Raw genomic sequence first — 144179 nt, 5'->3', positions numbered from 1 at the left:
TCCTCTACATCCAAACATGGATCTGCTTCATTCCCAATGTTCATATTTAGAGAATCTTGTTGGTCACATGTCATTACAATATCTCACTGTTTGACAAGATTCTCCTAGAAGATGATAGGGCAGGCAATACAATGAATGGTTCTTTAAATGCATTCTCTGATAATACTGATCTTTTCACTAAGAAATTATTTGATTCAATGAACCTAAACATTTAAAAGTTAAGTTATTCTTCTTGGTTTTTTTTTCACTATTTTTGGAAACTCATCACTGTACTAGAATACATTCCTGTTCAAATTGTTCAAATAAGAATACTTCAAAATGGTCAGATTGGAAAGTGTCACAATAGAGTGTATATAGTAGAATATATTTATTATCAAAATATTTCATGGCAATTTTTGGGCATTGTGTTCAGTGTGAAACTTAGTCTCCTCTACTCCAATGTTCTAATACTAGTGGTACCATGTGGTTCTATTGACAGCCCATTGGATGTTCTCTAAGATTTATAGGACTATTCATTGAGTTTAACTATGTGTTGTCTATTTCAAAGCAATGGAACTGAAAGACTAAGTTCAAGGATGTTCACACGATGGTCAATAGGTCTGGACTGGCTCGGCTCTCAGCTCCAGTCTGAAAGATGGGAGGGCTTTCAACAACTGTTTCTTCTTCCAAACACTTCAATTGTCTTTCTATTTCAATTTGTCGCATTTGGTTAGAGCGGAGTCGTTCTTGAACTTCACTAGCCCTGAAACAAAATAGGAACACATTTACAAGATGGATTCAGTTACAAATTATACACTAAGAAAAAGCAATTAATCTAATTCTGTGCACACAAGCTTACACATAATACTGGTATTATAGTTTATAGGCCATGTGTTATCCATGTTAATTAGAGATTTAAACTCTGCAAAGTCATTAGTTTTCATGGCTGATTGAGGCAATCCATTGCATGCTCTAATGGCACAAGGGAAGAAGGATCACTTGTATAAATTTGTCCTACCATATTGAATAGGAAATGTACCTTTATCTTTGTATCTTTCTGGGTATTTTATTGGTTGTGTTATAGTAATTGTTAAGTTATGGTTCAGTGCTTTATGTATTATTGCTACTTTACTATTTAGTCTGCTGGAGTAGTTCCTAAGTCTAGTGATTTTACTAATGGTGTTACACTAGTTAAATGTGAATATTCATTTGCTATAAATCTCATGGCTTTATCAGTTCTACTTTCTTTATGTTTTCTTGAATTGATGGTTCAATAGTATTTTAGTTTTTAGGATCCTGTTTGGTTTGGTAAAAAAATGTAATAAACCCTGATATTTTGTTGAATCTTTAATAATTGGCCAATATGGAGATTTCATGATTATTATAACACCTAGTTTTGTTTTTCTGTAGAACTGGTTGATCATGTATAAGATGAGTAATTTTTGTTTCATTTTTTTTTTTACTCTTAACAATTGGCATTAGTCTGGATGGAAAGAATGCAGGAATTTGATTCCCATTTTTGTAATTCTAATTCTCTTTGTAAAATTTCAGAATCTTGAGTTTTTATTATGCAATCATCTGCAAATACTGTAGGTACCTTGTTGCTAAAAAAATGCAATTAGGTAGATCACTTATGTAAGTTAGGAACAGTACGGGGCCTAAGACTGTGTCTTGAGGAACACCTGAGTTTAATGTTACTGGTGTTGATTAGGATGCAATTATTATAATTATTATTGCAATTTATTCACTACCTTTCAAAAATACTATATCTGTTGGTGTAACGGACCAGTAATGCCAAAATATTTAAATTTTATCTAAGAAGTTATGGTGATGAAATCTGCCTTTAATAAAAAAAAAAAAGCATTTATTAGCTCATTGTTATCTAAGCTATTTAAAAAGTCATCAAATAGAATTATTAGTTGAGTTTCACATGACCTAAATGTACTCAAGCTATGGAGTAAAGACATTATGTTTATTATGGGCTCTAGTATTTTACATGTGAATGCTGGTGAGTGACACTGGTCTAGAGTTTCCTGTGTCAGATTTATCTCTTTTTTTTATAGGACAGTAACATAAGCTTTTTCAATACTTGAACTGCTCATTGATTACTTTCCATAAAATCATTGATTACTTTCCATAAAAAGAACAAGCATATTAACAAAGAACTCAACTCACCCTATGCTGTTTCTGGCATTTGAAGAGTCATTACTAAGCTGGCAATCAGGTTCTGAAATTAAATATACAAGTTACATAAATTAGATAGGACGATTTTATATTAGCTGAGGAGGATGTAATTTTAAATAAGGATGATTTCATTTTAGATAAGGATGATTTCATTTTAGCTAAGTATGATTTCATTTTAGCTAAGTATGATTTCATTTTAGATAAGGATGATTTCATTTTAACCATCTATAGGGAAGAACAGGATCCATATATCAGTCAACTAGAAAGTCTATACTAACCAAAAACATGATCATCCTTTGAGATTGCTTGGATCACATTGGTGCTGGAATCTCTGTTTCCATTCAAGCTCCATCTGTTAAACATAAAAACATGCAAGATAAATGTATGGGACTAGACAAATATTTACAGCTTCCAAACTAAATGGCATTAAGAATGCTTCGAATCTATTATGTCCTTTTAAACATGTACTTGATGTATTAGATATAATAATTATGATTTTCAAGTTTGTTTTTTTTAAGTTATTTCCCCCTAAGTGTTAACTATATTTTCAGACATTCTAAAAATATTAAAGAAACTTAGCAGTTCAACAAGGACAGTGTAAATTCCTCAACTTCTGAACTTCCCCTCACTGCTGTCAAGACAAAGTCACCAACATTGTGGTCCAGATAGAATCCCTCTGATTGATAAACAATAGTGACATCTAGAAACTTACTGGACACTCAAATCATCAGCAGATCTGGCCGTGCTGCTGCTACTACAGAGATGAGAGACATTCAAGAGCAATGGACTCTCCATCTTATCCAGTTTAGAGTTGTCCAAGTCACTCAGGGTAAAGACAGGAATATTACTGTTGCTAAAACAATGGTTGTTGGAACAGTTGTCACCACAGCGATCGGTACTACAAAGTCGAAGTTTTAGACGCATAATTTCATTTTCCTAAAGATAATAAAAACACAAATATATTATTTTTTTTAAGATTGCAATAAAAAAAATGGGAAAGTAGTAAAGTAGTATTTATGAATTGAACCTAGCCCAAAAAATTCAATAATTGCTACTAGCTCAAAAGTTCTAACTGGTTTGGTAGAGATTTCTTTTTATGGCAAGTAATTCTTGTATACAGTTATATAAAAAATCATGCAAAAATCAAATATGAAGTAATACAATGTACACCTAAATAGTGTACTATAAAATGACAATGTACTTTACACAAAAATGTAATCTAGGTTAAAATCTGTAACTTGTGAAACTGACAGCTATTTACAATATTTCATTACTGGCCATAATATTTTCTCAATGCTATTTGGACCCTGTCATTCTTACTTCCTTTTTTACTTCTAAAACTATAAATAGATCATTGAAAACAAGAATCTATAATAAATAGTCTCTACTTTTATAATAAAAAGAGATATGCAAATAAAAAACTTTAAAATTCCGTCTTTCTACAAGACTGAGTCACAACTTTGTGAGTAAATCAATCTCTACAACAAAACCAAAGGTCTCAAACAATGGCAGTAGGGTTTATGACATTAAAGCCTTTCTTCCTAATTGATTTAAATTCAAGGCAGACTGTGATCTACAATGAGGATGTTCAATTAGTTTATTCACCTTGAGATTCAAACATTCTTTACACTGGGCTATTTGATCCTCTCTGTCAGCCAGCTTGCTGTTCAAGTCTTCCAGCTCTCGGTTCATACAGTCCAGTTTCTGGTGACAGCATTTCTCTACTTGAGACAGCTGGCGTTGACATGCTGAGAGTTTTTGTAGGAGACAAGCATTATTCTCTTCTATCTCACCTTGGTAGATTCTTAATGATTCATTCTGACCAAAGAAAAGCAAAGAGATAAGCTCAAAGATTAACATATAACAAAAGAAGGTCTTCATTTGTACATTATGAAAAACAAAAGGACTAAGAAAATGAGACTGATTCATATAAATATCAAAATGTTCTTAACACACACTTTTTTACTGTCAAAAAATGTAACTTCTGGTAGAAATTGACACAATTAGCATTGCTTTATGTCTTACTATTCCCCTGTATTCTCAAATCTTTTCTCATTATTTTGTAGTCTCACACACAAAACCTTAAGCACTAAGTTTCTACCTCTTTTTCTAATCTGCATTTCATTTCTGCCATCTGGTTTTGTAGTTGGCAAGTTTCATTCTCCAGCCTACAAGTCAGGTGAGCCACCTTACTTACTAAGCAATTCTTCTCTTCAGACAGATGTTGAATCTCACATTCTCTTTGCTGTGTAAAGATTTACAAAGAAAAAGGTGAAGTACTGATGTATACAAATAAAAAGGTTTTAACATATCTAATACAGTAAAATAAAGTAAATCAAATGAGTTATGGTCTTGAAATAATTCTTATGCCTGTAACAAGCATCATCTTGCCATACACACACACCCAAAAATAAATAAATATAAAAGGTTATAATATAATAGGCAGTCATAGAATAGAATAGAAATGTAATATGATGTGATGTAATGTAAAGTAATGTAATGTAATGTAATATAAAATAATGGTTACCGGTCATTTCATCCCCAGTCACTTCATCCCTGGTCTTTTCATCCCTGGTCACTTCATCCCCGGTCACTTCATCCCCAGTCATTTCATCCCCTGGTCACTTCATCCCCCGGTCACTTCATCCCCGGTCATTTCATCCCCTGGTCACTTCATCCCCGGTCATTTCATCCCCTGATATTTTCATCATCTGATCATTTTTATCTAACAAATTTTAATTTAAAAAATCATGAAATGAGCAATATTTAATGTATTCATTTTTTATTTAAATGACCAAATTGTAACACGTTAATGTTTAAAAGGAATTAAAGCAAAACTTATACAGGCGACATGATATCCCGAGGATGGGTAAACTCCACCTTTATTAGAAAAATTAAAACCTTGTTTCAAGGCTAAAAATGACGCGACCATTTTCAAGAAAGAGCAATTGAAAAATAAAATAAAGTGAAACATGGTCGTACTTTCACTACACCTTGGCCTTTGATGATAAGTTATCAGCGGCATGGTCATAATTATTGTAATCGCACTTCAATCTCTCAAAAGATTTCCTCTACTTGCACCACACCTTGGCCTTTGATGATAAGTTATCAGTGGCATGGTCATAATTATTGTAATCGCACTTCTATCTCTCAAAAGATTTCCACTACTTGCACCACACCTTGGTCTTTGATGATAAGTTATCAGTGGCATGATCATAATTATTCTAATAGCACTTCTATCTCTCAAATGATTTTTTACTACTACCACCAAACCTTGGCCTTCGATCCGGATAATATTATGATATTACAACCCCCACATCCAATAGAAACGCTATAGCTAAGTACACACCCAGATTTACAATATAATATAAGATTTCTCATTAAGAAAACAAAGTGAAAGAGGAAACACTATAAACGCTTTAGTCATAAAATGTCAAAAAGGCATTCTACATAATCATATTTATAAATAAAATATTTAATAGGGGATGAAATGACCGGGGATGAAGTGACCAGGGGATGAAGTGACCAGGGGATGAAATGACTGGGGATGAAGTGACCGGGGATGAAAAGACCGGGGATGAAGTGACCGGGGATGAAAAGACCGGGGATGAAGTGACCGGTCACCAAAATAATATAGTATAGTATAATATAGTATAGTATAGTATAGTATAGTATAGTATAGTATAGTATAGTATAGTATAGTATAATATAATATAATATAATATAATATAATATAATATAATATAATATAATATAATATACAAATAAATACAAAAGTCTAACCGATAGACAGTTTCTGAGATCATCGCACTCTCGTCGTGTTCGTTCAAGTTCTCTGTTACAAGCACAAAGAGTCTGCTGGGCATCCACAAGTTCCTGGTGTTTCTGCTGTAGGTGTTCTCTGAAAACATAACCAAAATGATAAAACCTTTTCCTATTTTGTCTACAATCCTCCATCATTACATAATGTTTGACCTAGGCATGATTTCTAAATATTACTACTGGTCGACAAAGACCTGAATACATGGTTTTGTTTGGTTATATTTGGGACGGATCAAACAGCAAGAGACTTTTGATAAAACAGATTCAACAGTTCATCTACTATGTAGAACTATAGTTTCTAAGTAGATACAGTAAAACTGCTTACATGATCTATTTTGTGTTTTAATGAGAGCACCAAAATAAAAAATGATGATGTAGACCAGTGGTTCTCAAACTGAGGTCCGGGGACCCCAAGTGGTCCATGAGAGGACCTTAGAGGGTCCGCAAAAATATGAAAATTGTATACAATTAAAATAACTTCTTCGCTAAAAGGTAGTTTATCCTATCGGATAATTTTAATAACCTGCACCTCACTGCTGTTTTATATGTCTATTACGTTCTAGTCTTATATGAACTAATTTATATATTATGCACTTATGTAGCTTTACTACTGAGGACAAGTTTTGACTATGTAAAGATTTGTTTAAAGTTTGAGAACTTCTGATGTAGACAACTGTTGAATGCCAAGTAACCAACCTGTTGACACGCAGTTCCTGAGCCAGTTCTGCATTTTCTGCTCTCTGTTCACTCAAAGCCTTTCCTAGACATTCTCTGGTCTGTACAGACACAAAATAAAAGCTATTACAAATTGAAATTTTAAAATAGACATTTATTAATATAAATAGTAGCATTTCATCTTTAAACAATCCAGTAAGCATAGTCAGTGGAGCACTATCAATGTTAAACTAGTACAAAATAAAACTGTACTTCAACTACTTCCTAAGAGTATACAGATGGTCCTATATCAGCTTCACCTACACAGAAAATATGAAGCTCTATTCAATTTTCTATTTGCAATGAAAGTGTACCTCTTCACACTCTTTCAGTTTCAACTGACAGGCATTCCAGTCTGAACACAGCCTGGCATTCTTTTGTTCCAAGACACATGCTTCGTTGGCTTTCTCATTCAGATTGTGTTGGCATCTTGTCAGGCAATCATCCAAATCAGCAATCTGAATATGGAAACCAAACATAAAATAAATGAACACTTTACCAGGTATAGAATAATTCCTCCACTTCAAAAACTCCTACTTGACAAGCTAACCTGTTTTGCCTTGTCACAAAGCTCACATTCATATTTCTTGAGCTGCTCATCAACTCTCTTCATTCTCTTGTCAATGTCTTTGTTCAAATTTTCAATGGCCTTTTCAAGCTCGTCCACCTGATCAGGAAAAAAACATCTAACACATCATTTTATATCACAGCATAAACAAATAGTTTATACTACCAAGACAAATTTTAATGTTTTTGAATCCAAGCTATAATTACCCGAGCAATACGCTCATGAAGCTTGCAGTTCAACTCCTCAATAGTGCAGTTTTGCATTCTAATCTCTTCACATTTGTCTCTTAATTCCATCTGGCAACGTCTGAAAATGTGTTCATGATCAATACAAATCTTCCAGTTCATAAATGAATCAAAACATATGACAGATAAAAAGTTGCAATCTTGAATTTGTTTTTAAAATGCATGTCAATGATTCATCGAAATTAAAAAGTAGACTTTAGCTTTAAGATAAAATATTTGAAGCATTGATTATATACTTCTTATTGGACAAGTTGTTATTGAAACATCAAGTTAAGTGATGCATCTTTACAAATGCATCATGGAACTTTAGAATTTGCTGATTTTGTTTGAATATAACTAAGAAAGTGTAGCTCTTACAATTAGCTTTTTTTCTTTTCTTTTGCTTACTTACTTTAAGGCTTCTTCACATTCGCATAACATTTTAGACTGACAGAGTAATTCTTCCCTGCAGCTTTTGATCTTATCTTGAAGAGAAGCAGATGCCCCAGAGCTAGAATTCTAAACAAATAGAAGCAAGACATTAGCAGCAATAGGGTGGGGAAAAAAACAACTAATACTTTACAAAGATAAGACTAATCACTGATGACTATACTCATAATATACTTCACTTAGATCAAATGACTCACCAATAGCTATAGCATTCTTCAATAAGACAATAAAACTACTCACCAATGCCTACTAACTAAACAAACAAACAGTACTTACTACTTCCTGAAAAAAAAAAGAAAGAAAAAACTTCATTATAATCAATAAATATTTAACAACAAACAATATTCACCATAATGAAAACAAATTAAATACATTTGCTTATATAAACAAATTCAATATATTACATATATAAGAACATATTCTTTGCTGCTGTTCCAGTTAAAAAACAGCTCTATGACAAAATACAAGCACCATCAGTTATTATTCATCAGGTCTTATTATCTTTACAGATTCACAATCACTAGCACCACTAGCAAAACCTCATCTAGCCCAAGAGAGTTGACATCAATCATTATAATCCATCAAATAATGACAACATTTATTATTTAAGTAACTTTACATCTGGGCACATAGGCATCATGGGAAATGAAAAGTCTACCAACGGCTTTAAATTATCATCTTAACAGAATAATTCCCCGCCCCACACCCAACCCTCTAAAGGCACTGCAGCCACTCTAAATGATTTTTCCATATGACAATAAAGATTATTATTATTATTATCATCTTTGCATGTCTCATTGTAATCCACCTAAGGCAGACGCTACTTGAAAATTGTATGTATGGCAGTGTTAACTGAAAATTCTCTTGGCACAGAGTAAAAAAAAAAAGAGCCTACAGCTGGCTAGAAGTGCTCTACTGTTCCTGTTTGAAAGAAACTGTTTACTTACATCCTGCAAACATTTGAGTTTATCCTGCAGTTCCTCAATGAATCTCTGACAACATTTTAATTCTTGATCTTTAGTGCACATAATGCTTTCCATGTCCCGGACTGTGACATGAGAGAACAAAAAACAAACATTGACTCTTCAAATTCTTCTTGGTCTACTTTTAGTTCAAAATACATTTTTATATTGACATTGTTTTAATCATTGTGACAAAGTTTAATATTGTGTGTTGAACTAGATCTAACTAGAGGCTAGAGATTTGAACTCTATGAAAGAAAAATATTTTTTTCTAGGTATTCTTCTTGTGCTAGATTTGGTTAACTTTTATAAATACATTTTTATATTGACATTTAAGATCATAATGACAAAGTGTGACCTTGTGTACTGAACTAGATCAAATTATACACTATAGATTTTAGAACTATTTTAACTCCATTCCGCTCTAATATGATGCCAATGTACTGTGGTGATGACAATTAATCATTCAAATACTTCTACTAGCAAAATCCTTTTATATTCCCTTTATGAAAATGATTATTTATAAACAGTATCTGTATATATAATTCTCTACATTGCCCAACCATGCGGGATACCATGCACCACGCCGACTCTCTAGCCCTCAATGAAAAAATCATGGAAAGATAACTTTTATTTCTGCAAGTTGGACTAGAGTTACCCCACATAACTTTCGAGGCAACAGAGAGCGCAGCTCAGAAAAAAAAGAGGGGGAGGGAGAAGAAGTCTCTACGTCACCCAACCATGTGGCACACCACACTCGCAGACTTTCTAAACCTCCTCCTGCCCCCTCCTCGCTCTCCAGGCATGGGCACACAGTTGTTTGCCCAAACCCACCCTATTCGGACAACTGTGTCTTTCAGGAAATGTTCACCCATCACTTAATAGTGGCGGCTAGTGCTAGAAAATTGCCTTCTTTATGGGGAGTTGTGTGCAGGAAAGCACTAATATGGGGGGTCAACACATGTGTTACAAAGACACCCTTAAGAGCTCCCTCAAGGATTGTCATACTGACATTCAGGGCTGGGGTGTATGGGGTATCTAGGAGGGGTAGCACCTCTAGTGGACAGGCAGTCGTACCCTCTTTTTGAGGGTAGCTTGGCCCACTCTTGGTCCCCACTCGGTACCCAACTCTCACCTGTGGCTCCCAGAAGCTGTAGCATGCGCAGCGGCCGCACCCCGGAAACGGCTTTGACTGGCCGGCTAAACCAGGTAGAGGGTATCTGACGTGTCCATGGCACTCAGTACACTGAGGTTCTGTCAAACCTAGCATGTGAAGTCTGGACTTGGCGGCCTGTGCGTAACGTCACAAAACTAGACTAATCGGACAAAATGGCAAGTACCAGCACAGTGCTGTGGAGTACTCAAGAGCAGGACAAGACACATAGAAAGTCTCTGGTCATCCACTGCACCCAAACTTGTCCCCGGACGTCTTGACCAAATCTTGCTTCCGGAAAAGGACGGGTTTTAGGGCGAGAGAGTGAGGTCGACGTGTTGCGCAAATCCTCCTCACTTTAATCCAAATTCCAGCGCAAGTCACTTGTCATCCCCCCCCCCCCAACACAACAAACTAAAGTCCTGTGGCGACAGGCAAGCAGTGAAGCGGTAGGTGTGGGCACACTGGAAGCCGTAGCTGCAATCCTGCACACAGGCGGCTCAGGCCATATGGTCGTTCACCACTGACACAGAGCAGCAGTGGAGTCCGGCAGCCCCCTGAGTGGCTGAGCAGCCCTATTTAGGAGTGCACTGCTCACCTCCATAGCATGAGGACAGGGCTAGAAAAGGTGCCCCAAAAATTGCCTGCTCAAAACTACCCTAGCCAGCCTACCGCAGTTGGCGGGAACCCTACTCAAGCGGTCGAAATTCAAAGAAAAAGACGAGGATAGTTCCTCTTACCATAGGCGCATGGAATGTGCGCACACTACTTGACAATGACACATCTGATAGACCACAAAGACGAACTGCACTAGTAGCCAGGGAGCTCCACAGATACAACATAGACATAGCAGCACTAAGTGAGACTCGGCTTGCAGATGAAGGTGAACTCTGCGAAAGAGGAGCTGGATATACTTTCTTCTGGAGCGGTAGAAGCACTGAAGTACGACGTGAATCTGGAGTCGGCTTTGCCATAAAAACATCAATAGTATCTCAACTAGTCGGGCCTCCCAAAGGAATTAGTGATAGGCTCATGACCCTAAAGCTGCCTTTACAAAACGGAAAGAAACATATTTCCATTGTTAGCTGTTACGCACCCACCATGACCAGCCCAGATGATGTCATAGCAAAGTTTTACGAAGAACTAAACTCCACCTTGCTTAATATTCCAAAAACAGAAAAGCTACTCATTCTCGGTGACTTCAACGCAAGAGTCGGCTCTGACCATCACATCTGGAAAGGTGTCTTAGGCAAATTTGGGATAGGTCAATGCAACAGCAACGGATTATTACTACTCCAGACCTGTGCTGAACACAAGCTGCTCATATCGAACACAATATTCAGTCTTCCAATGAGAAAGCGAACTTCCTGGATGCATCCCCGCTCAAGACACTGGCACCTCATAGAATACGTCATCACCAGACAATCTGACCCTCAGGACATTCGTGTCACCAAATCTTGCTGTGGTGCAGAGTGTGGAACAGACCACCGCCTCATCATCACAAAACTAAACATTCGTATCCAACCAAAGAGACATCCGCAAAAATCAAAACCCCTAAAAAGGCTAAACACGGCCAGCTTAGCAGATGACAAAACTGAAAAGTCACTTGCAGATGCAATAGAGAACTGCCTCAAGTCCACCGTTCTAACTGAATCAAATGTAGATAAAAGCTGGGAATGCTTCAAAGAAGCTATCTATAGCACAGCATTAAACATACTCGGTCCTATGGAGAGAAAGCATCAGGACTGGTTTGATGAAAACAGTATTGAGATCAGAAAACTATTAGACGAAAAGCACAAGCTCCACAAATTGTGTCTGAACAACCCAAACTCCCAGTCCACTAAAGATGCATTCACTAACATCCGCAAAAATGTGCAAAAACAGCTACGCCAAATGCAAGATACCTGGCTTAGCAAGAAAGTGGAAAAAATACAGGAATTTGCTGACAAGCACGATATGAAGAACTTCTACCATGCCATAAATGAAATCTATGGACCCACAAAGTCAGGCTCATCCCCTCTATTAAATGCTGATGGGACAATCCTATTGACAGATAAGGAAGAAATCCTAAAACGCTGGGCAGAGCACTTCGAAAAGGTTCTCAATACACCTTCCATCATAAATGAAGCGGCCATAGACAGGCTACAGCAAGTACCAATAAATGAAAAAATGGATGACCCACCTACGCTAAAGGAAACCGATCTTGCCATTCAACAGCTCGCAAGCGGAAAAGCCCCAGGAGCTGACTCCATTCCCGCAGAGGTCTACAAAAAAGGTGGATTAGCCCTGATTGAAAGACTTCATAAGCTCTTCTTAATTATGTGGGAAAAAGAGTCAATACCACAAGACTTTAAAGATGCCAAAATTGTTCATTTATACAAGCGAAAAGGAAACCGCCAGATCTGCGACAACCACAGAGGAATATCTCTTCTCTCTATTGCTGGGAAAATCCTTGCACGCATCCTTCTAAATCGGCTTATGCAACACATAGAATATGGTCTACTACCAGAAAGCCAGTGCGGCTTCAGAAAAGAGCGTGGAACCATTGACATGATCTTTGCAGCAAGGCAGCTCCAGGAAAAATGCCAAGAACAAAATGCTGACCTGTTCTCAATATATGTCGACTTAACAAAGGCATTCGACACTGTTAGCAGAGAAGGACTCTGGAAGATCATGTCAAAGTATGGCTGTCAACAAAAATTCATAACCATGGTGAGACTATTTCATGATGGCATGAAGGCTCGTGTCCAAGAAAGTGGAGAACCATCAGAGCCCTTCGAAGTATCAAACGGGGTAAAACAAGGCTGTGTCCTAGCACCTACACTGTTCAGTATCATGTTCTCCGCTATGCTGACAGATGCATTCACAAATAGAGAAAACAACAGGATAAATATATCATACAGATTTGATGGTGGCCTATTCAACCCGAGGCGGCTTAAAGCAAAATCAAAAACAAATGCAGCAGTAATCAGAGACTTGCTATTTGCTGATGACTGTGCCCTAAATGCCTGCTCTGAAAACGATCTGCAGAGCATCGTCAGTGACTTCTCAAGAGCATGCTCAGACTTTGGCCTTACCATCAATACGAACAAGACTGAAGTCTTATATCTACCTGCTCCTGGGAAAGCCTACTCGGATCCAAGCATTACTATAAATGGACAGGATATAAACGCAGTGGACAAATTCACATATCTTGGCAGCACACTCTCCAGAAATGGAAAAATCGATAGTGAAATCGACCTGCGTATCACCAAGGCCAGTGCATCCTATGGCAGACTGTCTACAAATGTCTGGAACAGACGTGGTATCACCACAAACACCAAGCTATGGGTCTACAGAGCCGTCATCCTCCCTACATTGCTCTATGCCTCAGAAACATGGACAGTGTACAGTAAACATGCAAAGAGACTAAACCGCTTCCACATGACATGTCTGAGAAAAATACTAAATGTCAAATGGCAAGACAAAATACCAGATACAGAAGTCCTTCGAAGAGCGTGTCTGCAAAGCATCCACACAATCCTGATGCAGTCCCAGCTGCGATGGGCAGGTCACGTCTACAGAATGGAAGACCACCGCATCCCAAAACGACTCTTGTATGGCCAACTAAGCAAAGGAAAGCGCTCGCAAGGTGGGCAAAGAAAGCGCTTCAGGGACACCCTCAAAGCTTCTCTGAAGGCGTTCAGCATAGACCCTGGCACCTGGGAGACAGAGGCACACGACAGAGCATCATGGCGTCACGCTGTGAAAACTGGCGCACAGGTTGCTGAGGAAAAACGAACAACGCAGGCAGAAGAAAAACGCCAGAAAAGAAAAGCAAGACAAACGACACTAGCTCCAGCTGGAATAACCTGCCCAGTGTGCAGCCGAACATTCCGGGCTCACATAGGTCTCACCAGCCACATGAGGAGGCATAAAACCCCAGTGCAAAGCCCTCAGCCCCCTGGATGACAAAGTGGTCATCATCGAACCACGATGGACGAACTATATATATATAACATGGCTGGGAAATACTAGCTATTGATGGATCCTCATGGCATGAAGCCATAAGTGTCAGTCTCTTAAGATATGAGGCAAGGAGAGTGGCCAGCATGAAAGAACACAGAGACAGCAAAAAAGCTGAGAGAAGAAGCAGGCCTATCTGCAGCAGACCCAGCCTACGCATGCCATGTGTAAGGCTAGTTTTTGAAAGCGAGGATTGATCTTTACAGTCATCTTTGAGTTCATAGGAAATGAGAAATGTGCTCATCTTCAATGACAAAGGAGGAGGTGTAATCTGTTCATTAATTTTTTATTACATAGTGATGTGTTCTGTTATTAATGATTTTTTTTCTCCTAAATATCATAAGATCTGAAAGGGATGCTTTACTTTTTTTTACTCAACTTTAAAAGCTGTTGCCATGTGTGCACAAAGAGGTCAAAAACATCACAGTAGAAAACTGGTCAATAGAATACTCAGAAACTTGATTCTACTTACTACAGTCCATTTTCTGCTGTAATTGTCGACAAAGTTCTTGGTTATCTTTTTCCATTTTTCCCAACTTGTCCTGCAAACAGCATGCAACCTCTTTACACTTTGTGAGGTCACGGACAAGGCTATTCTTTTCTACCTGGAGGCAGTCAACCATAGTGGATTTATCTCTAGAGAAAAAAAAAATCAAAAAAAAAAATACATTGTGATTGGAACAAATGAGTCTTTAGACCAAATTAACCACCTGCTATGTCAAATAGTTCTTTTTAATAACAATAACTTCTAAGAGAATTTTTTTCTTCAATTACTGACAATTACTTTCAAGGAATTCTTTGAAACACTGATCCTAAACACTTACTGTAGGAAATTTTTCAGCTTGCCTATTTCATCATGAGTACACTGAAGACTGTTCAATGCCTGTGCTAATCTACGTTCCAGTTCTTCCGTTTCTTTCATATAGCAAGCTTTGTCTTTGAGCATCTGATTCTCTGTACTTTTCAACTAGATACATTGCATCAAAAATATAGCCATTGAATACATTTCATAAGTAACATTTTATAAGGCCATACAATGAAACCATAAGAGTACACGCTTATCAAACATGTAAAAAAACTAAATGTTTGATGTTCAAACACATGCTAACTTCTTATCTTATATAATACAAACGTTACTTCAAAAAAGAAGATGATTACGTCCTACGCTGGCTAGCTCAGGCAACCCATTCCATGATCTAATGGCAATAGGGAAGAAGGAGCATTTGTACAAATTTGTCCTAGCATATGAAACAAGGAATGTGCCTTCATCTTTGTGTCTTTCAGAGTATTTTATTAAATTTTATTTTTGTATTTGAAGATTATGGTTCAGTGTTTTATGTATAATTGCTACTTTACTTTTGAGTCTTCTATCCTGAAGGCTTTCTAAATTTAGTGATTTTACTAAAAGTTTACTCTAGTCAAATGTGAATATTCATTTGTTATGAATCTCACTGCTCTATTTTGTGTCTGTTCCAGTTTCTTAATGTTTTCTTGAGTTGAGGGGTCCCAAACAGAGGATGGCTGCCTGGTCGTGAGGTTTGCATATTCTATTATTGGCCTAACCAATGTTAAATAACATTTTAGTTTTATGTTCTTATTTGATTTATAGAAATTTCTTTTAATAAACCCTAATGCTTTGTATGATTTTTTGATAGTTTCATCAATATGTGGATTCCATGACAGTTTTTCATTTATTATAACACCTAGGTATTTAGTCTGTGTTACTGGTTTAACTTGAATAAGATAAGTGGAATTGATTTGTTTTAGGGGTTTTTTGTTACTCTTAAACTGGCATTTTTCTGGATAGAAAGACATGCTCCAATTTGATTCCCATTTCTGTAATTCATCTAATTCTCTTTGTAAAATTTCTGTATCTTGTGTTGTTTTTATTGTTCTATATATTATGCAATTGTCTGCAAATAATCTGACTTTTGTTCCTGAACTAATGCAATTCGGTAAATCATTTATGTAAATTAAAAATAGTAGTGGACCTAAGACTGTTCCTTGAGGTACACTTGAGTTTACTGTTATTGGTGTTGATTTAGAGCCATTTATTATTACAGTTTGTTCTCTCCCTATCAGAAAATCTTTAATCCACTGATGCAATGGACCATCAATGCCAAAATATTTTATTTTTTTAAGTAAACTATGGTGGTGAACTTTGTCAAAAGCCTTGGAAAAATCTAGTAAGATAGCATCTATTTGCTCAAGATCATCTAAACCTTTTGAAAAATCATCAATTAGTCCTATTAGTTGTGTTTCACATGATCTATATTTCCTAAAGCCATGTTGGTATGGAGTAAGGACATTATGTTTGTCTAAGTGGTTTATGATGTTGCTACATATTATGCGTTCTAGGATTTTACATGTGATGCTGGTAAGTGATACTGGTCTGTAGTTTCCTGTGTCAGATATTTCTCCTTTTTTAAATAGGGGGGGGGGGGTGACATTAGCTTCTTTCCAGTCCCTTGGTACTCTGCCCTGTTTATGAGATGCCTGAAAAAGTATTTTGAACACTGGTGCTAGCTCATTGCTTAGTTCTTTCTAGCTGGAATACCATCAGGTCCAGATGCTTTATACAAATTGAAGGGAAAAAAACATTCAAAGAAAAAATTGAGAATTTCTTTGCAAATAACAACTCAAAACAATGCTGGGAAGGATTGTAACTGAGGATGAATTGACCTTGTTATTTAAAAGAGTAGACGTAACAAAAGCTTCTGGACCAGACAAAATCAGTCGCAAGCTGATCAAGCTATGTGCGAAGCGAATCTCTTCTATCTTCTGTCACATCTTTAACCACTCATTGCAAACGTGCCATAATTCCACACATTTGGAAAACTTCAGAGATCATACCAGTGCCAAAGAAACCAAAAATAGATTGCTTAAATGATTTCCGCCCAGTAGCACTAACACCTATTGTTATGAAATGTTTTGAAAAATATATGCTTAAACAACTTGTAGCAAAAGTCAATAACAGCCTAGACCCTCACCAATTTGCATACAAAGCAGCTAGAGGAACTGAGGATGCCATTCTATTGCTTTTGGACCAGCTTTATAAGCATCTTGATATACCCAAAACATATGCACGAGTCCTCTTCGTAGATCTCTCCTCGGCTTTCAATACCATACAGCCACATCTAATGATAAACAAACTCAGTAACTTAAATGTAAGCCCTTACGTACAAGCATGGGTTCTAAACTTTTTAACCCAACGGCCCCAGTATGTTAAAGTCAACAACACCAAATCGTCAACTCGAGTACTATGTACAGGTGCTCCACAAGGTTGTGTACTTTCTCCTGTACTATACACTATTTACACTAATGACATAAGAAGCATCTATGACTCAGTTAAACTCATTAAATTCGCTGATGATACTGCCATAGTCGGTCTTTTTTCAGGAGACGAAACTCAGTATCGTAGCTCGATAGTAGAGTTTACAAACTGGTGCACCGACAACTTTCTAGAACTGAATGTCACAAAAACTAAAGAACTTGTAATAGATTTTAGAAAGAAAAAACAAACTATATGTGAACTGCAAATAAACACTACATCTATAGAACATGTAAACGCATATAAATATCTAGGCGTTATCATCAACAACAAGCTTTCATGGGAAGACCACCTTGGAACTCTACAAAGAAAACAGCCCAGCGACTCTTTTTTCTATACAAACTAAATAGCTTTAAACTAAACAAGAAGATCCATGAGACTTTTCAAGGCGCGACTATACAAAATCTGCTAACATACGGAATAACTTGTTGGCAAGGCAACGCCTCATCTAAACTGTTGCGACGTCTAGAAAACATCATTAAAAAAGCATCAAAAATTACACTCACAACATTACCACATTTAAAGGAACTTTTTGAACAAAAGTGCCTAAGAAAAATCGAAAAAATCATGGAAGACAACGGCCACCCGCTCCATCAGAACTACGTCAGGTCGTCGCGAAGTGGGCGACTGCTGTCAATCAAAACAAGAACGGAGCGGTACAAAAACTCGTTCGTACCTCACTCGGTCAGACTCTATCACCGACACTCATTGATCAGGGAACATGAAATGCACCAAGATACCTGTGTGTGTGTAGTCGCTGAATGAACTCTTTATGTTGTCTGTTGTATTTATGTGTATTTTTCTGTTGTGTTGTCTTTATATGAGAAAAGAGTCCTTGTAATCACAACAAATTTCTGTAAGGATCAATAAAGCAGTCTTAATGTCTTCTTAATGTTTTATTCGGTTTGAAGTTGGCTAATAGTTTTTGAATTCCCTTTTCTTGTACATCTATATCTCCTATGTTGTCTACTTGGTTCAAATTAAGTAATATGTCTTTGTCTCCTGGGGCTGAGAATGCTGATGCAAAGTATTTATTTAGGATGTTAGCTTTAGTTTCATTATCATTATGTGTAAAGTTATCTACTCCTTTAATGGCACTATGCCTGTTGTTTCCACTTAATGTATGACATAGGTTTTTGTTGTTTTCTTAGGTATTACATTGTTTATGTATTCACTCTGCAGCTCTCTGCTTACTTTTTGGGTTAGGTGTTTTTTTATATACTTTTTATAAACTCTTAGGGATAAGATAATTACAACCTGTATGTACAGCTAAAATAAAGCACAAAATAATCTAATTCATTAAATCATTGTAGATTAATGTAAAGCTGTTGGTTTTTTTTTTCCTTATAATTTTTTGAGTAATACAAACCTCTACATTGGGTCAAAATTAAACTCTTTGATATAATTATCAAATTAATGGTAAAAAGAACATGATTATGTCCCTTAAGAAATCTACAATAATGGCTGTTTTTTTATAACTGATAGATCAATAAAATGACAGACACAAAATAGAGTACGCTTAACTATTACTCTATTAACTCTACCATTCCATTAAAACATCCATTTCGCATGTAAAATCACAAAGTTAATTACAGGTACATAAAGGATAACACTAAAGTATATTTTGTAAAACAGCATAAAAATACTTGTAAGTACACTGTAGTCATTAACTAGGCTCTGCTTGACTTCAACTATATTATGAGACTTTTTCAGCTTATTTATTTCATATTACGTACACTGAAAACTGTTCAAGGCCTGTGCTAATCTACATTCCAGTTTTTCAGTTTCTTTCAATTAGCAAGCTTTGTCTTTGAGCATCTATACAAAAAAATAAACTAAATGTAAACCCGTTGTCTTTACCTTCTCAGTCAAACAAAGTACATTCTGATCACAAGACTTTAGCTGATTATAAGAGTTGGCTAATTTTGTGTTGGCATCACTTAAAGTTTGCTCCAGATTACAGTTTTCTTCAGTTCTACATTTTAAATCTTCTGTTGCTTTTCTTAGTTCTTCCTGAAGGTGTTTGATCTGAAACAAATCATTCATCATTATTTTTTTAATTGCTTTGGTATAGTGCATAGTTCATGCCATGGTGCATTATTGATAGAGCATAGTTCATGCCATGGTGCATTATTGATAGTGCATAGTTCATGCCATGGTGCATTATTGATAGTGCATAGTTCATGCCATGGTGCATTATTGATAGTGCATAATTCATGCCATGGTGCATTATTGATAGTGCATAGTTCATGCCATGGTGCATTATTGATAGTGCATAGTTCATGCCATAGTGCATTATTGCCCAATCACTTTGTGGACATGTTAGGGTAGGGGTGAGCTGGGACACGTTTTCCAGGCTGCCTATTGGCAATCATAATTCAGGATTTGACCTTGAGCCCCCTTTTGCAACATAGTCCACTAATTTAAAGATGTACATACATAGACAAGATATGCTCAAAAAAATTACATTATTGGATAACTAAGTAAACTTCACTCAAAAAATCTTCATGCTAAATAAAGTTCAGCTTTTCATATCAAACTAATTAGGAATATTTTAATAGCTTAATATACCAGGTATTCATAATCTGTTACCATTTCTATGGCTAAGGGTTTATATTATATTTATACTTGACATCAAAAGCACATAGGAAGCTGGGTGGTTTGATGACTACGGACTTAGTGCCTGATAAAAATACCAGTTGCTAGCATGAGTAAAACTAAAGACCTATGAATTCAACTCCATCTGCCCAATGGACCATTGTGTCAGAACTTAAGTAGCCTATAGTCACTAGGACTAACAGACATAACAGAATACTGAATCTAAAGAAGTTCTAGAACGCTTAACTGTTAATGTCAATGTAGATATACATGTAACAGTAACCTGTTAAAGCAATATGCAATGTTTCTAATTAAAGACAAGTTTCTAAGATAAGACAAATTAAACTTACACAGCCATCTCTGTTGGAAAGTTCACACTCAAAATGGTTTTTAATTTTCTCCATGGTTTCTAAATGCATCTGTACTTCATTCTTACACATCATAAGTGCACATTCAAGGTTTTTAATCTGTTCATTGGATTTGCATATTTTCTGCTGATATGACTCTAATACTTTGCAGTGGAGTTTATCTTTTTCTTCCAAAGTCTACAACAGACATAATGTTTTTTGTTTGGTGTAATGCACAAATTGTAAGACAAATTTCCATACGGACAATAAAGATTATTATTATTATTGCATTGATATCTTTAAAATTTCACTAAGTTTATGAAAGATTTATCTGTAAAGAATCATAAAACAAGCTTAAAAATTATTTGGTATATAATGAAGTTGAGACACCACTGTCATTCTAATATACAAACATAAACTTTTTTTTCTTACAAATGTTTCTTTCAAAAAAAAATTGCTGACCCTAAAAAAATATATTCTAAGAAATCTGTTTGTTTTAAAGACCCTAAATATTTATATTTATATATGCTTTACATATTTCAGCTCCTCAATCTGAAGGTCTAAGCATCTGATTTGGTCCTCCCTTGCTCGAAGACATCGCTTGCACTCTTCAGAAGCTTTATTGCAGACAGCAAGTTTCTGGCGCATTGAATCATTGTCAGAGGACAGCTACATGGAAATGAATAAACATAAAGATTCATTTTCTTTGTAGGTTAAAGTTTCATTATTTGTGTGTGTGTGATCAATGTTTTGTTAAAATTGTACTATCTAGTTTAGCACTATTTAAAGCATGTAAAGTTCATTTAATTAAATGAAAATCAAAAGTTCATTTAATTAAATGAAAATCAATCTGAATTTCTGATTATATCGCTTGAAAGTAAAATATACACAAAAAAACATAGCTCCTCAATAATAGACTAATAACCATGATATTAATTTAGTAAACTCAATTTTTAAAAAAGGCTGATATGAGTGAGTTTTTTGGCACATCTGCACACTTTAGGCCATGTCATGCCCATTAATTCCTAAAAGGTTACTCTCCCTTCATACCACAAGAGCTAAATTTTATTTAGTTAAGTTATTTAAAAAAAAGGTCTATTCATGGTTAAAATAGTAAAGGTAGTGAAAATTAGTGAAAATCTTTTGTAAATATTATATGTTCACAATTTCACAAATCAAATCTTCGTAGACAACCCCACCTCCTGGACAAAGTCCAGATCAGCATATGATTACAAGTTCCATATAGTGAGTCTGCAATTACAGCCTCTTCCATATGTAAGAATGAGTTAAATGTGTGTGCTTTAAGTCTATTGTGTGTATAGCCTACTTGGACTGCTATTTTACATTGTTATTAGAGTTGGAGTTTTGAATTTAGGCACATCGGCACAATTTAGGCCATGTCTTGCCCGTAATCCTTTAAGAATCACTCTCCCTTTACATAACAAGGGCTAAATTCTATACAGTTAAATCATTAAAAACAAGGTCTATTCACAGTCAAAATAGTAAAGGTAGTAAAAATTTAATAATTTGGTAAAAATCTTATGTAAATATTATATGTTCACAATTGTTATTAGATTTGGTGGACTAATGCATTTTTATCTCTCATCATAGTCAGCATTATAGATCTTTGTAAAGCATTAAGCTTTTACTTATGTTGACTTTTTTAAAGATTTTCTTTGCCTGTCTGCAACCTAACATCTTCCAATTCACACATGTAATTCAACTCATACAAAAAATTGTCCGTTCCAAGGAAAGTTTTCAGTTCTTGGCCACAATTGTTCACTTTCATTTTATTGAGTGCAGTTTGTATTCAGTACAGATAAAGAATTAAAAATGCAGGCAAGGTAGTGTCCAGCTTAGCATAAAAAAGTATTTAGGAAATGTTTGTGTTCCTTTCCATCTATCTTAGTTCTACACTCTAAATAATCCATCTGTAGGCTCTTTAACAGTATATTTTGAAAGTTGCTTATTTTGTTGATAATTTTATTTTTAAGCTTACATAATAGAGCTTAGAGTTTTCTAGGTTTATAGCAAAGCAACTTAGTATAAATAATGTCATTACCTGATCTGTTTGCTTCTGATATTCGTAGACTTGTTGAGTGAGGCATTCAGCTTTCTTTTCCAACTTTTGTTGCTGACAACGCATATCCTTTTGCAACTTGACAATCTGATTCTAATGAACCATTGCAAAAAAAAAATATTGAATTACATCTGAACAGCATGAAATTCAAAAACTGTTCTATTCATATCTATTCTTTTTTTTCTAATAAATGCAACAATACCTGCATGTCCTGAAGAGAGTTTTCTTTGCATTTGAGAATTTCTTCCAGCTCTTTGATTCGCTCCTCTGCTGCCTTGAGTTGTTCTAGACTCTCATTGCTCCCAGAGCTGGCAAGTTTCAGTCGGCGCTCGCAGCACTGTACAATGAACAATAATCATTATGGTTAATAGAAATGGAGTGAACATTACAGAGACTCAGAGACTCAAAAAATTACAATATTAAGATATTATAATGTATTAAAAACTCTAAATATTAAAAATGACAAATTTCTAAATAACAGCTAAAAGTATTTTTAGACCTATATAATAATTGAACAAATTGAATGTCATATTAACTATTTGGTATTTCAAACTTCTGGAATTGATTTAAGAGAAATGTTTTTTATAAATAGTTCAGGTTACAAAGTACTTAACACATTTTGTTTTAATGCCACAAATCAGAAAGAATAAATAAATAAAAAGTAACTTTTTAAATAATATTAAAATAAACTTGAACAAGCTCACATCTAAGTCTTTCTCTAGGGCGCAGAGGCGCTGAGCTTTCATTGCATTGTCCTCCTGTAGGCACACCACTTGATGGTTTCGCTCATTCAGGCGAGTATCTAAACATTGAATCTGTCGCTCTCGCTCTGCTAGGCTGTGAAGTGTTTCATCTAGTTTGAGATTTAGGGTTCTTTTCTCATCTTCTAAGGCACAAACAGTGAACTCCAATTCTTGATTGGTCCTCACACCTGAAAAATAAGTAGAAATGACTTAAAGTGTATAGTTCTCTCCAATTTCAATAGTGCAAGACTTATTGCCTTAAACTACTGTTTCAAATACAATTATTGCTGAATTATTGTCCTTGGTTACTACTCTAAAGACTATAATACCGGATTTCTTCTCCTAATCTACTAAGTTAGCAATAACGAACTTGGAGTAGTACCTGACTCTACTTTATCCATAAGAACTTTTAACTCATCATGTAGATTTTGGTATGTGCGATCATCTGCGTCTCTCTGCTTTAGGTCGTAGCGAAGTCTCTGAATTTCACCATCCATATTGGTAAACAAGTTCCTATCAACATTTTGAAGTAATACTAAATGATAAGTGGGTTTTGTTAACTAGTATAGACTATTTCTAAAAAAAAACAATATTACAAATCAATTAATCAATCAGTATGTTTAGTTAATCAAATTTTTTAAATGTAATAAAGCACATGATTGATTTGAATAGTAGTTGCTGAAAACATTTTGTTACAATCAATTAATATCAATCCTTGTACTTTATAATGGTCCTAAGCAATCAAAAGAAAGTGCCCCAATTACCTCAACTCAGCCATCATAGTGGTACCACCACCTTCACAAGAAAGTCCATTGTTATTACAGTTGAGTTCTTCCAGTCCATTGTTGTTGGTGTTTAAAACAGCATCTGACAAGATCTCATCCTGCCACATTCTAACCTCATACTTGGTAGGCAAGCTAAAGTTGCCACTGTCATCCTGTTATACAGACACACAGTTTTAGCTACTGCTTATAGATATATTTATAGTATGATTAATAAAAGCCTAGAATTGTACAGTTTTGTGTGTCTAGTATCATGGAATATACCCAAAATGTTAAAAAAAAAAGCAGCCTTGAGCAGGTTTTTTAAAAACGATGGCACTAGTTAAAAAGTGAAATAACAAACATGACAGATGGTTATATTAGATTTAAATAGAGAAAAATTAAAAACTCATTTTAACGGTTAGTATAATAATACAAGACATTAACCAGTGCAATTTTATTGTGGTTATGATGGACTTGAATAAGAAGATCAGCTATCTCCTGGGCAAGTTTGCGATGCTCTTGCATTTCTGATTCCAGAAAGATTTTCTGTTTCTTTATTTCCTTCATTTCCTTCATTTCTTCATCTAGCTTGTCTGTTGAGCAAATGGACAAAAATGACTATCTTACTGAGACAAAAGGCATTGCAATAATACAGCTATATCCTACAGAGTGCTATAGCAGCTTAGCTGCTAAGCCAAAGATATTGAATTCAGGAGAAAATCTTACATGGGATTTTAAGATTCCTACCTATTTTCCTGACATATGTTAAATGTGATTAGTTAGAGTTAGTTGTATTACCTCATGAAATTTGTACTAATCCTTTTTTCCATTCAAATTAAATGAATGACTTATCCCTTTATCTAATGGTATCCAATACTTTACTAACTATGTTTTTATATCTTGATATCTAATAATAAACTTTGTTTTACTAAATCCTTTATCTAGTATGGAACAGTGTGGTCAAGTCTCTAAGCTTTTGGATGCCAGTCTAAAGGTACCAGGTTGAGTGGTTGAGTTTTAGTGGTAGCATCAATATTAGATTTATAATTTTAGGTTTGTAACTGGGTAGATGCCTCAACTTGGAAAGAGAGAGGTACTTGTGCTGTTAATTGTTGACATAGAACAGATAAAATTACAAGAAATTTTACTTTATCCAATGATATTGAATATTTCTGAAAAGACTTAGACTCACCAAGTTCACAAGACAACAATTTCAACTGTTCCTGTAGTGCAAGCTTCTCCTCCTCTACTTCCATCCTGCGGGTTGTTTCTTTTTCTACGTCATTCAGCAGTCGGCTAGATAAAAAAAAAGTCATTTCAGAGGGACATCATGATACCCCTAGAAATTCTACTGCTAATAAAGTCAAGACAAACTAACTTGATCTGAGCTTCCTGTGATGCTACTGATGATTGAATATCTGTCAACTGATCCATGTAATCATCTCTCTCCTGAGTGGTACGTGTCAACGTGTCCCTGAGTTCATCCTCAAAGTTTTCCATCTGCAACAAAGTAGAAATGTGTAATAGGCCCTACTTTAAATCTGATGGTTGTTAAAGTTCTGCACTGCTGAAATTAAATTCACTCCCTGATGACATTTGGACTTTTATTCAAGCTCACCCAGGTGTAATAACTAACATCAGTTAGAGAGAATAAAGACAGTATACTAATAATATACCCTTGGCCACAAATCAGGTACACTTAACCATTCCAATAAGCCTTTAGTTCTGAAATTAAAATGTTGCTGTGTAAAGAGGACTAAGTTTTCTCAATACATTTTTGTGCCTGCCATAAAATTTACCTTTTTAATTTTCTCTTTAATTCTTTTTTTGATAATCTTCTAATTAAAAAAATTTACCTTTTTAATTTTCTCTTTTATTCTTTTCTGATAATCTTCTAATGCATCTTGAGCGTCAATCACATTTTGTAAAGCTTCATCCCTTTGTTCTTCAACTCTGAAGTGGCAAACAAAAATTGTCATTTGATCTTTTTCTTTAGAATAATTATCCAAATGCTTTTGGCCTATTTTTTAGCCTCTACTATAAATTGTATTTTAATCAGACAAAATATACAATAACAATTTAATTGAAATAATCTTAGATCTTAGATCTAGAGTATTTAGAATTAGTAGCTTAAAGACAGTATACAGCCAGACCAGTCACTAAATATTTTCCATCCTGACTTATTACTGTGTTGTTTTGGAGACTTGCAAGAGACCTGTGTGTGTGTGTGTGTGAGTTTTATTTTTATGGACTATTTGATTTGATTTTCCTTGCTTAAAAACTCTGAATTCAATCAAATCTACTTAAATTTAAAATCTAGATTAGAATTTAAAAGCTAGTCTACATCTACTACTCTATATCTAGATGTAGATCCATATCTAGTATCTTATTATAATCTAGATCTAGTTAAATCTAGATCTAGAGTATAGAATACTTCAGAATAGATCTAAATGTAGATTTTACTTTTTTTTTTAATTTTATGCTCACAAAAGAACAATAAGTCAAATAGCAATAACTTTAATAAGTAATGTAGCTCTCAACATAATGACACCATTCTAGATCTAGATCTAGTTAGGATCTAGATTTATGTTTTCTGGTCAGCTTAAAAACTTAAAGCTGACCAGTAGCAGTAATAGTCTACTGTCTAGACTTTGGACAAGTTTAATTTTTAAATCTACAATTTGACAAGAGACAAGGTCAAAGGAAAGTACACATCAGTTCAAACCAAAGAGACATACTTCACTAATCAACTAATTCTATATAGAATTGAAATAAAACTTACAACATCTAGAAAATGATCACAATTAAGCACTATAGAGATTTAGCAGACCTAATTAACTAATTAAAGCCCCAATTTATTTCAAGGGCAATTCTATGACAGTTCCACTGTGGTTTACAAAGCAACTATGTTCAGCAGCAGTGCTGCTATGTGTAGAACAAAAGAGCAAGAAATTGGGAAAATCCAATATCCAACAAGAACTCAAAGGTGCACTTTTTGCCTATGCATGTTTGAAACACAAAACAGTTGTTGGCTTTACTTTAAACTGAAATGTTTTATCTCCTGATGATGTTTTATAGCTAGCCCTCCTCCCAAGAAGATGTGCTATAATAATCATTTTTCTTAATAAACCATATTCAATAATTATGAATACCAGTATCTGATGAAATCCACAGTTTTGTGTTTATTAGACATCTTTATCTAAAAGCTCAAAGTTGCAAGGAATGACATTTTCAGTAAAATGTAAGAAAGAAAAAAGAATTCATTTCCTAAAAAAAAATAATACAGACTAGGCTCTCATTTCTAGACATTTTTAAATAATGGAAATTTTATACATTTAAATAAATTACAATGTGTGATTATTTGGCCTCTTTTAATAAACATAAATTACTTACATGAAGTATTAAATGAATGCAAACCAAGAAAGAGAATTGTAATAGTGTTATGGCCAAAGATGTCTGCATTCCATTATGGAAATCAAATAGCAAGACCTCATTACAAACAGTGAATGCCGGTTGGGCAGTATCGAGGGTATAGCTTATAATTCAACAGCTACGCAGGGCAGGGCAAGTATCATGTATGTGGGATGATTATATGCTAAAGGCAACCTTTTTTGGTGAGATGGCAGATGGTTGGCGTAACAGGGATGTCCCCAGGAAATGATTTAAAGAGCAGCTTAGGCTCCAACTGGTTTTAACTGACATAGTAGAGAGCCATCTGGCACTAGGCGACTTCCAAACAGCTTTCTTAAAAAAGGCAGAAGGATACAAATTTGTCCTAGCTTATGGAATGAGAATATCTTTGTGTGTTTGAGTATTTAATTAGGTTGTGTTTTAGCATTTATTTATAAGTATTTATAAGTTTCATTCATACATTCATTTTTTCATGTATTATTGCTAATTTACTTTATAATCTTCAGTCCTAAAGTGACTCTAAGTTTAGTGATTTTAATAATGGTGTTACTCTAGTCAAATGTAAATATTCATTTGCATTTGTTCTTTATGTCACTGCTCCATTTTGGATCTGATCTAATTTATTTATGTTTCTTGAATTGAGAGGTCCCAAATAGAGGATTAATATTCCAATATCGTTCTAATCTAGGTTAAATAACATTTAAGTTTGATGTTCATTTTTGATATGTAAACATTTCTTTTAATAATCCCAAATGATTTATTTTCATTTTAATAATAATCTCATCAATAAGGGGATTCCATAATAACTTTTCAATTACTTTGAGCTTTTACAATGAATAAGATTATGTAGTTTTTATTTGTTTAATTTTTTTTATATTCGTAATGACAGGCATTTATATGGGTGGAAAGAATATTGCTTTACAGCTCATAAATTGTATATCATATGATGGGCCTCCAATTATAGATCTATCTGTTCTCAAAATCATTGGGGTTTTTTTTACAATGTATCGATAACTATATGCATGCTCTATATCTTTATAAGAAATGTAGGTCTTATGTTGCTTTTTAATCGCTATGTTTGTAAGCCCTAAAAGGATGAAGCCTACTAAAAACACTGTCTATTGATGTAAGCTATTACAATATTTTTGAAAATGTGTTAGATTAAATTAGTATTACACTGTAAGTGACTGTAGTCTGTAAAAGATGTTTTTAACATGACACTCATATAGCCCCTTATATAGGAGAATATTATAAAAAAGCTGGTGAATAATACTCATAATGAAAACGCAGTCAGAATAATGAAAAGAAGTCACAGATGTGTCATTCTCTTAAAATAGCATTAGACAAGATGAAAATCATTGCCACAGCAAAGCCAACTGATAAACACAGAAGTCTACTAGACAGTCTTGCATCACATCAGGTATTGGCCAGGGATATCATGGCATTTTGCAAAGTGGCCAGCTAAAGTAGACTAAACACTTTTATTTTCATGAACACTGGGTATTAGACACACACACCTTAGCCAGACAGTTTCCATTTGGTCCACACTTTTGGGTATTCTTCTGTTAACTAGAGCTCAAATGAAGTGCTTTTAGGTTGGCCATCCTAAGCCTCTTGATATCATTTAGACATTTTTCCTTTTATTTTTTCTTAACTTAGAAATTAAACTAGTTTATCTAACATTTTATACTGGTTTTGTTTAAATCTAACTTACACATTATTCTACTAGAATCCAATTTACACATCATATTCTTTCTAAAACATTTAAAACTCTTTTTATCTTAGATATTATTCCTTTTTTTCTGTTTAAATAGCAAAGACACAGGTTTTAGATATCATAAACCTTATACTTTTTATCTAACATTTTAGAATAGTTTTATCAAACTAAGACATTGTTTTCTTTTTCTTTCATGTGGAATAGAGAAATAGAACTAAGATGAACAAGCATAAATTGATAAGGAGTACAATTTGAAATTCTAAGTCACATATTTAAATCTGTTGTAATTTTTTCTAATGTCTAATGGGGAGTCAGTGACAGGTACAATGAGGAGTCAGTGATAGTTACAATCACTATTGGTATATACTTTTATATTACATCAGCTTTACCTATGTCTGTTGATTTGTTCCCCATTTATCACAATTTACTCTTGTTTGAATATTTCAAGATGCCTTTTAACCAATTCTGATAAGAATGGAACATGAGCCAATGGATCCAAACATTTTGTGTTGCTCATGCTGAAATGGCTGACATGCTATATGTTGTTTGTTTTGGCCAGAAATGCCCTTCCCACCTTTTTGTTTGCATCCACTAATAGAACAGTGTGCATTCTAAAGCTTACCCCACACATACTTGTATCACCTAAACACCTCACTCAAAAAAGTCTTGAATACAATTCTGAACTATTCTTAAGCTTCTCAATTTTATATCTAGATTTAAATCTAGCCCTTATGACATTCACTTTTCCTTGTTCTTTGTCCTTTAGAATGCCTGATGCTTTCAGACGAATTAAGAAATAATTTCTCTTACTTGATCTAGGCATTTTATAGAATAACTGCATTCTTTAGAATGACCAGAAGTGCTTTGGGCAAAGTGTAAAATGTTGTTTATAAGTATTTTATTAATAACACAAGTTTCTCTAAATATTTCTATACCAGTAATCTGATAAATTCTGTTGAGTTCTTAAAAGTGAAAACATAAAAACATGTAACGTTAAACAAGGTTTTAGGGCTATACTTTGTATGTGTAAAATATTTTAACTAAGCAAAACAGCAGGGTTTTTGTCCAAAGCTTTTGCAAGAGAGGATTTGGACAGCTCAAGTCCTAAATTATTCTACATCTTTTGGTATTGAGCAAAAGACAGAATGTTGAAAGACTTTGTACTTATATACAGTAGCTTTGCTTTTTTAAATCGAATTTCATAATCAAATTTGTGAGCTATAATAGAAAAAAGAAATCCAGTTTTAAAATAACTATAATAATGTTTTTCTGATTTAATCGGCTTAAAGTACCAACCAGATTAAAAAATGACAAAAATAGATCATCCTGTGAAAGGCATTTTTTTTACCCCACTATGACCTAATGGAAGAAAATGTCAGACATTGAAGTTACACAAAGAAACATATAACAAATGTGGTGTGATAAGTGGGTTTAAAAATAAGAACTACAGATCAAAAATCAAAGGAGAAGTGAGGAAGGTTATAGAGCTAATTTTTTTACTCCACATGTGCTGAACAGAAGTGTTATGCCAAACAAAATATAATAAATGTTTTTTTTTACAATCTTAATTTAATTGATTTTTTTAATAGCCTCTCTAGTACTACTGGTTAAGTCAGACTTAAAGAAAAGTGCACAATTTCTGCGCTTTTATTTCTGTACATCAGCAATGCTTGAGCTGGATCATGGATACTTGGGGGACTTGATTTGTTGCTTGCTTTTTTTTTTTTACAAAAAGTTTAAATAATATTCTATGATCAGAGAAGAGACAATTTTAAAAGATTAAAGAGATTAAATAAAAAGTAGATAATATAAAAACTAAATGTAATTTTAGTATAGCAATACTAATCTCACACTAAAAAGAAAGGCTCCTATTTTGCATTCTGTAAATGATATCTATACATACTCCTCATTATGTTCTTATCACTATTATAAGAGAACAATACACAATACAGTATTTGTGTGCATGAAATTTATTTGACTGTTATCTTACCCTAACCTATGTACAGATTTTGTCTACAAAGAAATGTTTATTCCAATAAATACACTCACTCTGTTTTGGCAAAGCGGACTCTTTCGAGCTCCAACGTCAGCTCTATGTTGTTCTTTTCTGACTGCTCTAGTTTCCTCTGTAGTTCTGTACTTCTCTTCACACTTTCTTCAAGATGTTTCTCAGCCTCTCTAATAGAACAAAAAGTTATTTTTAGAGAGGAGGCAGCTTTACATAGTTAAGTCCCACAAGTTTATGAACAAACTAAGTATATTAGCACAAGCTTATCTGTTCCAAAAACTTTGTGATTTTCTGTTCGTTGAGGAGTGAGAAGGTGATGTAGATTTGAAGTTTTATGTGGCTAGCACAAGAATCACTTACTTACAACTATGGCCAGTTACCTATCTAGACCTAACTGTACAGTGAACCTCCAAAGTGAAGAAGAGGGACCCAAAGTTGAGACATTTAAATCATCAATATTATTTAATAAAAGTGAATAAAAATTCACTATTTAACTCTTTAAGAATTACTTTTTATCTATTCTTTACTTCTTCTGCATTATCATTATTTTGTTGGAGGGTTCAGATGACTACTCCTATATCTGAGTTGAACTATGCAGTGGTATCCAGATCAGGCAGCTCTTCTATTGGAGATTTGTAGACATGGTGGAAAAAACTAGAAACAGCAGCTTTTTGGTGTCTCCGGTGTACAAAAAAAAAAAAGGAAGTGTTGATCAAATGTTTTTTAAACAGTACATGATCATTTTGGGTGCACGTTTTAGCACTACAAAATCAAATTTTCTAAGCTCTGCCGTTTTTAAGACAAAAGTTTTTTTAAATATTAAAATGTGTAACTAACCAGTGGTAATAAACTGAATTTGATACAAAGATCAACAACCAAACATTGCAATATTGTTAAATAAAAGCTCAATTCTTTTTTTTTTTTTTTTGTTTAGTTAGTAACAGTGAATTTCAATTTAGCGTCCTTGACACTTTTCAAAGTCAAAATCTCCAACAGTAATGTTTCAGGATTACTATCATGTTCGGATCTCTCTATAAAGTAAGCAGCTTTGGAGGACACGGTTAGCATTCTCTAGTCTAGCTCCACAAGGAGCTTGTTTATACTTAATAAGGGCATAAATATTACTAAGAGATCATTGTAATATTATACTTTAAAAAAAAAAAGTATTTACCTTAGAGCTTTATCTTGTGCTTTAGTTTCAGCAACTAGTTCTTCTATTTTATCCTCCAAATCTGGAATCTGTTTAGCTAATACAGCAGCTTGTTCAAGTGAGGCACCCTGGAAAAATTGTTTGTTTTATTAAATTAAGATATTTTTGGGAAAATCATATGCACACAAAAAAGGTTTAAAGAAAGTGAATGCAGAAGTTGTAGTGATAGTTAGTGAACTGTGTCTGTTCACTCCTTTCGTTTTTCATCCAGTAACTTCAATTTGTTCTCTTCAAATTCTTTAAAACAGTTATAGACTAACATAGTGGTCATCATGCCAATAAGGAATAAAATAAGAATAAAAAAAAGATGTTTACCTCTAGTTTTAATTTATGTAGCTCTCCTATCAAGCGCTCCACTTCCATTAAAAGTCTTTGATTCTGTGACAATAACTTTCTCTCATATTTATTGGACACTTCATTTGGCTTGGAAGAGGTTGAAGAAAGAGAACTATTCTCTGATTCATTATTTTTATAGGTATCGGAAGGTGAATAATTCTGCTGTAGATATTGAAAATTCAAACTTGAGCTTAGTTTATAATTCAAACTTTAATAATTTGATCTTTACATAATTTTAACTCAATCAATAATATTAACATTAAAAAATAGTTGGTGTGTCCTCCTTTTTGTCATCCACTGGGTATGTAGATGTCTGATAACCCTATTTAAATTATAATTTCATCTGTATTAGGTGCTTTCTTAGAGAAGAAGTCTTGGATACCCATTTCTCAAATCTTCATAAAAAGACCCATTCTCCACACTGTCTTGTAAGTTGAATGTAAAATAAATTCTATACAACCTGGTGGTGTGTGCTTGGGTGACCAGTCATTTCATCTATGATCACTTCATCTCTGGTCATTTTATCTTTGCTCACTTCATCCCTGGTCATTTCATCTTTGGTCACTTCATCCCCAATTAAATGGGTTTTTTTTTAGTCATTATGTAATTGGAATGTTAAGGCTTTGATTTAAAGCACTTATTTCATCTAATATATAACTATGTTTATTAAGAATGTTTTTTTTTAAATATTTTTTGACATGTTATTGTAGTGTACTTAGATGTATTGCTTCTAATTGATGTAGGATAGCAATATTATCCTACCCACATATTGCATGATTTAATGGCAGAAGGCCAAGGTGTGGTGGAAGTAGTGAAAATCTTTTGAGAGATAAAATGATTAGAATAATTGTGACCATGCCAATGATAACTTATCCTGACGGCCAACTTCACTTATCTTTGTTTGTCAATCGCTTGAATATGGATGTGTCATTTTTAACCTTGAGATAACTTTTTATTCTTTCTAATAAAATGTTGACATCACCAATCTTCTGGAGCCGATTTATATTGCCTATATAAGTTTTGTTTTAGTCCCTGTTTAACAATTAAGTTATAAATTGTGTTATATGACTTTCATTGGTATCCGTGTACATATTTCATATTTCTATCTAAATCAAGCATACATATGTAAGTGGTCTCAGAGTAGAAGAGGGGATAAATATGCTTAAGCATTACTGCCTCCAAGTAAAGGGAATAACTATCTAGACATAATTAGTGATGTTGTGCAAACAAACAATGCGGTGGAGGGTTGGCATACCGCCTTCCCTGGATCATATATGTAAGGATAGTCACTTGCATAAGGCATCAGTCATACAGGCTAGCACAAGCACTAAAGAATGTCCAAGGAAGAAATATGCAACACTGACCAATAGAATTACAAACATTGTGCAGCAATACAAATCAATGGATCATCTTCTGCACTAAATATCAAGAGCCGATCTATCTTATTGATTTAGATTAACACACAAAAACAATGTCTACATTAGCTCTATATCTAAAGCTGACTTTATTTATCTGACTTGATAGCTTGATGCTAAGATGCTGTCTCATATAAAGTCAACAAGTGGAAACAAAAAGCTTGTTTCATACATTCAACAACTCAACATCCTAAGATTGCAGGACAAACAAAAAGAACATAACCTTGACCTGATTACTGGATATAACCCAAAGATAACAGATACATCTAGTTTTTGTTGCTTCTTATTGTAAACCTTATTTTTTTGTTTACAACGATTCAAATGATAATAATTATTTTGCTGGAGAGAAAATATTCTCAGCCATTAAAATATTTTGTCTGAACGCAAACACTTGATATTACCTGATTTCTGCCAGGTGTGCTGCTTTGTATTTTATGACTAGCAAAGCGTGAATAGGACTCAGGAATAGATCTCAAACTACCAGTTCCATCGTGCACCACATCACATCCATATGATGGTGTAGGTTGCTCATTCACTGATGAAACTAGTTCAGACCTTAAATACACATCAACAGACTCAATACTTACATATTTATAAAAACTCACAACAAGTTATCTAAGTTATCATAGTTTCTCTTACAAGATATCATTAACCACCTAGTCTAGTGTGAAAGGAGTTATGAGTGGTAAATAGGATTCTAATGTAGGAAATATAAATATATCTGTAAGCTACTATGTTTCTGACTTGAGAATACAGTCTAGTATTCAAACCTAGGACCTTCAAATCACTAACATTTGGTCATTATGTCTATGACTGTAATGTCCAGAATTCAAAATTATAACTTTCCAATAAGTTGCAAATCTATATTCAATATCTCTGACCTTCTGTATTGAAATTAGGAAAATTAAATCGCTAAATCATAATGTTAATTCAAATCATATGTTAACACTCGGACAATCGATGACCAAAAAATTTCTGTTTTTCATCTGGGTAAGATATTTTAATCATCTTTTTGAAAAGTAAAGATAAAAAAAAACAGGTGGCCAAATGTTTTGAGAGATTACAATGACAGACACATATAAATTTCCTAGATTGAAAAGTATATTAAGTTATAAGTGGCATTTATAAGGGTGCCCTCTGGCCAGCACAAGTAACAATAGCATTTACTTCCCTAGATGGTATGCCAGGTTCTTACACAGGGCATCCATTTGATCGTCTAAGAGCTGAGCCGAAGGCTCTTCGAGCTCTAAGTTTGAAAAAAATACTGCTTGAGCGTCAAACAGTAAAAAAAAAAAAAAACCTGTCCGAACTACCGTTTTGTCTGGGAGAGACCCAAGTCAATGCCTATGTAAAGCATTGCTGTTTCTGATGCCTTTGGCCCCGGATGCATGCTTGGATGAACATGGCCAAAGGCTGAGAGCAACGGGAGCCTCCACCATTTTCCTTCGTTATACCAAGCTAACCGTGGGGGACTCGCCATTTATGTAATGGTCCCTTGAGGAACGGCGCATGGATTTGTGACAGGTTCGTGGGGACTCTTTTACAACTCCGCGCCGTGCAATGGGTAGATGGGGGCATCCCCACGGGAGTTTTGTTTTGCTACCTATTTAGCCTAACCACTTCCTCCATTGGTCGTTTCCACACGAGCGCCACGATGAGGCAGAGTAGAGTGCTCGCGTATACAGGACATCCTGGAATTCCCATAGTTCAAAACCCCATTCTTTCCCAGGATTTGAACTAAAGACACCTAGGTTTGGAAGCCAAGCACTTTAATACTCAGCCACCACACCCCTTGAAAATAGTAGGAAATGGGTATTTTCTTGTCAGCTTACATTACTTTCAGTATCATTACAAAACAAGTTTAACTTTATGATGGTATAGTATGTGGCTACTGCACTTGCAATATAACCATACCATCTTAAAAAATCTTGACTCTATTATTAAAGTAGATGTAGATATAAGATCTCCAGCAAGAATCTCTAGAGATTTTATTTCTTTTTATTTTAGTAGATCAAGATCTCTAGCAATAGAACAGATAAACAGATCATCCTGCATTGATGTCTTATCTAATCTAGAGATCTAGACCATAAAATAATTTAAAAGACAAATATAGATCTAAACTAAGCCACTAGTCACTAGGGCCATACATTCTTATCATTCTAGATCTAGAATCTCTCTAGATTAGTCCAAGTAAATAATTATCAATAATCAAATAAATTTTTAATAAAACTTGAGCCTAGAATTTAAATTCAATTAAATCTATCCAGACTAGGTCACTAGGTTAATAGTTAATAGGTAAGTCTATACTACTATATAATTATTATATAACAACTAAAAACTTACGTTTCACTAAGCACTTCTTTTTCGAGATTCTTTAAATTGCGTAGTGTCTGTTCAGTTTCCCAGAGTTTACGTTTCATCTCAGCATATTCTGTGTTTCCATCCATCATTGCCATTGGGCTCATTGGCATTTCCTTAGCCTGAGATGTAGATCTAGCTACTTTAATAGATCTAAAACAACTGTTTTCAGAAGGTCTAATCTTAGTTCTTGGACGAACAGATGGAATCATGAATTTTTCGATTGGCATTATCTTGAAAGCATAGATAAAAATCTAATATTGCATAATAAACTAATGCATACCAGAGAACGAGAACTAGACTATTCGGTCTACTACTGTAGTTTGACACTTGTGTATTTGTTTACACTACACTACGGAGAATACAAAAAGAAACGATGCATTATACGCTTCCGGTTTACTCAGTAAGTAAGTGTGTCAAGATACACGAAGCGCGCATTACCTTTACAACAGGAATCAACTTGTTTTTAAACCTGTGTCCATTTATTAGTAAATTATCTCCAAGTGTTAAACAGCTTTTTATAATACATGGCTTTAATGGCGGTGCAGTTGAATTTTCAGAAAATATCTTCACACCAAAGCCGTCATCTTTGGTACCCTTTCGTTTTCCTTTATTTTGATTGGTTTGATAAAAGAAATAACGTCATTATTGGTGACAATGACATCATAAACTTTGGGTTTAGAGGTTACTTGGTAGCATGTCTCTTTAAATCGAATGTTTAAAATAGTTTAATTATTAGTCTAGTTTTCATTAGTCTAATTATAAACAATAATATATTTAGAAGTGGCATAGCGGAAGTCGATATTCTTATAGACTTGCATCTAGATCTTTTTTATTGTAGATCTTCACGAGCGTCGAGGCGAGAGCTACGGTCGAGGCCAACTTAGACTTTTAGACCAGTTGACTTAAAGTTTCTTTCCCTCTCCTTCTTTTTTTTTTTTCCTATCTAGTTTTAGGATTTTGTTCCATCAATTTTTTTAAACTGCATGAAAATGTCTTTTCACTAATTTTTATATACTTATTTTAAATTTCGAAATCAGTCCTAGTAGGCTACTTGTACAAATGGATAGCATTTTTTAGGCCAGGCTTCAAAGTTAATTAAGCCTAAATTGAAACGTTTTGCGCTGTCTCTTTATTTGGTGTGATTGCTGTAAGCTCCCCACTCCACGTCAATCGTTTTCCTACATTTGAACTGCGGAAAAGTATTCTCCTGGTGTCCACATTTCACGTTCATCCTAGTTAAAATTAAAGCTCAAATTAAGTCAAATAAAGAAGGGCGAGGCACTAGCCCATATTAAAATAGGAGGGACATTCGTAGATCTGATTGTCGTACGATCATCTTCGTATTAAGCATCACATCTGTTTTTGTCACGAACAAGTCGTTAATCGAGAGAAATTGGATTTTTCTGACACGACTGAGTCCCATAGAAACGTGAGGAGATTTATTGAGATGTATTCTTACAAGGGGGAAAAAAGCATTTTCAATTGATCCTGTAACTTGAAGACGTTTATTTAGGCCTATGTTCATTAGTTGGAAGATAAGACAGCGTCTCTTAATTAAATTATATATTTTGTTTAATTTTGATAACGATGTCATTTTTATGTATTTATAACTATAATTGAAATAGATTACAACAAAGTCTTTACTCCACAGTTTAGAAACGTTAACCTAGGTGCTTACTCTACTTGCAACTATCGACAGGAAAACTGGTCCATTAAATATGATATAAATGTGATGGACATATGTTAACTCTTGTGAAGACAGTCATAGACCGCATTATCTGGACACTAAATATGGACATCGAGATAGCAATGATCTCAGCCGTCAAATAAAAAAAAAAAAACAAAGGGAAAAAGACAGGCTCATCTAACATTCAGAAGCTATTTTGACAAGGAATGTTTACGGGCGAGAATGCTTCTCCAAAGTAAGGTTCAATAACCACGAGAAGAAAAAAAAAAGTTCTACTAGATGAGCATTAGTCGTTTTAAGACTGAGGTCGCTAAAAGGATAAAACACTGAGCAATAAAAATGTCAGGGTAGTCATAATGAAAAAACCCTAATAATAACCACTACATGCCACCAGTCTAGGTATACATTGTCCCCCTAATAATTGATTGTTAAAGTGACCACTACATGCCACCTGTCTAAGTATACATTGTCCCTCTAATAATTGACTGTTAAGGTGACCACTACATGCCACCAGTCTAAGTATACATTGTCCCTCTAATAATTGATTGTTAAGGTGACCACTACATGTCACCAGTCTAAGTATAGGGCCTACATTGTCCCCCTAATAATTGATTGTTAAGGTGACCACTACATGCCACCTGTCTAAGTATACATTGTCCCTCTAATAATTGATTGTTAACGTGACCACTACATGCCACCTGTCTAAGTATACATTGTCCCTCTAATAATTGATTGTTAAGGTGACCACTACATGCCACCTGTCTAAGTATACATTGTCCCCCTAATAATTGATTGTTAACGTGACCACTACATGCCACTAGTCTAAGTATACATTGTCCCTCTAATAATTGATTGTTAAGGTGACCACTACTTGCCACCAGTCTAAGTATACATTGTCCCCCTAATAATTGATTGTTAAGGTGACCACTACATGCCACCAGTCTAAATATACATTGTCCCCCTAATAATTGATTGTTAAGGTGACCACTACATGCCACCAGTCTAAGTATACATTGTCCCCATCTTACACAGGCGCACCAATATGTAATTGTTGTAAGAGCTAGATGTCTTGAGACTCTCTAGAGACCACGGAATCTTCTCCCCTCGACCACCGGCCTGTTTGAACATTAGTTGTGTCTTAGAAGAGACCGGCCTGTTTGAACATTAGTTGTGTCTGACAAGGGACCGACCTGTTTGAACATTAGTTGTGTCTGAGAGGGGTCCACGTGCATATTCGTTACATCTCTGTTTCCAGGAGCTCATATGAGACGCTTGGGACCATTTCAGTGCAATCGTTTATGAAAGATTCTTGAAACATGGGTGAACAACTAATGACGTTTAAAAATACCTTCAACTTGTTCGTCATCTTGACAGACATGCAGAAGCGGAGATGAAAAATTGGGAAAGGGGTGCAAAAAAATAAAATAAAATAGGGCATGATGCAGATGTCGAGTTAGAACAGGGAAATCAGGTGTTGGTGTATCAAGAAACAAAGTGAATGTCGAAGTCATGTTTTTATGCAGTATTATAGGCTTGGTGATGAGTAGATCCATATTTGAAGCAAGGAGGCATCTTTTACTCAATCAGATCACGTCATTGAATAATGAAGTAGAACAATGGTGTAGAAAAATGGCTAGTAACAGCTAGTACATCTAAACAGGTGTAGACGTATAATATTATTACTGTAGAACTTGAAAAAACTGCTTATAGGATAGAAATGAATATACCGATAACTTGTATTTATAAATGTACACGGCTTTCAAATTCACTATATATGTAGGCCTATGTAGAAACACAAGGTATTAGGAAAGTAGGCTACTTATCACCGAACTTCTCTACGCCGATGATGCAGCTATTGTTGCTGAATCTGTTACTTAGCTTCAGACCCTGGTCGACAAACTATCTGCTGCATGCCAGAAGTTTGGCTTAAATACTAGTCAAAGCAAAGCGAGACCAAAATTCTAGTTCAGAACACAAGCACAGCACCTCACGTGACCATTAATTGCCAACCAGTGGAAATTGTTGACCATTGTTGTTTATGTTTTCTCCATCATCCCCAACGATGTGCTACTGGATAAAGACAAGACAATGGGCGCCATGTCACGTCTGCAGAAAAGAGTGGGACAATTCCTTACTGACTACCAATTCCAAAGCCCTTGTCGACAGGACCTGTGTGATGAGCACTCTGCTACACGGTAGTGAAACATGGTAAACCTACTCTTGTCTAGAAAAAAAAAAAGCTAAATATCTTCCACCTCCGACGCTTTAAGGAGGATTTTTTTTAAAAAAAAGATGGCAAGATAAAATAACCAATGAGGAAGAATTGCGATGCGAAGAGCAGGGTGTCAGGACCTCCTCCCTGTTATCAGCAGCAGACAACTTGGCTTGGTCATGTTCACAGAGTACCACAATGTCGACTCCCACAAGACATTCTGTATGGTGATCTAATAGAAGGCAGGAGAGCCGATGGTCGCCCACTTTTAAGTATTACTGATGTATGCAAACGCGACACGAAGCTCTTAAAAATCGACACTAACAGATGGGAAAAAAAGAAGCACTGGATAGATCCGCATGGAGAGCAAGCAAATAGGAAGAGTCCTGGATTGCAGATGGCAGATAGTTCAGTGTTCAAAGGCCGTGGGGCCTTGCCGCAGTTCACGCGATAGTATAAAACACTAATTATTAATTGTAATTTTAAATTATGTTCCACTTATTTGCGTACTAAATAGATTTTTGTCTCTTTAAAAATAGAAGTAAAACATTTGTTTTGTAAACGTTGTAGTTAATATGACACAACTTACTTCACTTAACAATACAATTGTAAACAAAAATATCTTTTGGACAAAAAAATCTAAACTGTTTGCATTAATGTGTTTAAAATGTGGTAAATGGTCTCCTTTACTAAATAGCCTCGCGTGTTTGTTACTTTGTTGGCCTCCTTCAGTCGTAGAACGACAATGTTTCATCTCGCACACTTCCTCGTGTGGTTGTGGAGACAGTGAAGCCCTATTTTGGAGAGACACTCCCGTCCACAAATATCGCAGGTTAAGGTGGCTTTTGCTTCGGTGGTAGAGGAGCTGGCCATTTTTCGTATTGTACGTTTTTCTTCCTGAGCAGAGACCAATGTTCTTTCACTGTCCATAGCTTTCTTGGTCACTGTTTCTCTCCATCTGGTGCGGTGTAGAGCTATGTCTTCCTAATGGTCAGTATTGATGTTCACTGATTTGAGGTGTGTTTTATTACATCTATGTAATGGAGGTGGCGGCGACCAGTTTTTCCTGAGCTAGTCGCGAGTTGTCTGTAGAGGATGACTATCGGGATGCGATTGTCCTCCATCCGACGAACATGTCCAAGCCAGCGCAAGCGGCGTTGCCTGAGGGCTGTAAAGATGCTAGGAATACCTGTTCGCTAATGGATCTCAATCTGCGCAGTGGTTTCTAAATCAGGGAGCTCTCCATATAGTTTTCTTTCTATTGGGCTGTTTTGGGGCCAGTGTCTTATACGGGCCTCTTGGTAAAGAGAGCAGTTTTGGAGGACGTGGTCGCCATTCTCTGGTGATACTCCACGTGGGCAGATTTCACTGGTTCCAATTTTGAGCTTCCGGTACATGTGTGGTCGCATTCTGTTGTGTCCGGTCCTGAGTCGAAAGATAAGACGATCTAGGCCAGCGGTTCTCAACCTTTTAAGCTCGGCGACCCCTTTTTACAATATACCACTCTGCCGCGACCCCCCCCCCCCCCAATAGACACACACAGCAATAGAAGAATAGACAATAACAATCCTTATTTTTAATGGTCTTAGGCGACCCCTGGCAAGTCTTCAATCGACCCCCAAGGGGGTCACGATCCACAGGTTGAGAACTCCTGATCTAGGCCATATTTACATGAGAAAAGATCGAAAGGATCTAGATCTAATTTTAAGAACTACACTTTGCGCAGATAGTTTTTTACTTTGACACATGAAAATACAAAAGATAGTCTATTGATTTAATTACGTAATAAAATTAACCTTCAATTTTATGTTTCAAAAGCATTTTTACATAAATTCGTTCCAAAAGCATTTTTACATAAATTCGTTCCATATATCTGCAAATTCAGACGTTCTGACTTACTTTATAATCCCATTTATAATCCCATTCATTTAACAAATCGGGTAAACCCGTTTTAATTGTACTTTATATCCTATTCATCTATCGCTTCTTTCGTTTTTAATAGATATGAATGTATCGGCTTCGGGTAAACCCATTTTCGCAAAACAACTTTTATTTTCGTAGCGAAAGAGAAAAACTTGAAAGGATCATTAACTAAGTTTAAAATACACCTAAATCCAATCCACTAAATTAGTAAACACAAACTAAGGCCCGCAGGACGCGGGTAATGTCCGGCTAGTATCATATAATTAATCTTTCCATGTGATTTTCAAGATCCTAATATGATCTTAATATGAATAGTTGTAAAAAATGGTGTATTTTTTATGAAAAAAACTGCTTGCATAGTTGATTTTTTAAATTAAATTTTTCGCTTTCAGAAAAGAAAAGAGTAGCCGTTGCATCAGAACTTTGAATGGTCTAAATATCACAATGTCGGATTTGCAATATCTTTTCAAGTTCACGAGATCTAAACGGGACGGACTAAAAGACCATACAAAAAAAAAAAAGCGTCTATTCCCCTTTCGGGGGCCGCTAAAAATGATACTTTATACAAGATAAGCTGCTAAAAATACACGTCTTTTCTCTCACTCCTCACTCACTCTCTTCACCAATTAACACGTCCCTATTAGTTAACATACCATCTAATGATTTCATCAGAATCTCTTCAACCTAAAGAACTAAATCATCCGCCCACATTTACTCAGTCTCATCAGAAGCTCCAAAACAGTGCTCACGGATTTATTTCGTAGCTTGGTTATGACTAAGTAGATAGATGACGACGTAGATAGCTAGATACTCACATAGGCCTACATGTACATGTTTGTGTTATATCGACTTCGCCTATATCGGCTATATCTCCGAACTTTCAACGTGCATCAATAACAACGAGGATATGCTTTCATTTTTTTTTTGGTCCTCGTAACTCTGACACGTCTAGCGGTGGCGAAACCTTCGCTTATAGTGTAGATCAGATGTGTTCAGCTTTTTAACACTGCTAAAGATACAGCTTTGTCGATCTTTAAAAAGCCTGAAATTGATATTCCCATTGGCGAATGTCTTGCATTTCTATTAGGCCTTCCTTTATTTAAATCGAGTTTTAAATGCACTGGCTCTGTCAGGATCGAGATTTCTTAAAAGGGAAACAATATTCATTGTTGCCCCTTTAAGAGTGTATGATAGGCAGTTCTGCAGTAGGACCTACTACCGCCCTTTGATAGGTAATAAGAAACTTCCAAGACCATATCACAATTGGGAACATAATTCATAGTTAATAGAATAATGTTCATTTAATTTTGTAATGACGATGCCGGTCTACAAATAGGAGGCCCTACCGGCATTTAATTGGTAAAAAGAATATTCAAGGGGGCTTGTGCTCGAATACCTACTAAAGCTGGGCTGTGCTTGCCTATAGCGCCTAAAGGCAACTAAAAAACCTTCTCCGAGAGACCCCTCCCACCAAACAGAAATTTGCGCACTAAGCATGCTGTACCATAAAAAAAAAAAAAATACGCTATACAAAATTATTTCAAAGTTGTTGTTTTTTCACCTATGCTTTTCAATGGGAAAAAAATTCGTGTCGACAATGTTTGCCTCAAATATGTCACATCAGCCCTTTCACATAAAAGGCAGCGGATAAGCAACTATGGCGCATAGCCTATGCCATAGGGGTTCAATGATCGCGAGCCCATGACCAATAAGGGTCCATAAGGAAAAACTAACTAAAGGCAAAGTATCTTATAATGCTGACATCGTTTGATATTCTGAAAACGATCATATTTTTTTGTCCCTATGTTTAAAAAAAAATGTGTGTGTGTGTGTGTGGGGGGGGGGGGGTTCTAAACAAAATAATAAATCTGGTTTAAAAAAAAATTATTTCGTTACCGGCGAAACCCAAACAATCCACATTTTAAGTCGAGTACCTATGAACTTCCTTTTCCTGTTATACCCCGAGACCGATGCTATCGTGAAAATTAGAAGTTTCATAAACTTCTATAACTAATTTACCTAAACATGGTAAGTAAATATTTTGCTTATTAATAAATCATCTAAAAATGCATATTATAATCACCCACTTTTAGATACTGATGATTTGAATTTAACCTAGATTGTAAATGATAGAACAAACTGCACCATAGGTGATTAAGATCTATTTGTTTTGTCCCTTATGATACTTTGGTCATTAATATAAATTAAATGTAACTTGTTACGAAGTCAAGTGGTATCTAAAACACAAGTAGAACTATTATGCCATTTCCATTGATAATAATCATTATTGTCTGAATTGATCATATTAATAATAATTAATTTAAAAAATGTGATTGTCAATAAATATGATTCAATATTTCAATATCATGAATATAGAATATAGGTAGGGAGGTGAAATAAAAAATTGATCTTTGAAAAAATAATTTTTCGTTAGTACATCAAATTGACATCATTAAAATACTTATAATGAACTTTCCAATGGTGTTTAAATTATGACTGTATGTCTAATAGTTAGAAAGTTATGATTTTTTTTGTGTCGTTTTGGCCTAACATTAGGGAGTTCAGTGATAAAATAGTTATTTACTTATATGCAATGAAACCACTATAGCTAGATGGATAATTTTGAGATATAAATGACACAAAAAGAATTTTGAAAATCGGATTATTAGTTCAAAAGTTATAAATTTTTTAGTTAATTATTTTGACCTCTTCTTTGCCTTTGTATTTTACTTATTTGTTTGTCCCACTTTTGGTTGTCTTGTCTTACATTGTCACTTTGAATTATTTTTTTAATCTATATAGATCTAATTATTATTTAGCTTTTAAATATATATTTTAAGATACATTAAAATTAATATTCCTGTGATTTTTTAATGTTATTTAACTTTTAATTAACATTATGAAATATTTTAAGTGAGAAAATACGTTCATTGACATGGCATTCATTCATTTGACCCATTTATACATCCGGTAAGCACAAGGTGACCTACTTTTGACATCGCGAATGACGCGTAGGGAAAAAAAAAGAGGGCTGCGCGAGTGATTTGATTGGACCAAAATAAAAAATTACTTTCAATCAAAAGCCGCTGGAATTGTCAATACTTACAAAAAAACTAATTACACACATAGAATCGGCAAGTGATGAGCTTTAAAACGATGTTTGAAATTTTCTTAAGGGTCAACAGAATACGAAGATATTACAAAGAGAAAACTTCAACCTGCAACAGTTTCGTACACACTTAAGCTATCTTAATATTTCAAACAGTAATGGAAACGTCATCCATTTCTGCGTACAACGGTGTATCACATGACTATATACGACTTATATTTACAAGAGGCTTTTAAAAAGAAAATGGGATACCCTAACCTCGTTTCGCGGCGAAGTGGGACAAAAAAAATACGGACGATTTTTCAGGCGGACTGAACGGCCTACTAACATTGTTGACATGGAACAAGTAAGATGAGTCATCATGATAGCGTCTCTCTCGCTAAGCCAGCGAGACACACCTCCCGCTCAAAAAGTTAAAAAGTTGGAATTGAGTTTCGTAGAGGATAAATCTACTTATTAAATAAGAAATTTAATAGTAGATTTAGTATTCATAGTGAATTTTAGCTCACAAATCTGATTTCATTTATATTTATGAACTTTACTTGTTTAAAATGTAAATATTGATGAAATAAACAAATTATCGGGTCTAGATCTACAAGAATTGTCAGAGAGGTGGGGACAAAATGGCGGCGTTCTGATGGCAGAAAATAACAAAATATTTTAAAAGTGGGATCAAAATCGTCTGAAACAATTATTTTTCAAATGCGCTTTATAATTCATGCGACGACGATTAATACATAAAATCTATTTGAATATACCCAGAATATTAGGCCTTACATGGCCTCCAGTGGTTTTACATTGATGACGAAATTTTCTTATCAAAATTCAGTAAATTCTGAAAATCCCATAGCCCCCAATGGTAAACCGTATTTTCAAGTTTTTGAGCGATGCCACGGAGATATCGAGATAAAACTTGGCAGAATTATAGCCAGGCATGATATCTACCGTGGGAAAAAAAATGAATCATTGATCATTTTCCTGGACCCTGTATTGCTAAAAACAAAAAAATGAGTATTTTTTATAATAAATGTAAACATGACAAATAACTTTTAAAAAAAGCTGTAATTAAGCTTTATATAGGCCATGGTCTAAAGTAATCGATAACACAGGTTTAAAACTTCTCTTATTTCATTCAAAAGTGTACTAAATTTGCAAGTGTGGTTTATGTGGAAAAAAGTCAAAAACGCAATCTCAAGTTTATCGGTCATTTTTTACTTTCACACTTCCGCGTTTTTTCGCCTAGCTAATATAGTATAGGGATGTGAAATAAAAAAATTGTCTTTGAAAAAACAATTTTTCGTTAGTACATTATTAAAATACTTTGAAAGAACTTTCCAATGGTGTATAAATTATGAATGTAAGTTAAACAGTTAGAAAGTTATGATTTTTTTTGGTGGCGTTTTGACCTAACATTGGTTGACATGGAACAACGAAGTAGAGAGCGTCTCGCTCGCTAAGCCAGCGAAACAATTCCCCCGCTCAAAAAGTTAAAAAGTTGGAATTGAGTTTCGTAGAGGATAAATCTACTTATTAAATAAGAAATTTAATAGTAGATCTAGTAATATAAGTAAATTTCTAGCTCACAAATCTGATTTCCTTTATAATTATGAACTTCACTTGTTTAGAATGTAAAAATTGATAAAATAAACAAATTATCTGGTCTAGAGCTACAAGAAATGTCTGAGGGGTGTGGACAAAATGGGGGCGTTGTGATGGGAGAAATTAACAAAATATTTAAAAAGTGGGATCAAAATCGCCTGAAACAATTTTTTTCAAATGCGCTTTAAAATAAAAAAAAAAATAGAAGCGACCCAAAAAACTCTTTAAAATTTATTTAGACCTATACATAATTGCTATATCTACTAGCCTATGCAAGTTTTTGTTCTTAAAATAGTTTAGTTTTCATAAAAAAATTAAAAATCCCATAGGGAGCAGTGCAAATTTATGCATCAACATTATAATCGATAACAATTAAAGTGAACGTGGTATCGTGATAAAACTTGGCAGTAATATGGCCAGATATATATTCTATTAGCACAAAAAAAAATCAAGTTCTAAAATGTAGCCTGAAATGAGTATCAGTAAAAAGAAAAATACATATACTTTCAAGTACACAAAAAGTAAGAAAATACACATTTTTTTTTTAAAGTCCACATGAAAAAAGTGTTCCTCAATATAAAATGTATCCGTATTCACCTCCTTTAGCCAAGATTCCAATGGATTTAAAATCATAATCGATTTCAATTAAGTTTAAGGGCCTAAGTACAGAAAGTAAGAAAAAAACGATCTCAAAATTTGATGACATTTTTTAACTTCCGGTCTTATGGATTTTCACATATCTAATAGGGAGGTGAAAATAAAATTTATCTTTGAAAAAACAATTTTTCGTTAGTACATCAATAAAATACTTTAAAAGAACTTTCTAATGGTGTATAAATTATGACTATGTTTAACATTAAGAAAGTTATGATCTTTTTTGTGCCATTTTGACCTAACATTGGTTGACATGGAGAAAATGAAGTGAGAGCTTGTCGCTGGCTCAGCCGGCGAGGCACAACCCCCAAGGTCAAAAGTTACAAAATTGGAATTGAGTTGCGTAGACGATAGATCTACTTATTAAATAAGAAATTTAATAGTAGATCTAGTATTCGTAGTAAATTTCTAGCTCACAATTCTGATTTCATTTATATTTATGAACTTCAGTTGTTTCAAATGTAAATATTGATGAAATAAACAAATTATCTGGTCTAGATCTACAAGAAATCTAACTTTTTGATTGTACTAAATTCCATCAAAATAATATAGTTCAGTGATACTTGCTCTTAATTTATTATTTTTTAATTTCTGGGATGGAGAGTTACCTTCCCCTTAAGAATGTCATAAACAATACGGTGTCGCTTTCATTCAGCAATGATAAAAGAACTTGAAAACTAAATTTTTTTTTTTTTTCAACTTAATATTAATTTGCAATGGTACAGCTTTTGAGGGTAAGGTTATGAGCCTATTGTCTACAGTAAGATCACAGAAAGAACTGAATCAGGCATGGGCTGCATAATATCGCCTATACCAAAGTTGGAATTGAGTTCCATAAATGATAGATCTAGATCTACTTATTAAAAAAGAAATTTAATAGTAGATCTCTAGTAATAGTAGTAAATTTATAGCTCACAAATTAACTGACTTTTTTAGGAAAGAAAATAATATTATTGATTAGGCTGCATATCGGGGTAAAATCAATATCGTCAGTTAGGAAAGAAAGAGTTCAAACCTTGCGCTTCTCAGCTCAGGCTCGGGATTCTGTATTATCATGGTTTGAATGATTTTGGGAAAACTACTACTCAGGATTTTCCATAATGAAAAGAGCTTTAATAACTACTACAATGGAATTGTTCTTCTCTAACCTACTTTAAGCTAAGTGATTATGATTTATAGATCTCGACCATTTTCACATTCAAATAACAATGAAACCCATGTGACATGAAATAATACAGAGCTATCTCATTATGATTATGAAGTGAAATATGCTAATGAGTCAGTATGATTTACAAATGATTTCACTGTTGGAAAGTATGTTTCCATTTGGTAAACATGGTGTAAATCAGTTGTCATGAAAACAAAAGTCGCGTACATCTTAAAGACTAACTGGAAAATCCAACTAATGAAATCCTTATTCTGTAGAAACAGAACATGTTTTACTATTTGGTTTGATAAATAAAACATTATTAATGACATTATTTTAAGGGATTTGTGAAAGTTATCAAGAATAAAGCCTACTTCAAGAGGTTTCAAGTTAAATTCAAGAGGAGGAGAGGTTAGATCATTTATATTTTTTCTTTAGACCAATAAAGTTTTTCTGTCATTGGCACATTATATTATTTTAGATTTCTTTCTGATTTTTCTAATTGTGCTTATGAATTAAATACCAATATAAAAAGTTTCTTTTGGCTCTAAATTTTATTCTATTTTTATAGAGGGTGTTACTGACTACTATGCCAGAAAACGCCTCATCTTCCAGGATAAAAATAAATACAACACTCCCAAGTATCGTATGGTTGTTCGTTTTACTAACAAGGACATCATATGCCAGGTATAAAACTTATTTTATTAAAGACAGTTATTCACTTGTGCTATTCTCATAAATTGTCATGTTATATACACCTCTCAATTTGTTATCAGTTTCATGTTTGATAGGGACTAACCTGTTTTTTAATTGGCTTTTTTTTTTTCCAGATAGCTTATGCCCGTATCGAAGGTGATGTTATTGTATGTGCTGCATATGCACATGAGTTACCTAGATATGGTGTGAAGGTCGGGTTGACAAATTATGCTGCAGCATACTGCACAGGATTACTTCTAGCTAGAAGAGTAATATTTTTTTTTAATGTTCTACTACTTCCAGCATTATGTGTATTTTGTTTTACTTAGGCTTTAATGGATTAATTTATGTTATATAATCACATTCTGTCTTAACAATATTTTTAGTACTGATTATCAGTGTCTATTTAAATGTTGTTGTTTTTTCAGCTGTTAAAAAAATTTAAGTTGGATGAAACCTATGTTGGACAAGTTGAAGCCAATGGTGAAGAGTACAATGTTGAGAGTATTGAAGGTTCACCTGGTGCCTTCCGTGCTTACCTTGATGTAGGTCTTGTGCGCACCACAACTGGTGCAAGGGTTTTTGGAGCCCTGAAAGGTGCAGCTGACGGTGGCATTGATATTCCTCACAGGTAAATTATTTTTCAAATGTATATTGTAATCTTGCGACACATTTTTATCCGCTTTTATGAAATATTAATTGTTATTTATTATTATTCAGCACTCGGAGATTCCCTGGTTATGACAAAGAAAGCAAAAACTACAATGCTCAGGTTCATAGAGATCACATCTTTGGTAAACATGTTTCAAATTATATGGCCTATCTCCAAGAGAATGATGAAGAGGCATACAAGAGACAGTTTTCACAGTTTATCAAGAATGGAGTTATAGGGACACAGGTAAAGCAGATAATTATTTTTTCCTTATTGTTTAATTTTTTTTTTAATTATAAAAATCTAATAGTTAATATTGCTGTTACTGAAATTCAGTGTGGCTTGGATTTATGTAACATAATGTTTTCAAAAACAAATTATGTTTGGTCAAAGGATCTAAAAACTCATTGAGATCTTTGTATATTATATATGAGTGTTTCTCCAGTACTGGTGCCAAAAAGTGTCACATTATGCTAAAAATTAAAGTTGAAGTTTTTGGTTTCATTTCAACTGTATTCACTTCTTCAACCAGTTCACTTTAAGAATTTATCAATAGAAAATGAATTGCAAGATGTAGATTTTGACAGCAGTGTCTATTCAAGGGGTACCCCCTTTTGCGTCACAGGTGCATCACCGGGACACCACTTGATAATTTAACAACGACCAATTGATAAATTCATTGTATTTTAGCATAATATAACTGTCTTTATTGATATTAGTCTTTAGATACTGAAATTTATGCTTTTGCATAGAAAAAGTGGATTTGAGCTCAATTCAAAATTTGGGACACCGTAGCACCTGTGACACTACAAGTTAAAGTTTTTTTAAAAGATATTCTGTGAGAATATTGAAATTATTTTATTTTTGCACTAAAGTGATCCATTAGACTTGTTATTAAGTTCACTATTCTAGTCATATAGTACCCATTTGTAAAAATGCTGCTTTAATTTCACAAAATGTCGCGGGTGCTTCATGGGACACCATTTTTTAAAATAATGTTTATAAGTTTATATTTTTGTCTTATCTGTGCACAAGTGAATGATCATTATTATTTTTAATTATTGACAAATATATATTTTATATCTTTTGTTAGTTTTAACACACAGAAAAAGGTTTGAAAAAAAAAAGAAAGAAAAGAAAACACATAAAACTGTACACAAATTTTATTTGACAAATTCAGAAATCAAAACATTCCACTCTCAAACTATTGCCTTGGTATCAACATCACTTCAGTAACAATCCTGTCTGCATACACTAACTGTATGTCCTATATTTCTTTAATTTCTGTGCCTTTTAAAAAAATTATTTCTGCGCTGATCATCCAGGACTTCTATCACAACTCCTGTTAGAAAAAATTACCAGCAATGTTGAAAAGTTAATACTTCAATCTAAAACATACTTTGAACTTGTTTATTGAAATTAAAAGGTACACAGTGCAAAAAATTATACCTGGATAGAATATTTCCCCATACTTGACAATCACACAGCTATTTACAATGTACTTTTGATGAGTGAAGAAAATTGTTTGGGCCTGAAAAAACAACAACATGGGGCTGAAATACTTAATTTCTAAAATGAGTCTAAAATTATTTAGCAAGGTATATTATTAAAAAACAACTTATACAATACAGGTAACATAAGATTCAATGAAAATGTTTAAAATGTTTATATGTAAAAGCTCTTTACCTTTGAATTTGAGCATATGGGACTGACATCCAAAGAGTCTTCAAGATTTGACTGAGATTGCACTACTGAAGAAAAAGAAACAATTTCATTTAGAAATCAATTACGTAATTTTAAAATGAATAATGTTTTTTTCTCAGATAATTGTAAAGTGCTATTTAAAAATAAATAAATACAAGTACTTACCATTTTGTTTCTGAAGTTTGAACACCTTCCAAGAGCCACATATTTCATCATGCAGGCACTGACTGCCATATGAATTTCTGTATGGATAGCAGAAACAGCTTCTATTTCTGTAAGCAATAGTGTTAGGTGTAATACCTCTCACTAGGTCATTAAAAGATCCTTCTTTATTTACTGGTCGCCACTTTGATACCTTTTGCAGTGTACCATCACTCTGAACATACTCATCCGTCATCTTTGACCACATACTATACTCCACTCTGCTAATTCATCTGTGCAATTTTTTAAAGGCTCAATACTTGTTAATTAAATCCACACCACAGTTGCTACATGATCTTTCAATGCACTGCAGCTTATGAAAACAATTGGCATTAGTTCTTGGGCATAGAGTTAAGTCAAGTGATGAAGCTGGATTTATTAATGTCAGCTCTCTGTGTCCTTTTTTGATCAGAAATTTATTAATGCCCTCTATATAAAGAAAAATCTTCAAACACAACTCACATAAGCAAGACTGCATCTTATGTAAAGTAGCTTTTGCATGAAACGTTTTCCTGTTTGAGCACTAACAGATGATTGAGAGGGATCAGTTCCCTCTACTGTAAAAAATGAATATTGTTTCCAAGGCATTTTGTGCAATGCAATCACGTCATTTTTTTTCTTGCAATTTGTTCTGATTTGCACTTGGACATAAAACTTCTTGACCAAATGTTAGAAATGAGTAGCACAACCTCTGAGTTTGTTGTACTTACTAAGGATACTGCAGAGTACTTGTCTATGAGCACTAGACATCTGACTTTTTTTTTTGCTGGTGGAGTGTAGTTAGGTTTTGATACTTTCTTTAATGTTGTTTAGAAGGATGAGCTTTCTTCTCTCAGGTAGGCGCAGAAAGCGTATGTCATGGACAGCTTTTACTTTTTCTTGGGGAGCATATTTGTGTGAGACCATCAAAAACTGCAGCATATTTCTTGGGTGACCTAGGCAATTTCATCAAAGCCCTTGAAACAGCCATTCTTTTTGCCACTGGAGTCTGGAATCCAGTACCTAGTGATTCACCAACCTCTGCTGAGATGACATTAAGTGGACTATTAGCTTGCTGTTTTCTTTCTTTGCGTTTTCTGTTTATCCAAGCTTTTTCATGTGGGCTTAACTAGGCCCTGTATGCAGCTTTTCTCAACCTTTCCTTTTCTCTCTGCTCTAAAACAGCAACACGTGTTAGAGACTCAGGCTTTGATGCTTGTAAATTTAGAGTCTTTCTTGGCTTGTAGACGCCTTGAAACTCTAACAGATACTCCATTACTGAAATCTGTAATTTATAAAAAAATGTATAAGTATCTAAATAAATAGATCTATTATATATAATATAGGCCTACTAATAAATTTCATAAACATATAATATATTATATATTGGTGCATTATTTAAATCTAGTCTAGTAATGCCCATAATTGCTTGATAGGGATAGACTCAATCAATAGTATAGGACTAGTACTGTTAATTATATTAACTTAAGTTATAATCATTCAGTGGTAGACTGAAAGAACTGAATATAATATAATTGAATATACTGTATAAACAATACAATGGAAATTAAGTGCAGGTTAAACCAAACTTTGTTTTAGATACTATCTACATTTTAATATAGAATAGGTCTATAATATAGATCTAGTCTCTAGATATTTTTCTAGATACTGGTCAATTTAAAGAAAAATATATTATTAAATCTAAAAATAGATTCTAAATCTAGTCATAAATGATCTAGTCTAGAGTCACTAGTCTAGATTCATAAAAGATCTAATGATTTCTAATCTAATAATCTAGTTTAGATCTAAATCTAGATAGTGAATTAGATCTAGACTGACTAGACTATTCTACTCTACTCTAGGTCTAGATCAAGACTCAAGAGTAAATCTAGCTATAATATAATGAATTACATAATTAGATCTAGATCTAGAGTAAATCTAGATAATGAATTACATAATTAGATCTAGATCTAGAGTAAATCTAGATTTAGGTCTAGAGGTCTAATCAGTCTAGATTTCTAGATCTAGAGTTAAGCTCTTTAAAGTTTTAAAGACAAGTGTCCGAGATGCGCCTCAAACGAAAGATCTAATAGTTCTAAATCTTATTTACAGTAATAAGTAAATTTTAATTATTTAATATTTCTTAAACAGTACCGCTTTATTTCTTTTAGATGTAGCTAATATTATCTGACACTGTAAAATCTTTAACAAACTATCACTAAAATCTATTTGGACTTAACAGACGCAAACTAGGACACCATTTGTAAACAAACGGAGTAGTGTCCACTGAAACGCCCCAAACGATGTAAAGTAAAATTACAAAAAATATAAAATAAAAGATGTCAATAAATGTTCATTTAAAATGATTAATTATGAAAATAGTTTATTACATATATTAAAATCATTTAATCTTAATTAAAACTTCCATGAATACAGAAAACGTAACAAATCCTGAACTCGCATTAGACGCTACATGTGACGCCATAATTTATGCATGGAAAACACCAGCACGGGGTCCCAAGGAGCGCCTCAACGCCTAATCCAATTTACTTCTCAAAATAAAAACAAATTAATTATTTTAAATCGCTACACACGTCTACTATTACATCAACATAATTGTTTTAGAAATATAAACTTTTTGTTTAGTAACAGGCTTTAAAATTGATTAACTTTACGATTTAAGACTAAATTGTGTTCAAGACGCTTCACGTGACGTCATGATTGAATGGTTAAATTTAGTAACCTCGTAATAAAAAAAGCACTTCGATTTGGATATTGCAATCAAACTTATTTGTAATAAGCTTAAATTTCAGTAGAATAATGAAATATCTACGTACCTGATGGGTTGTTGATTCACAAAAAACAGATTAAATGAGGTTTTTGTGCAAGATTGCCGGCGATTGATCGTGTCGACGCTTGAGGCGCATCAATGGTTTATTGTGGGACACGCTATTGTTTACGTACTCCTGTTAATTACTACGCCAGTATTTCCAGCGGAAACGGCACTTCTTTTGTTCTACACAATACCTGTGATGCTCAAAAGAACTCTCATTCATAAAAAGTAGTGTTGTGGGAAAAATAATCCCATTCTTAACACACGCAGCACAGGCGCTTCATCTGGGACACCTCGACCTATTTTAAGCTCGTTATGCATGTTTAGAAAGCTTTTAACAAAAAAAATACTTTAAAAGAAATCTTTAATGCTTGTTGTAACAGAAATGCAATGTTGAGCATATTATTTATTTCTTGTTTACAATTCATAGAGGATTGTAATTCCGTATAAAGTGGGACACATCGCGATGCGCCTCAAACGCCTTTTTGTGACCGTGTTTAATCAATATTTTAATAACCTTGAGAAAAACTAAATAATGACATTGAAATATGAGGATCTTGTTAACATATTCCAACAAAGATGGAAGTTTTATGCCCCTTGGTTTTAGTACGATATTAATTCAATCATACCATGGTGTTCCGTGTTACATCAAAAGCTGCCATTTTGGGTAGTAATTTCACACATTTTTTACAATTTCAATATTTCCCTAGCACCTTATGAGCTCAAAATATCAAAATTTATAGATTAACCATTTCTTAATGCAATGTAATGCAAATTGTCACATTTGAATAACAATCTTATGAAATACGGACTTTTTAGTGAACCAATACCTAGTTGTAACCAGTACTGGAGAAACACTCATATATATATAATAGTTTTAGTTCTATGCCAGTTGTTTGTTTTTTTTTTGACAGTTTATAGATTAACTCATCAGCTACTAAGCCCATACCTAAGCAGCATCTCTCTAAATACTAAGCAAAGGGAGGTAACTCCAAAACATCAATAGACTGACTTTACAAAATATATTTTAAAAACATAAAACAATATCTATCAATAACATAAAATACTTCTAAAAAAAGAGAAATGGATGACCTTTAAAATGATGTATAACTTGAATAGGTTTTACAAGATTAACCCACGAAGCGTCGTCGGTCGATTATATCGGCCGACATTTCGTTTCTGTGGCGTCCTGGCCGATATAATCGGCCGACTTTAGACTGATGATTTTCTATTCCAATCCACGTTTTAAAGTGACCATTTTTAAACTTCAGATCTATTAGACATTCTTCTTCCTGTCAGATCCAAAAATAGCCCATTTCCCCATCTGTTTTTGTGTTTACATGTTGATTATTCACCGGCGAATTTTTCTTGCAATGTCCGATGCTAGCCCGGGTCCATGAGATGTTACAAAACATAAAGTTTCAAATACTTTTAGTTGTTCTTTTTTAATATTACAATTAGATTTAGATCTAGGAATAATGAGAATATTTTATATATTAGATCTAGATCTATTCATGAAGTGGCCGATGATTTATGTCCGTACTGTCCGTAGTCATCTAAAGTCTAGAGTCTATATCTAGACTCTAGACTAGAGATCGGACTGGATCTGCACCTAGACCTAGTCAAAATTTAGTGAAATTTAAGACATTTTAAGATAGATTGAAGCATATTAATGATAATATTGACTTCTTTATGCATTAAGTATTCTATTTTTTCAATCTTTAAATGCTTTTAACTTAACTGAACAAAAAAAAAACGATTTTTATCTATTTTTTTTTCCTTCACTGTTACTTGTATTAAAAGGGTAACCAAGTCACTAAAAAAATTATTTTTTTTTTCAAATCTAATGGTCCATTTTTAACAAAATTATATCTATTTATAAAGGAAAATGAATGGGCTATCCAATTACATCAAAACTTTTGTTATAGCTCTAAAAATGTTTCTCACAGAGGTCAGTAAACAAGCTTTTTTGTTGATAAAAAAAATCAATCATACTAATTAGGTCAGGGTCAAGGTCAAGGTCAACTGATCAAATTCAGGTGTTCAATATATGATCTATAGTGTTCGCTGTCCAATTACCTTTCAGAATATATATAAAACATGGATATCAACCTTCACTTTATGGCATTTTAAGACCATTTTCTAACATGCATTAAAAATGCTAAAACTCCCCGAACGCCACAGAAAAGTTTCTTAAGACGCTTCGTGGGTTAAAACAATAAAAACAACAGGTAAAGACGAAAATTTGTTCGAGTGCCTGATTTTTTTAAGACTGGTGGACCCCCTCCCCCCATCAGATCTGTAATTTTTGGTAATATTTTAATTTTACCCAAAGACCAGTAATGTTTTTAAGTTGGAATTTAGTAGGCCTATACAATAAACATTATGCTTATTTATAAAATCTGTATACGTCTTGAGTATTTACTGACTTTCACTGGGTACGCGTGAGGCCCTTAGTTGCCTGAACATGGCATCATGCTGATGTGGTTCTGCATGTGTCTCAAATTTCATGACTTCTAGCATAACAAAGTAAAAGTAATCAAACCACTGTCCAAACCAATGTTGTGTACGCCCCCAACTAAGATCTAAAGTTTTCATGTGGTAAATAAAAACTGTTCAAAATATCAGTCAAAGATGTTGAAGATTCATTGACGCTAGATCCAGAATAGTCTAGATCTAGGCTAGATGATCGATCTAATATTTACTTCACTCTCTCTCTGAATCGGACTAGATCTAAGTCTAAATGTAGCGCTAAATTCTAATGATCAATGTCCTGATCAATATCAAGTTCATTATTAGCTGTATTTAGTGTATTATTTGCGATAACGGGTCTAAAAATTGAAAGGTCATTGAGAAAATGGCCTGTGCAGCTAAGAAAAATTGAAAAAAAAAATCAACAAACTTCGAAGGCCCATAGAAACTGAAGCGAAAGACGTAAAAACATCCGGGTTTTTTTAACGAAACGATCTATATTTCTACTTTTTAAAAAACCCAGCCAGCTCAAAATAACACCACGTGTCGCGCAGGAAAACGAGAGCTACGCAAGTCACGCTGTATGTGTTCTGTGGCGGGCGCATTTGGGCGCATTAGTACTGAGGGTGGAAGGGCGCATTAGTAGCTAATGAGTTAAATTATTATTCTTAATATTAAATGATTTATTTATTATTTAATACCATTATGATAAATCATTTATTTTATAGTTGTGGAAAAAGCTGTAATTAATAATTTACTTATGTTCTTTCAGGTTGAGGAGATGTACAAAAAAGCACATGCTGCCATTCGAGCTGATCCAGAAGCTAAACCTGCAGCTAAGAAGGAGGTGACAAAGAAGAGGTAAAATACTTTTATTATTTTGTGTTTTTATTGTTTCAATTTGATATTTTATTTTGAGCATTAAAATAAATGAACTTCCATATTTTCCCAGTGAAATATTTCTAAAATTTAGTTAGTCGTGCTCATATGTTTGTCCTTTGAAAGGTCATTTGTAGTAATTGATCCAACCCATTTTATTCTTGCACTCAGAGTGGTTGTACAAGTCAAAAAGAAATTTTGATTATCTACCTATAAACAACAGTTATTTATTTTTTTTTCTTAATGCTATATAAAGATTATAGTTAATCCCAATTAAAATTTATGAAATTTTAAAATTTTTCTTTAGGTGGAACCGTGTGAAATTGTCCAATGCACAGTGCAAGGCACGTGTTGCACAGAAAAAAGAAGCTTTTCTCAAATCTCTGAGTGCTGAAGCAGCTGAATAATTGTATTAATGCTGGAATTTTAAGAACTTCAGTTTGACAGAGAAATAAACAGTACAATTAAAATACTTTTCCTCTTAGTTTTACTTCTTAAAATGTGACTAACTTTTGTGAATAATATTAACTTTCTAAAACAACAAAAAGGCCTTTTTTTAAGATGATGAACCTTTGCACTTACAACTTACCCTCAGTACAATAAATGATCAAGTTAAAACTTGATCTGAGAATGGATGTGGGGCAAATATGTATGTAAAATTGTTATATTGTTATACCACTCACTCTTTTTCATTGAGAATAAATCTTGTTTATTTATATAAATAAATATTTACGAAAATTGTACACTACATAAACCAAAAATTAAGCTACTAGTAAAATAAATCATACAATACTTTCATCTTAACTGTTGCAGTATTTAACTTAACTACACATTCATTTGGTTTTTTTTTCATCCTATGCACAAAAAAATTATAATTGCTTGGTGGAACTAATATATATTTTGACTTGCTACAACTGGCATTTAACAGAAGTGTATGTTTTAACAAAAGCATGGACAATTCATAAATAAATTTAAGTGACATTGTCATACATGTTTATTAATAAAGCAGAGATCTATGTTATATTACTAAGATTTTCTAGAATAAACATTTTGTAGATGAACTCTGGTACAGATATCTAAAATTACATACACATTTTCACAGAGGCATCTTTTTATGCATGGGTGTGTCTATCACCTATGTTAGCCAAAACTATAAAGTAAAGAATTTTTTTAGAAAAAAATTTTAAATATAATTAGGCCTAAATCAGGACTGAGATTTAGAAATTTCTTAAAATCCATGTTATAGTTTACCCATAGGTCTATACTTCTAAACATCATGATTAAGACCATAAAGAAACATATTTATTTTGTCGCAGAATTCATGGTTCCAGTAGCTGAATTTAAAATTTAATTTTGAGTATTTTTGTTTTGTTTTTCACATGTTGAGCTTTCCAAATCGATATGCGTATGTGTGTCCTGTTTATTTGAGGCACTGTCACTTTCTACATTATTAAGCAAGCTCTCTTTTCTTTGGTTTTCCTCTTCTTGGTTTTCTTTCAGCACTTTCAAAATCTCAGCTCTGAGATGATCATGTCTTGTTTCCCATCTATCCAAGTAATTGTTAATCTCATCAATAGCATTATTGAGAGCAGTATATTCTGGGAAATAAAGGTAATAGAAGATTAAAAAAGGATGCCAAAAAAAGAATTGTATAAAAACAATAGATCTAGACAGTGTTCAGGTAAATGTATTATTTATAAGATGGGCATATAAACATTAATTAGAGTGTAAAATATCCGACTAACATTGTTACAAATAGATCTATGTTGTTATTTTGTATAACAATTTCTTTTAAAGTTGCTAATTGATTGAACACAATTATTATACCAGTAGTACGGTTAAAAAACATTACGACACTTAAATTTTTATCAAACAAAATACCTTGGACCTACCCATATGTAAAAGTTTAACAGATTGTCTATGGGAGAAAATATCACTCCAAATGTTTACACAGGCATAAAGGTATTTGGTATTTTAAATTACCCAACAAAAAAATCAGGAGTTGAGCCCTTAACACTAAGGTGGAGAAGCAGGAGTGATATCTCAATTAAAAACTAATAGTCTAATGACTACTGAATACAATAGGAATAATGTGTGGAACCAGTATTCATTACAAAATTTAAGAAATAAATACATTAACATTTAGATCTACTGGTACCTAATGTATTTCTATAAATAGATATAGATCTGCTAATACTACTATCTAGCCAAGTACCAGAGAATAACTTAAGTCTTTGATGTATTAAGTAAATTAATATATATATATATATGTATATATATAATACTAACAGTTCACTCCGTCTAAGCCCATTGATTTGTTCCCAGGCTTTATATTGATAATTATGGCTGAAACAACCCCTTCTATTCTTTTTTTTTTTTTGGATTGTAATAATCGGGCCACATTTTAACGATCAACCTAACAAATTTTTTTAGCAAGTGAATTAGTGTAACTGTTACAATGAAATTTTACAGCATGACAGACTTTTGACTTGATTTGGAAACCTCTGCTACATAATGTGCCCCCAACACATACACGCACTCATATGGCTTTTCTTATGTTTCTCAATTCAACCTATATTATACTTCGAACGTGACCGCCCCATCCTTGTTTTAGTTAGTTTTACTTTTATTTATTTATTTTTTTGCAACCTTTAATCTTAATGCAAGCAATGTACAGTTTTAGATTATAAACAACAAATACATTTCTTCAAACCCGTATCATCAGTTTCAGGCCTATAGAAAAAAATGCATTTTCTGAAGGCCCTATTCCCCCTTCTACATTTATTTTGTTCTCTCAATAAAAACGAATATCAATAAGGTTTTATTAACTGTAATCGTTTATTTCACCCCTTTTGAATGTAGGGAAATGACAATAGATCTAGATTTATCTTTTTAATGCTATTATGAGTTAGTTGTTCATTGTTTTTTTATTTTGACATTGTTACAAAGTTCTCTTGAAGAAAAGAAAAAGACTCTAGAATTCCTCTAGATCTATCTTATTAATGCAATTAGGATTGGTTTTGATTTTATTTACACCACATCTAAGAGGAAGTGGATATGACGTGTATGGCATATTAAAAATAAGTAGACGTATGGAAAAATATAAAAAAATTGCTTTAAAAATATGGAATTTGAGACCTATTTCTATTCATGCTTTCTAATAGGGTTTGTTGCTGAACATAAAAATTATATATGTGTCAGACGCGAATAGCCCAATTTTCAGTAAAAGAAATTACAAAAGTCATTTCTCTATAGAAGAAGTTACGAAGGCTATATAAAATACAACCACAGACCTATATATACTACAATAAATATAGCTTTTTGATTGCTAGTTACAATTTATTTAGGTAGGTGCTGTTTTACTATTACATACCAAGTATTAGAGTTTAGAAAAACCCAGGTTTGTTTCTTGTGCAACGCTATTAGCTAACACCTCATATCATCTCTCCATTAGTATATTTAGATCTATAATCTAATTCTGGTCTAGATCTATATATAAAAATCGAATAGATCTAGTAATAGTATAGATTCTATCTTGAGACTAGATTGCCGAGTCTAGCCTATGCTATGCCTATAGTCAGTTTTTATTAGAAAAAAATCTAGATATTAATAAAGACTAAAGTTTTTTAATTATTAGATATAGACATAAGACATAGATCTAATAATACTGCAATACGTTTACTATACTCTATACTTAATTTACTAAACTAGAGATCTATCTATAATCTAGTCAATCTTGATCTATACAATATTCATTATAATACTTCTACTTATAATGACTTATTTAATAAGTTAGTACTAAGACTTAGATCTATTATAGTTTATTAATAGATTTACTTTTCAATGCCTAGACCTAATAATAAAATTGCGAATGATGTCTATAATGACTGATTATTATTTTTTTTTTATAATAACAGGCCTACTAAGACTCTAGATGATTGAGAAGTTCACATAGAGGTGTTTTTAATAATACGGCATGTTGGCTGAAAGTATATAAAGTGCTTTTTTTTTTGTAAAAATAAAAAAGAGGCTCCGGTACTCAGTGATAGATTGCCTAACTTTCAACTAATAATAAATTAACAATTAACGTTGAATTACAAGAAAAGTAATCATATTTCCCGACATTGAAAAAAGGTGCCGGCACCCCGTACTGGTGCATACCGTCACAAAAATATATGTATATCTCAATCTTCTTTCATTAAATTTTTTTTGCAGGGTTATTGCTACTTAATACATTGATACCGGATCGATTTAAATAGGGCCTAAGTATACAAGCAGGATTTCGAGCATTGGATAAATTTATTTTTTAAGTACAAAGTTTTATGGAAGAGGCAATATATTAGTTGTTTGACAGTTTTTATTTTCTTAAATTCAGGCTAAAAATATTGAAGCCTACATTTTTACGCTTATTTCTAAACAATTAAAAGAGATGGACTGACTCATAGTGCAGCTTGTGTACATCTGCAAAAACACAATCTCAGTTAGACTTTCAAAACTATTAAAAGAAAAACTTAGTGATTATTTTTACTGTATAATTCTATTATTATTCCTTTTTAGAAATAGGATATAAACAAAAATTTGCCATATGACTTTATCTAACAGAAAAAAAATAAACTTACGTCTATTTATGCGGTTATTTATAGTTACCTAGTAATATAAAATATATTGAACTAACACGTACATTCATCATAATGCAGCCATGCGATTTTTCGTTTATAAATATAGCATTATTTAGGACCAATATTTTACAAAGGCTGCTTGGATAAATCAGGTATACCCATAAGGAGAAAAACGACCCCTTTACTCAAGAAAAATTTAAGAAACTAGAACAGACACAAAATAAACAGTGACATTCATAACAAAATAATATTCAAAATTGATTAGAGTAACACCTTTTTAAGTAATCATTTAAAGTTTAAAATCTCTACAATTTTTTTCAACAATTATTTTGTGTATGAAATTGTGTATCGGAAAATGCCGGGTACATGAAATAAGCTAGTCCTAAAAAAAGAACACAGATCTTGGGTAAAATACTCATCAACTAAAGTACTGTAAATGTGTAGTTTCACGCGCTAGTTTCAGGTCTTTTCTTTTTATAGCCTCTATCGGGTTTGATCCCAGCTACCTGTATTTTTGTGCAGAATTTTTTTCTCTATCAGGTACACTTAAAATTATAGCATAATAATGTCAGTTTTATTTAAAAGGAGAACTGAAAAATACAAAGATATATAGGGAAAAACACGACTTCCGGCCCAATACTTTTTAATCAAAGAAACGAAACGGACTAGTCCAACAAACCCTATTAGACTGCAGCCTTTTGGGGAAACACCAATGATCAATCATAAAATACAAAGGCTAGATAGAAAGTTTGCAGTTTTTCGCGAGTAGCAATCCTCAAGTTGAGGATCTGTCGAAAACTTTTCTTAGTAGTAGTGAGCATCGAGGAGGTAAAAGGAACCTGTGAAAGAAATTTCATGTGGATCTGTTCAGCCATTTAAGAGATCTCTTGATCAATGAGTCAGTGGTATCATACAAATATATAGTAAATACTAGTTCTAAATCTAGAATTTACATTTGTATCAATTTATGATTAAATTTATAGTAGATGTAGACTATATATATTTTTTTTTATATTATATTTTATAAATTATAATAAAGTAAAAGTCACAAAATCTAAATTACTAACGTAAACATTTATACAGTTCAAGATCTAGTAAAAACTAGATTCTATTAGATCTATATTATTTTATACTACAATAAATAATAATTATTATAAATTAAAATGAAATATAATTAAACTTTAAAAGTAAAAGTATAAATAATTTAAAATAATAAATATAAAATAACAATATTAACATTGTACCCCCAGCCAATTCATCTATGTCACTGATATCTTCAGGTTCATTTTCTAGCAAAGTTGATGCTAATAATGCAATAATGCTTTCATCTGTAATAGCTACATCTGAAGATTGATTTAGATCTAATCCATTCATTGAAACATCATTGACATGTTGTTCTTTTTCATCACTATTTGCCATTTTTTAATTAAAGCAGGTTATTATCATGTGATATTAAATATATAGGCTATGCTCCCTTAATGTTTACAGCGGAAATTGTGCCAGATTAATTCGTAATGTTGTATGTATTTCGATATTTATGTATATATCTACTGGTAATTTTAAGACCATTACATATGTTGTAAATTTAATTTGAATCAAAAGAAACTTAAGAATTTGACTTAGTTGCAAAATATTCGCTTCTGTGAAACTTTATATGTAGAAAGCATCAGTGTTTATAGATTCATATATAAATCTAGATTTTCTGCAAAAAACATTTTAATCGTAACCAAAATGTTGTTGATAATACACCATAGTACGGTACTTGACCTCTCGATTACCGTTTGGAGAGTATCGATATGTATTTAAAAGAAAGAAGATACGGTATTGGATCTGGTGGTCGAAATATTAAAATGGGGCAAGGGCGTTTTTTTTTTTTTTAAACATTCATTGCTTTTCTGAGCAAGGGCGTTTTTTTTTTTAAACATTTATTGCTTTTCTGAGTACCATATTTAAATAAGCCTTCGTATTATGTTTCCGAAACTGTGCTGATAATTATTTTCGAGAGACGTAAAAACCCTTCTGGCTAAAGCTGTCCTTTTGGCCGCCTTTAAGTGAGAGTGAGGCGGTATAAATCTCACAGTCTGTCTTATAATCAGCGTCTACCTATCAGTGGTCCTCTCAACCCTTCTATTAGGAACAAAGTCTTCTCAAAAGCTTACACACAAGGTACCTGCGCTTCATCATGGGCATACGATGATTGTATGTGAGACGACACTACAAAAAGAGATGTTCTGATTCAAAAACATGTCTTTGGCCTAGGCTAGGCCTATTTGTTTTATTAGTCTGTGAACCATTTGGTGGGAACGAACAACTAATAGTCGTGAAACTATCATCATTATCTGTAATCCTACAGAACACATTTAACAGTCTACTCCTTAACAAATAGTAGGCCTAATGGGGAAAAGTTGCAGGAGTTGAAATCCTATTTGTTAAGGCTCCACGGAGGTTTAAAGTGTGAATATTTCTCTCCTAGATGAATTGCCTTAACATCTGAGTTGTTCCTACAACTTGAAACTTCCAGTTTTTGAGGCTTCAGGTCTTCACCTCCTTCTATTGTCAGTAAAAATAAAACAGTCCACGTGCTGCATGACATTTAGAAGTATTTTATAATTATTAGTCGACCGGCGGCGTAGCATACGTCGCTATTTTGCAGGGCCGGCCTTAGGCCACTGCAACCTATCCGACCGCAGTGGGCCCCGCACTTTCATAGGACCCGCGCTAATTCTAGGTGTATAAATTATTAAATTAAACCATTTTATAACTTATAACAGATTTCCCGCGGCTTCCTGATTTACCAGAAGCTCCTGGAAATCTGAAATTACAAAATATACGAAAACGTCCTGGAAATCTCCGGAAATTATTAAAATCTTTTTGAAAACTCATACAAATCTCCTGAGAGAAAAATTGTCATTTTGGGGTGTCATTCAAGATGGAAAACGCCAATCCTACGCGCGATAAAAAAAAAAACGGCATTTTGCAATACCCGTGATCTATGTAGGAAACAGAATTCTTATGATATACTATATGACTTGGCTACAGCAAGGCTCGTAAAGTAATTCTGTACGTAGTAAAGAATGAATAAAATGCAAAGACGAATTTATTTTCTAATACCAACTCTTAATTTTCACTTATTATCCGTATCCCTACCCAAACGTGGCCCCGCGAAATCCGTTTCGCATATAGGGCCCCACAATGGATAAGTCCGGCCCTACTATTTAGTGACGGGTGAATACAGAGTAGATTACTTGTTCTCTTTCCATGACTTCTTGGTCACAATGGTTAAGTCCGGCCCTGCTATATAGTGACGGGTGAATACTACTTGTTCTCCCCCCCCCCCTCTTTTTTTTTTCGCCTCTAAAATTACGTGGGATAACTCTAGTCCGTCCGACTTGCAGAAACAAAAGAGTGATCTTTCTATTACTTGGTGTCCAAACTCTTGAGCCACGAAGATATATATATATATATATATATATATATATAAATTGCTTAAAGACGAGTTGGGTAAAGTAAAGTGGTTGGTCGTCGTGCTGGCCACATGACACCCTCGTTTACTGTGGGCCTTAGAAACAGATGACAAATAGATCGCATGGTCTGAAAAGGGGAAAGCTATTAAGAGCTTATAGCCTAACATCGATACCCCCGGCTATGACAACCTTTGAAACCAATTATACACAAGATAGGAGGCGATAGACACCTGTAGCCTACTAGTTTAAAAAAATGTACTGCATTGTTCAGATAATCTAAAATTAAGTTGATTGAAATTTTAATTCAATAAACAGGGTTTGAAACAGTTGCTTTAGGACTACATATGGATTATATTTTTAGAAGTGGGTGAAATTAGGTGTTAACCTTAGTAGTTCGCAGAATAGACAACAAAAATAAAAGAAGAGTGAACACTTGTTGCTACGGCACTGAGAGACCCTGTAAAACTTCACAAAAGAATATACTTATACTATTGATTGCATATTTTTCTTTTAGAAATAGTGCTTTGTCGGTTATCTCTGTATGCTGTCCCTAGTATCTTGGCCCTATTGTCCGTGTACAGGAAATCAGTGGTAATAACTCCCGAATGATACCATGATATCAGCATAAACATCAACCCAACATGTAAAACATTTGACATATTTTGGATGTACCTTCAGATTTGAAGACAATTACATTCTAGCCCAGACCTCCCTCAGGACGACATGGCAGTGGGCTCGAACTGTGGACTATCGAGACCAACGAACGACCATTCATATCACATACCAGACAACCAGGTAGCCATTTTGATACCATGATATCAACATAAACATTGAACATACATCGTTTATGATAGCAGAAACATCGAACCAACATCCCATGTTATCAGCCCAAACATCGACCCAACATATCAGCCCAAACATCGACACCCAACATATCAGCACAAACATCGACCCAACATATCAATACAAACATCGACCAACAATCTATATGATATCAGCACAAACACCGAACCAACATCCCATGATATCAGCACAAACATCGACCCATGATACCATATGATATCAACACAAACATTGACTCAACCTCACGTATGATATCAACACAAATTTCAACCCAACATACCATATAATATCAACATAAACATCGACCCAACATTCTATGTGATATCAGCACAAACATCGAACCAACATCCCGTGTTATAAGCACAAACATCGACTTAACATCCCATAGGATATCAACACAAACATCGACCCAACATTCTATATGATATCTGTCACGTCCCTAGTGACACCTCGTTGTTTAGAAAATGAGGACATTGTACCTATCTCAAATCAGGTCAGCGTACCCACGCTTAATAAATGCCATAAAGACGCCGATTAAATCTTAGCTCAAGACTACAGCAGGGAAACAAAATTAACATAGCTTAAATTACAAACACAGTTCCTAGTGACACCTCATTGTTCACAAAATGAGGACATTGTACCTATCTAAAATCAGGTCAGCGCACTCACTCTTTAATGCCAGAAAGACGCCGATTAAAGCTTAGTTCAAGGCTACGGCAGGGAAACATAATTAACAATCAAAAGGAAAATTAAATGTAAACGGGTCAAGGAGTCAAGGATGGGTATTGAATTGTCACTGTTCTTTATCCTAAAGAAAGATATAAAAGGCGGAGTGTTAGCTTGAGAGAGGAGAGCGCTAGAAAGTTAGACTTAGTAGTCGCTAGTTTTTAAAGTAAATATTTACTCATTTTATTGAACATTTTCACTGAATCCGTATCTGTTTTATATATCTTTGTACATACATTTATTGTTTCAAGTTTAAGTTTTAAATAATTAAAACTAAAGAAAACATATCAGCACTTTGTTACTTCATTACTTGTTAAAGTGTTTGAACTATAATCAAGGCACCTCCGAACCCGCATATGTCACAAGTTTATAGCATCAAGATCTGCCAGTTAAATAAACGTAATAAACACGTGACATAAATTGACACCTCCTACGGCTGTATGTACAACGAATTTATTCATCAACGTGATAACTACTACAGGATCAATACTTTCATCTGGCAACCTTTGACGTCTGCCACGATAACCAACCTGCATCGAAACAACTCTTTGACAGTTGTGTTGCAACAAACTAGAACTACAGACGATAGTTCTACTCCACAACTCAGCCTCTCACTACGACGAAAACTTCACGTTCAAGTCTACTACATGTCTTTATGACAAGGTCAGTACAACCTTACGTCATTTTACAGGCTTGATCTATCAACTTAGATCGCCTTGTATATTTACTTACTAGCGACAAGTAATTGTTTTCCATATTGCCTAATCAAGCGGCAACTATTATTTACTGTCACTCACAAGTGATCAGAAATCATCATCTTATAACAAGGATTTATAAGATGAAACATTGAACTATTGTGTATCTTCTAAATAAAAATAACCTAAGAACATTTTAATTGAAATATTCAAGCCTACTATTGAGTTACGACAATCATTTAGACTCAACCATCAATTTAACAAGTACAAGACTACTTGCTACTGAATTACCATGGCAGCCAAAATGTTGACACTCCAAGATTTTCTCGAGATGGCCAAAGAATTAGCCATGCCTAAACCAGAAAGACTACAATGGGCAAAGCAAGAACTTGAAGAACATAAAAATGAAGTATTAGCACAACGAAAAGAAGAGATGGAGCACGAACTCCGTATCAAAGAAGAAGAACGCCTTATAAAAGAAAAAGACATACAATTAGCTCAGGCACAAAAAGAAGCAGCGAATGCCCAACAAAAGTCTGCAGGTTTTGACAAATATAAACAAATGTCAAAAATGGCAAATTTTCAAGAATCCAAAAGACAATATTGATTCTTATCTGATGCGTTTTGAAGAATTAGCAAAAGCATCAGGTCTACCTGAAGAACAATACTCTAGAACTCTCATGAGCCTTCTTACGGGTAAAGCCATAGACATTTGCATTCAACTTCCAGCGCACGAACTAGACAACTATAGCAATGTCAAAGAAGCACTCCTGAGACAGTATGGCGCTACACAAGACACATACAGAAAAAAATTCTATACAGAAAGGCCTCGACAAGAAGATGATCCATTAATATTTATATCAAACATGACCATATGGTTTGATAGGTGGATCTCCTTGTCAAAAATAGAAAATTCATACGAAAATCTGAGAGAGCATGTCATCATAGATGCCATTACACATGCACACTCAGAAGATATTCAATCCTTTATCATTGAAAGACAACCAAAAGACATTCAAACTTTGACTCAAATAGTACGACAATACAGGGCAGCATATCCAAACAAACCTATTAAGCAGTCTGCAGAAGAAAATTTCATTTGTTATACCAAAGAAACCAGAACACCACGATTCTCAAGACCAGAAAAAAAGCCAATATGTACAAACTGTAATTTCAAAGGACATTATGCTTCACAATGTAAAACCAGAGACATAGAATGCAGTTACTGTCATCTTAAAGGTCACTACGCAAACGAATGTAGAAAGAAACAAAACAACTTAAGTGACAGATCCAAAGAAAAACAAGCATCCAGATACCAGCCACAATCTACAAGTAATCAAAACTATGGTAATCAAAACAAATTCTACAACAGAAAACCTAGATCTGAACACACAACAATGACTATAGTTACAAAGTCTAAAGGTCTAGAATACTATCCAGGTTTAGTTGGAAACCAGAAAGTGGAAGTGATCAGAGACACAGGTTCGACATCCGTGGTCGTACATTCAAAATTTGTTAAGACTCATCAATACACAGGCAAATATGTTGCGGCTACAGCTTTCAATGGTACAGTCAGCAATCTACCTGTAGCAGAAATTAACATTACAACACCTTTCTACAGTGGTGATGTAGAAGCACTAGTATCAGACAATTTACCTGTAAATCTGTTGATTGGCAACATTAAAGGAGTTCGTGATTGCACTCAACGAGACCTACAAGACTGGTCGAAAGCCATAAAAGTAAGCCAAGAATGTAATGCAGTCATTACAAGGTCAATGACAAAAGAACAAGTAGAATCAGATAATCTACAGAATGAATCAAACTCAAATCAACAAAATGACAACCCAACCAAAGAAACTACAGACCAAGAAACCACTAATCAAAATGAAATGACTAGCAATTCAAACATCCCGCCTGAATTCAACAATGAAGAATTTAAAGAAGAACAAAAGAAAGATCCTACTTTATCAAGACTATACAAGAAAGCACAGACCAATATAAATCCAGAATCAAACAATGAACCATATCTTGACAACGGAATGCTAATGAAACGAAGCAAAAACAAAAATAAAATCATTGAACAAATAGTCGTACCACAAACATACAGAAAGACAATAATTGAATCGGGACACAGCAAACCTTTTTCTGGACATATGGCGGTATCCAGAACAAAGAAACGAATTCTACAACATTTCTATTGGCCAAGCATAACGAAAGATGTGAAGAAGTTCGTCAGTACATGTCATATTTGTCAAATGAAAGGACCTAAAGGTAGACACACTCAAGCACCCCTTCAAACTGTAGAACTCACAGACAAACCATTCCAGAAAGTGGCCATTGACATTATTGGACCCATACCAATTGAATCAGCAAGAAAGCATAAATACATACTTACTTTAGTTGATACATGTACAAGATGGCCAGAAGCAATACCATTAGTCAACATAACAGCTATTGACATTACCAGAGCTTTGTCAGAAATTTTCTCCAGAACCGGACTACCAGAGGTGATACTAAGCGACCGAGGGGGACAATTTACAGCGGAAATTACGAAAGCATTCATGGACATGTACAAAATAAGGATGAAATTTACAACGGCCTACCACCCACAGAGTAACGGGCTCTGCGAACGTATGAATTCTAGTTTGAAGCAAATCATATCAAAAATAGCAAATGACAACCCACAAAATTGGGATCTTTTAATACCAGCAGCACTTTTTGCATACCGAGAAAGTCAACAAGAAACTACAGAAACTTAACATACCATATGATATCAACACAAATATCGACCCAACATTCTTTTGATATCAGCACAAACATCAACCCAACATCCCATGATATCAGCACAAACATCGACCTAACATTCTATATATCAGCACAAACATCGACCCAACATTCTATATATCAGCACAAACATCAACCCAACATTCTATATGATATCAGCACAAACAGAGCACAAATATCTACGCAACATTCTATACGATATCAACACAAACATCGACCCAACATTCCATATCAACATAAACATACCCAACATCCCTAAGGCTGGAACAAGACGGAAAGGATAGCCCTGGATAGGGGACAATGAAGATCTATTGTTGGCGGGCCATACTCCAATTGGAGTGACGAGCTGTAAGTAGGCCTAATTAAGTAAGTTTAGCTAAGTTGATTGAACGTAACACTAACAACGCGAATGTAGTGGGCCATTTTTTCTTTTTATTTTTTCAATGACAAATAAAATATGAATGTTTAGTTTACTCTATTATTTGAACATAAGTAGGGGCTAAACAAAACAAAAGCCCATTTTTCTATTTCTATTCACGCAAACAAAAGTGTGCAGCTTCATGAACATTTTCTTCCCGTTGTAGGTATTTCGTGAGAAACCTCTCCCTAAGGCTAGATTAGATTTCTATTTTGTCCACTGTGCGTTGATCAGCGAAAACGCTTCAACTTTAAAATTATTGGATATTGAGAAGCTCTGATGCGTAACGGGTTCTAATAAAACAGTCTCAATTTCAGACACCTGTTTAAAGGAAATGAAAAAAAAATGTCATAGGCTTGTTTAGGATGTGTGCTTGAATCAGAAAATAGGAATCTGATATTGTTAAAGGAAAAATAAAAAATTATTTTGTTTTGTTTGTTTTTGATTTTAGGCACATCGGCACAATTTAGGCCATGTCGTGCCTGCAGTTCCTTAGGGACTACTCTCTCTCTCTCTCTAAACAACAAGAGCCAGATTCTATACAGTCATATCATTAAAATCAAGGTCTATTTACAGTTAAAACAGTAAAGGTAGTAAAAATTTTAGGTAAGGTAAATCTCGATCTAGATCTGTAGTACTGGTCTAGATACAGAAATTTTACAAAGAGAATTAGATGAATTACAGAAATGGGAATCATATTGGAGCATGCTTTCCACCCAGAAAAATGTCCGTTATTAAGAGGAAAAAAAAAACTAAAACAAATAAATTCTACTTATCATATTCATTGTAAACCAGTAACACAGACTAAAACGCAAAATACTTACGTGAGTAACAATAAATGAAAAACTGTCATGGAATCCCCATATTTATGAAACTATCAAAAAAATCAAACAAAGCATTTATTAAAAGAAATTTCTATAAATCAAATAAGAACATGAAACTAAAACGTTATTTAACGTTGGTTAGGCCAATACTAGAATTTGCATCCACTGTTTGGGATCCCCAAAATCTAATAAAATACTCAGAAAGACACAGGATAAGGGCACATTCCTCGTTCCATATGCTAGGACAAATTTGTACAAAAGCTCCTTTTTCCCTAGTGCTATAAGAGCATGGAATGGATTGCCTGAGCTAGCCAGGAAAACCAGTGACTTAGCAGAATTTAGGTCATTGGTTAATATGCATGACTAAATGCATTACGCGTAGGACGTAGTCATCTTTTTTTGAAGTAACGTCTGTATTATATTAGATAAGAATCGATAGATATCTGAACTTTTCAAATGGAAATCGTATCCAACGGCAATATCTTATATCGATACTAAACCACGCGATTCCTAACCATGATACCAACGCCGGATGTTAATAGATATTGTCGAACTTCCTGTCTTTTCAACCGGTCTTTCGGAAGAAAGGATTGTTCGAGGTAAACTAGTCGTTGTCTAATAATTTTGGATTAGTTACCATTAAGTTAAATCTTCTTAATGCATTATGGCTTAATGTTCTTATGTATGGTATATTTTAACTTGTTATAATTAATGGCGATACGTTGATGATCGTTTCAATTAGATGATATCAGATTTTAGTAGTCCTTATTCAGTTCTAGACAGACAAAAAATAAACGTGCATTAATAATTTAGTCAAGATTATAAGTTTATTTCACCACCTTCCTTTATTTTTAATCAGATATCTGTAAAACAAATATGGCTGAAGATAGTGTTATTCTCGATTATGATGATGAAGAGAATGAACCCACTGTTGATGCAGCTGGTGGAGATGGACCAGTTAAAAAAGATGTAAAAGGAACATACGTGTCGATTCACAGTTCTGGTTTCAGAGATTTTCTTCTCAAGCCAGAGCTTCTTAGAGCTATTGTGGATTGTGGATTTGAACATCCATCAGAAGGTAGATCTATTCTAGACTTTACATAAATTTTAAATTATCTCAAGGCTTAAGATTAAGGAATAATATAGGGATGTGAAATAAAAAAATTATCTTTGAAAAAACAATTTTTCGTTAGTACATTATTAAAATACTTTGAAAGAACTTTCCAATGGTGTATAAATTATGAATGTAAGTTAAACAGTTAGAAAGTTATGATTTTTTTTGTGGCGTTTTGACCTAACATTGGTTGACATGGAACAACGAAGTAGAGAGCGTCTCGCTCGCTAAGCCAGCGAGACACACCCCCCGCTCAAAAAGTTAAAAAGTTGGAATTGAGTTTCGTAGAGGATAAATCTACTTATTAAATAAGAAATTTAATAGTAGATCTAGTATTATAGTAGTGAGTTCGAAATCCGCGTATAAACACCGGAAGTAGTATTCCATTTTTCATATAAAACCTGCATAGGTCCATAAACGTTGGTATTTTGAATTTCATAGTAAAATTACATTTTTATTTTTTTTTGTACAAAATTTGTGCTCATTGTGCTCTAGAATGTTAATATTTTCAAATGGCATGTCCCGATTATTCCAGTGTTGGCTTGTTTTTATTAAAATGAAGATCAAATGACTGCATATTTTTTGTTTTTATGTTTGTCAATTGAAATAATCCGAATTTCAAACTTTTTAAAAAAGGCTCATCTGGGTAATTACTTAAAGATTCGTAATTGATAACTTAGAAGCATATTTTCAATCAGATTTAATTAGAAAAACGTCCTCGAGTGAAGTCCTCTCGATTCACTCAAATATGTGACCAATTATCGATAGTTGACATTTTTCAGCACTGAACACTATATTTTTGGACAAGTTGGCAGAAACAAAATTATCCATGAAAACAAGAGCTTTGCTAAAACATATATACATCCATCACTGTCAGTACGTATTTAAATCCATCTCAATCGGCCCCCTATTTATAACCATCTATGATTTGAATAATTTCTTTTTAAAAGCAATTGATTAATCTAAATATAAAATTAATTATTTTTACATAAGGTTAAATAATTTTCTAATTATTCCAATTCAATACAATATATGATTTAATGTAATCTATACAATTTTTAAAAATTCTTAGTTATCTTTTAAATAAGTTTGTACCACTAGTCATTGGTAAAGTTCATAGAATTTAAGCTTTGTTTGCATCATATAATTATCAACTACTCTAGTTAGGTTATTATTATTTCACTATAATTTTTTTTTTACTATTATTATTATTATATTTTATTACTATTAATTTTAAGATTTTTTGATTAAAATATTATATAGCTATTATTGTTAAATACAAAAATATAAGAAATTGAATTACATTTTTAAAGGCAATACTATGGTTTGTTTTTCACATTTAGGTGAAACATCAAGGACACTTTACACTGCATTAAAAATTGCTAGATGCACCAGAGTTTCTATTTAACTCTCAGATTAATGCTTTTAGTTGTCCTCTAAATTAATTATCAAACCATGATATCTCTACTGTTAGTAAACTCCACTCAATTTTTAAATCAAACTATACCTCAGTCTACACTGGGCATATTAATGAGTTTCTCATTACAAAAGGATTTATCAGGCCCATTAGTATGTATAAAAAAATGTGCTTCACCACAATACTTGGGCTGAAAGAATCTTAGGTTTTTTAATTTATTATCATGAAAAGCACCAAATGCTAAAATGGCTATTTTTAGATGGTAAGACAAAAGTCAATGGCAACAACGCTTGCATTATCTTTGCACTAAAAAAGAAATGAGCAAGAGATAAATTTTCTTTTTGTTTACCAAGAAAAAGATGTTGGGAAATTATTATTGCACTAAAAAAGAGATGAGCAAGAGATAAATTTTCTTTTTGTTTAGCAAGAAAAAGATGTGGGGAAATTATTATTAAATTAATTTAGTGTGGACAGATGAGCAAGAAATGAAATGGCAAATGAATAAAAGCTGCTTTGAAAGATGTTGGTGTGCCTATTCTTAAAGAAAATATATTGTTTACAACAGCAAATAATCTAAGAATCTGTGAGATTACCCATAGCCTATTAGAAAAATTATGGATGATGCTGAGATTATAATTATTCTTTAACTGTGATACTATTTTACATTTCCTTAAATGTATTTTAATTTTATTTGATTGATTTGCTGATGTCTAAGTGATGATTGTAAATATGCTATTTTATTTCCAAAAAAAACAACAACAAACATTTGTTGCAATAAAAAAAATCTATTTTGATTAATAATCAACCCATAAAATAGAATATCTAGACATTTTTCTTATATAAAATCATGCATTAGGTATTAATATTTAGAATGCATCTATTCTTTTCATAATATTAATTATGTTCTTCATTAACTTGTGTTGCAGATTTGATATAGATTTAAAAATTATTTACTTCATTCTTAAAAAATTACTTAAAATCAAAGCATTACTTTTCAATTTTTTAAATAATATTTTCAGCATAATAATTAATTCATACTTTAAAAGTATAGATACCAGACACTTAAATAAAAAAAAATTCTCTTTCAAGATTTAAATCTTTCAAAATGAATTTTTAACAAACATAAGTACTTTTCAATTACAAATAGTGTTTTACTATATATTCATTAAGAGTACACTTATATTTCTTTAAATAATAATTATTAATCCTATCAATACATTCAAAATTGATTCAATGTTACATGCAATAAAGAGAAACTCAAAACAAACTTAGAAAAAAATTGAGGATCATTCTTGTCACAAAATTAGATAAATTGGCAGCACAAACAAAAAAATACTCTTGACCTATTTCCCAGTTTGATTCAACTTCCGGTAGTGAACAGAAATGACATGGATCTAAAAAATCAAGACTTTCCCCCTCTCAAATAAAAATTAATATCTCCCCTTCCACTTGTCATACAATGATAAATTTAGTATGGTTGGAAATATTTTTTCAAGCCCTATTCAACCATATAGGTTTTATTAGTATATTGTGAGTTTGAATTTTTTATCGAACTACCTAATTATAGGTAAATTTCTAGCTCACAAATCTGATTTCCTTTATAATTATGAACTTCACTTGTTTAGAATGTAAAAATTGATAAAATAAACAAATTATCGGGTCTAGAGCTACAAGAAATGTCTGAGAGGTGTGGACAAAATGGCGGCGTTGTGATGGGAAAAAATTGACAAAATATTTAAAAAGTGGGATCAAAATCGCCTGAAACAATTTTTTTCAAATGCGCTTTAAAATAAAAAAAAAATAGAAGCGACCCATAAAAATCTTTAAAATCTATTTAGACCTATACATAATTGCTATATCTACTAGCCTATGCAAGTTTTTATTCTTAAAATAGTTTAGTTTTCAAAAAAAAAAAAAAAAAAATCCCATAGGGAGCAGTGCAAATTTATGCATCAACATTATAATCGATAACAATTAAAGTGAACGTGGTATCGTGATAAAACTTGGCAGAAATATGGCCAGATATATATTCTATTAGCACAAAAAAAAATCAAGTTCTAAAACGTAGCCTGAAATGAGTATCAGTAAAAAGAAAAATACATATACTTTCAAGTACACAAAAAGTAAGAAAATACACATTTTTTTTTAAAGTCCACATGAAAAAAGTGTTCCTCAATATAAAATGTATCCATATTCACCTCCTTTAGCCACGATTCCAATGGATTTAAAATCATAATCGATTTCAATTAAGGGCCTATGTACAGAAAGTAAGAAAAAAACGATCTCAAAATTTAATGACATTTTTTAACTTCCGGTCTTACGGATTTTCACATATCTAAATAATATTATAAGGTATTAGTTTTAAGTTTACGTGACTAGAAACGCTAAATCAGGTTTCTATTTTTTTTTTTTTTGTCTTATATTTTAAGAATAAAAATGCAGATTACAAATATGTAATTTGATTTCCTCAGAGATAAATAGTTTTTAAAATATATAATTTTAAGTTTTATTTCTTATACTTATATGTCATTGGAAATTACGCCATTTTGGTTTTAAGGCTTAATACTATCTTCCTTGAATTACTTGCCAACTTTTTTCTGTTGCTGTTTTGTCTTTCTTTCTAACAGCTATTAGATCTAATATTAAAATTCATTTAAAATGCTAGCATAAGAACAAAAAACTTTTAAAAATAGTTATTGAAAAAAAAAAAAAAATTCATCAATTTATTATTAACATTTTTTATACCTTCATTTCAGTAAATAGGTACTTTGATAAAAATTTCAGACTCTATATATTGTAATGAACCTAATATAGTTAGTTAGAGCTTTTGGAACCGAGTTTATTGATACCTCATTTATGTTTCTAAGTTGATTAGAACAGAAGTTATAGCAATTTTAGTGGCGAAAATTTTGCCTATATTATTTTTTTAAAAATTGTGACAGAAAAAGGAAAATTTCACATTAAAAATGCTGTAACTTGCTTACTATTTGAGTTATTTGCATGTAATTTTCACCAGAAATACATGATTATGTCCTGATATTTATTTTAATTTCAAACAAGTGGTTACTAGTGGTAGACTGTGACATAATGTTCTTATTCGTTTTTAAAGTGAGGTTACTTGTAAAAAAAGAAACGGTCGACAAGTACTTTTTCACATTTAGAAGACTCTAACTTTTAAACCTTAAGAGATAATTGAATACAATTTTAAACAGATGCTTTATTATCTGTTGATACTTATTTTACTTTTAAATTATAGATAGAAGTCCAAGAAAATATTTTACACTTCATGATGTGACACAACATGTAAAAAAAAATGACAAAAGTACTTTTTTTTCCATTAATAGGCTGTATTTTTTAAACTTTCAGAGCTATATAAATAAAATTTTCAACACAAATGCATGAAATTAATTATGTTGTTCCTTTTATTATTTTGAAACCTGAGATTGAAGTTAACACAAAACTTTTTTTTGTTATAGATCTGTGGCATCAGTAAGTAAATGTAATACGTCACCAGGTCGAAAATAATTTTCCAATATGACTTTTTTTGCTTGCGCCCAATGATGGTGTCAGAATATGTAAAAGTATTTATAACATCCCTGTCGTGTTGCTGTCACATTAGTGTGTATGACAATCATGTCACACCGCAGCCTCCTTTAGTTATGCCCATCGCCAATGATGTTCTCTGTGGAGAAAAAAAAATAAAGCTCTTAGTCATGATTGAAGCTTCATTTAACCATATCAACATACACTTTAATTTTAAAAGAATATTTTTTGGACTTGATCCTGTATAAAAATCTGTTATGTCTCTGTATCTAGCCAAGAAATCTTATCTAGAATTTACTTATTTAGATTTGATTGATCAGTGATCTCTCATTGATTTGATCTAACTCTAGATCTAGAATCTAGTAATGAATACTATTGACTTTTTATTTGTCTACTCATCTAGATTTGCCTATAATCACTATATTTACTCAGACCTGCCTACCGTTACGCAAAATGCGTATTCGTTACGCAAAATCTCCGAAAAATGACCGTCAGTACGCAAATACGCATTTAACCCGTCGCGTTACGCATTTCGTATCCTTCCCCCCCCCCCCCCCTCTTGACTAGCTTACGAGCGGTCACGGAGGTCACGCTAAGGCCGCGCTAAGCCGTCCTGTTGGGGGGGGGGGCAGAAAAGGTGGGGGAACACATTGTGTCCAGATTTATACGTTGATTGGTTCTTAAAAGCAATTAGATTTAGTATAGAAATGAAGAGTGAGGGAGTGGCGGGTTGGTACCAAGGTTGGTACCGTCAGTTAGCTGATAAACCAACGTGACTTTTTTTTTTTTTTTTTTTTTGTAAGTTCATTAGTAGAAATTAAATATGTTGAATCCCTGATTCCCGTATTCATTTGTATAGAAAATAAATATCGAAGTGCTATCGATTCAAAACACATTGAGTGACATTGTAGATATCTAGTCTAGATCTAGATCTGGATTCTAGAGCTAGAATCTAGATAACTTGTTATACAGGAATAGATCTAGATCTAGCTAGCCATTACGTTATGTCATGATTCTCTACTTTACTCTACACTCTAGTTCCAATTTAGTGTTAGTTGTAGTATGATTTAGATTGTCTAGATCTAGATCGATAACATCTACTACTATCTAGTCCAGATCTAGACTAGACATTCTTAGTCTTGGTATAGAATAGATCAAGGATGAAGGTAGGCCTACGAAAGTTTGGAGCAGACCTACGTTTGTAGCGGATTCACGGCATCGGTAACACAGCCCAGATTTAGAGTAGATTCTCAGTAGATTATATTCATTATATAGACATAGATCCAGATCTAGTCTAGATATCATCTCTATTGTCGTACTGATCTAGATTTAGATTGTAGATCTAATCATGACATCTAGATCTAATATTAGGCCTATATATATGACAAAATAGTGGATCGCGTAAGTGTTACGCATTCTGGTGCCAAAATACGCATTTTGACCATCAGCGTTACGCTTTTGGACTTTTTTTGGTAGGCAGGTCTGTTTACTTAGTATTATATATTAAAAGTGAAATAATTTAATTGAAATTCATAGATCTAGATAGATTGTGGAAAACAATTATGATAATGCAACTAGATCAAGATTTATAATTATTTTTTAATTATCGGCCAAATATTATTATTATTTTTTTTAAAAATCCTTTCAAAACTTAAGTAGTGAGTAAATATCATTATAAAGATATTATTTATGAAGTTTTAAATCATCGATGATCAAAGAAAATGGATTATGGTGGATTTCAAAAGGGAATGTGAAATACAAAAAGGATGCAGCCATTGATAAACATAGGATCTATCACTTCCTGTCTAGTAATGGCGGCCGGTTTCACTTTAAAAAATTAGACCTAGCCCAGTCCGTTGGCATTTGCCACTAAACAGGAGCACTTATTGCAATAAACTTTATTAAACTAATTAGATTTAATATTAAACTAACCCAAATAACTAAATTTAAATGTAGAATGAGCTTAATAAAAAAGAATTTGGTGGTCAACTTACCAGTATGTTCAACACGATGGATCTCCATGAAAACAATAGAATTTATGGCGATGTAGATCTAAAGAATTAATGAATATCCTGTCCTTGCGCGATAAAAAAGCTTTGATTATCCTTTTGAGCATGGATTTTGAAAACAATATCAGAATGGAACACAATGCCCATTGTCCTGGGCTTATATACTGACGCCGGTATACTACCAGTTCCGGAAACCAAGAGAAAATCTCGCACAACCGGAAAATCAAAGTACCTACAGTAAATACACTTAAAAATTCATAAGTCAACAGCATAAGAACAAAAATCAAAAGTTATTGAAAGGGATAAGGGAGATAGATATGCTTAAAAACAACAAACATGGTGGTCAGTAAAGGTACCTGGGCATCTAAAGTTCTAAACTATTACCCTTCTTGCAAACTTTGCTATAACTAAGAATAAGTACTTTATCTTCTATTTTAGGATAATATAATATTTATTTTTTTATCTACCCTGTGATGAAAACTTGGAATTACCATTTGAAACAAAATGAAATAAAAATGGCGGCAATACTTTTGAGGGTGAATTTTAAGTAGCCTAAATTTTTTTTTAATATAATCTACGAGCTAAGCTTATTTTGTATTTCTTTCTCAGTTCAACATGAATGCATCCCTCAGGCCATATTATCTATGGATGTTTTGTGTCAGGCCAAGTCTGGCATGGGAAAAACAGCTGTCTTTGTTTTGGCAACTCTTCAACAACTAGAGCCTGTTGATGGACAAGTAAGCACATTTTTTTTTTAAGCTTGGCAACATGATGATAGCCAATATTTAGGCTAGAGTTCTGAACATTTTTGATTGCAGATAAATATTCTGATTGCCTTGGTCATTTTGATATTAATTTTAAAGTTGTTTTTAACATGTTTTATTAATATGCAAGCAGATACAATTGTTTCAGATTTTTTAAACTTTTTTTTTTAGGTTTCTGTATTGGTGCTTGCACACACAAGGGAACTTGCTTTTCAAATTAGCAAAGAGTATGAAAGATTCAGCAAATATAACAACAATGTTAAAATTGCTGTGTTTTTTGGAGGGATGAACATTAAAAAGGATGAAGAGGTTTTAAAGAAAAATTGCCCTCACATTGTTGTTGGTACACCTGGACGCATTCTGGCACTCGCCCGCTCCAAGGTTCTTTCATTAAAAAATATCAAGCATTTCATTCTTGATGAGTGTGACAAAATGTTGGCAGAATTAGGTAAGCACAGCAGCCTTCCTTTTCTGTTAGTGGCTGTTAGATATAGTTAAGTGTAGTGTAGATGATGTTAATTTACTTAAAATGTTATCTGCCAGTTTAAGTAGCCTTCAACTCACCACAGAACAAACAGTATAGAATAAATTATCTAGCCTTTAAATAAACACCAATTTATTACAGAAAATAAGGGAAACAGTTGATGTCACTGTTTGCTACAAGCAGTCTTATCGTCTTTTAATCGCTTTTTACCTATTTCCGTTCTTTTAAATGTGCTGTCATGCCACTAAGGAAAAACCCTAGGCGTCTTACTGTTAAGTCGTTACATTTCTTTTGTTTATTTTTAATGGCATTACTGAATCCTTTAAGACAACTAAAGGTTTATGCTATTTATTTTTCAGACATGCGCAGAGATGTTCAAGAAATTTTTCGCATGACTCCACATGAGAAGCAAGTGATGATGTTCAGTGCCACTTTAAGCAAGGAAATACGCCCAGTTTGCAAGAAGTTCATGCAAGATGTAATTTTCTCCAATCAACATCAACTTACCTGTCACTTTGTCCTTGCTTGACATGTTTATGGAGGCTGTGGAAAAATCCTTAAGTGGCTATTATCTTGAATATTGTACATTCAAGTCAAATCTCCAGTATCGTAAATGATTAAAAATCCACACTCCAGCTGAGCAAAAAAAAACAAAACAAACTTGAATATCTAAAAAAAAATGCCTACACTCATAGGCGACCTTCTTTTAGTAATGTCCTATGAGAACAATTCTTCATTGATTGCAATTTAGGGACTGCCTTTTTATTACAAATTGGCAGGATGAGATTCAGAGACTGCCTGCGCTGAACGCAGGTGGCAAGCTGGGTCTTGTAATTATGTAATACACCTTACAACCACACTCAGCTTAGGCTACACTTAACACACACCTGCTGGTCACAGTATTCTCTCAAGATAGTGAGCGCTCATTACCTTGTATCCCACGCCTGAACGGGAAGACAAGCTCTCTGAAGTGATGAACTGGATGACTTTTGGCTTATGCACGTCTCTGTTGGTGTTTGTACCGACTTTTTGAGCTGGCCGTCGTCAGTCATTGGGATATCAGCTTCCATAAATGGTTGAGAGTTGTTTTGTCTTAGTTAATTTATACATTTTAAATGGAATATTTTTAGAGTAAGGCATTTTTATACTATTTGTTAGTGGTCAGTCTTTAATATTTGTGATTTACTTTTTAGGTGTAAATTTTTTAAAGTAATTTTATTACTATGCTGCAAATTACCCTATGATGAAAATTTGGAATTACCATTTGAAAAAGAAATGTAAAGAATCTTCGCGGCAATAATTTTCTGAGGGCTTTGCAATCATAGTTAAGTATTTTTTGTCTAACAATACATGTTTGTTTTCAGCCTATGGAAGTGTATGTGGATGATGATTCTAAACTTACCTTACATGGCTTACAACAGCATTATGCCAAATTGAAGGATAATGAAAAGAATAGGAAACTTTTTGAACTCCTAGATGTCTTGGAGTTCAATCAGGTACAATTTACATTTCTAAGTAATAGTGATGTTAACCAAAGTTATTTGAAGGGACTTGTGGTCCTTGAGAGATTAGTCATGTTATTAACGACTTATTTTATTACTCAGGTCATCATATTTGTGAAGAGCATCCAGCGTTGTATGGCTTTGGCACAGCTATTACAGGAACAGAACTTTCCAGCTATTGCTATTCACAGAGCAATGACTCAAGAAGAGAGGTATAAAATTTAACAATTGCATAAAAGGCTATTCTTTATATTATTGTTTTGTGTGTATTGTTTGTGCAGTTAACCCTATGATGAAACTTTGGAATTACCATTTGAAAAATGTATGAAAAATTCCTAGCGGCAATATATTTCTGAGAATTCTATTATTAAACTTTTATTTAATCCATTTGGATTATCCTAAACTTTAAAATGTACAACTCTCCCCTTTATACACACAGGCTGTCTCGTTACCAATCTTTTAAAGATTTCCAAAAGCGTATATTAGTGGCTACAGATCTGTTTGGCAGAGGAATGGATATTGAAAGAGTTAACATAGTGTTCAACTATGACATGCCCGAAAACTCAGACACTTACTTACACAGGGTATGTATTCCATTAATACTAGAATAAGAATGTAGTTTTACATGTTAGTCCAAAGATATTTTTATAACATTTTAGTTACTTAAAAAAATGTGAATAAACTGACAGGCCTCTACCCTATGATGAAAACCTGGAATTACCATTTGAGTACCTGTGAAAATAATATATGCGGCTATTATTATCTGAGGGTTGTAAGTTAACTTTTACATAAGTATACTTTATTTTATGGGCTGCATGTGTGTATAGTTTTTGTTTTGTTTATAGGTGGCAAGAGCAGGACGGTTTGGAACTAAAGGCCTGGCTATTACATTTGTGTCAGATGAAAATGATGCAAAAATTTTGAATGAGGTTCAGGAAAGATTTGAAGTGAATATAACAGAATTACCAGATGAAATTGATATTTCTTCTTACAGTAAGTGTATACTAAGAACATTTTATGCAATAAAAAAATTGTTTTTGCTGCACCCTGTATCTCTAGGCTAAAGATGTTTTTTTTATTCTAGTCGAAAGGTGTGCTACAGTAAATGGTTTCTTGAAATTGAAGAGAGCAAAATGTTGCTTATTAATATTTTTCTTTTAACTGACATTTTGATATATGCTATGACTTAATATATGCTATGACTTAATAGATTAAACTTCGTCAGTGTTTTTCTATTTATGCCGTCTGTCAGTTATCTTAAGACATTTTTTTTTTATTGCAGTTGAAGGTCGTTAATTATCCTGAATGATGACAGACTGATCAGTTGTTTTTTTAACTTGTAAATATTTGTCATGTTAATTATGTGTCATATTTTAATCATCTTAATAATTCATTCATTATTAATGTACAATTTGAATAAAAAATATTGAAAAAATTTTTTATTTTATTTTTTTGTATCACTGGATTTTTGTTTAAACTAAAATTCTAGTTATAAAAGAAATATATAAAAATTCAAAATTTATGCATACAAGAAATTGGACCTAAGGATATTTGAAAGTTTGCATACTGTACTCATTGAAAAAGGACCTTTTTATCAACATAAACACATCAATTAGCACCAGCAAGAGTTTACAAACACTAAACTTCACTTTGCCAATCTTTGTCTGACGCTATTTATGGAAGGGACTAATCCTTGCAGAAGACAAAGGAACGGGGAGAAATGGTCAACATTTCATGTGTAGTGTAAGTGGGCCATTAAATTTCAGACCTATGTCTGGGAATATCAATAGGGAATTTTTTTTTTTAAATAATCAAAGCAGTTTTATTAGGAACCAATGAAAGAGTTTGCCAAAACCGTCTGAATATCCTGCTGCGTAGATCGAGATGTCAGTGAGGCAATTATGTAACATTGGCTTCACCCCTTAACATCTTGCTAAATGCTTATGTCAGCTTACACATACTATATTAACTTGTTTTTCCGGTGAATTGGTTGAATTCATTTACATGTAACCAACACAATATCTGTTGGTTTAGATACTGGTACTAGGTATGTTTTATTCCATGCTTTAATTTCTAGTCATAAAAATTTCATGTCTTCAAAAAAGGATTTATAGTAGCTTCTTATATTAGGCACAGCTCATCAAATTCTCCTTTTAGAAACACGTCGCTTTTTTTGTTTATAATTAATTTGTTTTTATGTTTGGAGCTAAAAACGATGTTTCGGGACAAAGCATGTCCAATTTAAGATAAGTTCCTGTATTTTTGTTCCGCTTTTCCAAAGCAGATGGCAGTTTTTTAGATTCTCGGTAACCAAGTATGTAAAGCTATTGTTTAAACCTCCCCCGGCAATTCATACCCATATAAGGGATGAAGGCTATATTATGAGCCTGTTTGATCGTAGGCTGGTGGATCTATCAAAATAAGCTTCCAAACATCTTTAGAAAGACATTCCAATCACATTCATACTGTTAGCTGTTAAATAAAATTAAAAAAGGAGGTGTTTCAATGAATAATAATGAATTAAACACATTCTCCTATAGTGCACAAGGCAAAATCGTAATAAGAAATATTATTGGGATTAATAAATCTATGATTTTTTTCAATAAATAAATGTGACCTAGATCGAGATATCTAGAATATATAATTTATGAATGAAAGAAAAAGTGCGGGCTGCTAATTTGAAGCCAGAGACCATGCCCACTGCAGGTGATCACGCCAGGCGAGCGCTGGTGGTGAGGAGAGGTATACACTAAGCGTGTAGTGTCACAACCTATCATACAGGCAGTGGAGGGAAGGGGGAGAGAGTCATGAAAAGAATTATAAGCATCTATGGGAGGGAGGGGATGTAACAAAACGAACATCCAAATTATGAAAAGAAGAGGGTCCTTGGATGGGAATTAAAAGAAAGAGACAGAGAATACATGTAGCCTATCATGTTTGTTGAATTATAATAATTAATTTATAGATCTATAATTATATAGATTTATTTCTGTTTCTACACATAGATTATATAGGTAGGCATATATATATATATATATATATATATATATATATATATATATATATATATATATATATATATATATATATATATATATATATAGAGAGAGAGAGAGAGAGAGAGAGAGAGAGAGAGAGAGAGAGAGAGGCAATATACTATAAATACATATTGCAGAAGTGAATCTACTTCTTTTAATACAATCTAAATAATTTTTAATTAACACAGATATAATTTATTAGCAATAACATAGTGGTGTTTCTTAACGGTGCTCGATGTGTGCTGAAGGAGAAAGCACAAAAACTGCGTTTATTATAGGAGCATGAAGTGACCTGATTTATTTTAAAATAAAATCTTGACTATGAGTGGTAATTCAAAGAAACACAGCTATTTTTATAGTCCTTTAGTTGCAGAATAAGAATCTGCTTTCAGTTTTTTTGTAAGTTAAACCGTCACCAAATAAAAAAATAAAATAAAAATTTGACCTACTTCCCGAATACGGTGTGCCTAATATAAGAATCTACTATAGTTCCTTTCCTCTGCTTGTACTTCTCTGTTAAATAGAAATATTCTGTTTCTGTCGGTAAATCTTTGTAAGTTTTGTGCTTCAGCACTTGTAATTTGTTGAAATGTACAGTTCTGAACACATCACATGGTCCTTGCCAAAGAGGTTCTGCTTGACAACTTTTCAGCTAACTTGCTGCCAGTCCACTTTGATAGCCAACCATACTTTGGCTGCATCATAAGTTACTCCCACCAATTTCTTACAAAAAAAAAGAGAAAGATCATCCATGAGGGTTGAAACTTCTTTGAATAGGTCTTTGCCAGTGATGGTCCTTTGTAGCAGCTGACTCTTCAGTGATTTTAAAATGGTGTTTGTACCGCGCATAAGTACCAAGAGTTGAGAGGTGTCAATAGAAAAATATTTCTGCTAGATCCAGACAGCAGCATAATTTCAAAGATTAAAAGCCTATAGTAGAAAAATATTATATACCAAGAAAAAAATGTACACAGCATCAATTTTAAAATTTACAATTGTATTGAACAATACCATTATTTTGTTTTTGTATTTTTTCCAGTCTTAATTAATGGAACAGGCGCTGGTTCAAGATTGAGTTCTTGTCTGAATTCAGTAATATCTTGTTCCCAGTGCTTCTCAAAGTAGACATTCATTAAAAACTTTGAGTTGTAAGCAGATCGAATAGCCCAGGGCAGGTAGATGTCAAAGTATTTCCTTCTGTGCCTGAAAGAACACAAATCAACGAGTCACTATTGAAAGTAATATTTCTGTATTTCTCAGTACCATATGACTGAATACCATATTATTTAGGACATATAGATTTAAATATGATGAATGAAATAGAAAATTTCCTGTTCATCTTGTCAATAGTTATAGAGCTTTTCAAATAGGGTACCGTAAATTAAGATTGGAGATAAAAAAAAAAAAACAGCTTATAATTATTTACATTATTTGGAACCAGTACTGGTTTAACATTAATGTTAATTTGCATACAAGTGCATTTAACTTTTTCTCTCCTAACAGACGATACCAATGTTGATTCCACCAGAATGTGGTAAATAATTATGGAGAGAAAGAGTTAAAACCAGTTTCATTAAATCTAATCAAATGTGTATCTCTTACTTTGGGCCAAGTCTAATGGGACCAAACAATGCAGCAGATATACACATAGGCAGCCTTGTTTGGATAGCCTCAAACCACTTGACAGCCACTTCTCCCAGCATATTTGGTGGCATACCCAGTAATGTGTGGACTAGGTCATGGCACTGACGATAGCGCAGCATGACGTACATCAGCTCAGCATCATCTATGAAATTTACAGGTCTCCTGGCATCAGGAGAAAAGCCCTAAAAATAGTACAAATATACCAGTATGTCAAATATTTTTAGGAGAATGCTTATAAACAAAATATATTAAAGTATAACATAACTAAACTAAAATCAAGTTAAGACAATGCTAAAAACTAGTTGCTATTACCACTGAAAAATGTTCTAGTGTTAAGTACGCTAATTGTCAAAAGTGCTTTCTTGAAGTTATTAGAGAATCAATATGACAGTAAATGTAAACAATAAATATGTACATCAAGAAAAACTATAGTATTCCTGTTTTAAATAAAACTTTTAAAGAAAAAAATTGCCCCAATGTGGATTAAAATTTGAACAATGTGTACAATCTACAACCGGGTATTATGAAAGCCACTCATTCTTTTATTTATTGGCTACCAGTATTCTTCCCACATCCAGAAAACAACTGATTTTTTACTTGTTATTTTTTCCTTTTAAAAACCAAGTACCCTGTACCGGTACCTTTTAATATTTGATGTAATTCAAACTTTCCACAATGCCCATGACTTTGTGGATTTGGGTGCTCCTGGTATTTTCAGAATTCAAATCTGAAACCTGTATGCTGACAAAAAAACACAGAAAATGTGCTAAATACTTGGGAAAGAAAAATCCTCCGAAAAATTTATGGTGCCATACATGATGAAACCAGATAGAAGACTCGCACCAACCAAGAAACATACCAACTATATGAAGACCCATCCATAGTGACAGAAATAAAAAGAAACAGATTTGTTGGCCAGGTCACCTCGAAAGAATGCAGAGAACAGAGGAGCAAAGATTGTTCACCAGCAAAAAGGTAGGTGCCCCAATTGCAGACCACGAGTATGGTGGCTTGATGACGTAGAAGCAGATCTATAACAGCTACAAGTCCGGGCATCTCAATGCATAGCACAGGATAGTTCAGAATGTAGAGATGTGCTAAAGCAGGCCAGGGCCCTCCATAGACTGTAGCGTCACTGTGAAGGATGGATGGATGTATTCCTCAAAAGGAAAACATGTAAAGATTGAACACACACTATATATCAAGCAAAAATACAATAATCAATAAGCTAACCAATGTTCTCATAGTGAAAATGAAATAAGAACTTCTTTTCTAATTATGTTCCTTTACTTAATTATTCTTCTATGTAGAAATTAGAAGCTTTGAGATGGCAATATGTAAATTCACTTCCTGTTTACACTTTTCTTGAGACCTTGACATGTACACCACCTGACACTAGTTTAAGTTATGATATATTGTTATTTTTTTAAAAACTATCTAACAGATTTAATTTTCTGTTCTAAAAATTAAGTCAAGTTGTAATTGAAAAAAAATAATTTATTGAAGATTGTCTTGTAAGTATTCAATAAGTAATGACAAGCACACTGAAACTAAAATAGCATTTTAAGCATTATTTCATAAAAACATTTGAGATAAAAATAGTGGAAAAATACAGAAAATATGATAGGATCTGACAAGCACATGAATCTCAAACTCCAAAGAAAGTGTGTGGGAGTAATAGGATAAGTTAAAAAAGCATTCAGATAAGTTCATTGGCAGATTGAAAGCAAAGAGATTTATTCTTAAATGATTTCATTTCATTGGCTTTTACAATGCAAAAGAATTTTTGTTTATTGGTTTACTGGAACAGACAGGGCAAAAAGTAGAATATTTTTAAAAGACTACTGGGTAAACGGAGAACTACCTGATCTGGACAGTCTTTTTTTAAGCAGAGTTCCTTTCAATGATATTGCGATGTAACATATTTTAGTACCAGTATTTTTACTTGTATATATATTAAATTGCACCTAAAAAAAGATGTAAATTCTAGATTTGTACTGTAATTACTATAAGCTAAAAAAAAAAGCAAAGGCTTGGGAGCTGAGTCGTTAAGCACTTGGCTTCTAAACCTGGCCTTGGTTCGAATCTCTGAAGAATGGGATTTTGAATTTCCACCAGGCTCTAATGGGTATCCGACTTTAGTTGGGGAGAGGAAAGGTGGTTTTTTGTTGTGCTAGCCACATGACACCCTTCTCATAAACTGTTGGCCATAGAGAACAGATGACCTTAATGTCATCTGCCCTATACATCGCAAGGTCTGAAAAAAACAACAACTTTGTGTTCAGCCATAGAAATTAAAGCACAAAAGACAATAGTATAATCAATAGTGGCTGGTAATTGTACTTTCCAAAATTATTGGGGTATTTAGATTTGTCTGTATTTGTAGCAATGCTTTATGTTTGTTAAAGTGCCTAACACCTACATTATATTTGTTAACAATGATAAATGAAATGACAAAGAGAAATACTAATGATCTGGACCAGGGTCAGTAATTGTAGATGCAAAAAAAATAACATAATGATAAATAAATACAAATTAGTATATATATATATTTATTTATAGCTTTTATATAGCGCTACTTTCATGCTTATAGCATGCTCAGAGCGCTTTGGTCCAATCTCGTTTGTGGACCGGTGGGGGGGGAGGGGGTATCTAGGAGTTGGTTTTCCATGCTGCCTTTAGGCACTCAGTAAACACAACTCTGCCCGAGTCGGGTGTCGAACCTCAAGCCCCCTTCTAGGTAGCCAAGCCAAGTTCAAGCGCACTTGGCCTTTGACCACACTTTAGTGTGACAAGAAAGGAGATTCTTCTTGAACTAGTCAAATTAAAGCCCCTCTTAATTTCTTCTTAGCAGTAATTCCACTAGAACATATGCAGACTTGGGCTAACGGGACATTATTGAAATCTACTAGCATTGGAGAACAAAAATGTGTAAAAAAGATGATGTGGAGTTAAATAGAACATTAGCAATCAACAGACATTTGATACTAACAACTGAATTACAAGAAGCTGATGATGAAGAAATAGAAAATTACATTTGTCTTTAAAAATGTCCAATATTCTTTTCCAAAAGTTCCATCTGGTAGACTTCCCAGCTTCTCAAGGTTGATAGTGGTAGTATTTATGACAGGCTTTTCTCTGTAATTAAACAATACATAATAACTTGCTATTTGTTGTAAATTATTTCATTATAAGCATGTCTAGAAAAATTCTACAACAGAGTCCAATCCAACAGGTCTGCCACAGGTGGCAAGTTGAATGAATGTAAGAAAATGTTAAATATATTGAGCTGTTCAGTAGTTTTCAAAACTTTTTGATATAATGCATAAGTCAGAGCCATACAGAAAAGGTTTTCAAAATTGCTGCCTAGTTGATAGGGACAATATATGTTTATGGGATGAAGAGATTTATTATGCATTCATTAATCTTTATTATGCGTAAGAAAATTTGTTTTACAATTGTGCATTATAAAAAAAAACCACTACTTTATTAGAGCAAACAATATGTATTATAACACAAACATATACATTCATACCCCAGCTTCTCTTCATATTACATGTGAAATTTACAACAGTGAGTTAACATTTGTTCAATTGCCAAAGGATCAAAAGAGATTTTATGTGTCTATTTGATTTTGTGATCATTGCAGTGTCTTATATCTTCTTTGTGATGTTGCAATGTTAAAGTCATGAAGAAGAGGGTGATATTTTATGCTTAAAATTTTTATTGCTTTCTTAGTAATGTTTTTCTCGAATAGGTGTCCATGTGCAGTTTCTTTGTTCTTTGTTGCCTAATATATTACTAGCAGCATTTAGAATTTTATTAAGTTTATTTTTATTTTTTATGTTCAGATTGCCAAACCAGGCAGTGATGTTGAAACTTAAAATACTGCAGATGTGAGCATGGTAAATACACTAAACCTCTTCTATAATAACACCTCAATCCTGCATATGGCAACCAATATTAATGGAACTGTGGCAAGTTTGAAAATCTGGATGGTTAAGTATAAGACTATAAACATATGAATTGGCAGCTTAAAAAAATATTGTGTAAGTGGAAAGTCAAGTGTCAAGTGAAAATTTCCAGGTTCCATTTGTCAAAAGTTCAAGGCCTTGGAGTTGTCTTGGATTCAACTTATTTTTTTATGTATATGTTGGTCATCTCTGCATATATTAGGCCAGATCCAACAATATTTAACTATAGATCACCAATGAAACTTTCAATGGCATTAACTCTCCTGCCTAAACCAGGGCAATGCTTTGCTATCTGGTATACCTGATAACAAGGTTGCTATAAAGATAAGTCTAAACAAGCTGAGAAAAAATAGTGCCTGCTTTACTGCCTACAATCACTAGCTTGTTGTGAATAGGAAATAATACATTATTAGTGATGAAATGCCTTTTACATTGGGAAATTATTATTTCATTCTGAATCTGTTTAATTATTAACGACCAACTGAAGAGGTTTTGGGGTCAATCACAGAAATCGTTTTAATACTTGTTTTCTGTAATATAATGCTTAAAAAAACGTGTATGCAAAATATTTTCTATAACTTTTCAGCCGTTAATGAGATATTAGCATTTTAATGTGGGTTTTAGGGACACTAAAAAGTCTTAGTCTCGTAGCCATTCGAGATGTCTTTCTCCCTCACTACACGGGTCTGTGACGTCATAGTATGGAAATTGGGTCACGCTTCCAAATTTAGAGGTAAGCGAATTAATGTTTGCCGGATTAGCCTAGATCCAGTCTAGCGTACTAGTATCGAGTTTTAGTCCACCGTACAACGTGGATCAGTCTGCTTTATCTCTTGTTACAGTCCACGTGTGGTTTTTTATGACTATGAGTGTAAGCTAATCACAATTAGCAAGCCGGTTTAACTTAGATCCATTCATGCGTATGATATGACAAAATATACAATTTGCAACTGGGTTCATGTGGTCAAGAGAAATGCTGCATTCATCCTTAATCTTCGGAATCGAAGATAATGCCTTATAACTTTATGTTTGCATTAAATATTATAAAGGGCATGTCCCACAAAGTTGAAATTTATCCAAAAGAATATTTTTTCACTTTTGAGTATTTATAAAGAAAATGTAACAAATTTGTTAATTCTAAAAATTTAAGACAACGTTAGCTTAAAACAAAACAACTGAAAATATGATAATAATAATAATAATCTTTATTGTCCTTGTATAAGACTTATTTATTAAAGATTATTGCCATGACCATATAAAACTGACAGGATTTCTTCTAAGCCATTGAGTGTCATAGCATCAGCTTTTAGATTTAGAAGTAAAAGATGCTCAACAGTCTTATATTTTATATTATAAAATAACAGTCCAGCTGGCATAACACACAATCAGGCAGCCATCCACTGTTGAACGCTTCAGATCATCTTTTAGCCAATGTCAGGTTTCTACAATAATATATATATATATATATATATATATATATATATATATATATATATATATATATATATATATATATATATATATATATATATATATATATATATATATATATATATATATATATATATATATATATATATATATGGCTCCTTTTGTCTCGAAAGGCAATGGATACGCCCAAGTGAGTCACTGGTTTTGGCTTAATCTTGAGACGGGGCAGAATCTGGTGTGGCTAATCAAGCCAATTCTAGAACGGCAGACTTTGCCACAATTCGTACATGTGTATGCCTCTGATTTAGGGCTAGCAGACAGGGCAGCTTTCTTTTTTTCCCTCTTGATTAAAGCCGCTTCAATTCTTTTGTTCTCAGCAAGGGTTGTCCCAGCACGCACAGTCTGTCTCCATGCACTCCGGTCTTTGGCTATGTTTTCCCACATACTTTCACTGATGCCTGAGGCTCTCATGTCTCGCTTGCAGACATCTCTATATGTTAGTCTTGGGCGGCCCTTGGGTCTGACTCCTTCCACAAGCTCAGCATATAAGATATCTTTCGGGATTCTACCATCTGGCATGCGGGTGACATGTCCGAGCCAGCGTAATCTTCTTTGTGTCAGGAGAGCATACATGCTGTTCATATTGGCCAATCTCAAAACTTCCTGATTGGAGACATGGTCCCTCCAAGAGATGCCCATTATGCGTCTCAGGCAGCGCAAGTGGAAACTATTCAATCTGTGCTCTTGGTACATGTATGTTGACCAGCTTTCACTGCCATAAAGGAGAGTGCTCACAACACAGGCGTTGTAGACTAGGATTTTGGTCGCTGTGGTCAATTTACCATTTTCCCAGACGCGCTTGGAGAGTTTTGCCAATGCTGTGGTAGCTTTTCCTATCCTTTTTGTCAGCTCGATGTCTAAGTCTAGGTTACTGACAATCGTTGAACCCAAGTAGGTAAATTCCTGCACCACTGAAAGGGTGTGGTTCCCAATTTGTATTATAGGTATTTCTGCGACGTCTTGTGCCAGGATTTCGGTCTTGGAGAGACTTATAGTAAGGCTAAACTCTTGACAAGCAGCTGCTAAGGCGTTCACTAGCTTCTGTAGACCTCCTTGTGAGTGAGATACGAGTACCGCGTCATCGGCAAACAGCAGCTCCCTTATCAAGATACGACGCCTTTTCGTTTTGGCTTTAAGACGTGCCAGGTTAAAGAGCCTTCCATCGGATCTGCTATGGATGTATATTCCGTCTTCCAGGGATTTAAAAGCACTGGATAGTACGACTGAGAAGAAGATGCCAAATAGTGTAGGGGCCAGTACACATCCTTGTTTTACACCGCTCTTAATGGAGAATGGCCTGGAGGAAGAACTTTCAAACTGAACGGTGCCCTGCATATTTTCGTGAAAAGCTGACACTAGTTTTCTTAACTTATTTGGGCAGCCGATTCTCTCTAGTACAGCAAACAGACCGCTTCTGCTAACAAGGTCAAAGGCCTTGGTCAAATCAATAAAAGCTATGAAGAGGGGCTGCTTTTGTTCTCTGCTCTTCTCCTGTAGCTGCCGCAGAGAGAAAATCATATCTGTTGTAGATCTACCTGCCCTAAAGCCACACTGCGACTCTGGATAAACACGATCTGCCAGGATCTGTAATCGCTTTAGTAATACTCTAGCAAAAGCCTTTCCGACTATGCTAAGCAGTGAGATGCCTCTGTAATTGTTACAATCAGAGCGGTCGCCTTTATTTTTATAAATTGTAACAATGTTGCAGTCTTTCAATTCCTGGGGGACCATTCCTTGTTCCCAGCACAAGCTTAGCAGTTCATGGAGTGGTTTGATTAGGGCATGTTTTCCAGCCTGAATTACTTCAGCAGGAATGCCATCTCCTCCGGGTGTTTTCCCATGTGCAAGCATGTCAATGGCAATGCTCAGCTCCTTTACTGAGGGCGTTTCGTCTAATTCCATCAAAACTGGAAGTGATGGGAAGTTGGAAACAGCATTTGGTGAGATGGCGTTTTCAATCTGGTAGAGTTCTGCATAGTGTTCTACCCATCGTTCCATTTGCAGCGCACGATCGCTGATGATTGAGCCATCTTTTGACTTTAGCGGAGCACACTTGCTGGTGTGAGGTCCAAAGGCTTTTCTCATGCCCTCATATAGTCCTCTTATGTTACCACAGTCGGCACAAGATTGAATGTCTTCGCATAGCTCCTGCCAGTATTTGTTAGCACAGTGTCTCGCTACTCTTTGGGCATTGTTACGTGCAGCTCTGAGCCTTTTTAAGTTGCTTGGGGTGGGATCCTTCTTGTAGATTAGCATGGCTGCTCTCTTGTTCGTGGTGGCAGTTTCCATTTCTGGTAGACTAGCTTCAAACCAGTCTTCGCTTTTCTTGGTTTTGTTTCCAAAGACCAGTGATGATGTTTGGTAGATTGTATCACGCATAAACGTCCAGCCTTTTTCTACCTCAGTCACAGAAAAGTTTTTAAAAGCTTCCTCTAATTTGTTCTCAAATTCGGTGCAAAGATCAGGATTTTTTGTGCTAGTAGTATTCAGGCGTGATTTTCTTTTTCCCTGTGAAGTGTGGATCTTAGTTGGCAGCAGTCTTGTCCGGCAGGACACTAAAGTATGATCAGTATCACAATCCGCGCTTTGGTAGCTACGTGTCAGCAGTATATTTCCAATGTCCTTTTTTCGTGTCAGTATCATATCCAGCTGGTGCCAGTGCCCAGACCTAGGGTGCCTCCATGAGACACAGTGCTGTGGTTTTGTTCTGAAGTATGTGTTGGTAATGCAGAGCTTATGGTATGTGCAGAATTCAAGCAGTCTTTGTCCGTTCTCATTCATCTTTCCGATTCCAAAAAGCCCAAGACAGTCTAGCCAGGTAGTGTGATCTGATCCTACTCTGGCATTGAAGTCACCTAGAAGGATCATATGTTCTTTTTGAGGAATGTTTGCAATGGCTTCTTTGAGGTCTTCACAGAACTTGTCTTTGTCCTCCTGAAGTGAGCATAGTGTGGGGGCATAGGCACTAATTAGAGTGACTTTTCCAGATGCTGTCATCATACTTATGCTTAGTAGCCGTTCCGAGCCACCAACTGGAGGGACTATCATGGGAAGAAGACTGTTCTTGACAGCAAAGCCCACACCATGTATTCGAGTCTCATCCTGTGCTTTCCCTTTCCAAAAGAAAGTGTAGTCAGACATCCTTCCTGGCCATGAATTCAATAATTTAAAGATCTGCAATTTTTGTTTGATTCTATCTTTTATATGGGGTTAAGCTCCCATTGTCTATAAAGTACTCCTAATGGCATGCGTCTCAAATAGCCTCTGACAACTAAGTCCAGCACCTGGCCTGCTCGTGTGGCTTAGATATTAAGCCCGGCGAAACTGCTCTTACTAACAGGTGAAGGGGTGAAGGCGGATACCTGGCGCCACAAAACCGGGAGCTTCGGGCAGATGGAGCTCGTCAGCCTAGTAAGGTAGTTCATCTAGGAGAGGGGTACTCTGACTTCAAACCCCCGCTGCCTTGCGGTACTGAGGCTTCAGGAGACAACCTCGAGGAGAAATCAGGAGTGAAGCCCCTTAGGCGTTGGGAGTATCAGCTACGAAATTCCCTCCGGCAGCTTCTGCAACTGAGTTGGTGCCAAATGTAATGCGATGCGTTCCTTTGGATCACATCAGCAAGGTCGAGAGAGGGATCATGACGCATGGGCCACCCATGACCCCTTTATCCAAGGCCCAGGAATGCGCCCCGGAGAGGAAACTCTGGTGCTGCTGCAAAGCGGCTAAAACAACACGGGAGACAACAGTTACGGGTTATAAGTCCAACTTGATTGGCGTAATGTATGGACGCCACGGGTTGTCTCTGACGGTGGGAGAGGTCTTCGCGCCTCACTGATCAGCTACCGCCCGCCTCAACCTGGGCAGCCCCCAGTCAGTTAGGTGCTGATCCGCCACAGCCTGCCTGCTCTAATGGGTGCTTAGAGCTTAGTTTAAAACGACAAGTAGGCTGGAAACTTGCACCAAGCAACAAAAGAAGAAAAATTAAACTGAAAAAGAAAATCCCTGTCATGCGACTGGCCACTTGGAATGTCAGGACAATGTGTCCTGGTCTCACTGATGATCTAAGGCAGATCGACGATGCAAGGAAGACGGCAGTTATAAACAACGAGCTAAAAAGGCTACATATTGACATTGCAGCCCTGCAAGAAACCCGACTGGCCGAAAACGGCATGCTCCGCGAGACTGATATATATATATATATATATATATATATATTTAGTAATAGATACATAATAGATACACAAATGAAAAATTAAGTAATATTAAATGAATATGAACATTAATATCAGCCTAGCCCTAGAGGAATCTAGTACTACTTTACTAGAATATAACTAGATTATATAATACTACTAGACATGTGTTACCCGCGACCCGCGGGTCTTTATTTGCGCATTACTGTCGATATAGTCACTGAGATTGTTTTGTAAACGAAATAATAATGTAATAAGTAAAGCGAATGTGTCAATGTAAAAATAGTGTGAATGAAGCTATCAAATTAGAATAGCTAATAGGCTTAAATCCATTTGTTCAAATTAAAACATTTGCTTGTAGGCCTACATATATTTGATTAAAATTTGAGATGAATAAACCAAATTTTGTATGTTCATGTGTTACAGTATAAAGTAGATCTTGATGTAGACATAGATCTAAATCTACACTAATCTAAGAGTTAAAAATTGGCTTTTATATAGTTCATTCTGTGTTGCGCATGCGTGACCTTTTTTCATGAATGAATATAGGCCTATCTGAACACGGACAATAATTAGTATGTTTATGTGTTAAAGCATAAATCTATCTTTGCGAAAAGAAGTTTTATCATCTTAGAGTTCAATAAGAGTTTTAGACCTAGGCCTACTAATAGACTCAGTAGAGAGATGTGTTAATCACTGTTAATGTGTAACCATTTGGTAATGTCTAATGAAAGGATGTTCGCCAGACATTACCCGTGGCCTGCGGGTCTAAGTTTGTGTTTACTAATCTAGTGGATTGGATTTAGATGTATGTTAAACTTAATTAATGATCCTTTCAAGTTTTTTCTCTTTCGCTACGAAAATAAAATTAGGTTTGTGAAAATGGGATTACCCGAAGCCGATACATTCATATCTATTAAAAACGAAAAGAGCGATAGCTTTGTTAAATGAATGGGATTATAAAGTGAACAATTAAGCGAAATAATTTTTAGTACGCGATTCATGAATGAATATAGATCTAGGCCTATCTCAACCCGGCTTCGCAGCTTTCGTAAACGAATGTAGCTTTAGAAAACCAAATTTGAATGTTTATTTGATCAAAATATGAAATGAATGGACTTCAATTAATATGTTTATGTGTTAAAGTATAAAACTATCTGTGCGAAGAGAAGTTTTATCATCTTAGAGTTGAATTAGGGGTTTTAGATCTAGGGATGGGATTATAAAGTGAACAATTAAACGAAATAATTTTTAGTACGCGATTTATGAATGAATTTAGATCTAGGCCTATCTCTTTCGTAGATAAATGTAGCTTTAGAAAACCAAATTTGAATGTTTATTTAATCAAAATATGAAATGAATGGACTTTAATTAATATGTTTATGTGTTAAAGTATAAAACTATCTGTGCGAAGAGAAGCTTTATCATCTTAGAGTTGAATTAGAGTTTTAGATCTAGGGATGGGATTATAAAGTAAACAATAAAACGAATAAATTTTTAGTACGCGATTCATTACGGTATTGTCTAATGAAAGAATGTTCGCCAGGAAATCTGTAATCACAGATGTAAGAAACTAATTTATGTAAAAAATGCTTTTGAAACACAAAATTGAAGGTTAATTTTATTATATAATGAAATCAGTGGATCTTCTTTTGTCTTTTCATGTCAAATTAAAAAACTATCAGCACAAAGTGTATTTCTTAAAATTAGATCTAGGTCTAAATCCTTTCGATCTTTTCTGATGTCAACATTGTAGACATGGCCTAGATCCATAAAATACTATAGCTGTAATAGAGTCGGACAACTTTATTTTTTTTGAGGGTCTTAAGTTTGTTTTAGGGCTACAATACATACACTACGGTCTAAGTTGGTACCCAAGGAACATTCCTGCCTAGTTTTATCAAGATTGGTCAAGCGGTTTTGATGTCTATAAGTAACATACATACATACATACATACTCCACACATTCTACTTTATAATATAGACTAGACATATGTTACCCGCGACCCGCGGGTCTTTATTTGCGCATTACTGTCGATATAGTCACTGAGAGTGTTTGTAAACAATTAAACGAAATAATAATGTAATAAGTAAAGCGAAAGTGTCAATGTAAAAATAGTGTGAATGAAGCTATCAGATCAAAATAGCTAATAGGGGAAAATCCATTTTTTTTAAAATTAAAACATTTGCTTTTGAATAATCTAGTGGATTGGATTTAGATGTATTTCTCTTTCGCTACGAAAATAAAATTAGTTTTGCGAAAATGGTTTACCCGAAGTCGATACATTCTTATCTATTAAAAACGAAAAGAGCGATAGCTTTGTTAAATGAATGGGATTATAAAGTGAACAATTAAACGAAATAATTTTTAGTACGCGATTCATGAATGAATATAGATCTAGGCCTATCTCACCTCGGCTTCGCAGCTTTCGTAAACGAATGTAGATTTAGAAAACCAAATTTGAATGTTTATTTGATCAAAATATGAAATGAATGGACTTTAATTAATATATTTATACACTAAAATAGTTGGATTAGAGTTTTAGATCTAGGGATGGTATTATAAAGTGAACAATTAAACGAAATAATTTTTAGTACGCGATTCATGAATGAATATAGATCTAGGCCTATCTCAACTCGGCTTCGCAGTTGTCGCAAACGAATGTAGCTTTAGAAAACCAAATTTGAATGTTTATTTGATCAAAATATGAAAAGAATGGACTTTAATTAATATGTTTATGTGTTAAAGTATAAAACTATCCGTGCGAAGAGAAGTTTTATCATCATACACTAAAATAGTTGGATTAGAGTTTTAGATCTAGGGATGGGATTATAAAGTAAACAATTAAACGAATTAATATTTAGTACGCGATTCATTACGGAATTGTCTAATGAAAGAATGTTCGTCAGGAAATCTGTAATCACAGATATAAGGAACTAATTAATGTAAAAAATGCTTTTGAAACACAAAATTGAAGGTTAATTTTATTATATAATGAAATTATTGGATCTTCTTTTGTATTTTCATGTGTCAAAGTAAAAAACTATCTGCGCAAAGTGTATTTCTTAAAATTAGATCTAGGTCTAAATCCTTTCTATCTTTTCTCATGTCAACATTGTAGACATGGCCTAGATCCATAAAATACTATAGCTGTAATAGAGTCGGACAACTTTATTTTTTTTTGAGGGTCTTACATTTGTTTCAGGGCTACAATACATTCACTAAGGTCTAAGTTGGTACCCAAGGAACATTCCTGCCTAGTTTTATCAAGATTGGTCAAGCGGTTTTGATGTCTATAAGTAACATACATACATACATACATACCCCTCACATTCTACTTTATAATATAGATATACTATATTATATAGGTCTATAGTAGATCTTAATTCTGGAGTCTAATGATGTAAGAGTTTTTTAAAGTAAGTCTAGATTTTATAAATCTAGATCTATACATTCCTTAAGGGTAGGGGAAACACTTAGAGACCAAATTTTTTATTTGTGCTTCAAATCTAATGATATTATACAGGAATGTTATATATGAGTACCCTATCAAAAATCTAGAAAAAAAAGTTTGAAAATGTTGTTGCTATGGCAACGGTGGCCATTTTGTTTTGTAAACATACTCTTATAAAAAAGCTATCTACTTGTGCATTTCTTATTATTTTCTTTTGAAAATTTGCAGGAATGTAGGCAAATATAATTGCTATTGAAGTATCAGATTACATTTTTTAATTTTTGAATATTTTTTTTTTAATAATTTTTTTCCTGCCCTGTCTATACAGACAATTGTTTTTTAACAAGAAAAGTGCAAAAATTTTAAACATAACCCCAATTATCAAAAAAGTGATCTGATACTTCTATTGTAATATATAAACTAAATAAGTGTAGAAAAAATCATTTGAATAGAGCAATAAATAAAAAAGTTTTTAGCAAAAATAGTATGAAAAAACGCGATTTTGAGAAAACATCAAAAAACTAAGAAAATTCTAAATATCTCAAAAACTATAATAATAAATTTTAAAAACTATAGCTATTATTTTTAAGACATATTAGGGTTATAATATGTGAAAATTTCATTCATGTTCAATGAAAACTAAAAAAGTTATAAACTAAAAACTTTGTCAATGAAGTACATAAAACTTACATTTTTTAATGAAATTAATGGAATGACTTTTTTTCTTTTTCTTATAAAGGTATAATATATGTATTGAAATGAAATGCAATATTATTAGATATTATATAAAAACAATTAATAAGGTATCTTATAGAATAAAAAAAATTGTCCAGCCTTATAGTAAAGTTAATAACAATGAACTATTATGTTTTCATAATTAATGTCTTGCACTGATGATCCATAAACACTAAACATAAACACTACTAAGAGCTTGAGAGCTTTATTTTATCTTCATTATTTTCAAGCCTTACAAAGTATTGTTCTGATGTTTTCAAAGTTACCCAAAGTACTAGGCTGCTAAATAAAAAAGACCAAGAACTTATTTCGAAAGCTGAGATTAGCTGAGCCGAAAGACAACCTTTTCGACACAATGAATTTGTACTTTGCTTCAATTATTTAAACTTTTATTTCCTTTTGTTTTGCAATCTTTCTAAAGACTGCAAAGAAGGTTTGAATCTGTAAGTCACATAGTTCAGTCAAATATGTTGCGAAATATGTTTGCGAAATCTGGTGTGGTTCAATAAACGACAAGTTGTCGTCGACGTAACCATCTAAATATTTCTGCGAAACATTCCTCTTATAATTTCAATAAGAATCCTTATGGAAAGTGCTGTACATTTATATCAGTAGAACAATAAATTAACAATTGACTGATGAAGTCAATAGAAATGTGAAGCTTTAAAAAAAAAAAGAATTGAATTCGGTTAGTTTTGTGCCTCAATCATTATTTACATCTACAGCAAATGTTGTTTTTTTTAATGTATGTCTTTTATCTTTGTGTGCAACAACTTAATAGATATCTTTATAGATTTATTTATTATAACTAGATTAGGTTCTCTAGATCTAGATTGACTAGACTCCAGAACTATAGTATATACTATAGATAATATAGTAGTATAACCGTATATATACTATATACTGTTGATTTTGATCTAAGTAAGATATTATGTAAAGTTATATATATTCAGTCCTATTAGATCTATATCTACATTAGATTTATCTTATCTTAGAATAGTTATATTAACTTAATTAGAGTCTAAGATATATAAATCTCAATTAACTAGATTTACATTACATTACATTTTATACCCAGTAGCCCAGTATAGTCCTTGTTTTAGTCTAAATCCATATATGATATAGTTTAGTTCTAGATCTAGATCCTCTAGAATAAGTCTAGATCTAGATCTCTATAAGTATAATATGTCTACTTCTAGATTGTTGCTTTCATCTTGAACTTCCAATGCTTAGATTAGTTAGATTATCATTCTGTTAAAGTGTTAGAATAGATCTAGATCAAGTCAAGTAGATCTAGTATCATCTAGTTGATCTAGACTATTCTATTCTAATTCTAATTCTAGAATCTAGACTCGGACTTGAGACTCTTTTGGATCTATTGCCAGCGTAATTTCCTTGTTTAAACCAATGTTAATATGTAGATCTACGAAATTCACATGATTCCTTTTAAAACATTATTTGATCTGAGAAATTATTAGATCTAAAAATTTAAAAAGAATTAAGCAAAGTTATAGAATCTAATCTACAAAGGGCTAATGTGTTCATTTCAGCTGTGGTAAAGCGTCCATTGACAACCAATGGTATAAGAAAAAAAACATCATGTGATCATTTTGAACCAATCGTATTATTCGTGTTTGTAAACAGAAGATATGTAGGTCTTGGCAGTTCTTTTTATATCAAAGAAACGCATTTATATAGGAGGGAAGAATGTTCAGACTTAAATAATTATTTTTCATTGGATGTCTTTTTATAGTCTGACCTTAGAGAAAAAAGGACAAGCTTTCCAATGAGGCCAAACATGGCGGGCTCCCTTTAATTATTGTTTACGAAAATCAAGTAAAAACAACGGGTATTTTGGTCATTTTCAGCTCTTATTATGAAAAGGTGACCATTATTAAATGCATTTTTTACATATTAAATATTATTTTTCAATGTTATCATTAAGTAAAATACGTGCAAAACATGTTGAACTATTTGAAACATGTAAAAACTAAAAATCGATTTTTTTTTCCAAATCTATCATTTTTGAGTGTTTCCCCTGCCCTTAAGAAGAATGATATGTAAAAATTATATGCTTTCTAAAAACTATTGTTACTATAGTCTAAATCTTTTAGTAGGCCCTACAGTGCCCTACTACAAAACAAGAATAGACCAACTAAAGATTTAGACAGAACCTTCCCCAGGACATATATATTAATATTACAGACCACTAGTGAAGTGACCTAGCCCTATAGCCTAGGCTAGTCACTATATAAGTCATAAGACTATATTTTTATATTCCTATATTATTGTTTTTTATATATTGTTATAAACCTGGTGGCGGCACAGATGGGGGTAGTGGTGTGTGTGTAGTCAGCCGACGCAAATCGCCCCAGGCCAGCGCTAGACGAGCGGTCAACCGTGACGAGTTACGACGATCGGCCGAGACGCGTATCAACATGATGGTTCGGGAAGGATCGACGTCGTGAACAGAGCTCAGGAGTGTCACGAGGGATGTAGTCATCTGACCACCCAGAATGGTCGAGCGACGTTCTGTCCGGTTCTAGAAGGCCAGTAGGGACCCTATATAAAGAGCGAAGGTATCAGAGGCCAGTGAGTCACAACGTCCCGATCTACAGTTCGTTACAACGGCTCAGTACAAGTCCGAGGCGAGACAGAGAGAGGCCAGTGCAAGACTTGATACGGCGGAACGGTGTTATCGGAGAGATATTTGTTATCGCAGAGCTATTTGTACTGTTCTACCTGCTGCCAATTGTACAGTATTGGCTGTTATTTATGGACATTAAACCTTTACGTTATTTTGGAGCCCTGACTTGTCAAGTTCTTTAAGTTGGTGGTGTATGGTGTAGTTTGTAGAGAGCCTGGATAGTGAGATTCGTAACAACTGGTGTCAGAAGTGGGATCGGATCTGCAATGTCTACTACGAAAACGTTAGACCAACTCCTTGTGAAGGAACTGAAGGAAGAGCTCCGTGGTCGAGATCTGAAGACAAGCGGCAACAAAGAAACCTTACAAGCACGCCTTCGGGAAGAACTGGTGAAGGAAAAAGAAGATCCGGACACATATCTTTTTGAAGTCGAACCGGACTTGCTGGAACAGCTCACCAGTAGCATGCAGCAACAGATCACCAGTATCATGCAGGAACAGATGGCAGCTATGCAGGGACAGATGGCAGCTATGAACTCGGGGCAAGAAAACACCAATTACAAGATAGACGCCATGAACTCGGTAATCAAAACGGAGTTATTGGCAATGAACCAACGCATACATGCTGTGGAGGAGAGAATCACCAACATTGACGAGCAGATGAATCAGAGGGTCGACGCAGTAGAGAAGGCCATCGACGAAATGAAGATTGAAGTCCAACGCAAGCACACAAATGTACCAGAAGCAGATATGACGTCATTTGTACATGCAGTATTCGGGAAAATGAAGCCCCCCGTATTTGATGGTTCCGTGTCCTGGTCAGTATACAAGAAGCAATTTGACGCAGCAGCCAAAGTTAACAAATGGAACAGTGAGGAGGAGAAAGCAACAGCCCTTGTGTTATCCCTAAGGGTAAAAGCCTCCGAATTGCTACAGTCTCTACCGAACCAGAAAGACTTTGCCGCCCTTGTCCAGGCTATGGAACTCCGATACGGTAATGAACATCTACAAGAAGTATATCGTGTGCAACTAAAGACCAGACAACAGCGCCTCGATGAAACACTACAGGAGCTAGAGACAGACATCGAACGCCTCGCACATCTGGCCTACCCAACAGCCGCACAAGATTTTCTGGAGGTCATTATCACAGACGCCTTCATTGATGCGCTTCGAGACCCCGAGTTAAAGAAAGCCACCAGAGTTAGAGGTAGACGTAAGGCCAGTGAAGCCCTCGTATACGCCCTCTCATATGAAGCCGCTAAAGACGCATCTGGGAGCGTTCATCAAGGCCGAAAGTTGGCAGTCAAAGAGGAAGAATTCGCACAACTTGTGAGAAGGGTGACAGAGGCACTAGATGAACGACGAACAAACCAGATACCAGAAAATCAACCTAGGGCTCCTGTACGATGCTGGAATTGTGGTGAACTCGGTCATATACAAAGAAGCTGCACTAGAAGATTTCCACAAACTGGAACCCATCACAGATCAGAAAGGTATGCACGACCAAGTTCTCGGGGCTACCAGGGAAACAAGCACGCGCCGGCTTCAAGGGGCGGAACCCGGCGACACAGAAAATGAGAGCCCCTACAACCATCATCCCGGTCGCCGTGCTAGGACAGAGCAAGAGTCTGAAAATCATCGGAAAAATTGGATGCCAAAATTATCACTTCCTCCTAGATACTGGTGCCTCACGATCAGTCATCCAGACGGATAAAGTGGACAGTAGCAAGAAAACGCCAGTTAGAGCCTACTCGTTGAAAACAGCCAGTGGAGAACTGATGCCCATAAAAGGCCTGATCGACATAACAGTCGAGATAGGGAATCAGTCATTCGAAAACGAATTCCTGATTGCTGACGTCACAGATGACTGCATAATAGGGCTCGACTTCATGCTGAAATATGGCTTTTCCTTAAATATCGGCGGAGGCACTTTACAATGTGGAGACCTCGAAGTACCCTTGCTTGGCGACGAGAATGAAGAAGATGGCCGAGTCAGAAGGATTAAGTTGGTAGAAAATACAACCTTGCCTGCCAAGTCTGAAATGATCATTTGGGGGAAAATTGAGGAAGGCTATCCCACGACAGGAACAGCGCTGGTAGAAAGCTTTGACACCAACCACAACGGGATAGCAGTAGGAAAGGCACTAGTCACGATTGGGAAAGACCTAATGGTACCAGTAAGAATTATGAACCTTGGTACAGTAGAGAAGCACCTTCGGAAAGGTAGCACCATCGCTGGTTGCCATGCTCTGGAGATGATAAGAAACTGTAGCAGTGAAAACCCCGTCGAAAGACTCGAGTCCAGTGAATCGCAGGTTACTAAATTTCTGACAGAAGTCAAAACGATATTGTCGAAAGAACAGTACACCAAATCAGAACAATTTCTCAGAGAGTTTTCTGACATATTGCCATCTGATGAAATGGACTTTGGGCGGACAAATCTAATCCAGCATCGAATAGACACAGGAAACACTAGGCCTATACGACAGCAACCACGTCGCCTGCCGCTAGCAAAACACCAAGAAGCTATGGACATCATAGAACGAATGAGGCAGCAGGGGGTTGTTGAGCCATCCAACAGTCCATGGTGTTCACCCATCGTCTTGGTAAAGAAGAAAGATGGATCCACGAGATTTTGTGTCGACTATAGATTATTAAATGACGCCACACACAAGGACAGCTACCCGCTTCCTAGGATTGACGACACATTGGACACACTTGCTGGGTCACAGATCTTTTCCACCCTTGACCTGAAGAACGGTTACTGGCAAGTAGGACTACATCCCGAGGACAGAGATAAAACGGCCTTCTCTGCTGGCAATGGTCTCTGGCAATTTACCGTGATGCCTTTTGGACTCTGCAACGCCCCAGCCACCTTTGAAAGACTAATGGAGCATGTGTTAAGAGGATTCAACTGGACCACGTGTCTTGTCTACTTAGATGACATTATCGTCATAGGCAGAACCTTCGAGGAACATATCGCAAACCTGAAGGAAGTATTCGAAAGAATCAGAAACGCTGGAATGAAATTGAACCCAAAGAAGTGCTCCTTGTTCAGAAGGAGCGTCAAGTACCTTGGGCACATCGTGTCGAAGGAAGGAGTCAGCACAGACCCGGATAAAGTTGAAGCCGTAAATGAATGGCCGATCCCCGCTAATATCCAGGAGTTAAGAAGCTTTCTTGGACTCTGCACGTACTAAAGATGTTTCGTACCAAACTTCTCTAGCCTCTGTAGCGCCCTTCATCAATTGACAGAACCGAAGCGGCCGTTTATTTGGACAACGGAATGTCAGGAGGCCTTTGAGCGACTTAAAAAGACTCTTGTTTCATCACCCATTCTGGCCTACCCGATACCAGGCGAGACGTTCATACTTGACACCGATGCGAGCAATACTGGAATAGGCGCTGTCTTATCCCAAAAGATAGATGGAACTGAGAGGGTCATAGCTTACTTTAGTCGGAGATTGTCCAAAGCCGAGAGAAACTACTGTGTTACAAGACGTGAGCTACTGGCAGTTGTGGATGCCATACAACATTTCCACAAATACTTGTAAGGGCAAAAATTCATCCTTAGGACAGATCACGCTGCTCTTCAATGGCTGTTGTCATTTAAAAGTCCTGAAGGACAAGTCGCCAGGTGGATTGAACGTTTGCAAACCTATGACTTCGAGACACAGCACCGAAAAGGACAAACTCACCAGAATGCTGACGCGCTGTCCCGACGACCTTGCAGAATGGAATGTAAACACTGCAGCAAGGTTGAAGAAAAGGGGGGTATCATTGATTGCCAACGTCTTGGAGTACAAGCTTGTGGATCATGGTCCGACGAAAGAATCCGAGAAGACCAGTTAAAAGATGAAGATCTGGCTCCCATTCTGCTTATGAAGGAAAACGGACAAAGACCGGAATGGCATCACCTTTCTGATAAGGGAGCTGCTACCAAGGCATATTGGGCGCAATGGGACTCACTGACAATTGACAACGGAGTTCTCAAGAGGGTCTGGGAGACCGCAGATGGAGAAAGCAATCGCCTGCAGCTGTTGCTGCCTAAAGTGAGAGTTGCCGAGGTGTTGCAAGAAATCCATAATAATTCTAGTGGGTCACACTTAGGTGTCAACAAGACCTTTGAAAAAGTACGCCAGCGGTTTTACTGGTTCGGCTACCGGGATGATGTAGAAGAATGGTGCCGAAGGTGCGACGCGTGTGCAGCAGCGAAGGGCCCGCACAGGAGAACGAGGGGACGTATGCAGCAATACAACGTCGGTAATCCCTTCGAAAGAATAGCGATCGATGTAGCCGGACCGTTTCCTGAGTCCCAGAGAGGAAACAAGTACGTTCTAGTGGCGATCGACTATTTTACTAAGTGGCCTGAGGCGTATGCGATACCAAACCAAGAAGCCACCACCATAGCGGAAACACTTGTAGAAAATTGGATCAGCCGATTCGGTGCTCCCATAGAGTTACACTCCGACCAGGGCCGAAACTTCGAATCCATGATCTTCCAAGAGATGTGCCAGGTACTCGGCATCGAGAAGACACGCACAACCCCTCTTCACCCCCAGTCAGACGGGATGGTAGAACGATTTAACCGAACACTGGAACAACACCTGTCGAAAGTCGTCGATGATCGCCAAGATGACTGGGACACCTATATACCAATGTTCCTTATGGCATATAGAGGATCGATTCACAGCACCACTGGTTACACTCCAGCAAAGATGTTGTTCGGCCGAGAGCTGCAACTACCATGTGACTTGCTATTCGGGATCCCGGGAAATGTGCCAGCCTCTTCAACAGACTATGTCGCAAATCTCCGAAAACAGATGGAGAAAACTCACGCTCTTGCCCGCAGGAACATCAAGATCAGCAGTGACCAGGTGAAGACAAGGTACGACAAACGGGCCAATGCCGCTGGGTTTCAGGAGAACGATCTGGTGTGGCTTTACAACCCACAAAGACGAAAAGGCAAGTCCCCAAAGCTTCAAAAGGACTGGGAAGGACCCTACCGAGTGATAAAAAGAATCAACGATGTTGTGTATCGAATACAGAAGAGCCCAAGGTCGAAACTGAAGGTCGTCCACATCGACAGACTCAACAAGTACTATGGTGAAGCTGGATCTGCCCGGGACGGACATATCTAAGGAGGGGGGCAGTGTTATAAACCTGGTGGCGGCACAGATGGGGGTAGTGGTGTGTGTGTAGTCAGCCGACGCAAATCGCCCCAGGCCAGCGCTAGACGAGCGGTCAACCGTGACGAGTTACGACGATCGGCCGAGACGCGTATCAACATGATGGTTCGGGAAGGATCGACGTCGTGAACAGAGCTCAGGAGTGTCACGAGGGATGTAGTCATCTGACCACCCAGAATGGTCGAGCGACGTTCTGTCCGGTTCTAGAAGGCCAGTAGGGACCCTATATAAAGAGCGAAGGTATCAGAGGCCAGTGAGTCACAACGTCCCGATCTACAGTTCGTTACAACGGCTCAGTACAAGTCCGAGGCGAGACAGAGAGGCAGTGAAAGACTTGATACGGCGGAACGGTGTTATCGGAGAGCTATTTGTTATCGCAGAGCTATTTGTACTGTTCTACGTGCTGCCAATTGTACAGTATTGGCTGTTATTTATGGACATTAAACCTTTACGTTATTTTGGAGCCCTGACTTGTCAAGTTCTTTAAGTTGGTGGGTATGGTGCAGTTTGCAGAGAGCCTGGATAGTGAGATTCGTAACAATATATTTTTTATAGTAATTTTAAATTTATACTAAATTAGATCTACGACTACATCTAAACTAAGACTAGTAAAAAAAAAATATATGTTGCTAAAAATCTATTATTAGATATCTAAATCCATATCTAGTTACAATTTAGTAATAAGACAAAATTGTCTACGTTAAGTTGGTCTTAATAACAAAAAACAAGATCCAGAATCCTCTAGGCGGTCTAGCTAAATCTAGTGTCTTGAGCTCGACATTTTCCTCCTATTTCCATACTAAAACGTCACTTCCGCTTTCGGCCATGACATATCAATTTCAAATCTCGTTAATTTTTTTACACTTTCAAATGACTTTTTCTAGTATAAATATGTATTTCTTTTAACTCAAATTTTTAGGAACTATATTTGAAACCATCTACTATCATAATCAATAGTTATCTCAATTTCGATAAAAACCTCTTCAGTTGGTCTTTAAATGAAACTTGCAAATAGATCTATAAGATTAAAAAACCACTTTTCTAACAGAGCATTGTTGGTTGAGAATAAGTTACTTGAACTAAGTCACACTACAGTCTCAGTAGAGCTGCACTTCAAAGGGAAAGCCTATTCTTCAAAAGAGTCTTCTTTACAAGAAAGCTAAAAACAGAATCTGAAGGGGGTTTTTTTTTGTGAAAGAAAAACAGCACTTTCCTATCTGATGCAAGGCAGCAAAACAAAAAACTTTCACTACAAATTTATGAAACCAAATGGATTTTTACAGCTCTTATATTTTTAAAACAATAGAGGTGTAAGTGGTGTGCATATTTTACCTTTAGCTCCTCAGTGTTTGCAACAACTCAATACCTTTAGTTTGCAAGTAATGTAACTATTTTAGATTTGAATTAGTGTAAAGCTACACACACACACACACACAAAGATTTATAGTGAGGCAAAGAATTTGATGAAGCTGAGAAGAAAGGAAATAGATGGCAGGTATGAAGATTGGTTAGATACTGTGAATAAAAAGGCATATTTTTATATCTACCCTATGAGAAAAACAAAAAACAGATGGTGAAGACTGTTGAACTGAAGAATTAGTTTTGGGTATATATTTTAACACATTAAAATACATTGCAAAAAATGCACTCTCATAGTTTACAGTCATTCCTGTTGTCTATATTTCATTTAAAGCTGTATACATTGAAATGGAGCTTTAGACACTTCAAATTTAAAACTACATGACCTTACTTACTCCAAAATTTGTCTGCCTACTGAATCTGACATCATTTTTGAATGTATGTATTTCAGAGCTAGAGGTCCTGTAGTTTCTCCAAGTGCACAGAGCATGTCTGTAAGAAATTCACATGAAATATTTAAAAAAAATGCACAGTTAATATTTATAAAAGTTGAGTTGGTTTTTTTTTTAACAATAGAAAAATCTAATGTTAATAGGAGGAACAGAAATCCTCTATTTCTACATTCTCTATATGCCAATGCTGAGAATTTATTAAGTTATTAAAATGTAAACAATAAGAGCAGCAACTCGATCTTTAAATTTTTTACCATATAAATAATTTAAACAAATAATACACTATGACCCAAGTGTGTATCTGATATGATATGGGATTCCAACAAATGGATCATGTGTTTAAAAGCTAGGTCACATATTCAATGACATCTATGATACTGTCATGTAAAAAAAAAAAACTACTTGTGCTTACCATCTCTAGCAGGGTTCAATAAGCAAGCTATACCAGAACCTGCAGCTAACAGAGACTTCTGAAATAATGATGTTGAAATATGACCAGGGTAGAACATATCATATTGCTGATGGCTTGTATTGCTGGGAACTTCATTGTTAATATCATTGGAGATGACAGAACCTTAGGTCACAATAAAGTATAGATATTTTAACCAATTCAATGGGTTTTTTTATTAAAAGAGAAAATGTTCATGTATGTATATATATATTCCTCTTAAATATAATGAATTGTTTACAAAATCTGTTGATTTAATTTTCAAGCTTTATTGTGATTGAATAGAAGTACACTCAAAATTATTTATAGAAAAGGTTTTGATAGCAACTAATAAATAGTACCATAATAAAGCTAGTGTAGAGAAGTATATGCAATAGCTTTGGTGATGAAATAAAATATGTGGTAGAAACTGCCAACATAATATTTCTGTAACAAAACACCTTTAATCTACAATACAATAACTTATGTATAATAATAATAATATATATATAAATATTCTAATACAAAGACATAATAAATTACTTGTCACATAATGTATGCGTCAAGGTCAGAGTTTGAAAAATAATGTCACTGGTGTATTTCTAGAACATTGAGTAATTGCACAGCAAGGCTGCAGTTTGATAATTATTTACGTTAGTTTAAAACTAAGATTACATTAGGCAGTTTCCATACATGCTAAAAATAGCTTTAGATGGTTCTAGAAAGGGTAACAATCTAGGTTGGGGAAGAGTATATAAGTAGTAGCATTGAATGGATTGTTTCTGGGCCTCAATGACTGCTGTAAATGCTGTCCTAGCACCTACACTGTTCAGTATTATGTTCACTGCTTTGCTGACAGATGCATTCACAAATAGAGAAAACAACAGATTAAATATAACATACAGATTTGATGGTGGCCAATTTAACCTGAGGCGGCTCAAAGCAAAATAAAAAAATAAAATCAGCAGTAATCAGGAACTTGCTATTTGCTGACGACTGTGTCCTAAATGCCTGCTCTGAAAATGATCTGCAAAGCATTGTCAGTGACTTCTCAAGAGCATGTTCAGACTTTGGCTCTACCATTAACACAAAAAAGACTTAAGTCTTATATTTGCCTGTTCCAGGGAAAGCCTACTCGGATCCAACCACAAGATAAATGGACATGATATAAATGCAGTGGACAGATTCACGTATCTTGGCAGCACACTCTCCAGAAACGACCTGCGTATCACCAAGGCCAGTGCATCAGGCTGTCATCCTCCCTACATTGCTCTATGACTCAGAAACATGGACAGTGTACAGAAAACATGCATAGTAACTGAACCACTTCCACATGACATGTCTAAGAAAAATACTGAATGTCAAATGGCAAGAAAAAATACCGGATACTGAAGTCCTTCAAAGAGTGGGTCTGCAAAGCATCCACACTATCCTGATGCAATCCCAGCTGCAATGGGCAGGACACATCTGCAGAATGGAAGACCACCACATCCCTAAACAACTCCTGTATGGCCAATTAAGGGAAGGAAAGCGCTCACAAGGCGAACAAAGAAAACGCTTTAGGAACACCCTCAAAGCTTCGTTGAAAGCGTTCAGCATAAACCCAGCCACCTTGGAGACAGAAGCACATGACAGAGCATCATGGCGTCACGCTGTTAAAACTGGTGCACAAATTGCTGAGGAAAAGAGAACAGCGCTGGCAGAAGAAAAGCGCCAGAGAAGAAAAGCAAGGCCAATGACACTAACTCTAGCTGGAATAACCTGCCCAGTGTGCAGCTGAATATTCCGGGCTCACATAGGTCTCACCAGCCATATGAGGAGGCACAAAACCCCAGCACAAAGCCCTCAGCCCCCTGGATGGACAAAAGTGGTCATCATCAAATCACGATGGACAAACTATATATATATATATATATATATATATATATATATATATATATATATAAATGTATCGAAATGAAATTGTATTGTTTATTTATGAAAAGTGTTCAGCATCATAGTGATTCCAAGTTCAAGAACAAATGCTTTGTATTTATTTAAAAAGTATTTCTGTTTCAGTTCATACTTTAAACTAGTATCTCCAGCATTACAATAGTGTTTCAATGATCAGGCATTGTTCTGAAGGGTAAATCATACTGTCTTAACAACACTGTCTTGACCGCACAATCCCATCATTACAGTAGACACTAGGATGTTAAACAAAGAATCTTGAGCTAAAATACTGAAGAAGGCTGGACTCTTTATTCAGGTTTTGAGAGCATCTTGCCATCTTTAATGGGCACCAGACCCAACATTTTGGGGGGGGGGGGGGGGGGATTGGGGAAGGAATGTAAAGGCTATTGTTCTTTAATGCTAGACCCAACTCTATTTAGCAAACACAGAAACATGGACATTTCCTAATAGACTATACAAGGATATATGGACTATATCTTTGATAGTGTTTATTTAATGGCCCAGTGTTTTGCTGGATGACACTAGAAAGCTTCAAAACCATTAGCAGTAAAAACTATATGAAGCAATGCCCTTACATGGTATTTTACCGGGAAGATAACTCATCCTGCATTTCTCTAGCTATAAAATATCGATTTATTAAACCCAGTTTAAAGAATAACCATAAAAAAATTTTTATAAGCTACTTTTCTACTTACTGATTCTGAGAGTCCGAAATGAGTTCAAATGAGTGCTGTTTAATGTTCCTTTCATTTTTTGCAAGTTAACAAATACTTGAGTAAAAACACAGTTTCTAGACATTTTCAGGTAGTTGTGAACACCTCAGTATCGAATAATCAATTAAATATTATTTACACCTAGAATAAATATAGAAAACTCTTAACTAGACTTGTTGGTATAGTCTTTCAAAAAATACTTTTCAAAATTGTATTTACAGTGCTCAGTAATACAATAATATAAAACAGTTGGACCAAACAACAAGTATTTGGTAACCTTGAGTGGCTGCAACAAATCAAGAAAAATAAGTTCCAGGGTAATAGCCCTAAATAATATTGAGATTGTGTTGGCCTCAATAACAAATCAATGATTGAAGTTTTATAAAACATTTTTTAAATCAGCACACACACAATCTAATGGCATTTAAAAATTGCTATCAAAATTTTGGTGGTGAGCACTTTTTTTTTTTTTTTTTTTAATTTTCAATGTTGGAGTAACTTTAAACACCTAATAAAACTGTCAGATAAAACATAAAAGCAGTCTAGGACTATCATAGGATATTGCCTGCAAATGATCTCTGATGGATAAAAAATAGAACCATGAGGATTTATAACAAATGAATATTCAAATTTGATTACATTAACACAATTAGTAGTAATGAAGAAATATAAATCATATTTGATTCATCCATTTGTAAAGAAAATTTGGAATTTGAAGTTTCCTTATAAGTTGTTGATCTCTATCACTGGCCATATGGCATCAATCCATCTTTGAATCAAAATATCACATATTGATAATACACTGGTACTTTCAGAAGCTTGGTGGGATCTTGATGCATAATTATGAAACTGACTACTCGTAAAACTGGAAATATCAATTTTTAACAACATCATGAGACTAGTTTTATTTTTTTTTTGCAATAAGATCTGCAATATTGTAAAAGGCCACTAAACCTTCTTCTGCTTTGCTGTTGTTTTTTTTAAATACTGTTTGAATAGTCGAGAGTTTGTTTTTATTACTCATGAAGAGTCTTAAAGCACTCTTTGGATTTGTATATTTTGTAAGGAAGCTTGATATTTGTTCCTGAAGCTGACTTTATCTCTTAGCCTCATTTGAAAATGTTTTTATCCAAAATAGATACATTGGCAAATGTTTATCTTGTGATGTTTCAATAAGATCCATGGAAAGGTAAGTAACTGCTTACTGGAAAGTTTTTCTCTTGACCGACGATGTCAATGTTTTCATTGTTAAATAAACGTTAAATTACTCTATTTGAATGTTTAGCTTTAACATCTTAAAAAATTAACAATTACATATTAATATATTGTTATAAACCTGGTGGTGGCACAGATGGGGGTAGTGGTGTGAGTGTAGTCAGCCGACGCTAATCGCCCCAGGCCAGCGCTAGACGAGCGATAAACTGTGACGAGTTACAACGGTCAGCCGAGTCGAGTGTCAACAGGACGGTTCGGGAAGGATTGCCGTCGTTAACAGAGCTCAGGAGCGTCATGAGGGATGTAGTCAGGTTCTAGAAGGCCAGTAGGGACCCTATATAAAGAGCGGAGGTGTCCAGTCAAGACGGTTCATGGCAGGGGTTCAGAACATGGTCGACTACAGCACAGTTCAACTGTGTGGTTCTGTACGGAGCATTACGACGACGGTTCAGTGCGGAGTACTGTAAAGTACAGTTGAGAGGACTGGCGTCTTGATCTTGGTCTGCGATCGAGTCCGACACAACGAGCCTAGTGTGTGAAGTCAGTCCTGAACTGTTGAACCCAATGCAAGCCCAGAACGAGACGGAGAGGCCAGTGCAAGAGTTGATACGGCGGTACGGTGTTATCGGAGAGATATTTTTACAGTGTACATGTTGCCAATTGTACAGTATTGGCTGTTATTTATTCAACTATTAAAGTGTTACGTTACTTTGGAGCCCTGAGTTGTCAAGCTCTTTAAGTTGGTGGTGTATGGTGCAGTTTGCAGAGAGCCTGGATAGTGAGATTCGTAACAATATTAACAAGCTTATTACCTTGTCTTTGCAATAAACATGCATTTATACATAACCAAGTAAAAACAGATCAGTGGCAAATTTAACTGTAATGGTAGAAGAGTCATAGATTATATGCGATAATATGCTCAAGGTATCTAATGATCTACATTGGAAACACAGGAACACTACTCCAAGAACACCTTAGAGACATTTGAAATTGTGCAACTAAGCTAATTAAAATGTGTCTTCATTACTTCAGCAGCACTAATTTTGAAAATATTTAATTAGTTAATTCAAGTTTATTCTTTCATTTCTGCATGCTGCTTTTGAACACAGTGCACCCCTAACGCCCCCTTGGCTCCCAGCACCCCCCCTATTTTCATGAAATTGCCATCTAGGGGGGGGGTGTTATTGACACTGTTGAAGACCACTGGTCTAGATCTAGATCAGTGGTTCCCAAACTTTTTTATCTCGTAGACCCCTTGCCATGTTTTCTGCTTTTCGGTAGACCCCCTGCCAGTGGCGTAGCAAGGTACCCGTGGGCTCGGGTTCAAGAACATCTTGGTGGGCCCGGGTTCAAGAACATACTGGTGGGCCCCCCTCCAGCCAATAAGACAAATTTAGTGTGTGACAAAAATGAGTAATCTAAATGCAAAGACATTGCAATGTAAAGATTGTACCTTTTTAAAAAAAATAAGTTATTCGAATGGATGGTTTTAAGGTCATACGATGTGAATGAGTGGGCATTGCATCGTATTGGTTTCAAAATCAACCACCACAAGAAAACAAAGAAATAAACAAACTTCGAATGGATGGTTCTGATGTCATACGATGAGAATGTATGGGTATTGGCATCGTATTGATTTCAAAATCAACCACCGCTGGAATCCGTATCAGAATAATTTAAATAGGCACTCGCTGAACCTCCAAGAAAATATTTAACATCTATATTTCATTTCAAGTGCCAGTGCTTCTTGTGACTGAATTAGAGACAGTATTATAAGTGCACATTCTTAAAAGCACGGGATAAAACGATATTATTAATTAATATCTATTCGTTTTAAGACAGATTAGGAAATAATATGTAAGCATGTAGTTTAAATATTGGACTATTAGTGTTAAGTTAAATTTTAATTTAAGTGATGGCCAGATGTATACGACATAACCACTGCCTGCTACATAAGTAAATATCACACCATTACTGCGATGACTATAGGACGTAACCACTGCCTGCTACACAAGTAAATATCACACCAGTAATGCTAAGACTATAGGACGTAACCACTGCCTGCTACACAAGTAAATATCACACTAGTACTCCGGGTTCAAGAACATCTTGATGGGCTCCTCTCCAACCAATAAGACAAATTTAGTGTGTGACAAAAAATGAGTAAACTAAATGTAAAGACATTCCAATGTAAAGATCGTACCTTTTTCTTTAAAAAAGTAATTATGTCATAACGTTTGATTCAGTTAGGACTGCATATAATAAATAGTGTCTTAAAAGTCAATGCTTTTACAACTTCTTAACAGAGTTAAACTACTTAAAAGTGTTTCAAATGAACAAACAAATGTTCTTCCTAAGTTCTAATGTTGGCTACAACTAGCCTTGAGGCATGGGCCCAAGCGTAATGAGCTCCTTCGCGCCATGGTTGCTACGCCACAGATGTGGGCCCCTATTGCTTGTGGTCCCGGGTTCATTGAACCCCTTCGCCATGGATGCTACGCCACTGCCCCCTGCTTAACTTATATTGCATTTTTGCAAATTCATCAACTCCATTTTTTAAAACTAATTTCTAACTATAGTGAGTGTAAGAATGAAAAATAGAGATTTATCTTTTTTTTATTCATAAAATTCAAATTTAAACCAACTAAAATAACAATTAATATTTTTTTACTGGAATCGCCAAAAAAAAAACACACTGGAAATGTTGTCTCTTCTGCACGTCTATTATCCGTTGCTATGGATATTATGTTTCATATAGGAATTTGTTGTTCTATGATGTAATCATCAAACATTAAAAATTAATTAATCAATTAATTAATTTGCCTTATGTATCATTGTAAAAGTTTTCGCAAAGTGCAGTTTCCTGTGTATTTCTTGATCTTTCACGTGTGGCTCAAATATTGGATATACAGAACTGTTTTCACTAACAGGAGAAAGGGCGAAGGTGAGTTACTGGCACCTAAGCCAGTAACTTGGAGCAGGAAGGGCTCATTAGCCTTGACTTGCTGCCCAACTAGCAGAAGGAAAACTGAATTCAAACCTCTGCTGCGTGCAATTTACCCAAACACTGGAAACGTTTCGTGGGTCAACCCTGTTAAAAATAAGGAGCCGGCGACCCTTAACCAGTTTGAAGCACACAGCATTGCATTCTGTCAGAGCCTGTGATACGCTGATCCAAAACACTGTATGTATGTCGTTTGCAAAGCATTACATAAGAAGCCTTTAATTTTATAACTCATGCCACCAATGTGCCATTGAACTGTAGTGTTGCTTAAAGAAATTCTTTTAATAATATCAGATGTAGGTTTGTGTAAAACAGTTTTTACAACTACAACGGCTGATAAAATCAATGTTTTACCTATGGTGTTTTCCGGTTTTTGCTATAAGTAAAGAGATATTGTAAGTCGCCTACAAACCATCATCTTCTCTATATGATGTCGAATAGGGATTTTGTGGGTCTTTTCTGAACTTTAACTTTGAGTGTTCGAAAGTTTTTCAAACCTCTATCCTCCAGCGTAATTGGTTTCATATCGTCATAAAACGGCTTATTTGATAAGGAAAGAATGAATCCCAATTTTAAATAATCAACGCTGTACAATCTTTGTTTTTGTTTAACATTAGTTACATGTAGACAAAATTAAGCTAGTGAAATAAGTATTGAAATTAATTGCTACAATTTTTCGTTTGAATAGCATGATACATATTTAAAGGATTAACTAAGGTACAAACCATAGATTAGTTTAGTAAATAATTACATTAGTGGGATGTGAAAATTAAAGTCGCAACATAATTAAATGAAATTTATTATCGTAAACCCCCGTAGACATCTCATAGACCCCCAATTTATTTTTTCACTTTCGTAGACCCCTTGGAAGTCTTCGTAGACCCCAATATAGACCACTTTGGGAATCACTGATCTAGATAATCATTGACATGACCATTAATGATAATGAGTAGATCTAGAAGCTAGAGAGTAGAATAGTCTAATAGATATACTCTATACTAGTCAATCTAGATGAAGGTTATACTAAGTCGTCTAGTATTAGTGACAATTGAATTAGTCCTAATATGGGGCCAGGATTTTTTTCAGAGGAGGGGTTTCTCTTGGAATTTGGGGATTTTAGTTTAGTTTAAATAAGAGGGAGGTTTAATCGTAAACCCCCCTGGAAGAGGCTTAGCTGCGCTGGGGCAAGTGATGGTTATCTCACCTAAAATAAACAATATCAAAGCAAAAAATCAGACACTAAATCCCCATGACCATTAATGATAATGAGTAGATCTAGAAGCTAGAGAGTAGAATAGTCTAATAGATATACTCTATACTAGTCAATCTAGATGAAGGTTATACTAAGTCGTCTAGTATTAGTGACAATTGAGTCCTAATATGGGGCCAGGATTTTTTTCAGAGGAGGGGTTTCTCTTGGAATTTGGGGATTTTAGTTTAGTTTAAATAAGAGGGAGGTTTAATCGTAAACCCCCCTGGAAGAGGCTTAGCTGCGCTGGGGCAAGTGATGGTTATCTCACCTAAAATAAACAATATCAAAGCAAAAAATCGGACACTAAATCCCCCCCCCCCCGGGCGTAGCCCATAGTCCTATTTTTAAATAACTAAACAAATACTTTTAGTAATACTAGATCTAACACTGATTGTAACAGTAGAGTAGTAACACTCACTACTAACAGTAACAGTAACAGAGGCTCAGTGAGTGAGGGTTACCAAAGTGTCCAAAGTGGGTAGATTCTATTATTATAAATTATAGTTTAATTAAATAAGTTTTGTCACTTTTGACTTTAGTTAGATCTAGATCTAGGTCTAGATATCTATATAGGTGACACTAGGTCACTAGGTCGTTTAGGTGTCTAAATTAAAACATAAGAGGATTCTGCGTATCTAGATCTAGATCTGGGTAATTTCTAGATCTAATACCCTATAGATTAGTCTTAGATAGATCTATTATCTTGTCTTGATCTAGAATAAAAAAATAAATAAGCGGAAATAACAATAGTCTAATAGATATTAGAATCTCTACACTGGATCTTTTGTTTTGAAATAAAAACACATTCTGACAAGGGCAACTATTCTAAAAAGTGGTTCCTGTGTCAATAATACTTAATAAGGAGACCTAACAAATACTTCAAAGAGGTCACAATCATAGGATAGGGTGATTACCGTGATACTGATATATAGATCTAATCTAGAAATAATCTAGATATAAAGATCAAGATGTCTTATTAATTATTAGCAGATTATTAGATAGTCTAGATTCTAGTGAGCCGACTGAGGTACTTTTGCTCTAGAGTACTCTAGACCTAACCTGGCCTAGCATAGTGATAGTCACGTATGATACTAATGATAGTTTAATAGTGCTGCATAGACTAGTTACGTACAGTACTACTACTTAGTTACTACTAGTCTAAATAGTACTTAGTCTTTACTTTAGACTTTAGTCGTCTTACTCTTAGTCTTAGTAGTGTCTACTGTCACAGTGAGTCTACTAGATCTAGTACTAGTGTCAGTAGTCACTAGTGAGTCTAGTTCAGTAGTGGTGACAAGTAGTGACGAGAGTCTAGACTCTAGACTAGACTCACTAGAGTAATAAGATTTATAACACTAACTCACTAACTGCTAACTTAACATGAAAATCACTAACTAAGTTACTAAGTTGACTAAGACTAAGTTAGTAAGTAGATGTAGTCTAAGACTGCCTTTACTTTAGACGTTTTAGTCACTTAGTGACATTACTCACTCATAATTTGAAAACATCTTAAAATGATTTCATGTGAGGGGCTATGCCTGGGGATCTTAAAATTTAGTTAATGTTAATATAGAATTAAAATCTGAGTTTATTGATGCCTAAATATAGAGACTGTCTGAAATAAATTATATTTATGGTGTCCGGAATCAAATAATGAAGGTCAAATTTGTCTGAATTTAATAAAACACATGGCCTCTTTGACCTTAAATATAATAACAAATATAGGTTAGGGGTACAAATATAAGTAGTCATCCTTATTCTCCTTAAACTAAAGAAGATTCTGATACTTCATTTTCTTTTCTTTGTTAAACTATTATCAAATAATGCGCTGTCAAGCTCAAACTTTGAAATTTTGGCCTATAGGTGTCAGAATAGCATAAACTACTCTATATAGATCTATATCAGTGTTTCTCAAACTTTTTTGTCTGCCAGCACACTAAAAAAACTAAAAAAATTTCGCGGCCCACCACGAAGAGCAATAGTTGTTTTATAATAATAAAAAAAAAGATTTGTCCTGTTTTTAAGTATTACATTTAATGTTAAGGGTGTGCCTGTTTTTGAGAGCAATATGCGATCTAATCGAGGCTCCAAAGTCGACAAACAAACTTGCATTTCATTGTCTATTGCAAGAAGTCTCTCTCTTTTCTTAGACTTGATTTCAGTCAGTGCTGAAAATCCAAACTCACAAAACCATGAAGATGCAAATGGAAGAATTATTTTGATTGCTTTTAAACTGATAGCAAGATATAACTTGTTGATTGAAATCCAAAACATATCCAGGCTTTTCTCGGCAAAACTTGACTTTAGAACTGCATCGTTTTTTTCAATCAATGAGCTGCTCTTCTTCTTCAGTTGTCAGATTTGTAGGTTCATTGTTTCCAAACTGTTGGAAAATAATGCTGCAATTCTGACTGCAGGTGTGTCAAAGTGTACAGAATTTCTGGGGTGATTTCTTTAGTTGAAGCACATTCATTGTAAATTAGGAGAAGCGAAGACACCTTTCAAGATCTTACTTTGCCACAAAGACAATTTTTTCACCAAATGACTTCAGTTTTGAGGATGCAGTGATGATGGTTTCCTATGGTCCTTGAAGACTTAAATTCACTGAATTTAATTTGTCAAATAAATCAGAGAGAAGTGTCATCTTAACCCACCAGTTCTCGTCATGAATAGAAAATCCAAAGTCTTTTTTTTTTTCAGTCTCCAAGAATGAAATCAGCTCAGCCTTGAGTTGGACGACAAGCTTTAACACTTTTTATACCCATATAGCGTAATGATCAAAGGCCAAGGTGTTGTGCAAGTAGTGGGAATCTTTTGAGAGATAGAAGTGCGATTAGAATAATTATGACCATGCAGCTGATAACTAATCATCAAAGGCCAAGTGTGGTGCAAGTAGTGGGAATCTTTCGAGAGATAGAAGTGCGATTAGAATAATTATGTTGTAAAGGCAGATCTATCCTAGTTTATGAGGGATTTGAATTCTGGCTTAAGAAGAAGGCGCTGAACGGAAACATGAACTGGAGATGTAGCAAATATCAAACACACAAATGCCTGGTAACATTAGTTACTGCCCAAGATGATGTAATCAATCAATCATCTACTCACAATCATGAATGTAACAGAGGTAAAGCCATTGCAAAGAACGCATTAGAAAAAATGAAGGAGAAGATGTCGGAAACCACAACAACACCGGGGGCTTGTCAGGCTAATGTAATCGTCGACTTACCTCCTTCTGTTCTGATGGCTTTGTCCAGAAAAAAGTGTTATAAGCAGGACTCTCAGACGACATCGTGAACGACTCAGAAACAAAGACATTGGTAGAGCTTTGCCATCTCTTCCGGCTGATGCAAACTTTGAGGTACCAGCTGTGTACAAAGAGTTTCTATTATACGACTCCTTGGAGAAAAGCGAAAATAATCGATTTCTAGTTTTCGGTGGCCGACAGTTACTATAATGGCTCGGACTTAGCAAATGTTGGCTTGCCGATGGTACCTTTAAGGTTGTCCCCTGTTTATTTTATCAACTCTACACAATTCACTTTCACTACGCTCAGGGTGTGATTCCACCAGTGTTGTACTGCTTGCTTCAGTTTATTCCCTCCAAGTACATGGAATAAATACCTGGACGTAATCGGTGGTGTTGCACAAACAAATAACGCTGTGGAGGGTTGGCATCACGCCCTCCAATCTCTATTTTCATGCCACCATCCAACTATGTGGACATTTCTAGATGGTCTACGAAAGGATAGTCAGTTGCACAAGGCATCAGTTTTACAGGCTAGCGCCGGCACTGAAGAACGCCCAAGGAAGAAATATGCAACACTGGCTAAGAGAATAACAAACATTGTTCATCAATATGAATCGATGGATCGTCCTCTGTACTTACAATCGATAGCTTATCTATCTTACTGATGTAGATGAACACAAAAACACTTTTTTTACATTACCTCTTTATTTTACATGCTAAATTTTTATAGTTTTTAATGGCATTTAATTTTAATTTTATTCTAATCTAAAGTGTTACAATTTTGTCATTTAAATAAAAAAGGAATACGTTAAATATTGCTCATTTAATGCTTTTTAAAATTACAATTTGTTAGATAAAATGATCAGATGATGAAAATATCAGGGGATGAACGTACCAGGGGATGAAATGACCAGAGGATGAAGTGACCGGTCACCATATATAGATAATAGTTCCTTAGATCATATTATACACTAAATGTACATCCCACAACCGGAAGGCAAGATAAAACCCCCCATAAATTCATCTTTATTAAAGAACAAAACATTTTTAACAAATCAGGCAGATCCATTTTTACAGTATTTTCTATTAGATTATATATGAATATGTCTGGCACAGTGGCTGAGTGGTTAAGCGCTTTGCTTCCAAACCTTGGGTCCTGGGTTTGAATCTTGGTAAAGACTGGGATTTTTAATTTCAGGATTCTTAGGGCAACCCTGAGTCCACGCAACTATGATGGGTACCTGACTTAAGTTAATAAGAAGAGTAAAGGTGGTCTGTCATTGTGCTGGCCAAAGTAACAGATGACCTTAACTTCATCTGCACTATAGATTGCATGGTTTGAAAGGGGAACTTTACTTTTTGTTTACTTTATATGAATATGTTGGCTAAACGGATGAACCCATTTTTACACTCTACTTTTATTTTCATGGCAAAATTACAAAATTTGAAAGGAATATTAACTATGTTTGACTAACTTTGACATAGATCAAAATCTAATGCACTAGATCAGTAATACCTTAAGGTTCCAGGCCACAGGTCTTATCTGGCCAGTAGATCTATATTTGTCTGTCTATATATATTATATTAGGAAAATTGTTTTGATAATTTATGAAATAAATCTAAAGTAAAATGGTCTTTACTAAACATACTTTCTATAAGTCTGTATTTATATGATGTACTCACAAGCATGACAATGTATATGAAATTGATATCTAGATTTAGTCTAGATGAAATCTTAGGATAAACAATCAAGTGTATCAAGCAATCTAGATCTAATTCTAGATGTCTATTTTAAAGAATGAAAAGAATTAGATCTAGATCTATATTCAAATGGAAATATACCTCTTAATTATTTTTAGTAAATACCTATTCATGTTTTTTTTAGGCTATAATCTATTATTATCCTTAAAGAAAACTTTGAAACTTAAAAATTTAGCACAAGTTTCTTCGGTAAAACTTCCGATCAAAGGCCCCTTCTGAAGAACGTTACGCAAGTGGCAGCACAGCGCTGTCTATCCCTAAGGTCACATGGTCACAAGGTTACTACTGGCAGGCAGTTAGTAAAAGAGGAGAAAGACAGTGACTGGGCGCACTCTGCTAGTAGAGTGCACATGCGCAGTTGAGGTCACATATTTGGAAAAATCAAATTACATATTTGTAATCTGCATTTTTTTCTAAATATTCTTAAAATATAATAGAAATCTGATTCGGTATATGTAGTTATGTAAACTAATACAGTAAATTTTTATTTATGTAGACTAAATCTTTAATTTATTTTCAGAAAACTATCCAAACCCTTCAAACCCAAAAGTATGGAATAGTCAAATGATGAACTGGATATCTTTATATGGCATTAGAATTTACCAATTAACAAGATGTTAAAATCCTTACTACAGGCAAACTTAGTTAAGTTAGGTAAAGCGTGGACTTCATTTACCAAACCAAGCCTTTCGTTTAAGGCACATAGCACTCTAACATTTGTTGTCAACAACAATTCACATAAGAAACATATACATAGCAGCATACTAGATCTACATGTGCCCAAATCAAACAGTGGACTAAATCTAGTTGTAGCTGTTTGTTCACAAAGAAAATATTTTAGTACTTCTAGAAAAGTGCAAGACAATTTAAGTTCTCCAGAAACTGTTACCAGTGAAACAGATAAAACTAAAAGCAAGCGATTAGCTTGTGTCAAACCAAGGTTAGCTATCTTGTATAAGTGTAAGGTTTGTGGTACTCGCAACAATCATACATGTGATAAACAATCATATCAAGAAGGAGTTGTTATTGTGAAGTGCTCTCACTGTAAGAACAATCATCTGATTGCAGATAATTTGGGTTGGTTTAAAGATGTTAACAAAAGGTAGGTTGTTACAAAATATGCTTTTTAATGTTTTCAAATTAAAATTAAACAATGTATAGTTTTTTTTAATCATATCTATATATTGTTTTAAGATAAATAAACATAACAAATACTTATTTGATAAAGACCTAATAGGACTTTAAATATTTTTATTGCCATTGTTTTTTTATGGATCTATGGAAATAGCACAAATACCTTTCACCTTTACTGTACCATACTGTTGCTTGATACTCTTGAAAGTTTTTTTTAAAAATCTAAATATTTCTCTGTGCCTGCTTTGTTGAACAGTTGACACTGCTGTGGTACATCATAACTATTTCTTTGTTGAACAGTGGACACTGCTGTGGTACATAACTATATAATTTCTTTGTTGAATGGTGGACATTGCTGTGGTTGATGATATTAAAGTACACATTTTAAATCTTGAAGCCTTGAACTGCTTTTTGTTAAATCCCTTGACTTTATTTTTTGAGATTGCTTTGATCATACTGACAAGTGGGTCAGTCACATGCTTAATATTCATTGCAACTTAAAAAATTTATTTCCTAATTAATTTTCTAAAGGAGAGAATAATATAAATACTTTTATTATAATGACCTGTGGCAATTCTAGTTTCAAATCAAATACTCTGAATAAAATTGTAGAAATATAGCCAGAATTTTAATACAACAAAATTGACATTGATGTATGACTCCATATTGTTGGCAGACTACTCAATATACTCTGGCATGTCTATATGCAAGTTGCTGGCTGTAAATTGCCAGTCCAGGGTCTTGTTATAAAATCTCTGAATTTAAAATTATGATTTGGTTCTTTGCCTTTCTCATTAGAGTTTTAAAAAAACATAAAAGGAAAGTTCCCCTTTCAGACCTTGCAATCTATTAAGCAGCACATCTGGTTCCATGGTTGATGTTTAAGGAGGGTGGAATGTGGCCAATACAATGTCTAACTGCTTTTACTTTCCCATCAGGGCTAGCCTTAGGTAATTGGAGGCTCTAGACAAAGTGAATTTGGTGTCCCCAAATGAAATAGAAAAATTAAAAAAAAAAAGCAAAAAATGTAAAATTATGCAATATATTAAATACCTAGTGTTCTTCAACAAAAACATTGAGGACAAGTTTCACTATTTCTTCTCTAAAAAAGGAGGCTCCTAGTTGGCCTTTGTCTAATGCCGACCATGTCCCCAACAAATGTTAGATACCATATCAATTTGAGTTAGGTGGATTCAGGGGCATCCTACAAATTCTCAAGTTTAAAATCACAGTCTACACTAAGATTTGAACCTGAGACCCCTCAATATGGAAGCCAAATTCTCTACCACTCAGCCACCATGCCTCCTCACACTGGAGTTAATCATCCCCCAAAAAAGTAATTGGCACCCTTGTGGATCCTTAATGGTCATTCAGCAAATCCAGGTTAAAAAAAATATCAGTTTCAAGCTTGATGAACATAATTCTGAGGTATAAGAATGACAATAACCCTTTTCATGTGCGAAAGATCAAAACTTATTTATAATATAATTTGCAGATAATGTTATTTTTTTCCAGAAATATTGAAGAAATCCTGGCAGCCAAAGGAGAAAAGGTTAAGACAGTTTCAGACTTTGATATACCACCAGATTTGATGGAGCTCATTACAAAGCAAGACTAATGAAATACTGCTCTAAAACATAAGCACTGTGACACTCCCCAACAAATGTTTAGAGCCTATAAGAGGCACACAAACAGATGCTCTTATAGTCCTAATGCAAATAGTAGCCCAACTTGCTTTTATTGGAAAAAAAATATTTTTGACAAAAAAAACTGTATGGTACGGTAATCTAAAAATTACGTTTTTCCTCAGATGTTTCTGTTCACCTTTACTTTCTGTCATTCCAATTGTTCTCAGAAACAACTGTTTTAATCAAATCAAAATGTAATGATTTATAATTTTAAACATTATAATTTTTTATTTTTTTTTTATTTCTGTTGTGTAATTAAAGTATGTAGACATGACTTAAAATAGTATATATATATATATATAATATATGTAAGTGTGTGGAATGTTCTTTAAACACCTTAGAGTTGTCAATCTTGCACAAAGGTCATAAATGTACTTAGCACTTTGATTAAATACCAGCAACATTGAAAAATGGATGTAAGGAAGTGATATGCTTGGCAGCTGATCTCATCACCGACCTTTCATTAACCTTAGGCTTTATGAAACTATTTTTCTTCTTCATTGCTCTTTTCATGTATGCATATTAAAATGGTCTGCTTTTTACATTGTTCAGATAGTTTCCAGAACCATCTTCTAAAGTATAAACTATTGGAAATAATTTTTTTTTTCATTTGAAATAATCTTTTTTGTCATAATTATTTATGTTGTGTAAAGATTACTGGACCGGCAACATTTATTGTGAAAGTAAATTTTAATATTCTTTTAAAGCAAAATCCAATTTAATTTTAATTATCGTTAAACATGTGAAACATGGAAGTGATATTTAAGTTATTCCAAGGAGAATATCACAATAGCCTATTTATTAAAACAACTGACAATTGTTCTTTTCTTCCCCATGCTTGGCTAAACAGTAGGTTCAAATGGGATAGAGAAGGAAAGCATGTCTCTTTGTCAGGTCACACAAGATACACAGCGAGTGCAAAATAGGAATTTTCATAAACGAACATAAATCTATAGAAGTCTTGAGTCTATTCAATTTATTGTCGAAAGCGTGGGGTTTCTAGGAGCAATATAAAGTGTGAAAGAGTTGAACAGATCCTTGATCAGTGGCGTAGCTAGCAATGTGCGGGTGGTGCGGGACGTACAGGGCATCAAACTAAGGAACTAAGGATAAACTTTCTCAGTAAAAACAACACATTGTACGTATATGAAAAAAACACAAACTAATATATTTGAATGTCAACTACAAATTTAATTATTTTGCTAATTTGTTCATCTCATATGTTCTTTCTTCAATTAGCTGTAGACCAGATTGTATCAAATTTACTCGATTTATTAAAATCTCTTAGAGCGACGCACTTTTGCGTACCCATTTTCTTCTGGGGCATATAATACATGTTGTTAGGCTACTTCATTGCTCCATACGCTGCCTTCATCTAGATCTAGAGCTTATAGGGTTCATCCCCATGTATGGACAGTTTTATTTCCAGTTCTCTTTCCAACCTTTTGTCCTCCCACCTCCCCCTCATTTGTTTCCTCTCCTCTGTTTCCATTGCCTTTATTTCTAGTTCTAGAGTTCGTCTCTTTAAGTCTAGTTTTTGTGGATTCAAAACGAGCTCTCTTAGCTCCTCAATCCCTAGCATGTGGCCCTGTTCTAGTATTACATTGATGGACCGAGGTTTATAATCGTCCATGGTAACCGCAATGAATAATGAATATTACTGAATGTATACGTTTAAATTAACTTATAGAGGTTAAGTTAAAAAGTAACACTGTTCTAGTTACATTATAGTTACATACAACACACACACACACAATTCACCCTCTATCTCCATTAGTGACAAGGTAATGCACGATTCGACCTGAAATGCCTGATACAACAGGCAATAAAAGAAAACAGCTTATCTGTGCTCTTTCTGATGCCAGGGAAGAGAACTCTTTCCATACGACGGTGTAAAATCGCCAGTCTCTTTGAGAATGCAGAATCTTCTGGGGTGTCATATCACCTTTCATCCTCCGTGTAAGCACCTCAGTACGCACGGCAGACATACACAAGTAAATACAAAACAAAAGTTTGTTTCAATTGCCAAATAATATCAAGAATAATAATGATATAGATAATGACGTGAATACTTGTTACAATGATACAAAGCGATACTAGGCACTCCAATAATCTAATGAGTTTAATACTTGACCCTATAGTAATTCACAATATACGGTATGCAATTCATCAGTTCAGTAATCCACAATATGTCCTTGCAATGTCAAAATACACAAGTAACAAGAAAGTACTCAAGTAATCCAATTAGTTTGATACTTGACAATAGATAGATCTAGTAGTCCAATCAGTTAAGCAGTAGGGCCTACACAATATAGATACGGTATGTCAAAATACACAAGTAACGAAAAAGTACTCAAATAATCCAAATAGTTCGATACTTGACAATAAAATAGTCCACAATAATAAGAACTAAAGGAACACTGAAGAGTAACCTAAAACAAGGCTTTATTAAACTAGAACGACACATGAACTGACGAAAGAGACTTGGACAGTAGCACACTAAATCAATGTTGTGAACACATTCTCACGACGTTACACAAACATAAACAAATAGTAACTATTTCACCACATTCACCCCGCCTAGAATTAAAATAGCAAGTATAGTAATATAGTAGGCCATAGCATAAATAAAAAGAGAATGCCAGTGCCTGTAATACAATATATCAATAAATAGTGTTGAAATATTAGTTTCTCTTGTAAACAATAGTGCATGGTGATACAAAGAAACCTAAAAACCAGTATCTGTATAGTAGGACTTATAAACAATTACTAGTTTCTGTTTTAAGCAATAACAAATAGTGTAGTAGGTAAACATGTACGTAAGTAAGTGAAAAGTAAACTCTAGTATCAGCAGCAAGAGATAAACAATGCTAGTTTGTGTAGTCAGTATAAGTAGTACAATAGAAAAACAACTCTAGACTCTATAATTCGGTCTGGTTCTTCTTTCTCTTAAGTTGTAACGGGGTTGACTATCATGTTCTACAGTTTGGGAGTCACTAGTGAGTTCTTGAGCGTCAAGTGGGGTATGATGGTTCTGTGTATTTTCAAGAGGAAGCGCTCGGAGGTCCTCAGAGCCTTCCATGGGTTCTTTCCTTTCTTGTATCACCGTAAGGGTGTTGACTGGTACTTCCGTGTTTTGAGCTTCTGTAGGATATTCATTATCCTCACCCTGAGCGAAGAACGAAGGTTCACTTGTTGTTGTGGATGGGGAGGGGGTGGGAGCCAAGCGTCTTAGAGAGACCGTCTCCTCTTTACCGCTGGGCAACCGCACAACGGCATATTGGGGGTTACACATAAGCAATTCAACTTCTTCCGTGAGAGGATCATACTTTGAAGATCGGTTCTCTCTCTTCTCAGCAACACTCGACCTGGGCTGGATAGCCAAGTGGGGATAGATATCCCGAAGGAGGATTTCCGGTTGAACCGGAAAACTCTCTCATGTGGAGTTCCGTTTGTTGCCGTAGATAGTAATGATCTAATCGAGTTTAGGGCCTGGTTCAAGACAAGCTCCCATCTTGAGATCGGGAGATCGAGGTCTTTCAGTGCTAAAGTAACAGCGTTCCATAGAGTTTTGTTTAGTCGTTCAATTTGCCCGTTGCCTGAAGAATTAAAAGCGGTTGTTCTACTTGTAGCTATTCCCCTCTCGTGCAGAAAGGATTGCACCTCCCTCGACATAAAGGACGTACCTCTGTCAGAATGGACGTACTCTGGCATCCCAACTAAGGAAAACAGCTGATTTAAACACTTTATGACAGTAGATGAGGACATATGGGGACATGGGTAGGCAAATGGGAAGCGTGAGTACTCATCCACCATTGTTAATAAATATTTATTGTGAGTAGCAGATGGGAGTGGCCCCTTAAAATCGATGCTTACTCTCTGAAATGGTTGGGTAGCCTTGATGAGGGTGCCTGAAAACTGTTTGAAGAATCTAGGCTTCAGTTCAGCGCAAGTTTTACATTGGTTTACCACTTTGCGGACGTCCTCGCAGGAAAAAGGTAAGTTCTTAGTCCGAACGTAATGGAGGAGTCTCGTGACCCCTGGGTGACAGAGGTTGTTGTGTAACAGTTTGAGGTCTTCTTCAGTCATTGCTGACGCAAAGTGGTTCCTTGAAAAGGTATCCGCCGCAGCGTTTTGTTTCCCGGGTCGATATACGACGTCATATTGGAAACAACTAAGCTCCATTCGCCATCTTTGTATCTTTTCGTTTTTTATCTTGCCCTTGTTTTGATGGTCAAACATAAAAGACACTGAGCGTTGATCTGTAACCAATGTGAAGGGTCTACTGATAAGGTAATGTTGCCATTTTCTCAGGGCTTCTACAATAGCGTATGCTTCCTTTTCGACTGCTGAGTGTCTGCGTTCACTATTAGTGAGTGTTCTTGAAAAGAAGGCGACAGGACGGCCGTCTTGATTAAGAGTGGCGGCGATCGCGATGTCAGAGGCATCTGTTTCGACTGTTAGTGGTCGATTATAGTCTATCGTCGACACAGCAGCGTTTTCAAGTTCGTGTTTCAGCTGTTTAAAAGCTTCTTGTACTTGTTCAGGGGGAGGAAAGGTTTTGTTGTTCACCAATAAATGGATCTTGTTGGAGAAATTTGGGATCCATTGAGAATAATAGGACAGTAGTCCAATCACCCGCTTTTGTGATTTCATGTCTTTTGGTGGAGGTAGATTTCTCAACGCTTGAAATCTTTCGGGGTCTGGTCTTAATTGCCCTTGTGAGATTTCGTAGCCTAGGAGGCATACTTTATTAGTCGCAATAGCACTTTTATCATCGTTGAAGGTGATGCCGTACTTCTTAGCGGCGTTAGGAAATCTCTGTAGATTCTGGTCATGGCTACTGGAGTCACGTCCGCAGATGGTAAAGTTATCCACGTAAGCAAACGTATCCTGTAGCCCTTCCTCCTCAATTATTGTGTTGGTTGTCCTCCTTTGAAATGCAGCAACTCCATTTGTCACTCCAAAAGGAATGCGGCGAAACTGATAAAGCTTTCCGCAAGCCTCGAACGCCGTGTACTGCTTTTCATCATCCCTGATAGGTATCTGGTGGTAAGCGCTTTTGAGGTCAAATGTACTGTATTTTGAGTATTTAGATATTTCCTGCACCAGTTCATCAACTTTTGGCACGGGGTACTCGTCGAGGTAAGTGAATCGATTGATGGTTTGACTATAGTCGATAACCATTCTCTTTTTGTGCCTTTCATTCGTTGTTATAATTATTTGGGCTCGCCACGGGGACGTGGAAGGCTCAATAATTTTGTCAGATAGAAGTCTATTGATTTCAGTTTGAATGAATTTGGAGTCAGGCAAAGAATATTTTCTAGATTTAGTGACTATGGGGTGGCAGTTAGGAGCAAGATTAGCGAAGAGGCGAGGGGCTTCAACTCGTGCAGCTTCCAGCGTACAGACCTGAAGAGTGATGCGTTTTCCCTCAAATGGGATCATCAGTTTTTCGTGCTGGCTGATGAAATCTAGCCCTAAGATTACATCAGATACTAGTTGTCACGTACACTGTATCAGCCAAGGTCTGCCGGCAAGGTCAACCGCCTCGGGAAAAACCAGCCTTGTATTACTTTCATTTTCGAAATGCATTTCATTGGTTTCAAAATGTTAATTATTATGTTGGGCTGCATTTATTGGTTGGTTTTGCAAGAGAAAGTTGTTGATCACGTGATGACGCTCTAAAGCCCGGATGAAGCGTGTAGCTCCCAGTCAGTCTTGTACGGAAGGTGTTAGTGTAAAGATGTACTAAAGTCGGTTGTAAATATTTGTAGGGATAAGATCTAACTTGTATGTAGTTAAGAATATATATTTTATTCGTATCAAGACTCAGATATATTATTGAACAGATCAGTTATTCAAGTACATTTAAGCATTTTAACTATTTTGTGTATAGTGTTTTCAAGTTATTGATTAAAGTAATTGTTTTTGAACGAAGAGAAGTTTCTTCATTGAATTTAGATCGTACTTAGATCATATTTGTCAAGTTGTAACTCCTAGACCTAGATGATCCTCTTATCAATTGGCAACATTCTATATGATCGTATCATCAACATAGATCTGTCTACTTCTATACGATCATCTTATCGAAAGATCATTTCAAGATCCTCGGCAATCACGGTCATTGATGGTGCAATATAGTTCAAGTCTGATCGTGACAGTAGCATCATCTTAGAGTGTGACATCAACACCATTGATGATCGTGACACTAGTCCATCTAGTAGTGAGAGCTTCACACTTTCGTAGTGATCATCTTTGTACTTTATTTTAGCGAAAATATGTCCGTGAGTAGTTCGAGAAAGATGTGTAGAGGCCATGCAGATTCTGTTTCTGGACGTTTCTAATTTCCATTTGTACCTTTTAGCAATTGAAGAAGATATTTAGCTTTCACTGCTCCTCGTATCTATGAGAGCCTTCAATGATACTTCATTGACGAGTATTGAAATAGTAGATTTAGTAAGGCCGGACGCTGGTGTCGATGCCCAGGAAGATCCAACGGTTGTAGTCCGTGACGTCTCATCATCTGCTTTCACTATGGCTGAGGTTATAGATTTGAGTGTCTGGAACTGGCCCCTCTTGCTGCACAAGTTGCATGTAGCGTCACGGGCTGGACATCTAAAGCGTTGATGTGGGCTGTTTCCATAAAGGAAGCATCTTTTACTAGTCGCCGCACTTACCTCGTGTTCTAATTTTGACGTTGGAGAAAGGCTCTCCACGTCGGCGCTAGCTCCACAGGGAGTTTCAGAATAGATGTTATACGCCATGGCATGGTTATGGGCATATTCAAGTTGTCTTGCCTCTTCATAGGCGCACTGTAGAGTTAGAGTAGATTTCTCTAAGAGTCGCAGCCTTATGCTGTTTGAAGCCAGTCCAGTAATGAAAGCGTCTCTTACGAAGATATCTCTCTGTTCTTCAGCGGTGACAGCTTTGAAGTCACAGTCTTTGGCCATACTTTTAGGCTTAAGTAGGAAGGAGTCAACGGTTTTGTCCGTTCTCTTGTCGACAAAGAGTTATCATGTGCCGTGCAAAAATTTCGCTTTTAGGCTTCACGTAGACATTTTGTAGAACATTGATTGATTCTTCGAACGTGGTACACTCACTTATGTACTGTAATACGCTCGAAGAAACGTAGTTTTCCAGTAATTTCTTTTTGTCAATCTCGCAATGAGAGACTGAGGAGATGAAATTCTCAAATGTTTTGAGCCAGTGCAGCCACTTCTCGGCAGCCGATGGCGAGCTAGGCTCTATGTCTAGCTCTTTTGGCCTAAATAGACGTTCCATTTGTATAACTATTTTTACTTACAGACTGAGAATAGTGTTGAACGAAAATCCAAAAAAGATACGTGAGGCACATAGATCCATAGAATTGAAAATTTCTAGTTTAATAAATTGTAATAAGAACTAAAGGAACACTGAAGAGTAACCTAAAACAAGGCTTTATTAAACTAGAACGACACATGAACTGACGAAAGAGACTTGGACAGTAGCACACTAAATCAATGTTGTGAACACATTCTCACGACGTTACACAAACATAAACAAATAGTAACTATTTCACCTCAATACAGTGTGTAGTTCAAGGTGTTCTCTACATTGCCAAAAACGATATTCGAGTAAAAAAAAAAATTCATTCAGGTTTACTATCAAAACAAACTTTCGTGTGCTGATCGTTCGTGTGAGGTCAGGGTGAACTTAGGTCAACCAATAAAAAATTGCAGTTCTTAGAGTTCTTGTAGACTGGTTTTACTTCAACAATAACGTGTCGACTGAAAAATAGTAGATGAATAGCTCAGGCTTAAATTAGACTGTTAGTAGAGTCCTTTTTAATGACTTGCTCTTGTAGAGAGAAAAAAACATTGATGGACTTCACGCTTTTACTGTCGAAAAAAATAGTTCCTCCGTGTTCTCGTGTGCTCCAAAATGTCAAGTTCCTCCGTGTGTGTCAAAGACTCTCCAATACTGGCCAAACAGGGCCAAAAAATGTCAACGATTATTATAAATAAAGCACACACTTATATCGCTCTCAAGAAATAATACAAAACACCAGTCCATCAACTCTATGAAACATGTATACATAACACCAGTCCAGGAAGTAAACGTCCAACCTTCCTGGACCGGGAGCAAGACCTCACTAACTAACACACTCTCTCGCACATTCAACGTTGACATAAATCATTCAGTTCATAACACATGCAAGACTATTCACATTCATAACCTAGGGGTATATAAACAAGGGGATATCACTATCATAAGGAAAATATCAAAGTAACATATTCACTCTCGCCATACCTCCCCCTGACAACATGGATTCGCGTAAGACGTAGTTATCTTCTTTTTTAAGTAACGTTTGTTATTTTTAAATTCAATTTGTAAGATAAATTGATGTTTCCTTTGTTTTCACTAACACTTAGGCCTATTAGCACTAATTAGACATGTGATCGAGCCTATGTGTAGCCTATTAAATTGTCAAAGGAATACCTAGCTAATACATGGAAAAGTTCCACAGACTGATTTATTTTTTAAAAATCTGCTACAGGGATGAACAATTGTATAAACAGATATAAATATTTGAGACCTTAAAAGTTAAAGTATCTTTGGCTGGACTACGAGATCTACGTCAGCTAAATATAATGATGGCGAAAAAAGAATAGATCTGTCCTTGTATTAGTTGGGTCTTGAGGCAAAAGATGCCTGACTTTAGTGTTAACAATGACGGACGTCACAGGAAAGTTGGCCTGACTGTAGTGTTAACAATGAAGGACGTCACAGGAAAAATGGCCTGACTAAAGTGTTAACAATGGAGGACGTCACTGGAAAGATGGCCTGAATAAAGTGTTAACAATGGAGGACGTCACTGGAAAAATGGCCTGACTGTAGTGTTAACAATGGAGGACGTCACTGGAAAGATGGCCTGACTTTAGTGTTAACAATGGAGGACGTCACTGGAAAGATGGCCTGACTTTAGTGTTAACAATGACGGACGTCACAGGAAAGTTGGCCTGACTGTAGTGTTAACAATGAAGGACGTCACAGGAAAAATGGCCTGACTAAAGTGTTAACAATGGAGGACGTCACTGGAAAGATGGCCTGAATAAAGTGTTAACAATGGAGGACGTCACTGGAAAAATGGCCTGACTGTAGTGTTAACAATGGAGGACGTCACTGGAAAGATGGCCTGACTATAGTGTTAACAATGGAGGACGTCACTGGAAAGATGGCCTGACTTTAGTGTTAACAATGGAGGACGAAATTAGAAAGATAACCTGGCAATAGTGTTAACATGGGCACCCGCAGGGGGTGCAAGGTGGTGCACTTGCACCCCCTTGAATTCTGAGTAGCCAACGTATAGCCATTTTTTTGTTTGCACCATCAGATCAATTAAAATCTAAGTAACAACTGAACAAGTAGTGCTTCCACTGGTGACTGAAGTGCACTTGTAATTGACTAGCTTAGGCTTATCAGGAATTGATGGCTGACCATGTACGTGCACCCCTCTGAATTCTGAGTAGCCAAATTTTAGCCAGTTTTTTACACCTTCAAATCAATTAACTTCGTTTTCTTCATATTTCGGTAATGAAACTGCAGATATCTCATGCACTGAACAGATGTGTTTCAGCGTTGGATTCCTTGATGGCGATCGTACTCGAGAGGAAATCGTTGGTTTTGTCCCTGTTGTTTATAGAGAAGCACTGCCTGTGTCTAACGTCATTGTCAGCAGCTAATACATTATGTACATTTTTCACATGGACAAACTACAAAGCCAAGGCTACCATGGCTGCCCGTGATTCGTGAAAAATATCGAAAAGCAGACCTTGTCCGTTGAGCGTGCCAAACACTTAAACTTTTTATTATTGACTTGAATGCCGTTTCAGATATAGGTAATGCTGTTAGTGTCATCCAGAAGATGATTTATTTCTTCCATAACAATCCCAAGCGAGAACGTAGGTGCTAAATTTACCTCTTTTGTGTGAGACACGATGGACTGAGAAATACGAATTCATTCTCGCTTTAAGTAAAATCTTTGACTGGCGTATTTTAAAATATCGGCTGTAAATGAGACTAGACAATCTGCATATGTGTAATCAGTGCCTGCTTCTCGTGTGTTTCTGATTAGTCTTTTAGGCCTAATTGTCGTCAATTATTCTTTTTCTTGAACCAGTTTCCGTGATGTAGGGCCTAGTCTGTCCATCTTAGCATAAGTGGCCTCTCAACAGCACATCAGCAGTCACATTCATGACATAATCAAAAACCAACTTGACCATACTGAGGAACTTTTCAGGGATGGCATCTTGAGGAAGGCGAGAATGCTAGCAGACAAACTTGGCATTGAGTTGGTGCTGCCGAGAATTTGCAGTCGACAGACACACCGAGCAAAAACCACATGTTACGATTATTACAGAACACGACTTTACATTCCGTAACTTGATTTGTTAGTTTCTTCATTAACGTCTCTCTTTTCAAGCAATAATACTGCTCAGTTCAACCTGTTTTGTCTACATCCTAAAACGATTCAAGAGCTGCAACGCAAAGAAGAATATCAGCACTGCAGATAACCGTTCATCGCCGGCTTGTCTATTGCGACGAGAAGCAATTCAGTAGTAAAGTTAATGACAGTTTCGGCAGCGTTTGCATTTTTTTGTTTGATCAACCGTTGGGATGCATGAGCCTCACAGATAAACTGACCAACATGTACAGTCAATAGTTTGTTCAATGCATGAGCCTCACAGATAAACTGACCAACATGTACAGTCAATAGTTTGTTCAATGCATGAGCCTCACAGATAAACTGACCAAAGTGTACAGTCAATAGTTTGTTCAATGCATGAGCCTCACAGATAAACTGACCAAAGTGTACAGTCAATAGTTTGTTCAATGCATGAGCCTCACAGATAAACTGACCAACATATACAGTTAATAGTTTGTTCAATGCATGAGCCTCACAGATAAACTGACCAACATGTACAGTAAATAGTTTGTTCAATGCATGAGCCTCACAGATAAACTGACCAACATGTACAGTCAATAGTTTGTTCAATGCATGAGCCTCACAGATAAACTGACCAAAGTGTACAGTCAATAGTTTGTTCAATGCATGAGCCTCACAGATAAACTGACCAAAGTGTACAGTCAATAGTTTGTTCACGTGTTAGTTTTTTTAAAATTTATTTCATGAAACAAGTGATTACAGTGAACTTAATATCGCATAGGTATGGGGGGGGGGGGAACGAGAGGGCAACTTTTTATTTCTTTAATATTCTCTGTAATAAAAAAGTTGAGGCTACGACTTTAGCCATAGGTGGTAACTTGCACCCCCCTGCAAAAAATAATGCGGGCGCCCATGATTGTTAACAATAGATGGTGTGATGGAAAAGACGTCTGGACTAAAGTGTTAGCAATGAATGATGTGATTGGAAAGGCTGCCTAACTATAGTGTTAACAATGAATGATATGACTGGAAAAGCTACTTGACTATAGTGTTAACAATGAATGATGTGATTGGAAAAGCTACTTGGCTATAGTGTTAACAATGAATGATGTGATTGGAAAAGCTACTTGGCTATAGTGTTAACAATGAATGATGTGATTGGAAAAGCTACTTGACTATAGTGTTAACAATGAATGATGTGATTGGAAAAGCTACTTGACTATAGTGATAACAATGAATGATGTGATTGGAAAAGCTACTTGACTATAGTGTTAACAATGAATGATGTGATTGGAAAGGCTACTTGGCTATAGTGTTAACAATGAATGATGTGATTGGAAAGGCTACTTGGCTATAGTGTTAACAATGAATGATGTGATTGGAAAGGCTACTTGGATATAGTGTTAACAATGAATGATGTGATTGGAAAGGCTACTTGGCTATAGTGTTAACAATGAATGATGTGATTGGAAAGGCTACTTGGCTGTAGTGTTAACAATGAATGATGTGATTGGAAAGGCTACTTGACTATAGTGTTAACAATGAATGATGTGATTGGGAAGGCTGCCTAACTATAGTGTTAACAATGAATGATGTGATTGGAAAGGCTACTTGACTATAGTGTTAACAATGAATGATGTGATTGGAAAGGCTACTTGGCTATAGTGTTAACAATGAATGATATGATTGGAAAGGCTACTTGACTATAGTGTTAACAATGAATGATGTGATTGGAAAAGCTACCTGACTATAGTGATAACAATGAATGATGTGATTGGAAAGGCTACTTGGTTATAGTGTTAACAATGAATGATGTGATTGGAAAGGCTACTTGGCTATAGTGTTAACAATGAATAATGTGATTGGAAAGGCTACTTGGCTATAGTGTTAACAATGAATGATGTGATTGGAAAGGCTACTTGACTATAGTGTTAACAATGAATGATGTGATTGGAAAGGCTACTTGGCTATAGTGTTAACAATGAATGGTGTGATTGGAAAGGCCGTCTGACTATAGAGTTAACAATGAATGATGTGATTAGAAAGGCTGCTTGGCTATAGTGTTAACAATTAATGATGTGATTGGAAAGGCTACTTGACTATAGTGTTAACCAGTGCTTTTTTAGTAAAATAAATTGTTGCGGTACTCAGTGAAGGATTACCTAACTTTTAACTACTTATAAATTAATAATAAACGTTAAAATAGCCTACTAGAAAAGTAATATTTTTCCCCACATAGAAAAAGGTGCCAATACGCCGTACCGGTGCGTACCGTCACAAAAAATGCATTGGTGTTAACAATGGGTGATGTGCCTTATCATGATGTTCACATAGGGTTATTATTTCTTGAACAATACAGTCCAAGGAAGAAATTTTCATCAGTAGCTCCTTCTTCTGTTAATATATAGTCATCTGCTTTTTTTTTTATCAGGCATATTCTTCTTTGAGATTCAGCACTAATCCCCAAATCTGAGCTCAGCAACAAACGTAATAGGCCTACTGGCTTCAGGAATGTCCTCCTGACTAGTAGTTAAGAATGTTTAATGTTTTCAGTTTGAATGTGCAGTCTCGAATCGACAGTGCTTGGTTTTTGAAGGTAGACTTGTGCGTCATTGAATTTTGTTAAAGCAGGAACCCAAAACACACGGGAAATGAGAACATAAAAAGACTGCATAGCAACCTTATATAACATTCCGCCTGTTTCAGATCTAAAATTTTTATCTATGCTTGTCAATTTCTTCAGAGTAACTATAATTTTTTTAAATATACCCCTTACCATCTTAACGGCATCTCCCATGGGTTTCAATTTGAGTCTCAGCGATGTGTTTTTATTCAGCCGAGGAAAATGTAGGTAAACAGTCCAGTTTAACAAAAGATGTTACTGATTGGACTGATTCAGCAGATCGAATTCATGCCAAAATCAGAGAATGGTTCAAGCAGGCAATGGATTGTGCTTTAAGATTAGAGATGGGAAACGAACCGAACCCGAACCGAACACACCGAACTCGAACCTCACTTATGACCGAACCGAACCCGAACTTTGAAACTGCTCGGTACGAACCGAACCGAACGAACCCTCCTTATCTTAACCGAACTAATTTTGCAATTTCTACATCTTTTTTTTTTTGTTTAGTTTAATAATAATAATAATAAAATACTTAAATATTTTATTTTAATTCTAATGATTCCATCATCCAAACATGGGATAGATAAAGGGGGTGGGGGTATTTTGGAAACTAAAGAAAAATTAAAGCGCGCGCGAGGTATTCCCATGGGTTTTTCCAAACTCTACCTGCCCCTGAATTTTCGCGGGCTGTTTGCAATATTTCTTTTGAACCGATTAGCCCGCCCTCTCAGTAGATCTAATAAGTAGAAAGTCAATTTTAAAATATTGTCACTTTTATTGAAATGGCTGTTAGTTGAGAGTAGAATATTTTTGGACGACTATAGAGTGTATATATAAATCTTCAATAAGTTCATATGTATTCTAGTTTAAAATACATTTAATTATCTTCTTTTTATAGTAAAATCAGTTTAAAACGGAATCTCTTTTATAAATATTTAATATTAGAACTACTTAAAAAACTTAATATTTAATTTCTAAATAACGGTAGGCGGCCTATTTACATTTCTTTTTAGTGTTGTATGTTTAAAAATTGTGAAGTATTCCGTATAGGAATATTATTACTATTTTTCTGGTTTGCATTAGTGATCATCAGTATTTTTAATGCAGGGGTGTGGGGATGGCGAGTACCTCGAATTTGGGGAGGGTTGGAAGCAACTTCCTGACAAATAGGGGGTGTTATAGAGTGTGTGTGTGTTTCCTGGCGGCGGTAAGATGAGGTTAAGCGATTGATTGGTGTATGCATGTATGATGAGGATGATGAAATTAGAGTAATGAAAATGTGAAACGGCAGACAATTTTGAGAAATTAACCCTTAAAGACGTTGTTTTGTGGTGAGCTAGATTTCGTTTAAATATCAGTATATTTCATTTATATTACATTTATATCTCAAGTTAAATATGTGAATATTGTAATAACAGTTAAGCTATATTGAGCTGCTCGCATACGAAATTTCTTTTAAAGTTTAAGTAAAAATATAAAACGTCTTTATTGGCTCAATAAACTTCAATTATACTAGCTGTTTTGTAAGCGACAAACCAACTAACGAGGAAAGGGGGCGTCGAAATAATTGTTTTCTTTTCAGTTTAACTTATCTGAATATTAGTAAAATTATATGTTTAAAAATTAAAATATATTAAGTAGGAATATCTTCTAATAAGACCTTGTTAAATGTAGACTGCTTTTGCGAGGCGCATATGCAACAAAATGGGTCAAAACGTTTTGAAGAACACATTTTAAAACATCTCCGCTATTGTGATTCTTCTGGATTTTTTGTCTCATTATAGTCGAATTTTATTGCTATTCATTATAGTGACGACTTTTGTAGGAAAAAAAAGTTTGCGACAGATACGTCTTAACACGAAGAATATTTTTGAAAAAGATCACGCCTATTACAGAAGTACGTGTGCAATATGTCGGCCTAACTAGAATGTCCCTCGAATAATACTATTGGTCAAGGCTGCTTCTTTATTACTAGATTTAATATGGCCCTCGACTTTTTTAAAAATAAGATGACTAGTGCGTTTTGTAAGAAAACATAAATATTAGCTTTTTAAAAATTATCTCTTCTTACTATGAGATAAAGTTTAGAATACGCATAGCGCCGCGTCCCGCCCGGAATTAAACCCCTTGCCGACTTGAGCGAAAACATGCCGCATCTTCAATTCTATCTCCATGAAGAAACTTTTACAACGCTTACAATTTATGTATGCAACATTATTTCGGGAAAAAAAAACTGACCATAGGCCTACTTTATATAGGTGTGAGACACTGACTCATTAAGACATTTTTTACAACCCTTGAAATTTATGTAGGCAACATTATTTTGGAATGAGTATTGCCCATGGGCCAATTATATGTTGCAAAGTATTTGTTTTATGAAAAATTCAAATGAAAGTGTTTTATCTAATAGGCTACATTTCATTAAGCCTAATAGCTTAATTTCGCTATTACATAATTTCAGAACATCGAACCGAGCCGAACCCGAACTTTGGACCTGACCGAACCGAACCCGAACTATACTCGTCATCGAACCGAACCGAACCCGAACTTAAATCTAACCGAACCCGAACTTTAAAAGTTGGGTTCGATTCCCATCTCTATTTAAGATTGACTTATAGAATACGCTTTTGGACACTGTAGTGCTGACCTTTCATCACCGCAGCATTATCATAGCCCAGACCACAGCAGTCCATTAAGTCTAAACTATGCAAACGTAGTTTTTCTAATCATCACAGCGGCTGCAGTGGCATGCTTTCCTTGATGTCGATGAATGAAATGAAAGGAAGTTTGATTCAACTTAAAGATGTTAATAATTGTTTAGAGCAATTTCTCGCGTTTAGCTTTCTATCACTTCTCAGGACTAGTTGGGTAAAAGGGGGGGGGGGAGCCGTGAGGGGTGTCTGGATGAAGAATACTGTGATCACTTTTTATATGTCTTTTATACACAAAAAAACAAAAAAACAAACAAACTTGTACGACTTTGGATTCGAGGCTCAAGCCTCCCAAGCCAAAACACTTCCCACGGTGCCAGAGAAGTGCTTTTGAAATTTAAAGGTATCATAGCTATCTATGATTAGTTGTAAACTTTAAAGCGATGACCCAATTGTCTGCACAAATTATAAAGGGGTCTAATTCAACTTATATTACCACATTTGTCAAGTAGGCCTACGATTTCTTTCCCCTCGTTCGATACCAAGCAAAATAATTATTTATCAATAATTAA

The 144179-nt window shown here is 34.9% G+C and overlaps 7 protein-coding genes across 21 annotated transcripts in view; 4 read left to right on the top strand and 3 right to left on the bottom strand.

Annotated features, from left to right (window-relative positions):
• The window catches only part of LOC106066762 (coiled-coil domain-containing protein 18-like), a 37211-nt gene extending 204 nt beyond the window's left edge, over nt 1–37007 (bottom strand). The window contains exons 1-32 of the mRNA XM_056040221.1: nt 36365–37007; nt 34423–34576; nt 32586–32768; nt 32232–32338; nt 31102–31230; nt 25781–25877; nt 25303–25424; nt 25117–25220; nt 24369–24517; nt 23925–24097; nt 23543–23673; nt 23122–23348; nt 22620–22754; nt 22400–22510; nt 20872–21006; nt 20341–20535; nt 19253–19420; nt 14886–15028; nt 14534–14697; nt 8889–8989; nt 7904–8010; nt 7474–7573; nt 7250–7366; nt 7014–7157; nt 6682–6761; nt 5947–6064; nt 4265–4408; nt 3769–3981; nt 2876–3099; nt 2442–2515; nt 2155–2206; nt 1–742 (exon numbers count right to left, since the gene is read on the bottom strand). The exon at nt 1–742 is cut by the window's left edge and continues 204 nt beyond it. Of these exons, the coding sequence (XP_055896196.1) occupies nt 580–742; nt 2155–2206; nt 2442–2515; nt 2876–3099; nt 3769–3981; nt 4265–4408; nt 5947–6064; nt 6682–6761; nt 7014–7157; nt 7250–7366; nt 7474–7573; nt 7904–8010; nt 8889–8989; nt 14534–14697; nt 14886–15028; nt 19253–19420; nt 20341–20535; nt 20872–21006; nt 22400–22510; nt 22620–22754; nt 23122–23348; nt 23543–23673; nt 23925–24097; nt 24369–24517; nt 25117–25220; nt 25303–25424; nt 25781–25877; nt 31102–31230; nt 32232–32338; nt 32586–32768; nt 34423–34576; nt 36365–36609 (4509 nt within the window). The 5' untranslated portion in view covers nt 36610–37007 and the 3' untranslated portion in view covers nt 1–579. The remainder of the gene's footprint in view (nt 743–2154; nt 2207–2441; nt 2516–2875; nt 3100–3768; nt 3982–4264; nt 4409–5946; nt 6065–6681; nt 6762–7013; nt 7158–7249; nt 7367–7473; nt 7574–7903; nt 8011–8888; nt 8990–14533; nt 14698–14885; nt 15029–19252; nt 19421–20340; nt 20536–20871; nt 21007–22399; nt 22511–22619; nt 22755–23121; nt 23349–23542; nt 23674–23924; nt 24098–24368; nt 24518–25116; nt 25221–25302; nt 25425–25780; nt 25878–31101; nt 31231–32231; nt 32339–32585; nt 32769–34422; nt 34577–36364) is intronic.
• Nucleotides 37008–44102: 7095 nt separating this feature from the next.
• On the top strand, nt 44103–58601 carry LOC106066763 (60S ribosomal protein L5-like). The gene is made up of 8 exons (XM_013225841.2): nt 44103–44232; nt 49055–49124; nt 49285–49400; nt 49544–49678; nt 49838–50040; nt 50130–50307; nt 58023–58111; nt 58437–58601. The coding sequence occupies exons 1-8, from the start codon at nt 44230–44232 to the stop codon at nt 58534–58536; spliced, it is 894 nt and encodes a 297-aa protein (XP_013081295.2). The 5' UTR covers nt 44103–44229; the 3' UTR covers nt 58537–58601.
• LOC129928039 (uncharacterized) lies at nt 51210–55633 on the bottom strand. Of its 2 annotated transcripts, none has more exons than XR_008779629.1 (5): nt 54336–55633; nt 51931–53230; nt 51748–51812; nt 51511–51592; nt 51210–51403 (listed from the first exon to the last, which is right to left on the bottom strand). XR_008779629.1 is itself a non-coding variant. In XM_056039989.1 (5 exons), exons 2-5 carry the CDS (start codon nt 52172–52174, stop codon nt 51339–51341), a joined length of 456 nt encoding a protein of 151 aa, XP_055895964.1. In that variant the 5' UTR covers nt 52175–53230; nt 54783–55627; the 3' UTR covers nt 51210–51338. The 2 variants fall into 2 exon arrangements, 1 of the variants encoding a protein (XP_055895964.1); XM_056039989.1 differs by having other exon boundaries at nt 54783–55627.
• Nucleotides 58602–69093: 10492 nt separating the features above from the next.
• Nucleotides 69094–71235, top strand: LOC129928378 (uncharacterized). Its single transcript, XM_056042598.1, has one exon. It carries the CDS (start codon nt 69094–69096, stop codon nt 71233–71235), a length of 2142 nt encoding a protein of 713 aa, XP_055898573.1.
• Nucleotides 71236–72954: 1719 nt separating this feature from the next.
• LOC106066765 (spliceosome RNA helicase Ddx39b) lies at nt 72955–84778 on the top strand. The gene is made up of 10 exons (XM_056042356.1): nt 72955–73101; nt 73362–73580; nt 81195–81322; nt 81521–81797; nt 82193–82311; nt 83198–83329; nt 83438–83547; nt 83775–83919; nt 84181–84328; nt 84618–84778. Exons 1-10 carry the CDS (start codon nt 73035–73037, stop codon nt 84629–84631), a joined length of 1359 nt encoding a protein of 452 aa, XP_055898331.1. The 5' UTR covers nt 72955–73034; the 3' UTR covers nt 84632–84778.
• Nucleotides 84779–85143: 365 nt separating this feature from the next.
• LOC106058757 (ubiquinone biosynthesis protein COQ4 homolog, mitochondrial-like) lies at nt 85144–120895 on the bottom strand. 11 transcript variants are annotated; one of them, XM_056042359.1, is made up of 8 exons: nt 120744–120872; nt 119175–119360; nt 114584–114742; nt 111921–112082; nt 111452–111548; nt 91053–91155; nt 87976–88199; nt 85144–87576 (listed from the first exon to the last, which is right to left on the bottom strand). In XM_056042359.1, exons 3-8 carry the CDS (start codon nt 114684–114686, stop codon nt 87387–87389), a joined length of 879 nt encoding a protein of 292 aa, XP_055898334.1. In that variant the 5' UTR covers nt 114687–114742; nt 119175–119360; nt 120744–120872; the 3' UTR covers nt 85144–87386. The 11 variants fall into 11 exon arrangements, with proteins under 11 accessions (XP_055898334.1, XP_055898332.1, XP_055898338.1 ...); XM_056042357.1 differs by lacking the exon at nt 120744–120872 and adding an exon at nt 120459–120597; XM_056042363.1 differs by lacking the exon at nt 120744–120872 and adding an exon at nt 120459–120597 and having other exon boundaries at nt 119233–119360.
• On the top strand, nt 120825–128499 carry LOC106053837 (uncharacterized). Of its 4 annotated transcripts, none has more exons than XM_056042370.1 (3): nt 120825–120959; nt 125600–126181; nt 127729–128499. In XM_056042370.1, exons 2-3 carry the CDS (start codon nt 125694–125696, stop codon nt 127829–127831), a joined length of 591 nt encoding a protein of 196 aa, XP_055898345.1. In that variant the 5' UTR covers nt 120825–120959; nt 125600–125693; the 3' UTR covers nt 127832–128499. The 4 variants fall into 4 exon arrangements, with proteins under 4 accessions (XP_055898345.1, XP_055898343.1, XP_055898344.1 ...); XM_056042368.1 differs by having other exon boundaries at nt 120840–120978; XM_056042369.1 differs by having other exon boundaries at nt 120959–121099.
• The last annotated feature ends 15680 nt before the right edge of the window (nt 128500–144179 follow it).

The sequence above is a fragment of the Biomphalaria glabrata genome, chromosome 9 (genome assembly GCF_947242115.1).
Source record: "Biomphalaria glabrata chromosome 9, xgBioGlab47.1, whole genome shotgun sequence".
Classification (NCBI taxonomy): domain Eukaryota; kingdom Metazoa; phylum Mollusca; class Gastropoda; family Planorbidae; genus Biomphalaria; species Biomphalaria glabrata.
Note: the sequence above shows the minus strand (reverse complement) of the source record. Positions and strands in the feature narration are given on the sequence as shown.

Excerpts from the sequence above, each read along its gene's own strand:
- LOC106066763 (XM_013225841.2), top strand. Across the intron at positions 49,125-49,284 it reads TAAATTCAAGAGGAGGAGAG|AGGGTGTTACTGACTACTAT; the intron begins GTTAGATCATTT and ends CTATTTTTATAG. Across the intron at positions 49,679-49,837 it reads GATTACTTCTAGCTAGAAGA|CTGTTAAAAAAATTTAAGTT; the intron begins GTAATATTTTTT and ends TTGTTTTTTCAG.
- LOC129928039 (XM_056039989.1), bottom strand. The coding sequence starts at position 52,174 with ATGTGGTCAAAGATGACGGATGAGTATGTTCAGAGTGATGGTACACTG. Across the intron at positions 51,813-51,930 it reads CAAACTTCAGAAACAAAATG|TAGTGCAATCTCAGTCAAAT; the intron begins GTAAGTACTTGT and ends CTTTTTCTTCAG. Across the intron at positions 51,404-51,510 it reads TGGGGAAATATTCTATCCAG|GAGTTGTGATAGAAGTCCTG; the intron begins GTATAATTTTTT and ends TTTTTCTAACAG.
- LOC129928378 (XM_056042598.1), top strand. The coding sequence starts at position 69,094 with ATGCGTTTTGAAGAATTAGCAAAAGCATCAGGTCTACCTGAAGAACAA.
- LOC106066765 (XM_056042356.1), top strand. The coding sequence starts at position 73,035 with ATGTTAATAGATATTGTCGAACTTCCTGTCTTTTCAACCGGTCTTTCG. Across the intron at positions 81,323-81,520 it reads TAGAGCCTGTTGATGGACAA|GTTTCTGTATTGGTGCTTGC; the intron begins GTAAGCACATTT and ends TTTTTTTTTTAG. Across the intron at positions 83,330-83,437 it reads ATGTCTTGGAGTTCAATCAG|GTCATCATATTTGTGAAGAG; the intron begins GTACAATTTACA and ends TTTATTACTCAG.
- LOC106058757 (XM_056042367.1), bottom strand. The coding sequence starts at position 114,686 with ATGTCTAGAAACTGTGTTTTTACTCAAGTATTTGTTAACTTGCAAAAA. Across the intron at positions 112,083-114,583 it reads ATTTCGGACTCTCAGAATCA|GTTCTGTCATCTCCAATGAT; the intron begins GTAAGTAGAAAA and ends TTGTGACCTAAG. Across the intron at positions 87,577-87,975 it reads CCCATTAGACTTGGCCCAAA|GCACAGAAGGAAATACTTTG; the intron begins GTAAGAGATACA and ends GTGTTCTTTCAG.
- LOC106053837 (XM_056042370.1), top strand. The coding sequence starts at position 125,694 with ATGTTAAAATCCTTACTACAGGCAAACTTAGTTAAGTTAGGTAAAGCG. Across the intron at positions 126,182-127,728 it reads TTTAAAGATGTTAACAAAAG|AAATATTGAAGAAATCCTGG; the intron begins GTAGGTTGTTAC and ends ATTTTTTTCCAG.